At 41.0% G+C, this 126680-nt stretch overlaps 5 protein-coding genes and 1 long non-coding RNA gene across 11 annotated transcripts; 3 read left to right on the top strand and 3 right to left on the bottom strand.

Moving 5' to 3' along the window:
* The first annotated feature begins 5918 nt into the window (after nucleotides 1–5918).
* On the top strand, nucleotides 5919–51084 carry FAM184B (family with sequence similarity 184 member B). Of its 4 annotated transcripts, none has more exons than XM_068404137.1 (12): nucleotides 5919–6196; nucleotides 24897–25661; nucleotides 33126–33236; nucleotides 38703–38915; nucleotides 40166–40319; nucleotides 41489–41601; nucleotides 42028–42212; nucleotides 45170–45316; nucleotides 46780–46897; nucleotides 47082–47186; nucleotides 47893–48095; nucleotides 49592–51084. In XM_068404137.1, exons 1-12 carry the CDS (start codon nucleotides 6062–6064, stop codon nucleotides 49680–49682), a joined length of 2340 nt encoding a protein of 779 aa, XP_068260238.1. In that variant the 5' UTR covers nucleotides 5919–6061; the 3' UTR covers nucleotides 49683–51084. The 4 variants fall into 4 exon arrangements, with proteins under 4 accessions (XP_068260238.1, XP_068260237.1, XP_068260239.1 ...); XM_068404136.1 differs by having other exon boundaries at nucleotides 47890–48095; XM_068404138.1 differs by lacking the exon at nucleotides 45170–45316 and having other exon boundaries at nucleotides 47890–48095; nucleotides 49592–51063.
* A 4180-nt stretch (nucleotides 51085–55264) lies between these two features.
* MED28 (mediator complex subunit 28) lies at nucleotides 55265–57692 on the bottom strand. Its single transcript, XM_068403614.1, has 4 exons — nucleotides 57531–57692; nucleotides 57368–57434; nucleotides 56029–56141; nucleotides 55265–55606 (listed from the first exon to the last, which is right to left on the bottom strand). Exons 1-4 carry the CDS (start codon nucleotides 57690–57692, stop codon nucleotides 55409–55411), a joined length of 540 nt encoding a protein of 179 aa, XP_068259715.1. The 3' UTR covers nucleotides 55265–55408.
* A 1056-nt stretch (nucleotides 57693–58748) lies between these two features.
* Nucleotides 58749–75098, bottom strand: LAP3 (leucine aminopeptidase 3). Of its 2 annotated transcripts, none has more exons than XM_068403126.1 (13): nucleotides 74899–75097; nucleotides 74123–74238; nucleotides 73722–73776; nucleotides 71837–71942; nucleotides 70601–70760; nucleotides 67010–67171; nucleotides 65864–66022; nucleotides 64995–65119; nucleotides 63540–63628; nucleotides 62025–62127; nucleotides 60226–60305; nucleotides 59253–59365; nucleotides 58749–59150 (listed from the first exon to the last, which is right to left on the bottom strand). In XM_068403126.1, exons 1-13 carry the CDS (start codon nucleotides 75022–75024, stop codon nucleotides 58952–58954), a joined length of 1593 nt encoding a protein of 530 aa, XP_068259227.1. In that variant the 5' UTR covers nucleotides 75025–75097; the 3' UTR covers nucleotides 58749–58951. The 2 variants fall into 2 exon arrangements, with proteins under 2 accessions (XP_068259227.1, XP_068259228.1); XM_068403127.1 differs by lacking the exon at nucleotides 58749–59150 and adding an exon at nucleotides 60841–60889 and having other exon boundaries at nucleotides 59275–59365; nucleotides 74899–75098.
* LOC137664731 (uncharacterized) lies at nucleotides 70568–73846 on the top strand. 2 transcript variants are annotated; one of them, XR_011048376.1, is made up of 4 exons: nucleotides 70568–70808; nucleotides 71372–71459; nucleotides 72809–72950; nucleotides 73509–73846. It is a non-coding gene; the product is annotated as an uncharacterized lncRNA (long non-coding RNA). The 2 variants fall into 2 exon arrangements; XR_011048375.1 differs by having other exon boundaries at nucleotides 72809–73846.
* A 9309-nt stretch (nucleotides 75099–84407) lies between the features above and the next one.
* On the bottom strand, nucleotides 84408–89358 carry CLRN2 (clarin 2). Its single transcript, XM_068404242.1, has 3 exons — nucleotides 89106–89358; nucleotides 85106–85285; nucleotides 84408–84673 (listed from the first exon to the last, which is right to left on the bottom strand). The coding sequence occupies exons 1-3, from the start codon at nucleotides 89356–89358 to the stop codon at nucleotides 84408–84410; spliced, it is 699 nt and encodes a 232-aa protein (XP_068260343.1).
* Nucleotides 89359–90545: 1187 nt separating this feature from the next.
* On the top strand, nucleotides 90546–102115 carry QDPR (quinoid dihydropteridine reductase). The gene is made up of 7 exons (XM_068403849.1): nucleotides 90546–90678; nucleotides 90858–90950; nucleotides 92404–92500; nucleotides 94180–94320; nucleotides 96704–96812; nucleotides 98233–98316; nucleotides 101273–102115. The coding sequence occupies exons 1-7, from the start codon at nucleotides 90592–90594 to the stop codon at nucleotides 101376–101378; spliced, it is 717 nt and encodes a 238-aa protein (XP_068259950.1). The 5' UTR covers nucleotides 90546–90591; the 3' UTR covers nucleotides 101379–102115.
* The last annotated feature ends 24565 nt before the right edge of the window (nucleotides 102116–126680 follow it).

Genomic DNA, 126680 nt, shown 5'->3' with positions numbered 1-126680 from the left:
AACTGTAGACACTAGGAACTTAAGGTATTTGACGTCTATATATGTTTGGGCTTTTAAAAAAAGTGTCTGATTACCTCAAGTGGTGACAGTTATTTAGTAAGGATAGATGACATAGCATCAAAGAGGCAGAACATGTCCTGAAGAAGGGTCATTTTTGGCTAAGATTAAAAACCACCTAACATAAAATAGAGAAGCACTAGGGGTCAGTCTTGTTCCAGATATGAATCTTCCCAGTGTTTTCTTTAAGAAGCAGATTTTTATCAATAAAATAATGGAATTATTTTGTCTTTACAATTGTGTCAAGGATTATGGGGTATATGAGCTATATGTGAACAATGGAGGGCAGCAGCAGGAAAAAAAAGCGTTCTATTTTATAAAAATAAATTTTAAAATCATTTAAACATGTGGCAGAGTTTTTTTCCTGATGTATTGTACTATCATACATGTGTGTATGTTTAAAACAGATACCTGCTTATTAAAGATGAGTCGTTTGTATTTTGTATTAATTTTTAAAATGTATGGATCCTAGAGAGCAGGAAATGGATTCTATATGCACAATAGTAACAAAGAATCTTATATGTTAACTTGTTTCTAGATTTTATTTTATGTTGGAGAAATAGTCGCTCTGCAAAAACACTATAATCAACAGCAAATCCTCAATGAGTTGGGTTTTTTGTAAGGTTATATTTTCTAGGGAAATACAATGTGTAACCATTTTTCCGTTTTAAATATTTTTACTGGACAATTAACTTCATCTAGCTTTTTTCTGCTATAGGAGTCTGTGGAGAAGAGGATGGAAACAGGAAGAGATGAGCAGGTAAAACTTTGTGATTCTTGTGGCTTTAAAAATCAGGGACTTTTTAAAGTGAAACTAATAATGCGAATTGAATTATTTTTGATTTGCGTATGTTTGGCAGCCCGTTTGTGCCTACCTGCATCTCAGATCTACAGATGAGGATTTTCCCTGGTGAATACCTTGCAGCCCCTTATGATGGATTTCATCCAGGATGTTAGATTTATTTCTTCCAGTCTGCTTTAAATATTTCTGCTAGGCTTTGATTTCTAGGTAGAAATAGAAGTCAGGCTTCTGTTATGACAAATTGAAGTCTAACCCAGTTAGACATACTGGCTCCAGGGTAAATATGCCACAGGGATCCAGATTCCCAGTATCATAATTGGTATTTCATGTGTAGGTGTATAACATGCTGAAGTAGGATCACAAATGTTGGCCCTGTTGACTTTGCATAGTCTCCCTGTGATAAAGTCTCCCTGTGATACTTTGTTCAACTGATAGAGGTGTTTGCTGTCATAGTTTTTACAGGTTATGTTTCAGGGCCTTGACTGCACTAATAAGCCTTAATGGCCCCTGACCAGCCTCACCTGGGCCCTCCAGCCACACCCCTTGCCCATGGGCCCAGTAACCCCATTTCAGCTCAGCCCTGGGCCTTTGGTTTTTTTCTGAGCTAACTCTCAGGGCTCAGTAAGGGCCAGCTACTTCCTGGGGGATGGATACAATGACTGACTGGGAGGTCAAGGACCTTACCAGCAGCACAGGCCCAGAGGTTGTGGCCAGTGGGTTTCACAGCTCTATCTGAAAAGGAAAGGAATGATGAAACTCACAACCTTGGATGGTGCTCCAGGCTCTGGAAGGAAGTGTGCTCTAATAATTCAAAATTTTTTTCTTGTCCTTTGAAATATTAACCTTGCCTGCTATGGTCTACTTCTGGTTGTCTCCCTCTACTTCTGAACCACTGGTGTAGATCCTTTCTCTTTCCTTTGGCAGCCCTGTTGTGTGAGCAAATACACAGTGCCACAGGGTAAGCCAAACTTGCTGCTTGACAGTTACCTTGTGGTAATTTTACATGTAGGTCACTGGGTAAAAACCAGGTAAATAAAGGGAAGTTTAGTAGGTGTTCAAGGGTTTTTATAACTGATACATCTGGTTCGTTCCAGTTTTCATATTAAAAATATAAGCATGGCAATATTTCATCCATAATCGGGCCATCATTATGCAGTAGTAATCAATAATGTTTACCACATTCCTCCAAAACTTATGTATATGTAAGTCAGCTATAAAATCGTATATACATTTTTTAATAGTTACTGTTTTCAGTCAATGAGGAAATCAGTAGCACTTCTGGTGGTTTTTGAATGGGGCTCTCAAATCCTGTTTGCTTTATGAGGTGGAAAGAAATTAAAATTATAAAATAGTTATATATAATATTTTATGTATATATAGTTATTTCTAATATGTGTAATTGTCCAAGATGTACCAGTGGCAGAACCACTTTGCACTTGTCCTTTTTCTTGCATTCAATCCCAAAACAAGCTTTATTGGAAGTAGGATAGTGAATTAGGTAAGCAGGATAGCTGGTCTTAGGAGTTTTCTGACTACTTTTTTTAACCCTTATTTCCCCCTTTTTTTTTCTTCTTCCCTGTAAGAAGGAAAAAACAGTCCCTCAATTCTGTGTTCCGGGGTTGAAAAGCTACTCTGAGACCAAAATGAATTTAAATGGAGATCACTAGTGAGAATAGTGATTTACGTATTAGGTTAGAATCTCACTTAGGGATGCATCTTCCTTTGTCGAGACACTAACTTGAGAAGTTTTAAATCCGTTTTATTGATACGGCTTTGTCATTTGAAACATAACACAACAGTCAATGACTAACTGTATTGTTCTACCATTTTCAAATGCAAATTTGATTGGACTGCCAACCAGCAGTAGAGTATAATCTGGGGAATCAGTTTAATTTTGCCCTCATGTATTAAAAAAAAGAATCCCACTGACTTCAGTAGTACTGCTATTCAGAAAAAGAGTGGAAGAAATGGGCTCTGTATTAATTGTGTTTTGGGAAAGCTGTTTGTAATATGTTAAACAAAGGCACAAACCTATGTATTAACATTTGCAACAGAAATACCTTCTTTATGTCTTAGAATTCGAGGTGTGTGGATCTTCTAATAGTAGGTAGTCTGAAGATTTCAGAAGCGTATTCATATTCAACAAGCAGGAGGTACCAAAAATAGAAGGCTTATAGTCTTAGTAATATATGACTTGTTTTTTATAACAAAAAGGAAATTAGTTAATGCATCTGAGCAGTAAAGCTATAAACTTGTGTGCAGTTGCTCATAGACTTATAAAGACTGTAGTGCCATGACCACCTTCTCTCTTAATTTACTTAAAACTAATGCAGCAATAATAATTCAAGCAGAAATGTATGTATGTGTTTTCTGTTTAGACTTTTGATTTTTATTTTAAACTATCTTTGCCATATAGTGCCCCAAGTTCACAAACATTCTGTAATCCACTTATGTGTTCCATGTGGTTCTTGCAAAACCAGATTTGTACAGTACACACTTAAATTATGCTTTGTGATGTCCTTGCTTTGTTGTCTTACCTATAGGTGATCCGTAGATGAATTTGAAGAAAAAAAAATGTCAAATTCTCATTGAAAAGCTCTGGCATTGTCTGCTGAAATTCTGTTATTGAAACGAAGTGGGTTTTTTGAGTAGTGGAATTAATGAACTTGTCACCTATGAATTTATGTTCTGTGGTTGCATTTTCTGGTGCATGAGATCTGATTGAAGCTTTTCCAGTGTTTGAAGTATTGACTGACAAGTCTTGCCTGGACTCAGAATACTTTACCAGTGACAAATTATGTTCTGCTAAAACACCATCTTGTATCAAAGCCTCAAGTTTTTCCCTCTAACCCTCCAAAATACATAAACAGCCTGCTTGAAAATATCTCGGTGGTTTATTCCTTTCCCAGTGTACCTGAAGATCTGTGCTCCTCTGCTCTGTCTATGCCTGTGTAAGTGTCTCAAGTCTCTATTCAGCCGTGCATTTGGGTCCAGTATGTCCTCTGCTGTTCAGTAGAAAAAACATGAATGTTACTATCTGTCTAGTAGAGCAATAACACAGGTAACTTATTATAAGTACTTTTAAAACTCTTGCATTTTTCTTAATTTGCTTTCTCTTTTCACTCAGTTTTGTTCTTTTTCTGAGGAAACAAGGTGCTAGGAAATTGCTCTATCTCTTTGTGTTCTCTTGATTGTCCTAGTAAGCCTGTCAATTTTATCAAAATTTTACATGTAATTAAGTTCCTACGCCTTTTTCTCAAATTGGTGACCATGTAGAGAAGATATTATAACCATATTAACTGAGTTAAACTTAAGTGTGAGTACATGTCTTATCAGATACCAGGCGATTGACAATGGCATATCCTTGTGTCCTAGTCATAGAAAAAGTTACAGTCACGGGCAGCAGCGTCTTGGACACTAATGCCAGTGAATGAAGAAACTATACTTAAGCATTCCTGTGTGCAAGGCTCTGTTTCTTACCTTTTCTTATTAATGTTCTGTCTGGGCTAAACTTCTCTTCCTTGCTTAGCATCTGCCAGAAACTGTGACCATCTTCGTTTTCCTTTCAGGCCTTTCCCTGCTCATACACTGCGTTTCTCAGTCAGTCTTCATTTTCTCTCACTCGTGGAGTGAAGATTCTTTGCCTCCGGAGACTGAGAGTCCCTCCTTTTCTCCCGGCAATTAAAGGGTTTGGTTTCTCTGTCCTACAGTCTTCTCTTCTTACATCTTCTCACTCCTCCTTCTCCCCACTGCCTGCAGGCATTCTTCTTCTGCCCTGATCTTTTTCCTGTTGAAGTGTTGATTCTTAACAGTGCTCCATCTGTTTTTGCCCTCAGCGAGGATTTCCCTTTTTCGCTGAGGATTTTCCCTTTTTCCTTTTGCCCTGCCCTTAGCTGACACCGGATAATCCTCCTTCCCAATTCTAATAGTCCTGAGGAAGCTCTTTTTCAAACCCACCACTAGCAAAGTGGAAGCTTCTTGCCGCAAGAAGAACAGAAAGTACTGCCAGGAGCTGAGACGGGAAAGATGCCCTACCTGCAGGGTAAGGCGGGGGGAAGAGGCAGCCCCGTGTCCCCTCTGGCTGGCTGCAAGCTAGCGTGGGCTGAGATGGGGCCCTCGCCTGCTCTGTGGGGTCTGTCGTACTGGCTGCAGTGACACATCAAAGGGGTGTTGAGCAGCTCTCAGCTTCTCTTGCCTGTGCTTTCTCCCTTTTCCTCTTCTCCACCTGTCTGACTTCACCCTATTTTGCCTTCTCCTCCTTCCCCTTTCTCTTCTAGACTTGTTTAAACGTGTCCACTAACCATTTTCTTCTTGCATAACACTTACTGAAGCATTCTTCTTTAAAAATCCCATTATCTTAATAACTTGCTTTTTTTTTATGCTTTTTTTCTGCCTTTTCTGTCCTTTTATTTATTTTTACAGGTACAAGTCTGGTCTCTTTGAAGAGAGGGAACGGCTTAGCAGATGACAAAAAAAATTACCTATAACATGGTCAGTTTTCTTCTGGCACCTTTCCAATGCTGTTAGTGTAACTGGGGTGGAAGTGACCAGTCTCTTTTGGTAAGGCAGGTGGATGGGACCCTGGACATCGCTCCCCGTCTCTGCTGTGCTCAAGGGTGCCTGCTCCATCCTGCTTTCAGCAGAGCAGCAGAAATTGAACAAGGTTTTCTTAATCACTTTATTGGTCCATCCGGACTTAGAGGGGATTGTTAAAATACCAGAGTTTATGAAAGGTGCCAACTCCGTCCTCTCTGATGACCTCCACAATCCTTTGGCAGCCCGAGAAGGCAACATGATTTAATCTGCAGACGATCTCTATAACAGATCCTCAGCAACGTCTGTGCTGCTGCCTGTATGGCTGGCTCAGCGTCTCCCGGGGGGAATTTGTAGCATCCAGCCGCTGGCATCTTCTCCTGGCGGAAGCTCAACCATTTAAAGAGAAGGGGAGGGGAAAAAAAACCCCTATCAGGATGTTTGCACATGCTGTTCTCTGCCTCCTCGCCTGGGTGTTCTGCTGAAGGACTGGGACATCTGCACAGAAAGGAGAGCGGCGGCGGCTGGAGCTTGCCCTGTTTGGGGCTGAAGTTCCTCCAGCGCTGCGGGCGTTTGAGTGCGTGCAGCGCGCCGGGGGGGGGCAGCAGCAGGGACAGGATCGCACTACCCGGAGCGTACACGGAGAGACTCGATTAAAATTCAAGCCTAATGGCTTCTGGCATAAACAAGATTCATCAGCCCGGGACTTGCAATGGATCTAGAGCCGCGCGCAGCAGCTCGGCAGAGGAATGCAAGCAGGAAATGCACTTGAAAATGTGCAAGAAGATCGCCCAGCTCACTAAGGTAAGTCTCGCTGTTGCAGCCTTCCCGGGGAGGTGAGGCTGCCCTGGCCGGGCCGGCGGGGCTGGCGCGGAGCTGCCTCCTCTGATGGCTCCTGTCTGAGAGGAGGGAAGGGAAACCGGTCCTCTCTTGTAAGGTGCTTCCTGCAAACATCGGCCTGCACAAACTTCCTTTGAAACAGTTCCCCCGCGGGTGCTTGAGACCAGCCTTAGCGGGTTGCCTTCGTGTCTGACAATCAACGTCTTGCACTTAACCGCTCTAATTAGCGTGCAACAATAGCGAGAAGAGCTACGGCGTTTGCCTGTATGCTGCTCGGAGGGATTGACGATATCCGCTTTTTTTCCTGAATTACGAGGATGGCTATTCATTTGCGTTTTATAGGTTCTCGAGTAATATTGTTGCAAAGCTGCAGCCGAACTGTGGCACTAAAGTACAGTATTACTTGTTGTCTTGTACTTAATTGTTCCTGATATGCATAAGTAGAGATACTTCAAATGACATTGGTGAAAGACAGGAGTCGGAAAAGAGGCAGGACTAAATTGCGTAGTATATTGTAGTAAAACTTTTAGTCAATACCGAGCTACACTACAAAATATTTTGAACGTTTTCCACACCATGTTAAGAAATAAGAGAAAATATGCAGGAAGTGGTAGTTATCTTTTAAGCTATTTTTATGCTGCACCTTTGTCAGTGAGAAAAACCTATTTTCTACGCTTGTTTACTAATCCAGCTTTTACACGTTCTGTAACCTCACTGCAATTGGTAAAGTCATTTTAGCAATGAAAAAACACTGACTAAAAATACAGGTCAAACAATAGGAAGTCATTAAGATGTTCAAGTTAGAATGGCTTACTAGTTACAGTGACATTCTCATCTAATGATGACTATGTAATAATGTATATGGTGTATGAATACATAACCAAGTGCTACCTATATTTACACATATACTTGCTATATTATACTTAATGTACTATACCAATACTTAAATGGTGCTTTGATTGTATGTTTGTATAATAGTATGTGTACACAGTCTGATCCTCAGGTTTTGCCTATGAATGCACCTGTTACTACTCAAGGTACATTTTCATTCTGTAGTAATTGAAGGAAAACTATCCAAATAAACATCAATTTTTTTTGTTATTCTGAACACAGATATGTTTGAGCAATGAAGTCTGTAAAAAATTCTTAGAGAGAAGCACTTTCTGTTTATTGATAACATTCCTGATTCCTCGACCACAGTGAAATGTACATGAAAGATGACTGTAAATCAGATTAAGATGTCCTGAGCTGTTCCCTTGTTTTCTGTCTGGTACTCACTTGCTATCTTTGATAATTTTGCACGCTAAGTAAAGTTTGTCCATAAGTATCACTCAAAAAAATCACGGTATTACCTTTTCTAATAGAAAAGCAATAGCTGGGTCTCTATTAATTGATAGCTTATACTTCACAAGAACAAGAATTGAGGAATCACCACCTCCCTCTTTCTGGGTGATCTGTTTCTGAACAGCAGACTTAGGCATATTGATGACATCTTTGCAAAGGAACATTTGTTCAAAACTTTCAACTTTCAAGCTAAACTCGTTTTCTGTAGAGATTTCTGTGCCTTCCTCTTTATATAAAGTGATTCTTTTCAAAGTGTCTCTAATCTCAACTAAATTTTGAGGAAAAAATATCTCATTCCTTTCTGAAAACTCTTATATTGCTTTATAAAGCTTGTCTTTGGGTTGAGGAAGAACGTTCTGCTATTTTAGCAGCAAAAGGGGTAAAAAAAAATCACCTCAGTGCAAAGGATCATGGCAAAATTTTATTGCAGTGTTTTTTTCAGATGCTTTTGCTAAGTTTCTACTGTTAAAATATGGGTGGGGTGATTTCTTTACTTTTAATAAAATTTCCCTTTCAGATACTTTTCAGTCATCTGAAATAAAGATGATTTATACCTGAAGCACAGAAAAGTACTTCTGAAGAGCAAATCATTCCGTTTTGGAATTTGGCCTTTAAGAACCAATTTTCTATGGAATAACACTACACTTACAGAGAACTCATTGTAGAACTGGAATTTTAATCATAAGCTTTCCCTCTAAATTCTGGGTAGACTAATGCTGTACCAACAGCAAACATCTGAGAAGCAAAACCTGAGACCAGATTATCTGAAAAATGACTATATGGGAAATCTGTTATAAAAATTTTTGGCTTAGGAACTTTGAGAGCTCCCTTTTGAATCACTGTTTTCTTGGCTATATTACAGTCGGAATAATTATAATAAAATCCCTCCTAACTTTAAATTGCATGTAGCACTTTCCTTTCCCGTTTTTAACCTAGTATGCAGTAGTGCAGTCTGTTGTTGTACAGCTGCAACTTCCTGTCCCAGTGATGTTAGATTTTCATTGATGGAGAGATAATGATTTAATTTCTCATCTATTCCACATTGTGCCAGGAGTAATGAATACAAAATGTTTAAATTAGGTGTAGGATATAGAGTTTGACTTACATTCTGTTTCTTTGTTACATAGTCAGTAGTGGCCTCCTTCTACTCTCAAAGGCAAAGGAGGGGTGTGCAAAGGCATCAACAGCAGAACCAAACTGGGTGAGGTGGTGGAGTTTCCATCGTTGCATGAAGTGCTAATTAATTACATTGTAAGACATGGGTTGGTGCAGGGAATCCCCTTAGGTAATCAGGATACAAAGGTCCTGAAAGCTGCTCCCATTCTACTGCTGTGATATTTCTGCTTTTGGAGAGGTAGAATATAGTAACTTCTCCTACCTTCAGTCATGCATTTTTCTGTTCTGCAACTTTTTGGCTGTAGCAGCAAAAATACAAACCTTTAGAAACATTTTGTTTGCTTTGGGCAGCAAGCTACTGCTTTTTGTAGCCCATTTATCAGTATTTTTAGATGCCTGGCCCTTCTCACAAAGATTGACTTTTGCCACTGTTGACATGTAGGGCATATATTTTTTTTCCCCATCGAGCTATCACAATGAGCAAAACCAATGGGCATATTTGTGAGTTCAGTCAGGCTCCCTGTTCTTCTCTGCCTCCCTCTTTCCCCAAAAGTAAGGTGGCCTTTGCATTTCAAGCACAAGTTGCCACAGATCCTTCTTTACCATTAGACATCTGTCTGCCCACATTTGAAGTACACTAATGAAAACATGGCAGGGTTGTTTTATTAATTGTATAGTTTAGGTTTTCCTTTTAAAGCCTCAGCTCACAGTGCTAAATGAATATGTGGGACAACCAGGTTTTGTTTGAAAAAAAAAAAAATATATATATGTAAAAGGGTATATTAAAAAGTACAAACTGAAATTTCTTGTTCCCATGGATGTAGGTTAAAAGTTTAAAAGCTGTGGTAAGATTAGCGAGTTTGGATGAGAACTGTCTAGGCCTTCTGAATTTTGACCTTAAAATCAGATGACGTTGCAGCTACTTCCAGATAAGCTATGCTTTGATTTATGAACTTAGACAAATTAAAACAGAAACATTCTGATTGCAAATGCGAATGTCCATCTGTAGTTTTCATTCACATATACAAATCACATGGTAGGTACAGTAGTGCACTCAAATTAATAGGGACTTGAAGTTAGTGTATTCTTCTGATTGTAGCAGAATGCATGACTTTGTACCAGTGATTTAAGTTTAGACTTCTCCATCAGACACTGGACCCTTGGCAGGCTGTTTTGTGCTTGCTAGTTCTTTGTGTTTCTGATCTGCTTAGCAATGACATGGAGTTTAAAATGCATGGTGACTTTTAATAGACACTCTGGGTGTCACTCCCTGCTGCCTCAAGCTACGGATTTCTAACATCCATTGGCTATTACAGGATTTTCATGTGCTAATGGTTCTCCATTCAGTTCCTTTTACTTGAGATAAGAAATGCAAACGAACTCTTGAAGAGGAGTGCTGAGGAGGGCAGATCAGCTTTCAATGAAAAGGCAGTTCGGGCAGGGCTGGCAAGAACTAGATACACTGCAGATATCCATGTTATTCAGGCTGCTTTTCAAACCTCTGCCGGTGGGGCTCAAACCAAACCTGCTGTTCTGAACTCAGTTCTGGAACTAAGCCTAATATGAAGAACTAGGATGGTGGCATTAGCTGGTGATAAGAGAGCTACTTAAGCCACAAAACGGTTCTGTTTTCTTCTTAAAGACAAATTCCTGCATACCAATGGAGGATGTTTTTAGTGAGAGTAAGTAGTTACCCTCAGAATCATTTTCCCTGGGCGTTCATTTGCCTCTATATTGGGAATTTGGGAGCCTTGTTGTAAGAAGCACATTTTAAATTGCAGTATTTCTGGTCAAGTAGATTGTTAGTCAAAAAAATCAAGCAGTCTGGCAAGAATTTTGTGTATGTATGTTGGATACTGTGAGTCTTAACAGAGGAAGAGAGTGCCGATGCAGGGAAAAGTTAATTGCTGGTAAAACACAATTAAAAACCTTTTTTTTCCTTCAGGGGAAAGAAATGTCAAAGGGGAGCAAGTGTGTTCCTCTTCTAGAAGCATCAGCATAGGCAGATGTTACTTAATGACTCTATGTGGAGCAGTTGAAAATGAAACACGCTCCGGCTGCTTATCACCACCGGTCACCACGAGGTTTATTGCCACCCAGCTCAGTCAGCAGAATATTATTTAATAAGCTTCAGTGGAAAATCAGCCAGATCAGCAAAACCCACTTTCATTAGTTATTGCACAGAAATGTATGAGATATACGCTCATATTTAGTTCTATTAGCTTCACTCTATGGGTGGAAAACTACAGAAGAATTAGCAAGTGGCCTGGTATTGTTACCGGAAAATAGTAACCAAGAAAACTCTCCAAACCAAATGATAGTTTAGAAAGCCGACACTGGTTTATTGCAGCGCTGGGTGCATGGGGGATCTCTCCTGCTAGCATGCGCACCTAAGAACAAAAGCTTGCTCCTTATATACATAATTCCAAGAAAAAGCCCACCCATTTAAAAAAAAACAGCTTATACATAACACGTTATATAATGCATTACATAATGTCTTTACGCACGCGTACTAAATTGGGAAAGGGGTCTTGGGTGGTCTCTGGGGGTCGCTGGTGGTCCCAATCCCCCTTTAATCGTGCTTGTGCGCAAGTGTGGTTGAGGCCTTCTTGTTTACAAGTACATGTGTTCTCAAGAAGAAGATATCGTTTTGAACTTATCTCTCCTCTGATACAAGAGTTAATCAAGTTAATTTAGACATCACAAAGTTGTTCTCTACAGTTTTGTTTTGTCTTTTGGCCTTATATAATTAGCAGAGACCTTTGTTTTTCTAAGACTAAGCGTAAACAGCATGAATCATTGTTTACTAGAACCTTGTTATCAATCCCATAAACAAACTCTATCTACAAAACATGTAGTTTGCTTCAGAACCTATTGTTATTCTCTATTATTCTAGCTAAAAGGAAAATTATTGACAGGAAAGCTTGTTCTGTGTAAAGGTAACACAGAGCAGGCCTTTTAGAGCCTACTCTGAGGCCTACTCTTGCTAAACCGTTGCTCGCTCTGAGGCCTGCTCTTGCTAAACTGTTGCTGAACTGAACCGTCTGGTATCACAGAATCACAGAATCAACCAGGTTGGAAGAGACCTCAGGGATCATCGAGTCCAACCGTTGCCCTGATACCACCCTGTCAACTAGACCATGGCACTAAGTGCCATGTCCAGTCTTTTCTTAAACACATCCAGAGATGGTGACTCCACCACCTCCCTGGGCAGCCCATTCCAATGTCTAATAACCCCATTCTAATGTCTTAATTCTTCCTGATGTCCAACCTGAACCTCCCCTGGCGAAGCTAGGGAGGTGTGTGAGGGCATAGACTGTTTACACCACTCCAGTGTTTTGTAGCATGGCCATATATTAGATGTTTTAACCTTTCCTGTTTTATCTGCCATTTCAAAAAATGGCTGATAAGTTTAGGAATGAAATATGCTCGAATTCTCATGGCTTACTCTGGAAGCACCTATCAGCTTAGCAACTGTAACAGAGCACTCCTGTTGTCTACTAGTGTTTCTAGTTGAAATATGTTGCCTTTTTCACATAATTTAAGCTAAGTTTATTGACCTTATTTACTGTGATGTGTTAACAGTACTCAGTAACCAATGCTTACAGTGGCTCAGCTGAAGTGCAGTTAGTTGTTATGCTACCAGAGCTCTCCTGTGTGCTTGAGGCTTTTTGATCTCAGTTCTCTAGAGAGGTATTCAGTATTCTACAGAAAAGAAGCAAAATGGAACAGCATAAAAACTAGGATCACGCTTTTGGAGCAACAATATTTTTCCTTTGGGCAAGGAATATAAAAACTAGTTTCCATGTAGCCAAAGAGAGAGAATCTTTTTATAAAGGTACTTAAATTATGTACTAACAAGACTTTAAATAAAGGCAGCTCAATATCCCCATGTACTTTACTTGACGATGTATTTGTTTTGCTTATTTTTATGTACAATTTTCTATCAGGATTTCAAAGCTAGCATTGTTTTTGCCTACCAGCTGACAAAATGTGCTGACTAAGATTTCTTAACTTGTCATCTCTACATTTTCCTTACAGAACTAAAAGGGAACTCCTGGATCATAAAATCCATGTGCAATGTCATAAAATTGTGTTGATCAACTGGTCAAAAGCAGTACTAAAGCCACTACTTCTATTAGGAAGGAACCCAGAATCTTATTATTTGAATGGCTAGAAATTGTCATTTAAATTAATTCAAGGTATAAGAATGACATTTGTGTATTGGAACTACCTTCTTACCACACAAATTTGTCACTGACTATACCAAGTTTGCAGAAAATCTGACAGCCTTAGTAATCAACAACTCAAAGCTACTTTATAATGGAAAATACATACTAAATTCAAGTCACTTTTTCAAGGAACCCTAGTTAATGTTTATATACAAAATGTTGTCCATGTTATTAATATGCTCATTACATGCAATGGGTAATAAAATGTCTAGTGATCCATTAATTGCACAAAAGAAAATTGCAAGGTTATATTTTTTTCCATGTTCTATCTTTTCTTCATAGGTCACGTGTAAAAGTACGCTTTTCAAGGGACACTGTAACTGTACCTTTCTCCTAACATTTTCTTTAACCAGTGTGTAGAGGCCAATATTTTACAATTGACAAAATTATACCCAAGTTAGAAGTCAATGCCAACTTACCTTAAGACATACTCACTTAAATATTCTAAAGATATGTATTTAGGCTTTTGAGCACTTAGCATTGTGTATGCTATATAAAATACTTTAGAAAAAAGTACCCTGTTCTTTTTTCCCCCGAAGTCACGTCTTCATTAGGTAAAAGAGTGTTTATGTTTTATTAAAACAGCTGTTACACTGAGGTAGAACTGCCTCTGTTGCCACCTCTACAGTCAGATCTTAAATATATCAGCTATCTCACTGTAACATTTCACTTGTTTTTCCTGCATGTACACAAACGACTGTCTCTATGTGGTGCTGAAGACCACTTTCCCAGTGCTTTTAGTAGGAACAGATAAGCCATGTGAGTTTTTCTTGCTTCTGCTTAAAGCCATCAGGAAGTGTGTGAATGTAGTTAGTCCAGTACCAAGACTTAATTTATCCTGCCTGGGATAAAGTGGGACATGGTACCTCAGGCTCGGCTGTGCTGGTTCAGACTTGGCAATTTTACTTAATGTGTATTCACTTGTCTTCCTCAGTGGCGTTCATCTGAAGTAAGATTGTACCTTTTTAATGTAGTTGTCATTCAGAACTTTATATTACTTGGCCCTTAGGCACTTAAACACAATTTTAACTTAAAACAGGTTACTACCAGAGAAGTCTTCTGTTTTAATTATCTTTGGAAGCTACAGCATTTGGTTGTGACATTTAGAGGGTTATATAAGAGCTACCTTTAGATGTAAATATGAGATTACAGTTGAATATTTTGCTGCTTTCATTCAGGAGGAGACAACTACTAGAATTTGATAACAGGGCTGTTTAGAACTATAGCTGGTACTTTTAAATGGTTTTACTAAGATGCTGATATACCTTAGTATTTCATGAAAATAATGAGTTGTCTCAAAACTACAGGACAGGCACTCTTGGCAATGCAGCTTACAGTCCTTGTCTCCCCTGATTTTTGAGACGAGGAATGTGCGTTGGAGAACAGTACAGCTCCCTGCCCACTTGTGCACTCGGATGTGCGAATGCAGTCAGGGTGTGGCCAGGGAGCATAATCAAATTGAAGTAGTGACAAGTGCTTCTTGGTCGTCCATTGCAGTCATTGTTCACAATATAAACGTGATGCTGCCAGAGGCTTGTGGAACTTAAAGCTTTACATTTTAATGCTTAAAAAATAAAAATTAAAGCATAATTTAAAATCAGCATAAGCATTAATATTTGGACTAGGCCCTTATCACAGAATCATAGAATGGTTTGGGTTGGAAGGGACCTTTAAAGGTCATCTAGTCCAACCCCCTGCAATGAGCCAGGGACATCTTCAACTAGATCAGGTTGCTCAGAGACCTGGAAATAAGGCCTTTTTATTCCTTCTACTGACACAGAATTGTTGACTTAACTTCTGTACTAAAAATTCCCCTGGACTACAATGACCTTAAAATGGACAGACAGAGGGCATAGATTTAAATGTGGCTTGTGTCAAACAAATCTTCTATTTCTTGCATGTTATCTATCTGAAGCAGCTTCATAAGGTGGAGTTGAACTCATGCAAGACTATAAAAGCCTAAGACTTGTGGGGACATTTGAGACCTTAAGAAGTTTTGCAAGAATTTCACCAAGACAGAGATTGCAAAAGGTGAACAGAAAGGACTCTGAATTAAACAATTTGGCCTTTCTACTTGCCTGCATATGTGTGTGTGTTGATTTTCATTGATTTATCAATGAATAAGAATCATCTTTTAAAGTGTTTTCATCTAGTTCTGTGGTTTTTAATAGAAGATTTACCTAATTTAACTTTTACTGAAAAATAATGTGATCCTCTCTGACAACATTTGAATACAGCTTAACCTGATAAATAAGCTCAGGATGAATTTGGTTCACTTCAGAAAGAACAAAGAAATAGAAACGTATATCGTGTAAATGTCATGCTGACTGATTTTATTTATTCTAGTTTTTAATTGCATACAAAATTACAAAAAAAATAGTGCTTTTGCTATTTCAGTTTTGCAAAATTATTTCAAAGTTATGTAGAAAAGGGTTTTGACAGATAAGATACAACATGAATCAGGAACTGTAAAAAAAGGTTTGTAACATCATATTGTAGGGATGCTACAAAGGTCTGGGTTACAGCTTGCATTATTTCACATATTAATTAATGATCTGGAAGTAAAAATAAACAACATATTAAAATTAATAGATGATACCAATTCAAAGGAAATCATAAACACCAAAACAAGATGGAAAGAAAAAAGGAATATAGATGGAAGACAAAATTAACTGCATTCAGTTTGGAAAAAAAATTGTTTTTCCAAAATCCTGCATCAAAGCAAATGTGCATGGTATCTGTACGCCAGATATCTCTTTTGTTTTGTAAAGTGTTGGTAAAACAACATGAAGTGAGTATACAGAAATGAAGTCAATATGAAATGAGATATTAGTGCAGGATGGAGAGAAACCCCAGCGAACAGAGAAAGAGAGGAAAATGAATCAGTTTTGGCCTTGAAAAGTGAAACTTGTCTCTTCCCTCTGTATGGGACTCTGTCACAGCTCTATAGAAGAAGGAAGAGCTGGGAAGTTGGGTATGCAGAAGAAACAATAACAAACCAACCAAACACCTGAAGCAATTCACTTCATTACTATTACCTGATGTAGACACCTGTATTGGAAAGGAAAGCATTGTCCTTTGGAGGCACTTGTCTTTCTCCATTGACTAACCTAGATTAGATGTGTAATGATGAAGTTGATGATGTTAGGTGAGATGAATCTCGTCTCTTGTGTGCAGGAAACATCCTTCTCAGGTTTTTCTCATCGTTTTCTTGCAGTAATAATTACTAGTGGCCTCCTCTGACCTCTTTCTGTGATAGCTCTGTTTCAGAACAACCAGTTTCTCTTAGAATTTCCATGTCAGAACTGTAAGAATCTTTAATATTTCCATGACTGTCTAGGAAGACCTATTTCTTGAGATGCTGAGGAATCACTGCTTACAACCAGAGTCATAGCAGGTAGATTTGTGACCCGTGTAAAGAGAAGCAGTTAAAGTTGAGTAGATTTTATAGAACAGTTCCAGAAGAAATTTCAGTAGTAAAGTATGTGAGTTTCCCAGCAGAGGAGTCTCTTGTCTAGAATTAACTTTTGTGATTCTATAGTATATTTTTGCTTTGCTGAAATTGTTGGGATGTGGTATTGGTGCCTTTTTTAGCACTTGCTCTGCTTATGGAAACATTCTTGCAGGACAGTTTTACTCTCCTTATTCTTAAGTTGCCTGATAATTCTTCTGCTAAGCTTATTAAAAACAATAAAATACAAATGAGGAACAGTTGGATGTCTCTGTAGTAAAATTTAGGCCAGGGCTAATTTTATGTTTGATCTCACTTGAGGGATCAAGTGCAATACATAAGCCTCTAAACTAAGGTTTTCTATGTTCAGTATTGCACTGCACTAGGCAGAAAAATAAAAAAAGTGAAAAATGGGAAAGAATAAATGTGTCTGTGGGATTTTCTTATATAAAATTTAAACTAAAAGGGGAAAAAATAAGGGAGAGGCAGAAAGAGGCAAAAAACATGCCAAAAGTGATTAGAAACCTGTAGACATTTTATGCTTATAGTTTCTTGGTGCATTTCAATATCTCAGTGTATTTTTGGACTGACTGTAATATGTGGTACATGTAGGAAAAAGGGAAATACGTTCAAATTTTAAGAATGTAAAATCAGCTTTCCTTCTTCTAGTGTGAATCTTTAGATAAGGAAAACTACAAATACTGTGGATACTGTGGGATATTCGGGAGGGTGAGACACTGCACAGTGAGCTTCTGCCCAAGAGACATCAGATCATATAAAACACAAGGAAATTTCATGCAGAGCCATTGACTACCTCCGTGCTGTGCCCCGCTCCCACCCATCCAGGATCTGAAAAGCTTTATTAACATGGTTGGAGCAATGGATGAAAGGATTTATATTGACCCTGCACTAAAAGAGAATGTCCTGAAGCAAAATCCTTTCTTAGTACAGTAATTAGGATTCATTCAGGTGCAGGACACACGCAATGCAGCTCTTCTGAACCCCAGGGAGCTGTGGAAACCAGCTTGGGTTGTTGTGGCTGACACAGGTGAGAGCTGATGGAGCTTCCTGAACTTGAGCTAAGGCTATGTCAAGCCGGTTGCATGTGTTTGCAACATGATGCTGGGACATCTGATCTGGCTTTTCATAGAACTTGCATCCTCAGAGCTTATTAGTTTCTGGTTATAGTTTCCAGAGCTAAAAGCAGACACACTGTTTTCAGCAAGAGGCCAGCACTGTGGGCTGTAGCTGGGTTTTCAGCTCTGACTTTGAGCTCATGAATGACATTGAACATACATTGGTGCTGAGCTCTTTGCATCTCTGACTTTGTTAATTTGTTATCCGTGTCCACTGTGCATGGATAGATAGAAGTTTAAAGGTTGGGAAATTCTGGAAAACTATTTTTAATAACTTGCTAACAGTGAGAGGCTTGAAATTTTTATTGCTTTATAAGTGAAAGTCAACACTGTTATGGTCTGTGTTGATTCAAGGTAATTTTAATGTACTGTCACAGTGAGTGGATAAATAAACGATGAACTGTATATATTTCTTATAAAAAGAAATGTACTTTATAGCATTTTTCTAAGGAATGGGATGGTAGTAGGCTATGTAATCTGAATGCTCACAAAAGAAACTTTTGGTATTTCTCCACACAACTCCAGCTTTTGAAAACAAACTTATTTCAGCTGGAGCTGAGCTTTCATTTCAGAGGACAATAAATTACTTCACCTCTGTTTTTGCAAGGTGCTGAAGTCACACAGAATCACAGAATGAACCAGGTTGGAAGAGACCTCAGGGATCATCGAGTCCAACCGTTGCCCTGACACCACCCTGTCAACTAGACCATGGCACTAAGTGCCATGTCCAGTCTTTTCTTAAACACATCCAGAGATGGTGACTCCACCACCTCCCTGGGCAGCCCATTCCAATGTCTAATAACCCTTTCTGAAAAGAAATTCTTCCTAATGTCCAACCTGAACCTCCCCTGGCGAAGCTTGAGGCTGTGTCCTCTTGTCCTATCGCTAGTTGCCCGGGAGAAGAGGCCAACTCCCACTTCACTACAACCTGCCTTCAGGTAGTTGTAGACTGCAATAAGGTCACCTCTGAGCCTCCTCTTCTCCAGGCTAAACAACCCCAGCTCCCTCAGCCGTTCCTCGTAGGTCAGACCCTCCAGACCCTTCACCAGCTTGGTCGCCCTCCTCTGGACTCGCTCCAACACCTCAACATCTTTCTTGAAGTGCGGGGCCCAGAACTGGACACAGTACTCAAGGTGTGGCCTCACCAGTGCCGAGTACAGAGGGACGATCACTTCCCTAGACCGGCTGGCTACACTATTCCTAATAGAGGCCAGGATGCCATTGGCCTTCTTGGCCACCTGGGCACACTGCTGGCTCATGTTTAGCTGGCTGTCGATCAGCACCCCCAGGTCTCTTTCCGCCGGGCCGCTTTCTAACCACTCTTCCCCCAGCCTGTAGAGCTGCATGGGGTTGTTGTGGCCGAAGTGTGAGACCCGGCACTTGTTCTTGTTGAACCTCGTGCAGTTGGTCTCGGCCTATCTATCTAACCTGTCCACATCCCTCTGTAGGGCCTTCCTACCCTCCAGCAGATCGACACGCCCACGCAGCTTGGTGTCATCTGCAAATTTGCTGAGGGTGCACTCAATCCCTACGTCTAGATCATCTATAAAGATAGTGAACAGCTCCGGCCCCAGAACTGAGTCCTGGGGAACACCGCTAGTGACCGGCTGCCAGTTGGACTTTGCCCCATTCACCACCACTCTCTGGGCTCGGCCATCCAGCCAGTTTTTAACCCATTGAAGAGTCCACCCATCCAAGCCCCGGGCAGCCAGTTTGTCTAGGAGGATGCTGTGGGAGACAGTGTCGAATGCCTTACTGAAGTCTAGATAGACTACATCCACAGCCCTGCCCTCATCTACTAAGCGGGTCACTTTGTCATAGAAGGAGACCAGGTTGGTCAAGCAGGACCTGCCTTTCATGAATCCATGTTGGCTGGCCCCGATGCCCCGATTGTCCTGCATCTGGAAGACTAAAAAATCATAAGGCAAATTAATAAAAACCTTAAAAACAGAAACCAAATTCCTTGTGATTTTAAAGGTATTTTTGTAATTTTAGGTTCTGAAACTCTTCTGGATGTTTGGAGTGCCATTTTTTTTAAGGCTTCTCTCATATAAACACATAAATGGGTAACACTATCAACAGTTGCTACAACTATTTTGATGCGTAGAATTATTCTTGTGCTTTCAGGAAGCCACAGAGGACACAAGGGGAGATTTGAGACTTAGTTCATGAGGTCCCTGATCATACGTTACAGAGGTATCATTCAGTTGAAATCAGCATAGTTGTAAAATTGGATCAGCACTGTAGCTAATCACAGCCTAGGCCTGCACCTTAATTAAAAGACATTCTTCCTTATTCAATGTTAGAAAGAACAAAAGGTACTTATTAGTGTATTAATAAATTGTGGGAGTTGGTTTTATTTTCTAATCTGTATAGTTCCAGTGACAGAGTGAGCTAAGGGATACAGAGCCATTTCCTTCAATAACTGAACTTACTGTTAATAATTTCTCTGTCCTTTGCTTTAAAAGAGACCCTTTTTAAGGCTGACATGTTTAGATACCTCACTCTGCTCTGGTCTGCTTGGGAAGCAGACAAGACAGAATTCATAGAAACAAATTCACCTACTAGTGAAGATAAGATACTACAGCTACTAGTGAAAAGGAGATGATGAGGTCACCTGGTCTCAGTGAGCCTCTAGCAAACTAAGTAGCAATCGAAACTTGTCTCCTTCCCTGCTTTGTTTAGGGTGCTGCCAGGAGTACAGAGTACCCTATTTGGCACCCCCTCCAGGGCCTTTTCTGATTCTTGTGCTGTTTTTTTTTTTTTCTTTTAGCCCTTTCTCCATCCGGAAGGATTTGTTTCCACTAGCTTGGGCCTGAAGGAAGAACGCTTATGATCTTTTGCCTTTCTTTGATTCTTTTTATTACCCTCACTCCTCACCTTCCATACCAAACTGTCTCATTTCTTATTGAGCTAGTAAAGGAACCTGCTAGAACCATTTTTTCATGATGATAATCAGGTTCCTACAAGAGTAGTGTTTAACACTACTGTAGGAAGATAGAACAGTCTTTTTTGGTTTGAATGCTTTAGCTTTGTCTTTACTGATGAGGTGCAGTTGAATGTTTTCTTTTTTGTTATTTTACATCACCATAAAGAAAAGAAGGAAAATGCCATTTAGATTTACAGCATTTGAAGGATAAAATTAGACTAATAAGATGTATTCATATTCACTGCAGTGTTAATGTTCAAGTGTATGTGTGTAATAGTGTTTTTACCAATCTGTCATATAACTCTCAGTTGCTGTAAAATCAGTAAAATGTTACCCAATACATTCAGTTTTGGAGAACTGTAAGGAGGCAGTAGCCATTGGTATTATGCTAGTAACTCAGAGTGTGATGTAGCACTCTTTTCATTTGAAAGCAGTTCTGTCTGTATTGTCAAACTGATCAATTTTAGAGCTGCTTTTAAAAAGCTGTTTGTCAACACAACTAAGAGGTTTATACCACATTAGCCAGCAATATGTACACTCGCAAAGTACAGATGCTGGAATAATTTTTCAGTATTTTTCCTTCCAGCACATAAAGTCCCAGATTCATCTCACAAAACTCCTGTCTCTTAAATGAGGTATCTGGATTAGGAATATAGTAGCTATATTCGGTAGGGAGTGAAAGGCATGTGTGAGGGGCTTAAATTTCATAAAGTACAGAGCAGAAGCCCTCTAAAAATTAAATCTCTTACGAAGGTTAAGATACTGAGGAATCAGTTTCAGCACTCAAGCTTGAAGATTAAATTTAAGGGCATACATTTTCAAGTCAAAATTCTTCATTGTCATTCTAGCCACTATTGAACAGAAGTGTAGGAATAATAGGTAGAGCAGTGAGGCCAGCCTCTTCCATTCTTTCAGATAGCTCACTTAAGATGATGGTGATGGTCTAATGCTCAGTGGAATTTGGCAAATCCCTGTGATGAAGTCAGACTTTAGAGGGACGCACATTCCACTGTCAGCCTGAACACAACATAATATGAGACAGGTAGTGCTGATTTACTAGATAAATTAATCATTAAGAATGGAAGTCTTTGAGTCACAAAGGCTGGATGTTCATCTCTGTTTTGCTGGTGGAACGAAACACAGAAATGTGATCATCAACATCTGACCTAGTTAATTGAAGAGTTGCCCAAACTAAGTCATTCGAAACCCGTGGGCAAAATTAATCTTCTCATTGTAATGTTTATGTCTGTCTCCTGAATAGTTAAGAAAGGTTCTGTATTGGGTTTGCATGTCAAGGTTTTGGTAGTGGGGGGGCTGCGGGGGTGGCTTCTGTGAGGAGCTGCTAGAAGCTTCCCCCATGTCTGACTGATAGAGCCAACACCAGCCGGCTCCAAGACGGACCTGCTGCTGGCCAAGGCTGAGCCCATCACCAATGGTGGTAGCACCTCTGGGATAACATATTTAAGAAGCAGAAAAAGTTGTTGCACAACAGCAGCAGCAGCCAGAAGAGAGGAGTGAGAATATGTGAAAGAAACAACTCTGCAGACACCAAGGTCAGTGAAGAAGGAGGGGGAGGAGGTGCTCCAGGTGCCGGAGTAGAGATTCCCCTGCAGACTATGGTGAAGACCATGGTGAGGCAGGCTGTCCCACTGCAGCCCGTGGAGGTTAACGGTGGAGCAGATATCCACCTGCATCCCCTGGAGGACCCCACACCAGAGCAGGTGGATGCCCAAGGAGGCTGTGGCTCTGTGGGAAGCCCACGCTGGAGCAGGCTCTTGGCACGATCTGTGGTCCGGTGGAGAGAGGAGCCCACACTGGAGCAAGTTTGCAGGCAGGACTTGTGACCCCATGGGGGACCAATGCTGGAGCTGTCTGTTCCTGAAGGACTGCACCCAATGGAAGGTACCCATGCTGGAGCAGTTCGTGAAGAACTGCAGTCCGTGGGAAGGACTCACATTGAAGAAGTTAATGGAGGACTGTCTCCTGTGGGAGGGACCCCACGCTGGAGCAGGGGAAGAGTGTGAGGAGTCCTCCCCCTGAGGAAGAAGGAGAGTCAGAGGCAACATGTGACGAACTGACCACAACCCCCATTCCCCGTCCCCTGTGCTGCTGAGGGGAAGAAGATAGAGAATTTGGGAGTAAAGTTGAGCCCGGGAAGAAGGGATGGGAGGGGGGAAGGTATTTTAAGATTTAGTTTTTATTTTTCATTATCCTACTCTTATTTGATTGGTAATAAATTCTGCAAGTCGAGTCTGTTTTTGCTCATGACCCTAGTCTGATTTGATTGGTAATAGGTTAAGTTAATTTTCCCAAGTAGAGTCTGTTTTGCCCGTGACGGTAATTGGTAAATGATCTGTCCCTGTACTTATCTCGACCCACGAGCCTTTTGCTATATTTTCTCTCCCCTGTCCAGCTGAGGAGGGGAGTGACAGAATGGCTTTGGTGGGCACCTGTTGTCCAGCCAGGGTCAACCTACCACAGGTTCATAGAATGATTTTAGTTAGTGGGGAGAAGGAATCTACTCAGTATCTGGCAACTATTTCTGTTTCAAGGGAAAAATGGTTAAAAATAACAAAGAAGAATTAACAGAGTATAATCTAAGGCCCAAAAATATACATATCTAAATATAGACAATGACTTCTTGTCTGCTTTTCTTCTGGAATATGATGCTATTATTCTCTTTTGTCACATATTTATCCAGAAATGTATCCGGCCCATGTTTTGCATTTGTGACTTTTTAAGGCTTCTGTACTTAATTCATTACTGCCGGGGAGGAATTTGACTACACACAAGATGTATTTGTGTGTTTGCTTTCATTTATGGATGACTGAAATTCAATACGTTATTCATATACAGACAGCACAAAAGATGGCTAGACATAGCTAAGCAAATTCATTAATTCTGGAGATATCCTCAGGGCTTATACAACACAGACTACAGACTTGTGACACTTGCGGTCAAGACGCCTATTGGTCTCTCAGTTGAGGCTTTCCCTGAGGAAGGATTGAAGATTATAGGGCTGAAATTCTAGTGTAATTAAAAAATTAGTTGTGACCTTACTTCTGTATTTATTTATGTACTTTAGACTATTATTTTCTCAAACATTGTCTAAGAATCTTTTGATTAACCTCCATGGGCTCATGCCAGACTGAAAGTATCTGTCATAACTTGTATACAAATTCCAAACCTAGTTTTGTAGAGGAATAAGTTCTCTCTAAAAAGAACCCCGACCAACCAGACAAGTGGAAAACCTCCACACATATGTCAATACATGATGTGGTGGTCTTGAGTTAAATAACTATGTCCAGTAGAAACTGGGTCAGGCCCCATGTGTCCTAATGGGGGCCTGAAAAGACAAGCATGTGTCTTTTCAAGGCAGTTAACTATGTTTTGCAATTATATATAACTGTCTTGTAAGCGTAACATGCAAGTTTACCAGTTTTGACTCTGACCTCTTCATTTCAGTCTACTGTGGGCTCCTAATAGCATTTTCTTTTCAAAACAACAGTAGCGTGCTTATACAACAGCTTTTGTGAGAGGTCTTTGGTGTATGTCATGGGTAACGGATGAAGCCTGCTTGGGATAATAATTTGTCTTATAGTCATGAGAATTATTATTCTGCATTTTGTAGAAGAAAATAAAGCATCAGAAGGTTTAAATTAATTGTTTGAAAAAATTGCTTATTGGCATCAGAGGCTCGCTCGAATCTGCTAAAACCTGATTTCTGAGATTTATAACTGTTACTGAAGTGAGGGGAAAAAAAATCATTGCCTGAACACTTCTCAGAATCAAGCCAAAAGGTGCTTGCAGTTGAGTAATACCTATCTTGAAATGCTGACCAAGCTAACTTGCCAGGCACATGGCTTCCAGGAGTGCATCTTCAGTGGTGTTTTAGTTTGAGTCAGGAGTGCAAAATTTAATCCTCCTTACAAACTTTGCTTTCATTTACATCACAGAGTGATTTTGGTCCACGTGAACTGGATGTCAGGGCTTCAGGTTGCACTCTACAGATCTGCCACTATTGGTTCCCATCACCTGCTAATGCTAAAGGCAACATGGCAGGTAGTGCTCCTGCACTGAAAGCTATGTGAACTGGACTACAAATATGGAGGCAGTTAGCTAGAGAAGGGGCACTATGTCATTAGAGTATTAGAGGTCAAACTAAGGGAATGAAGCGACAACTTGCCGAGAATAAAAAAGGAAATTTCTGACAAAAAGTGAAAAAATATATTGTTTATCACAGTATTGTCTTCCTTCCCTATAAGGTCTTGCAGTTTAGAATTGTCCCTTCTGTTATAATGAAACAAACACAACACAAAGAAATAACAACAAAAAAAGATTAAACTGTAGCAGTAATTCTCTTTTAGCATTCAACACCTTGATAAATGTAGCAACTGAATTCGTTACTACCATTTACCAGATATTTTAATTTCCTATTATTTTTCTTGTTCTATAGGTGATATATGCCCTGAACACTAAGAATGATGAACATGAGGCTAGTATACAGGCTCTGAGAGAGGCTCATGAAGAAGAAATTCAGCACATTCTTGCTGAGACAAGGGAAACAATTCTACAGTTTAAAAGCAAAGCTGAAGAAGAACAATTGCTGAGAAAACGTATTCAGGCCCTTGAAATTGCAGTAGAACAACACAAGAGACTAAAGGAAGATGCTTTGGCTGAGTTAATGTTGTGCAAGAAGCAGGTGGAAGAGAGGGAGCCAAGAACAGAAGCAATACAAGCACAGACGGTCCTTTCTACAGATACAGCAGATACCAATGCAGACTTTGAAAACAAGGTTCTACATTTAAATCAGGAGTCTGATGGACTGCTAAATGAATGCAAAGCATCTAGGAGAGAAAATTTAGATAAAAAAATAATTTTAGATGAAAAATACAGTGTGGAAGGACAAGCTCTAATAAATGAGATTGAAAACCTGAAGAGAGAGAACCAGAGAGCAACTGAAGAATATACTCAGAAAACAAACAAACTGCAAGGCTCTTATGAGAGAGAAAAAGAGCCTTTGAAAAAGGCTATGCAGCAATCTATGATAGAAACAAAGAAGAATTGTCAGCAAAGAGAAATGGAGCAAAGGAAGAGCTCAGAGGCTGAGGAATGTTTTTTGCTACAGCAGGTAAAGAAGCTGGAGGCAGACCTAGAGGAGAAAAGCCAGAAGATAAATGAGAGGAAGAACCATTCCCAGAAGCTGAAGGAGAGAATACAGGTAGAGTATGAGACTGTGATCCCTGTCTCTGCCTATAAAAGTGCAAATTATCAATTCTTCAAAATTCAGAGGAGAAGGGGTCTTTTAAATATCATATTGAGTCAAATGCTTTGTAAGCACTAAAACAGTTTTAGATGCTTAGAAGAGATAGAAGGATATAGTGCTAAGAGTTTTAAAGAAATAATTAAGTTGATTAGTAACTCATTAGGAGAACTCTTTGAACACTAGACTTTGTATTCCCTGAGGGAGGACTGAGGTAAAATTTGTCTGTTGACTGAACAGAGCTTTACCTTTCCTGCCCAGAAATGTGAAGAGAACAGCAAGCAGCAAGCACGTTAATGCCAGCAGTGGGTATTTACAGAGTACATTCTGCTTTTCCCTTGTGGTTGCCAGCAGCTCAGTGCATGGGTATGAACAGGGGTAGATAAGAGACCTGAGCTGGCAGGTTAGGAATCAAGTATACTTTGTGTTGTGAGATTCTTGCAACAGTGGCTTGTACCAAGTGACATTTAATGAAGTGTCCTTTACACCTGTGAAGTTCTATGTGCTGAGCCACGAGACTTTCACCATCAGTTCTCACCTCACACTTTGCCTGTGTACCCTAGCTAGTGTATATCTCATATATTTGCAGCACAGCTCTGCAGCCCCTTTCTGCTTAATCGCATCATGTGTGAGGTGCAGTTTCAGAGGTTGGCACATCATGGGCAATCTGCCAACCAGCTGCATTTGGTACATAAGGTCAGGATGTGGGAGAGACACTGATGTACTACGCTGAAGCCAAAGCACCCAGCTATGGTCTGTGCTCAACAGTTCCACTTCCTTCTAATACTATTGGTCCTTCCCATCACATAAACTCACCTACCAGACCGGTCCCCAGCCCTGTGACAGCAACTTTGCGTATTAGATAAGAAAACACCTTGAAGGTCTAGACTTGGAGTATTTCAGAATAGCAATAATTTTTTCCTGGTGGGAAAAAGATTTATCTCCTTTAGAGTCAGAGAACCCCAGGATGCTATAGAGATCAGGGTCACCCCAGTCAGCTGTGTTCCTCCAATACAACTCTGACCCTTTTTACCATCTGCCCTCACATCTTGCCTGTTGGTATCATTTTGCTGGTGGTGCAGAGTTCTGGGCCTCTTCTTTGAGGATGTTCTTTGAGGGAGTTCAGCCTTCAATACAGGCACTGCCTTTTTGTTTCACAAGATCAGAGGGTGAATTGAATGCGCCTTCCCCAACATTATTCAGACTCCATTCTCTCAGTATGTAGGTCTGTAGCAGAACAACCTCTATCTTCTGCAGGAAAATGGAGAGGATATAATGAATGGCAGAGATGCAGCTAAGCCATTTTTTTAAACTGAGTCAGGGAAATCCATAATATCTGTTTCAATAAGGAAAAATATTCTGGCTCTAGAAATGAGAAGCGATAGAGGGGAAGAGGCAAAATTAAGATCCTGATTTCTTATGGGTACTTGAAGTGACATTCAGGAGAAAGGAAGAATGGAGACATGAAAATTTATGCATGTGTTTTACTGTTCTGATTTATCATCTAAGAAATGTAGTCTTTTTAGGAATAAATAATGTAAAACATGATAGGAACTGGAAATAAGAAGGTGGTATCATTAGCAATTTAATTTCTAAATTCAGTGTCAGCTGAATAAAACTGAAATATTTTCTGAGGGACGTATGCTCAACTTGTAGATTGCAGATCCTCTAAGTCTATGGAATGAGGCTGATTTACATACCACTGGAGCATATTGCCTTGAATCTTTAAAGAGATAGTGTCAGACTAGGATAAATCTGTAAGAAGAAAACCAGCTAGACACAATGTTATTTTCTGTTTCTCTCCAGTTTAAATAAAAAAGTAGAGGTTTCTCCTTTCTAAATTGGCTATTTCTGATGCCACCATTAAATATTACATTTTTTTCGGAATCTTGTGGATAATGGCAAAATGGGAAACAGAAACATTTCTTTAATCAGTAAGACTAGCAAGAAAAGCTTTCATAAGGCTTGAAAGGTAAAAGGACTGATGTTTAAGCAAGATGAATTTTCTGTTTTCTCCTTGGTGTGTGCCAAGAAGTTTGAGACCTTTAGATGAAAGGCATCACATTAGTGCACATTTATTATTATTACTGTGGAAGAGAGAATACAAAGAATGACAAGTGATTAAGTCTGATCTGTTCAGTCGAGTTTTGGAAGAATTTTGGCATATGCCAGAGGTAAAAGGAACAAGCTTACCTTTAAGTTTTCAACTACAGAGTGTTAAACACAAGTTAGGTTTAACCCATGAGGTAAACTATATGGAAACTATATTGAATTCCCAAAGCAAATCTGTTAATAAAGTAGATGAACTGAAACATCAAATACCACAGCTGCAGCAAATGACTTGTACCAAACAGAGCCAGAACAAGAGCAGCTCTGAAGATGTGCAAGAGCTTAAACAGGTGGTTTGCTCTCAAATATTCAAAGGCATGGCATGCCAAAAGTACTGAAATCAACGTCATTTTTCTAAGATTAATGGCTTTTGGGTTATTCTACACAGTCAGTCCTGTAAGATTCCAGATTTCTGACCTCATCCAGTGGAACACTGACTCGTGTTCATAACCTGAAGTATATGAGTTACTGCAATGACAGCAAAGAAACTACTCACATCCTTGAGCTAGACCAGGGCAGAGTGTTCAACTTCTTCTGTAACCAAAAACTTAAAGAGAAAAAGCTCCAAGGCAGAATTTCTCTATCAAGGTCAAGTTGGAATACTGATTTATTTTAAATATAGAAAACACTTTTTCTGAAAAGCTATGCATAAATAATACCAGGAATAAACTCAGTACCGCGAGGAATGCATGTATCCTGAGAGTTCCCTCTACACAATGTCTCCCCTTAAACAGTTGTCCAGCCTCGAATCTTTTCTGTATTTTTTCATTCTCCTAGAATATTGTTATGCTAGCATTCTGGAAAATTAGACCTGGCATCAGAGATGTAACAAAAACCAAATTGTCCATTGTACTTTTTCACAGAACTAAGGTTGACCTTGAGGAAGCTTGCATGGTTGGAAGTGAGTCACACACCCAAACTCAAACCAGAACAGCAAAAAAACCCATCCCTAGACTGCAGAAGATGCATGTATCCCTGAGACATAGCATCATAGGAATGGGTTGGGTTGGAAGGGACCTTAAAGATCATCTAGTTCCAACCCCCCTGCCAGGGGCAGCGACAGCTTTCCAGTAGACCAGATTGCTCAAAGCCCCATCCAATCTGGGCTTAAACACTGCCAGGGAGGGGGCATCCACAACTTCTCTGGGCAACCTTTTCCAGTGTCTCACCACCCTCACAGTAAAGAATTTCTTCCTAATATCTAATCTAAATCTACCCTCTTTCAGTTTAAAACCATTTTCCCTTGTCTTATCACTACATGCCCTTGTAAAAAGCCCCTCTCCTGCTTTCCTGTAGGCCCCCTTCAGGTACTGGAAGGCTGCTATGAGGTCTCCCCAGAGCCTTCTTTTCTCCAGGCTGAACAGCCCCAGCTCCCTCAGCCTGTCTTCATAGGAGAGGTGCTCCAGCCCTCTGATCATCTTTGTGGCCCTCCTCTGGACTTGTTCCAACAGCTCCATGTCCTTCTTCTTATGTTGGGGTCCCCAGAGCTGGATGCAGTACTCCAGGTGGGGCCTCACGAGAGCGGAGTAGAGGGGCAGAATCACCTCCCTTGACCTGCTGGCCATGCTTCTTTTGATGCAGCCCAGGATGTGGTTGGCCATCTGGGCTGCAGGCGCACATTGCTGGCTCATGTTGAGCTTCTCATCAACCATCACCCCCAAGTCCTTCTCCTCAGGGCTACAGTTCTACATTGTTAACTGAAATAAAGCCAGCATTTTTCAATGGATAGCCTATTCACTACAAACCAGACTAGTATGACCCCAGAATTATGCCCAGGTTTTGTCATATTATATAGCTAGTGTGTTTATATAGACTATGGAAGCTGTAGCTATTTAAAAAGAGGGTATGAATAGAAGACACAGAGGACTTGCTTTGTAAAGGCAATCATCACTCCCATAAGGAAAAGATACATCTGAAGGAAAAGCTGTTAAAAAGGGCTGGAAGATCTTGTAATGAAGCATACGAAGGAAATCAAGCCAGTCTAAAACATTATGGAAGCTGAAAGAAAAAATGCAGAAGGTAGGAATGTTCTTCTATTTATAGATGCTCTAATTCATCTGGTTTTAATCGTATTGGTCACAGTGACATCATTTGAATTATCCTCACTGGAGGCACTTTGATTTAACATAAAATGCAAGGATTTTCTCGCTATGATCTTACTGAGAAAAAAAAAAAAGGAAAAAAAATGTCAGACTGATGTATTTCTGTCAAAAGCTCCACAGGCAGGAAGGTGAATTTATCCTTGATGTGATAAACTGCCTTCTTAGCAACACTTATCCTTGCATGCTTTGCATGTGACAGTTGGAGTGATTAATATAAGGTCCTTCCTGAAGAAAAATGTATTGTAGGTGTATTCCAATTTCTGACTTAAATTTCCATAGATTGCTGCTGTGAAATACTCAAATACATTGATTTGATTGAGCTTTTGCATTGTTTAGGCAGAAGATCTAATTCTGCAAAGTGTTGGTAAATGGATTCAGAGTGCAGATGTTACCAATGAAATGACGACTAGTTACAAGCAAATACATGCATATATATGTCCTTATTTAACTTTAGTCATAAAGAATGCTTATCTTCTTGTGGATTCAGACAGGTTGCCTGAGCAATACCTTCTCTCAATGTGTTTTAAATGGCTGAGCTGTAATTTTTGTTCTCGGTATGCATTAGCAGCGATTGGCTTAAGAGATTCTTCACGGAATTTCCTTTCATGAGAACTACTGTCTGTGGCTGAATCCTTTGGCTTCAGGAAATTTGCAATCTGTAATGTTTCTATGCAGGAGGAACCTAAATGTGAGCTGAAATCTATTCAAATGGAGGAAAACCTTGAAACAGGTGTTTAGTTTTAAGCATATGCTTTAATGCTTAGTGAAGTTTACAACTCAGTGCATGCCCAAGTGGTTTTCTAAATTTGGGCATGAACTAAGAAGGAATTTAGTTTCTGTCTCCTAATGTACTTCTGTGTTTGTCAGACTTCTTCTAGCCAAAAAAAATTTGATTAGAGCACTTTGTAGAATTGAACAATCAGACTACTGGTCAAGTGTTCTTTAGACCCTTCTTGGTGCTAAGAATGTACTTCTACCCATTTTTCCCCATGTTAATGCTGCTATAACTTTCCAAGTTCAACATCTACTTAAGAATAATCAAATCTCTTGCTGGCAAGTTGTGAAGTCATAAAAAGCATGCAGCTCCTATCACTAAACGTTGAGCTTCATAGTACCTTCTAGATTTTGGAGACTAGGAATCGTGTTAAGTGCTCATCAGAAGAATTCATATCTATTTTCGAGATAGAAAAATTGAGATATAGAGAAGGAAGTCAGTTGGCAGTTACAGTGGGAATGCTGCAAACACCTGATCTTCAGGTTTTAATCAAAAAGACCATTATATCCTCTCCTTTTCTTACAGGCCAAACTAAAGCTAATTTCTCCCTTGCAATATTCATGTCTCTGTGTTTGATTCCATCCTTTAATTGCTACCTAACAGTCATTCTGTTTTTCAATTCTGAAATACTAATGTATTCTCCTATATTTAATTATGAGTTGCAAGGAATATGTGACTAGTGCCTGTGGTTCTGTTCCCTAATATCATGCCATCATCCCAATGATTATCACTCTCTTAGTTTTAGGTACTTATTCTGTTATCTTGAATTCTGAAGTCATTGTGCTATAAAAATGGGGGCGGGGCTTTGAGAAGAGGCTGTACAGGATGGGGGAGGTGTTAAATTGCTATTTTTTCTGTTTCCTCCATTTGTGGTGTCTGAAAATATGGGAGAATACTTTTTGAGTCAGAAAATTGGCACAAATAAGAAGAGCAAGTACACTAATAAGCTTGTAAGATATATCACTGTCCTGGTTTGGCCTAAACCAGACCAGTTTTCCTTTCAATGATTTTTTCTTTCAGCTAAGTTTCTTCTAAGTAACTGCACTTTCTGAAACTGACTGCATGTTTTGCAGACAGTTTCTGCTTCTAGGACTGATACGCTCAAAGTTTGTAGTTATCCCTGAGGCACCGGTAGGGATGTTGTGCAGACAGGCTCTTGCTGTACTTATTCTTAGAGAAACCAAGGTCACTGCTAAATTCCTCACTGCTTACGAGTGAAGAGCCGAAGGGGGGGTCGCACCTCCAGGGAGGAGTGGACAGGGCAGGTGACCCAAAATTGACCAACGAGGTATTCCATCCCATACACGTCATTCTCGGTATACAGCGGGGGGATCACAAGGGTCTCGCTCCTCTTCTGCTATGGCCGGTGTCCGAAGAGGACTCTGTCCATTTTCCTGCTGCCCGCGATCCCGATCCGTGCATCCCTGAATCCAGTTCCTGTCCATCACTGGGCCCAGTCTGGACCTTCCTGGAGCCTGCCCTGCAGTGCTGGTGGTGACGTGACCGACATCGGGGGAGCTTGGGTTCTGTATATATTTGTATATATTTAATTATTTCCATTATTATTATTATAATACTCTTTTTCATTATTATAGTTCATTAAAACTGTTTTAACTTTCCAACCCGTAAGTCTCCCTCCCTTTTCTCTGTCCTTTCCCCTTCTGAGGGAGAGAGGAGGGTTAATAGAGAGTGTCTGCCACCGGTTTTATAGCCGGCCCAGCCTTAAACCATGACAATCACTTCAGGACATTTCTAGAAGTTGCACATTCAGTCTTTCTAAAATAAATGATTGCTCGCATTTGCTACAAATGATTGCTGCAAGCTCTTGGTCACTGTCTTGCAAGTGGTAATATAATTGATTTTTCAAAATCTATTTCCAGCAATAAGGTGATTATTTAGTCTTCAATTTTTTATTTTATTTTTATTTCCTCACTGGGATTTTCTTTATGGATGCTATAAGATAGTGCTTCCTTTAATTCCCTTGTTCACTAATTGCCCATTAGTTAGTCCTCTGGTTATTTATATGGTCAATGTATATTTATGTTTTTTCAGATCTTGTAGGTGACTCTTGCATATTAAATTATTTTTGAACATTAGCATCACTCAAGGCAAAACAGTCTGACTCTTCATGCTGTACAGTTTTCCACCTCAGGGAAGCTTTCAGGAGAAGATTAGGATTATGTGAGTTGTATTGTCTAACACTAGTATTAGAAAGAACCAAACCAAACTGTTAACAATTCTGTGATTGAATAATACATGAGTGACATTAAATACAGTAGCATGTATTATTGTGTAAACAGTAGTATGTATTACTGTGTTAACTGCCCTGTTATCTAGGTTAATGTAGAAGAAATGTTCTTTCTTTTTCATGCTGCACGTTTTATCCTAGCTATTGCATGCTCTTTTCCTTTTTTCTTTTTTTTTTTCCTACTTTAGGAGCTCCAGACACAGCTAGAGGAATTTAAAAGAAAATCTGAGTGTGAACTAAAGCAACTAGAGAAAGAGAAAGAAGTCCTAGCTGGCCAGCTTCAAAACTCTTCACTTGAGGTAAACTGGGCATAAATGTAACCCAGTAATAAAAGGGCTCTTCATTTTTTCCTCTCATCTGAGAGATTCTTGATTACATTTAAATTGTATTTGCTGTGACTGTCATTCAAGAAAATTTGAAAAGCCATAACATGTTGGATAAATAATTTTCTGCCAAGGCAATTATTTACACAAGTAAACAGTTCACCTTTGAAATTTCTGACAACTGTAAATACACGTTTTCTCCCCCTCAGGAGTTCCCCTTTTGTGTTGTTCGGTTCTTTTTGGCCAATGCTATCTGCTTTAAAATGTTATGTACAGGATATTTCCTTTTATTCAGTGTGATCATGTGAGGTTTTTGCCTATTAACATTTTGATACTTTTATCTGATGGATAAGCTATAAACCAACAGCTTTAACAGAACTGAAATTTGTGCCCTGGTGAAAAGTTCTGATGATGCTCAGTGCTGCATTTATTTTTCTACCCCAAGTATACAATTGCATTTGGTACCTTTTTCAGGAGAACAATGTAATGATTTGTGATTGTCCATTCTGGGAGATTATGAGTGAATGGACATGTTTTCACCATGAGAATGTGTCATCCACTTCTTTGTATTTTCCTGCCAATCCAGGTTTTGAAGCTCCAAGATTTTACTAAGCAAACTGAGGATATTCCCAAATATACAAAATTTCTTCAGTCTAGCTCAAGAAAAAGTAATGAACAACAGGAATTAAGTAGCTCACACTGTGGAACTACGGAATTACAGATAGCCACTGTTGTTTTAAGTGGCTGTCTATAATTTCCATGGCTTTATATCTTCACTGATTCTAACCAGTTTCACTGCCAGCAAGTTCAGTGGGAGCTTGCATGACAACAGCTCTGCAAAAGTTGGAAGACCTAGATCTTTCTCAGCTGGCATTTGTAGACTCTGAGTGGCCACAATAAGCTCTTTTTGAGTGTTCAAAACCAGAAAAAGTACAGATAGGCTCATCAGGGGGCTAAGCAAGATGTTGGTCCCCCTCTCCTACCTGCTTCCACTTTCCCACATGCCATTACTACTGCTTGGTGCAGTATGTTCCAGCAATCGAGGCATGTGTTGCAGTTATTTACTATTAACATCTGCTTTTTCTCCCATTCATGCTGTACTAGCTGTACTAGTTCCGAGTGCAGCATGGTCTTTTCCCTTTCATTTCTCCTGTAAAGCAGATTTATACATTCTGGTATCAAACAGTTGCATTCTGACATTCTATGCACTTCCCAGTCTTAGAAATAGAGAATTTAAGTGTAGTTCTTAATGTTCTTAAAGTTCTGGCTAAATCCCTTTTTTAGGTTTCATTACACATTTCTGCATGACAGTGTTTTCTACAGGTTCTTCTCTGAGAGAATTTCAGATCAATCCAACCTGTGTTGACCTATCCAGAGTGACTTCTTTGTACCTAATGCAAAACATGGGTTCTCAGAAATCAGTCATCTTTACTCTTTTCCAGATTCCCCTAAATGTACATATTTCTATAAAAGTATCTTAGTCCATTCAAAGATGAAAATTTGTCATGATTACCCAGGAATTACCTGGGTAATGCCTGAAAGTTATACTGCTTTGAGTTGTGAGGGGAAGAGATGGAAGGGGGGAGTAGTGGCACACTGTCCTATCTCATAGTATTGTGTATATGCATGCAGGTGGTGTATTCCACTGAAAGGTCTCAAAGAAATCAAAAGGCTTATGACATGAGGCAATTATTGTTCAGGTTTTGCAGATGGAAAAAGTAAGGCAGTGAGCCACATATTCAGGACAGAGAAACAGGAAAGAAACCTGCGTTTCCTAACTGTTAGTCTCCTCATATCATGAAATCATGGTAAATGCAAGGGGTGGTGGGAAATTATTGCCACTATAAACATGAACATGAATGATAATATAAAATAGTATATATCATGCCATATTTTATGTTCACAACACCATGGTAAGTATGAACAGATACACTGAGAAAAATTTTAGTGTATCTTACAATCTAATAGTGCTCCCAAAAGGGAGGAAATGCTTCTCTGAAGAGAAATTTTTCATTTTTCTTGGGATTGTATATGTTACTTTCTGAACCAATTACTTGGCAGTATTGCTAGGGAAGTTAAGTAATTTTGATTTATAATACTTTCCTTCTAGAAATATGTGAATATTCACAGCCAAGAAACCACCATTTACCATACAACATCAAGTTTCACTGAGGGAATGATTTCCAGCTGGGAACCTTTGCAATGGCTCAGCCCAGAGCTTCCGCCTCAAAGATTAGGCAATGGGCTGTTACTAATCCAGTTCTAACCTGGATACAATTTCAGATCTAAAAATAGCTTCCTTGACTGCATAAGGCACATTTTTGGTTGGGCTGACATAGCTAGAGCACTATGCAGAGTATACAGAATCATGATAATTTTGTCTCTCTGGGGATGCACTTCAAAGTGGTGATATTTCTGTATTGCTGAGATTCTTCTGGACAAAGAAAGCAGATTCACACCTATTTAGTCCTTTGGAAGGAAGGATGTGAGATCTTGTGTGGGTCGAATGCTAATTCATTGGAGTCCTCCAGTTCCTTGCTTTCGCACTACAGGACCCCTTCAACATGTGTTAAAGGGGCTATTCTGGAACTAGGAGGTACATAAAATGGAAGGGCAGGCATCACTTTGTCATGATATATCTTTGAACAATGCTAGCACAGCAATGCCCAGAGCATTGATGAGCTTGTAGGTACCACCAAATAGCAGCAGCAGAAGTGAGCCAGCCTAGTGTGTTCACACCTGTCCCTCTGGTCAGGAATTGCCATAAGTTTAGGAAGGTAGTTAACTGTGAACTTAACTGAAGTAACTGTGAAATAAGCCTAAAGACAATAGTAAAATATAATTTTGTTATTTTTTTGTTACTGCTTATACCATGTTACTGTTTTGATGTAATAGCATCACAGTATGGGTGAAACCCGGTAGCATTTGGGTGCCTTATTTTGACTCGGAACACATTCTCAATTGTAGTGACTCTTCTATAATACATCAAAAGGCAGTTTTAAGTCTTTTATATAAATTCGTCCCCTAGCAATGCATTGAGAAACTTGGATCTTTCTACTTAAAGGGTACAGGAAGACAAAATATTCTCTCTGATTCCAACTTTAGATCTTGCCTTTGAGATTTCACACTTCTTACTTACAATAAATAAAAGAAGGGGAGAGCAGACATAAGATGGACTTCAAGTATTCATAGTGCTTGCAAGCACAGTGAATTAAAATAATCAAAGCAGAAGTCAAACAGGGAAGCCAGCTGTGATGGCATGCACAGCCTTATACTTCCCCAGTATTTTTGCCCATGGGCTGTCAAAGTCTGAGAGGTAGATCTTCAAAAGAATCAAGCCATCCTTCCCAGGAGAAGGACAGCAATTATGGTTAGAAAAGAATGAAACTTGAAAGACTTTTGAAATATTTCAAAACTTATCTGTCCTCTTTTGGTAACAGTTGTTCATTTTTTCGTTACTTGGAAGACACTGGGAGGCAAAATCAGCTGTCATAGGAAAGGGCAAGTGCAAACATAACCCTGAAATTTGAAAAGAATTCAGCAGAGCCTAGAAAAACACTGTTGCCTAGAGTTTATACTGTGGATAGGTGTTAGTTGCATCTTTAAGACCACTTTATGCAATTCTGGTGGATAAAAGTGAATGATTAGCGGCATTAGAGGTACAGTTTTTTCAAGAGCTTTTGTTTTGCAGCAAGACGACATTATAAAACACAAAATCACACAATGTGGCTGCTTCGTAAAAGGAGCCAAATAGATTCTGGACTGAAGTGAGTAGGCATAGTTTCATTGGCTTAAATGTTGCTTTACCAATTTAAACAAACTGAGGGTCTGGCTATCTGTTCTGAAGTGATGAAACACAATAAAATGCCTGGGCACTGCAAAATATTCCAGAGGAGGATTTGCACTGGTGGATTTGAAAGCCCTTTTAATTGAAAGACAGAAGGAGGAAACCTTATGGGATGGAAATGTTTGTTTCTTAACTTCTAATATGTTAGAATTAGCAGGATTCATGAGAAAGAGTGTGTTTATATGCCTGATATATTTGTGTAGGTCTTTTCCCCTAACTCACTGAAAAATAATGTTTTTAGAAATACTTTTCCACCTGATTTCTTACTACATTATGTTCTCTGTTGCTACCAATTTACTGCTTAGCCTACTTCTAGTAAGTATGATCTTATGTTTCATGTTAGTAGTGCTTTGAACCAATAATTGTCTATGAAGAGAGCCTGGAAGGTTAATAATGTTGTGACTACAGCTGAAGTTTATATACGCCTCTTTTCATCTTCCCCGCCTAGATGAATATTTAATTTGCAAAAGAAATATTCCAAGCTACATTTTTCCTGTTTCAAATTTTCTATTAGAAAATATACAGCCTACTCTTCTGGCACATCCTTTTTACTCACTGGCTTACTTTCAGGAAGCTAAGAAAAAAAATGCATGCTTGAGTGTAGTAATGCTAATGCATATTACGTCAGCTGATGGAGGGGACTGTACAGCAGTAACTGTTTCGCATCAAGGGTTAGTTTTATAAGGAACTGCTGTACCTAAAAACTTCATTGTTGCCTTTCTTTACATAGGAAAACATTGGCTTGAGTTCAATAGGTATTAAGACAAAGTGAATGTTTTACCTGTAACCAGAAGCCAAAGTGCCCCTTTGGTTAAATCTTATGATTTACCACTTATTTTTCAAAAAAATAATAAACAAAAATTGCAGCAGCTCTGGAAGCAAAGGTGTGGCTGGCAAGTGGCTCTGGCATCTGCCAGTTCTTGGAGTGTATCCAGGCCACAGATAGATCCCATCACACAGACACATTACAAACAGCTAATGTTTTTCATTAAGAATAATATCTAGCAATTATTCTTCACTAGTTTGTTCAGACAGATAGTTTTCTTTGTGTTTAATTGGATGACACAAAGGAAAAAGCCAAGAAAAGACTGGATGATTAGTTAACTTAAACTCACAGTTTGGGGCAGCTGAAACTAGGTGCTCTGTCAGATTTGCTAACTCAAATCAATTAAAATTACTAAAAAGCAGTAGACATGTAGCATGATGTGCAGAGTTCTTGTTTCCATTGGTTCTAACCTGGTGCTTTATATAAATGGACTCTGCAGTGTTACATCTCCAGGATGACAACAAGCACAGCCTTAGGCCTGCCTCCTGATTTGTGTCATAATCATTGTGCAAATTGAATTATGGATTATACGTATGAGATGGAGATGATTTGGAAAGAAATGATTTAAGAAAAGTATTTGATGGCAACAGATAGTATATGCAAAAGGAGTGTAATTCTTCACTGAAGAAAGGGCTCCTTGCACAAAACAAGTGTCTTGCTGTCTTTCATAGAGCAACACAAGTTCATAAAATGTACTTAAATTTACATAATTCCTCTCCATTGTGAATGCAGCCATTAATCCTGTCCTGCTGACTTACTTTTCTGGAAGGTGGCTCAGCTGAAGCAAATATTAGACCAACAAGCAAATAATTTCAAGGAGTCACTGAAGAAACATAATCTACAGTCCAACAAAGAAAAAGAAAAGCTTTTGCAGGATCTTCAAAACACCATTAAAGAAAATCAGAATGTTAAACTGCAGCTGGAGGCATCACATCAAAAAGTCTTAAAAATGTTGGAGAAAAGCAAAAATCAGGAACTCAAGGTTAGTTTATGACATACTAGTGTGAAAAAAAAATCATATTTGTGGGATAAACCATATTAGCTAGAGCCATTATCAAAACTCAGTTATCTCCAGTTATCTTAGTGATGGGTTGCCATTGTTGCACATAATGAATTATTCTGTGATTTTGAAACCTCATCATCTTCAGGTTGATTTGTTTTCTTTTTTAAATTTTAACATTTGAACTTAGACCACAGTGTGAACGAAATAGTTTCATAAAATAATATAGCCTACCCTCTACAGTTAGGCTGCCATGAATACAAGCTCCTCTAGGTGTGCTCTTGCTTCAGAAATACAAGGGAATTCCTAAGTGTATTATTAACACGACTCAGTTTTATTCTTTTTCATCCATTATTAATTTATGCATAAATACTTTAAAAGAAGTATAATAGACATGTATAATGATGTGTATTGCCTTACATACCTTCGAGAAATCAATTCTGTAAGTGGATAAACAAAGCTTTTAAAGGTTCAAGTGGATTTATTTCAGTGACAAAATGTTAATACAATATATTGAGGTTCTAAAAAATGTTGCTGTTTGAGAAAAAAAATCAACTTAAAAAATCTACATGTGCTTGTGACATGGAGTTGAGAGATCCCTGTTGATATCGCACACCTTAGGGAAAACCTCCTTATAAAAAGTAGTAAAACCACACTAAGTAGAACTAAATATCTTATTTATATATTCAGAATAAAATCCCAGCTTTAACAAAACCAAGCTGAAGGCAGTAAGCTGGTAAAAATGAAACTGAGGATAGGAGTTTGCTTTCAGAGCCACTACAGAGTAACTGCTCTGTCGTTTACAGTGTATTAGCAGCATTTCTAACGACAGTGGAAGTTTTAGCCAAGAACGATACAAGGAAAGATAGAAGCCTTTGTCTGACACACTGTGATAAGTAATAACATACAGGTCAAAACTGGGGGGCTTTGTATGTTGAATAATAAAACATCTTTCTAATGCCAAATAGTGCAAAGGTGTCAGTGTTATTATTTCACGGTGTACAACAAATCTAATAGATGATATTTTGATAATTTCTCTTGTCCCTATTAATTTTTATTTTTTAACTTCAGCTCATTTTTATTCTTGTGTTGATGAAGTGTCATGTAAAGTGGTCATGAAAATAAAAGTTCTACCATGAAAGACCAGATCCATCCTGGCATTACAAGTAAGACAACAAGGTGATAAATAGGCTCCAACCACTTTGTTTTTGGGGGGGGACTTTTGCTTACAGGAGGCAGAAGAACGTTTGAAAAAGGAATTTAACGAGACTTTCAAGATCCAACATCAGTCTCATAGGCTGGAAATACAAGCCTTGGAAGAGAAAGCAAAGAAAGAATTACATGATGAACTCGAGCAGATACAGAAGCAGCAAACCCTGTTGCTAGGTATAATGTCTTATGTCATGCACAGCTCTTACTGCTTGATTATATGCTGAGAAGCACTAACTTTCCTCCCATTCATTTTCTTTCCCATCTTCTGAGAACTCAGGTCTTTGTGAATCTCCTTTTCCATACCCTACGATTTCAGCAATACAGACTTAATATTCTTTGTTAACCTAGCTCTCAGCTGTCAGTGGCAGAACGTTGATGGGAGAGTAGTATGGTGTACAACATTCAAGGATGCATTATCAGGTATATTAAACTGGAATATTGCAGTTAGTGTATATGACTTTCCTGTTTTTTCGTATGATGTGAATAATTATTATGTGTGACTCAAGTCTGTTCTATTGAGTTCAGCAGTGGAGATCAGTTGCTCCATACGTATTGTTTAGGCAGTTTAGAAAGGTCCCTAAACTGTTCAGAACTAAACAGAACACTGCATTAGGAGGACCTGTAATATCTCTGGGTTTGAACTCAGGTTATTGAAGCTCATCTATAAAAGGTTTTTTAATTAAAGAAAGAATAATTTGAAAGTACTTCAAGTACAAACTGGATTCTCTTCTTGGTTTTTTTTTCAGTAATTCAAATTTGCTAGAAAGATTTGTTGTTCTCTGAAGTTTATATGTTCAATAGATAAACTCTGTTCTTCTTCTTCAAGAAAAATTGTAGGGAGACAACAGAGAGACAAAAAAACTTTCTCCTTGTATTTGATACATCCTGAAACTTGTACCCAATATACACAAACATTGCAGTATATGACCGATCTGCTTATGTAAGTGCGGTACTTCTCTAATACAACCAGAGCTCTCCTCAGTCTGCCTTATGGCCCTCTATAGAACACCAGTGGACTTAACGGGGGGAAGCTCAGGGATGGTCCAGTAAAGTTCAAGGTTAGAAGAAAGAATTATAGTGATTTGGTCTGCAAAACAACTACCACAGAATTAATTCTCTGATTCCAATGTTGAATCATTGCTATTATAGCTCCATATCTTCTTACTATTGCTCAACTGAGTTACTTCTCTAGTAATAGGAGGCCATTATACATGATGTCAAAGGAGCTGAGAAACAAAGCAAAATGTAATGTATTAATGTTTTCATCTACATTGTCTGTATCTACCTTCCCCTTCCAGCTGGCCTCTGACTGCCTCAATGATTGTCTGTCTGATTGTTATTAGGATCCCTAAGGACAGAACTCTCTGAGCAACAGACATCATGCACTAATCTCAAGAAACAAATAGAAGAACTCCAAATGGAGCTGAGGAGTGTGAGGACACTGAAGAAGCAACAGGCAAGAATCCCGTTCCTACTTCGTTGCCATGTCGTGTTTTGCGAAAGCAGTAGTATCACATTTCTCCCTCCAGAGATAATAGAAGTGTACAGAATCTCTTACAGAAATGGAATGGGTTTCTGTCCCTTTTGTCACACTTTAAAATGTTAGCATTGTTTATAATCTTTTCCCTATGGGGAGGCTTTTTTCCCATTTAAAGATCAGAATCTACAACACAAGTAAATGAATGAATGTTAGAATAAAATAAATTTTATGGGGACTATAAAATATGTTCAGGAAGTTTTGATCACAGATTTTGTCTTGCACATAGAATTGCACATATAATTGAAAAATCAGTTCACAAAAATTCAATGCACACAATTCCAGTGAGCTCTTCACATTAAATAATTAGAGGCTGTGAGTAACTAAATTTGGCCTTTTTCTTAGGAAGGAAGTAGCCAGAGCCAGATCAGATCTCTTCATGATGAGCTGGAAAAATGTCAGAGTGAAATTTCTGAACTCAAGAAAGAGAATTTACTTTTGAAGGACACAATGGAGCTACTCAGTGCTGAGTTGGAGTCGCAGAAGCAAGAAGCTGCACAGCTTCAGGATAGGGAGAAACAGCACAGAAGGTTTGCCTTAAATTCACACTTCACAGTGGTATCTAGAGAGTCAATAATAATGCCAGTATCAGGGGTGTTCTAAATGTGATGAGTGTCAGAATCTCTCCTTTCTAAAGTACTAATTTTAGAGGTTAGGAGTTTTGCAAAAGCAGTAGTTCATTTCACATATCTCTCCAGCCATAATAAAAGCATTTGAACTTACTGTTCATTATATGTCACAGAGAAATATGTCCAGTGTAGCCCCATGGGAGGGACCTGAGAAAATCTGTGTAAAGTCAGCCTTTGAAAGGCACTGGAAGACATAAATAAACCCCAAACTCACCCAAGAGCTATTAAAAAAACGTGGAATTCTCTGAGAATAAATATCAGGTTTTTATACGTACTCTCTCTAGCTGAAACAAGTGTGTTGTGAACTCTAAAGGGGACACTTGAGAATGCCATATGTACTCTGTGAGACTCTGCTTTGGCTGTAACAGCCAGCTTTGTACTGGGGGAGTAAGGGCAGTGATAGCAGATACTGACAGTGCCTCTGGGCTGATGGAAGCCTAGAGCTGTAGTATGCTGCCAGGGCACAGGAAGGGCAAACTGACTTGTAGTCTTGGCTGTCTTTGTAGAGGGTAGACCGCATCCCCTTGGTATAGCCAAAGGCTTAGAGCACATGTTGCATTGCAGTAATAGCAGCCTTCCCATCTGCGTACAGAAAAAGTGCAGGACTGACTTACCTTTTACATGGGAGACAAGACTGGGGTTCACTGTCCAGTGCATTTGTATGGCTGTTGAATCCTTTGAAATTTCTGAATGATGATACTTAACACATTCTCTTTGCAGAGAGATTGAGGGATCTGGTGCATGGGTCCCTTTCAATTCATTTCTGCAATGGTGTAGAATGTATGCCCCTAACTACTCAAGCTGTATATAGAACAGGATTTCTGAAGAGTATACCTTTAAAGGAATCTTTAAAATTATGTTCTATACAGTCCAGAGAAAAGCACTCAAGGGATACAGTGTCTTTCAGCAGACTCTCAGAGTGGCCAGAGTAATTCCGTTGCTGTGTACTAGTCAGTAGATATTTAAGGAATGAGAAAGAAACTTTTACTTTTTTTCCCTTTGCACTCTTTGGAGAGTTACTTGAAAGTTACTTTCATTTCAAGCTTTTGAAGCAAGATCAATAGAAAGAATTGCAAACCAGAGAGTTTCATCAGTGCCCTCAAGCTACATTGAAGGAATTTAGAGTCTCTGTTCATGAAGAGAAGAATTATTCACATGTCAGTGATGAGGTCTAAAAGGCTTCAAATGCTAAAGCTGCTGGGCTGGAGGATAATCTTTACAGGGGATAGATGGTATAGCTCTACTACAGTAAGCATTTGAGAAAGAAGCATTAATGGAAATTATGTAAGGAGAAATCCTTCAAATAACAGGAGATAGAACCAAAGTGCTCAAATGGTCCTAGGCACCTGATACAGGCTGCTCTGAAATTAACCCATGGAAGATCTGGAACATTAACTTGCAGCTCCTGTTTTGCTTTTGCAGGACCAATAACTTGGGTAGGGGAATAGTTAAATTGGTGAGTGCATATAAATAACAGCTTTTTTACTGTTGCTTTAACAACAGTGACCTTGTCTTATGCTATATTGTTGTTTCTGATTTGTTTCTGATAGTGGCTTGTTATTTGCATGTGCCAACTTTTCATAAACAATTATTTAAAATTACTATTCCTACTGTTGCCAAGTAAGTGAAACCAGTAATCTGCTTGAAGTAATCATTCCCATTTCCATTCTCTTGAATTGTGTGAATTCCAGCTTCAGTACAGAAACCTTTTGCAAGGCCTAGGATGAGAGCAGACAAAGGGTTTTTTTTATGGGAAGAGAGGACAAGTCCCAAAATCATTATTCTGAAGGAGAGCTTTTATTCTACCCCTGAAGATACATTTCAGGGATTCTGCTTCCATTTTTACTCTTATTCTTCTGCTTCTTATTTTGTGCCAAGTGCCAAACCAATCACTCCCATGGCTGTGCTCTAATTTCAAGGGCAGAAACCTTTTGTGGACCTTTTGGCCGTTCCTGAAGCACTTCAGAAACAAGTGAAAGGGGCTTAGAAATACATGAAAAACAAAAACAAAAAACAAGTAAACTGAATATCTTTTGTGAAAATTACGATTGTTATTCTTCTAAATTTAACATCTCAGTTTTAATCAGTGACCAACAGAACATGGGCTCTGCATTGAGTGAATGAAAAAGTTTCTCCAAGGTTTAACAAAATGTTAGCAAACAAAAGCCAACAAGCTAACAATGATCCTTCAATAGATGCCTATTGGTTTTGGCGTTGGTATCAGCAAGCAATGTTATGGCTAGGCTTGAAAAAATGTTAGGCATTTTTTAGTTTTCAATTGACAGTGTTAATCAAATAGCAGTATCTTTCAAAATATATTGTCTGTTAAAGACAAATGTTGTAGTTAAAGGCAGTGTTACAACATTTCTGACCTTCACTTTAAAAAAAAACTATATTTAGGATGGTGGTAGGCAGTATTAAATGTTTCTGGTGCCATAACGTGATGCAATATAGCATCAAAGCATCATGTTAAAATCCCAGAGATTTCAAAATAATTTTTCTTAATACAAATGAGTTCCTATGGTACTTATATTGTCATGTTTGACCATTAAGATTGATGTACAAACTAATCATAGACAGAATATCAATAGCATCATTATATAGAATAGACTTTCCATTTCCTCAAGACTGAAAGTCTCCCAATAATTTTCCTCTTCCTCAGTTCAGTGTTAGTGTGGTTCTGCTTCAGATGGCAACTGAAGTGTCGAAGCCAAATAAGTAAGCAGAAGCCCAGAGCTAAGCCCAGTTAACTACCTTTGTAGCCAGCAAAAGACCTCAAAACCGCATGCTTTATTATCAATGATAATAAACTAGTATTGAAATGTGAGAATTCAGACATATTTTAATACCAATGAAAGGCTACTGGTAGAAGACCTCAATATCAAGCATATAAAAGAATTGGACACACTGAAACAAGATCACCGGAAGGAAATCGAAAACATATTATCTGATTTCAGCAGCACTCGGGCACATCTCCAAGCAAAGATTTTCTCCTTAGAAACTGAGTAAGTCATTTAAATAAACTCTGGCTCATACTGGCAATGAGTTCTGTTTGAAATTATTATTCTTAGTATGTATAATTTTTTTATTATTCATATGTAGAATATTATAAGCACTGAAATAGAAGTGTATAGGTATTTCCTTCGCAAACACAAAAAGACCCAGATATATTGTAATAAACTCTGAATATTGTTAATGTAAAGCACTATACATACAGTTTTACAATGCTAAATTAAAACCTGCACTTAACACATTGCAACTTTATGAAGTTTGCATCTTTTTCAGAAATCATCTTTTTCACAGATGATACCAGAGGCCTTGATCCATGATCTTGTACGTAATTTTGTTCAGAAGAGCAGCATCTTTGAGGTTAAGCTCTTACTCATTCTCACTCCTTGCAAATTTCCCAGGACAGCCGCCACTAACTCATGTAAATAAATGCACTTTGCAGCCCCCTGTGGAGTTAAGTAGTTCTGTGGTGCTTCAGACTGTATGGGAGAGGCCACTCAGAAATAATCCCTGTGATTATATGTATCCCGTGTCCTTTTCTCTTATCCCAGTGGTGCGGCATAGGTCCAGAAGAGAGACCTACTTGCATGTAAGCAGGTCTCAAACCATTCAGATGTTGAGATTTATCTTTTTATCTAAACTCTGAGATACACTAAATTAAGAGTATAAGACTGGGGGGGGGTGTCCTCTCAAAAGTGTTTACCCTCACCAAAAAAACCCACAAAATGGTGGTTTGTATTCTCTAATACATTTCTCAGTATGGCAGTATGAACTTCATAGCACTCAGTTTCTCAAGCAGCAAAATTCATTAACTTGGCTGATGAAATAATGACTTGTTTTCTCATGAGTCAGTCACATGTATGTTTCCACACCATCTCTAAGAAGGTGTAAATTCTCATTCGAATCTTTTCCCCTGATCAAGGCATTTAAAGAGCTGAACTCACACTACAGGTTTTGACTTAGACGGTTCACTAAAGCAGCATGTATATCCAAGCCCCTCTTTTCATGAAAGTTATAGGAATTGAGTATTTCTGAGGCCTCTGTCGAATATGGTTGGAATTAGCCTGTGGATTCGAAAGTTATTGGGTCAGAAAAGAGAACGAATAGATCAATACAGACATACGTAGATACTGTGATACAGATTTTTTTCTTTAGGAAACGAGACTAGCAATGTGATGTGCAAGCTTGTTAGCATTTTACACCAGGGGCTGGATTTTACACTGGACAGGTGTGGTGGGTTAACCCTGGTGGCAATTTATTTTGGAACTCCACAACAGTAAGTCTATACTTACATATAATCCATGTACAGACGCCCATTTTTTAAAAATGCTGTTTTATCAGAAAGGCCTGACTATGTCCCTGTGTTTTAGGCTTGGGATTTAGGGCAGAGTACAGCTCAGGTATCTCTTGAACTTGGTCTGAGGATGTTTTTTTCCAGTCTGCATTTTCTTTGGTACAGACTTAAAGAATTAGAAGAAAAGTCAAGAAAGTGGGAGTCCAGGTCAGAAGACACACACCTTATAAGCTGTCTGCAAGACAAATTAAGTGAGAGAGAAGAGATTATCAAGCAACTGACAGTAAGATTTCTTTTTATATGTACATACATATTTTGGAATCTGTTGGAAGGCTCTATTCAGTGTTTCACACATTGTTTCAGACTGATACTTACTTTCTGTTCTGGAATACTTTGACAAATACATGTTTCTATACCAACTTCCAGCAAATAGATGTCTCCATACACATAACTTTCTTTCCCCTCAGGAAGGAAGAAAATTTCAGCATTCCTTTTTAACCAGCACTGAGTCTTACAGGAATCGATCATTTTCTTTCAACCCTAATACAGGATGCTTGACTCCTTCCATGAAGGTAAGAAAGATGGGCAGTGCAATTAAAATCACAAATCATGATGTTTTATTGCTATTTGAATCATACAGATGATCAGGACATTAAAGGTCCTATTAATTTTTTACGGTAATGTTATTCAGCAGAATTCTTTCCAGTAATCCCACCTACAGTCAGGTGTGGGGTATAACATAAATTCAGTAGAAGTATATATATATATGCACGTAGATATAGGTGTTTAAACAAATGTAAAACACTAGAACTCCAAAGATGTCAGTCTTCCACTGGGATAAGCACAGACATTGCTTGCAGATTGGGGAGTTGCTATTTGGGATATTGCATGCATCAAGGAAAATTATGAATTGTCTTTGGGCTGCTCAGGGTTTGCCCTTTGTCATTCCAGCCCCTATGTATGATGCTGTCTGTAAATAGTCTGGAAAGAAGGGAGGTCAAGTTGGTGGAAAGCACCTGAGCTCTGCAAAGCTATTGGCTTTAATGTATCTAAAAGCTCTAATACGCAAGTTGTTTTAATTGGACTACCTAATCCATGGATCCTCACAGCATACCCTGAGAATTTATTTTAAATGCCTATAGAAAAAGATGGGAATCTTCTTTTTTTTTTGTGTGCTCCTTACAAGGTATCTAGGAATGAGATATTGTTGAGGTTTTGTAGTATAAAGTGTAAAAAAAAATGTATGTGTAATGAAGTTTTCTGTTAAATAAAAAGCAGCAGAAGAAAATGGTTGAGATGCCCAGTCGTGTTGTCAGTGTTCCGAATTTAGCTTCCTACGCAAAGAGCTTTTTGAGCTGTGACTTGAGGTCAAAAAGAAGTGCTCCTCAAATAACAAAATCTACAAGCTTAGACCGGAGTCCTGGCTGCCTCAGGGTGGGCTCTCCATCAGTGCAGTCCTCAGACAGCAGTGCTGCCACAAGGTATTTGTCCATTTTGCAGTGACTTGTAAGATGATAAATGAATTGGTATTCAGAATCTTGTAGGCATTCAAACACATTAGACATTTGGAAATAAACAGTGACGTAAGGTTCCTGTCGTGCAGTGAACTCCACGTGCTCAATTCTCTGCAGATAGACCCAGAACTTTACTGCAGAAGTAGGCTATAATCACTGCCCAGCAGAGCTTATGGTTGGTACAAAAAAAAGAGAGAAGTTGCAAGTATTTAACTAAGGATGTAGTTAATACTGAACATGGCTGTTTAAAACTTTGGGCATGTATCCGTGGTTCCGTTAAGGATTGTGTTTTCCTTCTTACTTTTGTTTCCTCACTTTGCTCTTGGTAGATGTAGATGGCATATTTTTATTTTAGGAGATATTTGAATGAATCTAGGCTAATCATTTGCCAAAGGGTTTAGAGACTTAAAAATTTATTAGCAGATACTTAACTAAAAACGTCTTAGTTTGATTATTTTTCTCTGAAAAGCTTGAATTTTTCTTCAAATTTATGAGTTATGATTTAAACAATGTTTAGTGTTTTGTAAACATGACTGAACTATCTCTTCAAGAAATAGGTAAAAATTTATGTAGTTAACATTATACAGTTATAATGATAAATAATAAAAAAAAAAACCCTACGACTATACTTCAGGACAAAAGCCAGCCTTCTCACCTATCTCCTAGGGGAGATGAGTTATCCTGTAAACTGTGTGCTGGAGAGTTCTTTCCTTGAAGGCAGATGGTGCTGACTGCTGCCAAAGACAATAACCTGGGACATGGGCTTGGATCCAGTTTGGTGATTCCTACATCTTAAAGATAAAAGCATTCTCTGTCATGCCAGATGACTGCCAAGGCAAATCAGATTTGTACGTTAAAGGGAAAAGTACAGGGAGACTGAGGGTAGCTTGGCTGCTACTCTTTTACATCAGTCAATCATAAGTGAAGTCATATTTGCTACTATAAGCTAACCAAAATTAATATAAATGTTAAAAAAGCATCCTGAATGCTGAAAAATCAGGGACTATATAATAGGATTGATTATAAAAGCCAGTCAATATTCAGATAAATCTTTCCATTCCAAATAAAACTTTTACCCAACATTTTTAATGCATAAATTGTATTTCCTATTTTTAAGAATGAATTGCAGCTGCCATTTTCTGCTTTTCAAGACTTCATATTCTTGAAGCATCCTTTTTTTATTTTTTGAGATGTCAAGTCAAGAATTAATGTTCAAACATTTCTCCATAGCTATTTAGCTCTCCTTCATGCTTTCCTTTGTGTTACTACCAGTGCTGTTAGCCCAGTTACCTGGCTAGCACAGATCCTGCTAGAAATTGTAGCTGGCACCTTTTGGCCTCATCCAGTTCATGCAAGCACAGATCCATTCATAGGATGATGAGTTTTTCCAGGAAAAAAGTATTAAATATTGATAAGATTGTAAATAAGTAAGTGATGCTAATGCTTTGCATTTGTTTGCACAGGACACATGGCAATGAACCACCACCAACCAAAGATGACCAAAACCAAGACCCTCAGCATCAAGAATGGTTTACTAAATATTTTTCATTTTAAAGCAAACTATTTCCATACTTCTCAGAATTACTAGGAAAGCTGTTCCTGTCTTCTTTTAGGGAATGATAATCCAATATATGATACAGGAAAAAAAACCAGATGTAATTTCCAAGTAAATAATTAGGAACAACTGCACTCTCTTACATCTAATTACTATGGAGTTACAAGCATGGATTTCAGAAAAATGCATTTTTTTAACCACCTCTGTAAAAAATTAAGAAAACACAAAATTTGGATACTGTTATGTGAAGAGACTTTTTAATCAAGAGACTGTACCACTCCACAATTACATTAAATATGCAAATTGGTCTCTCATACGTCCTGTCAATCTGGCTCCAGCTGAAAAAAGATCTTACTTCTGTACGTTTATCCATTTGATTCATCAGCTGTTTAAAATTATTTCTGCATATAGTAATGTGATTTTAAAAGTTTTTAATAGGTTTATTTTTATTTATTATTTTATTTTAAGCTGTACAGCATGCAGTATACCTCCAAGAATAGCATATTTATAGCAGGCTGGTTTAGAAATGTGATGTGAGTGTCAGTGGCCGTCTTGGAATAGTGACCATGAAATGTTAAGAGTTCTCGATAGTGGGGGAAGTAAGGAGGAGCAAGAGCAGAACTTCTGCCTTAGATTTCTGCTGGGCAGACTTTAGTCTAAGAGGTTGGTAGACAGAGTCCCTTGGGAGTCGGTCCTGAAGGGCAAAGGAGTCCAGGAAGGCTGGACGTGTTTTAAAAAGAACTGCTAAATATTCAGGAGCAGGCTGTCCCAGTGTGTAGGAAGACAAGCTGTCGGGGAAAAAGTCCGGCCTGGTTAAGCAGAAAACTTAGGCTAGAACTTAAGGAAAAAAAGAGAGCCTACTTGCTGTGGAAGAAGGGTCAGGTAACTTGGGAGGTCTATAGGGATGTTGCCAGGTCATGTAGGGAGAAGATTAGAAGGGCCAAAGCTCAATTAGAGCTTGATTTGGCTGCTACAGTCAAAGATAAAAAAAGTTTCTACAAATACATCAATAGCAAAAGGAGGGTCAAGGAGAGCCTCCACCACTTGCTGAATGAGGAGGGTAGTGTAGTGTCAGGGGATGAGGAAAAGGCAGAGGTGCTCAATGCCTTCTTTGCCTCGGTCTTTAATGTCAAGACCGATTGTCCTCAGAAGACTCGGCCCCCAGAGCCTGAAGTTAGGGGCGGGGGGCTGTGTGAGCCCCCCGTAATCCAGGAGGAGACGGTTAGTGACCTGCTGTGCCAGTTGGACACCCACAAGGCTATGGGCCCGGATGGGATTCACCCCAGAGTAATGAAGGAACTGGCAAATGAACTTGCCAAACCAGTCTCTATTATCTACCAGCAGTCCTGGTTAACTGGAGAAGTTCCAGCTGACTGGAAATTAGCAAATGTAATGCCCATCTACAAGAAGGGTCGGAAGGATGATCCAGGGAACTATAGGCCTGTCAGCCTGACCTCGGTGCCAGGCAAAGTGGTGGAACAGATCATCCTGAGTGCCATTACACGGCACATGCAGGACAATCGGGGCATTGGGGCCAGCCAACACGGATTCATGAAAGGCAGGTCCTGCTTGACCAACCTGGTCTCCTTCTATGACAAAGTGACCCGCTTAGTAGCTGAGGGCAGGGCTGTGGATGTAGTCTATCTAGACTTCAGTAAGGCATTCGACATTGTCTCCCACAGCATCCTCCTAGACAAACTGGCTGACCGGGGCTTGGATGGGTGGACTCTTCAATGGGTTAAAAACGGGCTGTGAGTGGTGGTGAATGGGGCAAAGTCCAACTGGCGGCCGGTCACTAGCGGTGTTCCCCAGGGCTCAGTTCTGGGGCCGGTGCTGTTCAATGTCTTTATAGATGATCTAGACGTAGGGATTGAGTGCACCCTCAGCAAATTTGCAGATGACACCAAGCTGGGTGGGAGTGTCGATCTGCTGGAGGCTGGGAAGGCCCTACAGAGGGATCTGGACAGGTTAGATAGATGGGCCGAGACCAACGGCATGAGGTTCAACAAGTGCCGGGTCTTACACTTCGGCCACAACAACCCCCTGCAGCGCTACAGGCTGGGGGAAGAGTGGTTAGAAAGCAGCCCGGCGGAAAGAGACCTGGGGGTGCTGATCGACAGCTGGCTAAACACAAGCCAGCAGTGTGGCCAGGTGGCCAAGAAGGCCAATGGCATCCTGGCCTCTATTAGGAATAGTGTAGCCAGCCGGTCTAGGGAAGTGATTGTCCCTCTGTACTCGGCACTGGTGAGGCCGCACCTTGAATACTGTGTCCAGTTCTGGGCCCCGCACTTCAAGAAAGATGTTGAGGTGTTGGAGCGAGTCCAGAGGAGGGCGACCAAGCTGGTGAAGGGTCTGGAGGGTCTGACCTACGAGGAACGGCTGAGGGAGCTGGGGTTGTTTAGCTTGGAGAAGAGGAGGCTCAGAGGTGACCTTATTGCAGTCTACAACTACCTGAAGGCAGGTTGTAGAGAAGTGGGAGTTGGCCTCTTCTCCCGGGCAACTAGCGATAGGACAAGAGGACACAGCCTTAAGCTTCGCCAGGGGAGGTTCAGGTTGGACATTAGGAAGAATTTATTTTCAGAAAGGGTTATTAGACATTGGAACGGGCTGCCCAGGGAGGTGGTGGAGTCACCATCTCTGGATGTGTTTAAGAAAAGACTGGACATGGCACTTGGTGCCATGGTCTAGTTGACATGGTGGTGTCAGGGCAATGGTTGGACTTGGATGATCCCAGAGGTCTCTTCCAACCTGATTGATTCTGTGATTCTGTGAAATACTTTCTGGTTTGCTTAATAAACTGTTTTGTATAGTCAGCATTGCAATATAATATTCCTGTTGCACTTCAATACTTGTAACAATCAGCCGGATAAATTAGGATAATATGTAAGTATGAACATTAAAACTTGCTTGCAAATCACCTATTTCCAGGTTTTGCAAAATTAGTGCTATGTTATGCTGAAGTGTGAGTCAGACTGATACACCGAGTTCCAGATTTATGGGAACTGCATACTTCTACATTTTATCTCAATATTGTTATGCCCACCGAAACGCAAAGTGGACGAATGACTACACGTATCAGATCATGCTAGCTGACTCATTACTGGGAGGAAAGACACCCATGAAGAAATGAACCCTCAGGTAATTCAACAACAAATGTGAAAGCAGCCTAGTGTTTTAAGATAGTTCATCTTCAACTGCTGTAAGATCTGAATCCTCATTTGATTTCAACCAGCCGAGCCTAGCTACGTACAAATTTTTCATGCGCGAAGAGGCACACCTCCAGCCTAACCTCCTCTTATATCAAACAGCCAGCAAGAACTGTACGAACAGATGCAAGCAGTTACTACAGAACAGCCACTGCACCTCACCCCTGCTGAAAAGGTGGCAGGAGCAGAATGCAGAGTTCCACAGGCCAATACTTTCATCCTAGCTGTTTCACATTTTTTCCAAGGTGAACTGCTTGGTTTGGAAGGAGACTTTGGCGTCAGATTGGCAAAAAGACACTTTTTATACATGCAATCAAGAAGGGGATGAAATAGTGTACAGTAACACTGAGGAGTGCCTTGCTATCTGTGAGAAGATCAGAAATGTATAGGGCTAAGTTTTTCATTAGAGTTTTCATACACTCTGCCCCAAAAACTTTTAAAAGCACACCAGGCAGTTTAATAGATGATTACTAATTCTCATTTCCAGGTTTACAATATTGTAATTAATTAACTCTGTCCCCAAAATGGTGTCCCTAGAAAGTGGCTTTCCTGGCTGTATGGATGAATTAAGCTTATTGCCTTGTAGTAGAGACAGGAGTCCTTTGCTATTTGTACCTCCAAAATCCTTTTTTTGGCTACATTTAGGTTACTGAATAGTGCACCCCAGCAGAAGCTAATTCTGTAGACTGGACAGTGCTGATGACCCAACATCCACAATGAGTGGTCATTATTTTGCACCATCTCTACAGTAGCCTGACAGACAGAACACCAGTAACATTGGGCCTGCATGACATACCCCCCCAAAGGGACGCATTTTGCTGTTTCATTTCATCCTATAAGAATCAAATTTATATATCCCGAGAGCCCTTCATGAGGTGAGCAAAAGTCCAGTGGAGATGGACAATTCACTTCAAAAGTACACTCTTGATCTGACCTAGATAGAGACAGTTCTAAGGGTGCTTCTACAGTGGTACTTATGGATAATTACTGGATCACAAAATATTTAAATATTCCAGTAAAACCAAACAGTAATCTTTGCAAGCATTTTCATCATACTGGTAAAGATCGATTTTATCTCGATTTCAGTAAAGCGTTTGACACGGTCTCCCACAGCATCCTCACAGCTACACTGAGGAAGTGTGGTCTGGATGATCGGGTAGTGAGGTGGATTGTGAACTGGCTGAAGGAAAGAAGCCAGAGAGTGGTGGTCAATGGGACAGAGTCCAGTTGGAGGCCTGTGTCTAGCGGAGTCCCTCAAGGGTCGGTACTGGGACCAGTACTATTCAATATATTCATTAATGACTTGGATGAGGGAATAGAGTGCACTGTCAGCAAGTTCGCTGATGATGCAAAACTGGGAGGAGTGGCTGACACACCGGAAGGCTGCGCAGCCATTCAGAGAGACCTGGACAGGCTGGAGAGTTGGGCGGGGAGAAATTTAATGAAATATAACAAGGGCAAGTGTAGAGTCCTGCATCTGGGCAAGAACAACCCCATGTACCAGTACAAGTTGGGGGCAGACCTGTTGGAGAGCAGCATAGGGGAAAGGGACCTGGGGGTCCTAGTGGACAACAGGATGACCATGAGCCAGCAGTGTGCCCTTGTGGCCAAGAAGGCCAATGGCATCCTGGGGTGTATTAGAAGGGGTGTGGTTAGCAGGTCGAGAGAGGTTCTCCTCCCCCTCTACTCTGCCCTGGTGAGGCCGCATCTGGAATATTGTGTCCAGTTCTGGGCCCCTCAGTTCAAGAAGGACAGGGAACTGCTAGAGAGAGTCCAGCGCAGAGCCACGAAGATGATTAAGGGAGTGGAGCATCTCCCTTATGAGGAGAGGCTGAGGGAGCTGGGTCTCTTTAGCTTAGAGAAGAGGAGACTGAGGGGTGACCTCATTAATGTTTATAAATATGTAAAGGGCAAGTGTCATGAGGATGGAGCCAGGCTCTTCTCAGTGACATCCCTTGACAGGACAAGGGGCAATGGGTGCAAGCTGGAACACAGGAGGTTCCACTTAAATATGAGGAAAAACTTCTTTACGGTGAGGGTGACCGAACACTGGAACAGGCTGCCCAGAGAGGTTGTGGAGTCTCCTTCTCTGGAGACATTCAAAACCCGCCTGGACACGTTCCTGTGTGATATAGTCTAGGCAATCCTGCCCCGGCAGGGGGATTGGACTAGATGATCCTTCGAGGTCCCTTCCAATCCCTAACATTCTGTGATTCTGTGATTCTGTGAAAGAAGGGGGAAGCTGGGGCCACCCTACCTAGAAAGAACAAGATGCATTAAAGAACAAGATGCATTCCAGAAAACACACTTCTACCCCAAAGCACCCTGAATAGCAACTCTGCATATTTTCCATTGAAATATAAAACAAATCCCTATTTTTGGAAAAAAAAAAAAGAAAATTTATTTCACGTAACTATTTATATTTGTAGTACAAATTACATTATACAAAAAGCATACAAAGTAAAAAGAACACTGCTGCTTTGCATTGTTGGAAATACTCAGATATGTAAAATCAAAGATCATGTTTGCTTCATTGGAGCAGGAATATTAGCAGATGCTTGTTCGAGGTAAGCTAACGGACCTTGAGGCATTTCTGCAGGCTTTTTGTGCTGTACACTGATATCTTCCAGGACCTGTTGCCAGTGTCGCAGTTTACCCAAATGCTTCTGAATTAATGCTTCTTTTCTCTGCAATTCATTTCTTAATTCTGAAACATCCTATGGATGAAAAAATGTGTATTAGTAAATAGACAGTATTCATAAGAATAACCACCTCACATAAAAAGCATGTAATGTTTTAGCTTGAGTTTTCAAGCTGACCTTATAGGGATTCTAGTAATGGAAAACCATCTAATGAAACGGAGGGAAAGCACTAGTTCTGTTCCCCTAGGTCACCTATTTCAGAGATCATTACTTCCACAAAAATTTACCTAACTTGTTTGTTTCTTCCAATGAAACTATCGCCTGTGTTCCAATACTCCACAGAGCAGCAGGCATCCAGGTTCATGGTGAGAGCTATGTCAACTTAAGATACAGCATCATGTTGAGAAACCCAAAATCAACATCAACACGGTGATTAACTGTACCGGTACACAGCTTATCTGATCTAGCACAACACAGGTAAATTAATTTAAACATACCTCTTTAATGACTTGCTCTGGTTTCTGGACTGATAGCTGCAGTCTTTTTTGTAGAAAAAAGCATTCAGTTTGTCTTGCAACATCCAGAAACTTCTGAATGCACTGATCAACACCTAAACATAAAATAACAGAACAGAAAAAACAGATTCCAAAAAAGAAGTTACCAGGCTGATGCTGGTAGTTGTCTACATGCTATTGAAAACACTTCTCACAGTACTTTCTAGAAAGACAATATTCAGATTTACTAAAATGACATTTATAAAACCGGGATGTGCATTAAGTCTCTGTATAAAACTCTGCTTTGCAAACTTCTTAAAGGTGCAAGACAATAACTCTTTTTCCCAAGTTTTATTACATTTTTGACAACGATACAGTGATAATTTGTGGAACTTAGTTGAATAAAGGAAGCACTTCACTGCACGCCCAAGCAACAAGCTCAATGTAAGGTCCTAAAATATGGGCGTATTTAGGAGAATGTTCTGCCTTCATATATCATGCACTACTGTTCTGATAATAAAAGCTGTCCCATTCCAGCATATGAATACGACCCAATATCCAGAAAGGAGTTTTAAAAAGCATTTATGCTGTTTTCAAAACGGTGCTCGAGGGTGAAACTTCGAAAACTTTTCAGGGAAAAGTACACTTCCAAACAGTGGCCAAGGGCCATTTTTTAACTTCCTGGCTATACCGGTTGGGTATTAACCAGATCTCCCACAGAGGTGCCTGTCACACAAGTCTGAAAGCATTGCTCCTAAGCGATCTGGGCGTTCCTTTCCCACCTTTTATTACTGCTTCATAATGCACCACATCAGCTTCCTACGTTTTGAACCACTATTTCATTGCACGTTAATATAATCCCACACAACCCCAGAAGCCAGCTGGCACTCGAAGACTCTTCCACAAGACCCCGATCATTCCCGGGTGGGTTTCCGTGTGAGCCTCCCACTGCTGTGAACAGGGTTTCACCTGGTAAGGGGCGAGCAACCCCGAGTTACACCAGCGTCACCGTTCAAAGACCCTGAAACAGTTTTTAAACCTCTTTTGGTCCCAAATGCCAAAGGCACCCACACCCCCGGCGAAGCCCGAAGGCACCTGCAAAACTTCACATAAACCTTTAGGGGAAGTTCGCCGTAGACTTGCAACCCCAGCCGTGCCCCTGGGCATTTCAGGCCTGCAGAATAAAACCGTGGCGTATCGAGGGCTTTTGTGCAGCCGAGCCGAGCTGCAGCACCTCGGCCGCGCCCCGCAGCCGCCGAGGGGTCACCCCGGCCCGGCGAGTGTGAGGCGGGGGGCGCTGGGCACCGCGGCGATGGCCCTGCCCGGCTCCCCGGGGCCTCACCGGTGCGGATCTCCTCCTGGTCCGTGCCGTTCACGTAGTCCTGGCTCACCAGCGAGGCGAAGCAGGCCTGCGAGAGAGGGAAGCGCGCAGGTAAGAGGGCCGCGGGGGGCCGGCGAGGGCAGCGCCCGCCCGCCCGCGGCCTCCTCCACCCCGGCCCACACACCTCAAAGGACGCTTCCAGCTCGTCCACGAGCGTGTTGTTAGGATTGCGCGGCCCCGTCGGGGGCGGGATGAGGCCGGCCGGGCCGGGCCCCCCGGGAGGCCCCGGCGGCGGCGGCGGCCCCGCCGGCTGGCTGCCGAACATGGCGCTCAGCGCGCCCGCCATGGCGCGCCACGGCGGGGTGAGCGGCAGCCGCGCATGCGCGGAGAGGCGGGAACCCAAGGCGAGCCCCGCCCCCCGACAGCGCCCCGCCCCCTGCGCCTCAGCGCTGCCGCCGCGGGGCGCCCGTCCGCCTCACGCTGGGGCCGCCCGTCCGCCTCACGCTGGGGCCGCCCGTCCGCCTCACGCTGGGGCCGCCCGTCCGCCTCACGCTGGGGCCGCCCGTCCGCCTCCCGCGGGCCGATACCGCCGCCTCACGCTGGGGCAGCCCGGGTTGCTGGGTATCGCCCCCCGCGTCAAACAGTGAAGAGAAGCAGAGAAAGCAAAGCGGGACCCGCCTTCTTCAGCCCCTGCCCTCCCGCGCCTCCCCGACTCCCGCCTGGGTAAGCACCAGTTCAGCACTGCTTGTTACACAGCAGCATTTAACAAAAAACCCACCCTAAACCAAAAAACCCTCCCCTCGGGGCCTGGATCCCCCAAATTCTCACAAAAACCCTCACCCCACGTTGTAAGCATTAAGTCCGTTTGACCTGATTCTGGGAATACTGTGCCTGCTTGCAGCCTGACAGCCTCCCCCCAGGGAAGGGGGGAAACAGCAGGATGACAGAAATCACGGGAGATGGTGTCAGGCTCCCCCCCAACACGCACCAGACACTAACTTGCGTTCATTAGTTTTTGTAAAACAGTTCCAAGATACACTGCTATTGGCACTTGTCTAAGACTCACTACATAATTTAGTGCTGAAGCCATGCTAATCACACTAATTGCAACAGCCTAAGAAGTCTGAGGGTGCATCATTTCCACCTCAATACACACCAACAGCAGTTCTAGTTCTAAGGGAAATGTTAGAATGTCATTTTATAAGCAGGGTTACCTTACCTTTCACACTGCCTATGATTCACCCAAAACTGAGGCAGAGCTATGATCTCCCTGATCTCTCTCAATCAAAACACACACCCAAATAAGAGATGTATTGTTTGCAATAATTCTGCTTACTTTACATATAAAATAGGAGTTCAGATGTTTTCCATCACCGTGTTTTGGTACTAAATATATCAATAGTTCAAACAATATTTTTTTATTTTAAATTGCATAATATAGGATGACAAATCTCACAGGTGAGATATTCTTACCCAAGTAATGATTTATAAAACGCATTTGTAGTTCATTGCCATAGTGAAAAAATGCTTGAGGCATTCATTTATGAATAATACTTTTTAAGAATTTTTTCTTAAGGCGGAGTGGATGATTATAGAATAATTATTTTATTTGGTATTGCGAGTGTCTTGACTTAATCGAGCCGCAAACTCTACTAGTGTTCTTGTAGGCCGCCCTGCCATGCCTTTTCGAAGATAGGGCACCTCATCCTTATTTGACATCACACCAGCTATATCTAAGTGAGCCCAGTGAGAGGCAGTCACAAATTCCTTCAGGAATGCAGCAGCTGTGCATGCTCCTCCAGCTCTGTGGGAAGCAGAAAAATTGTATTGTTTCTAAAGCAACACCAACAGCACAAACCTTAAAACACACTGAAAGGGGCACATGAAAGATATTGGTACATCTTACCTGCTGTACTTTCCAATGTTACTCAGATCTGCAAGAGGACAGTCTGTTACTTGTTTTGTGTAATGTTCAAAAAGAGGCATTCTCCAAACTCTGTCCCCTGTCAAAATGCTGGCCTGAAAAAGAAACAGTGATAGTTTCTTCTCAGAAAGGGTCATTAGACATTGGAACGGGCTGCCCAGGGACGTGAAGTCACCATCTCTGGATGTGTTTAAGAAAAGACTGGACATGGCACTTAGTGCCATGGTCTAGTTGACATGGTGGTGTCAGGGCAATGGTTGGACTCAATGATCCCAGAGGTCTCTTCCAACCTGATTGATTTTGTGATTCTGTGAAATATTTTATTTTTTTTTAATGTTAAAAACTGCATTTATAAGCCCTGGTATCATGCATGCTTATTTTTGTTTAGCTTTGATCAGTCTAAAAATCTTCAGCCCAATATAATATTAGGTATATGGAAATGCACTGCAAAACAAAACACTGAATCCTACTTTTTAGGTACTTCAGTGTTAGTCAAAAGGCAAAATCTCAAGACTGCTTTTTTTTTTTCCGACAACGCAAATCCTTCCCTTCAGAGCCTTCCTTTAGCTATCGCACTTCAGTCCCTCATGAGGCCTCTCTGAATTTGTGTCTCAGTGTTGTTAAGCAAGATCAATTATCTTTTTAACACCAACTAATTACTGTCAGTAGTCCAGAGCTTAAGCATATGCAGTAAGTTATCAGAAGATGCAGATCCTTGAGATGATGTGCCTGCTGTTTGCTGTGATACTAAACCTCACTAAAGAGCTAGTAATTAATAGTCAATATTAATTATTTTCAATTAAATATGGTACTAACACCACTTCTACGAGATTTCAAGATGTCATAACATACCTTTTAGATTTGCATAAAGACTTTCAGTAATGCACTAAATTTTCGATAACAATAGCTATTACTGAATTTTTATTATGATTTAATAGTAATGCAGATGGCCTACCTCATAAAGGTGAGTCCAAAGCCAAGATGAGTTTGTGAACACTCCAGTCGCAGCAGACCCCAATGCAACATCCATGGCACCTACAAAAACACACCTTCAAGCTTATACAACAAAGGCAAAGGTGGACCTGAGCTATTCCTCTGCATCCTGACTCCTCACAGAACTTTCCATTTTTAATTCCCATTATCAGGAATTTCTAAAGTCTGCAAAAACTAAAGATTTTAGTACACTTGCATTTTTAAAAGTTTAAACATTGTTAAAACATTTATATAATCTAATAGGACAAGAATTCATAAAAACTGAATTCCGTATCTCATGAAACTAGATTTTCTGTTTTCAGCTTGGTGTTTCTTAACAATATTTCTAATATAATGCATTCAGCAATAAATGTCTTCTCAAAAAAGAAAAACTAAATTTTATAGTTTCCATATAGAAAATATAAGTAAGTGAGTGGACTTTTTCCAATGTATAGACCTCTACAATTTTCAAGCCGATACTTTCTATTTTGTGAATTTCACTTGCATAGATTTTTGCACAGCCTATGTGAATTTACTTTCAATGAAAATAATCCTTATCAAAATACTAAACCATGACTAAACCAGAGGGATTACATACATATTTATTTGACGCCACAGAACTGCTTCTCTAATGCCAACGCTCAATCCTCAGTGAGATTAAAAAAAAAGAAGAAAAAAGTAGTTTAACAAAATGATATGTCAAAGAAATTTCGACAGGAGCTCTCCTCCTTCCTGCTTGTTGCCCAAGGATCCCAAACACAGAATAATTTATAGTGGGATTAAACTTCTTCTATCATGCTCTTTATATGGGAATACTTTTATACAAGCCAACGATCTTAAAATCGGCTTCCCTTCTGTCTATTGAAATTTTCCACAGCATTTGAACTGGCAAAACTGATGGAACATAATTTAAAGCACTAGTGGAGAATATATAGAAATATAATTATTTTGCTTAGCATATTCATTAAGCAACACAGTGGACTCCTGTCTGAACTACTCTTCCATGTTTGCTCTCATTTCAGCTACAGTCACTTCACCCATGACAGCCTGTTACTGCAGTTCATGAGATGCATACACAATGCTGGTTTTGAATTAAAAATTATAACCTCATTCATATAGAACTGTAGAAACGAAACAATTAAAGCACTTTTTATCACACCTGAAAGTATGCAAACTGCATATAAGAGATACTTTAGTCAAACAATTTCTTGGGAAGATGATAATGACTCTCCAGTGCTATTATCTAGAATCATGGAGACCTGAGCTAGCTCACATAATGGAAGAACAACTGGTGCTGGCTAGGTCAGAGCTCAGGCACTCAGGAAGCCGTTCACCAAGAAAACATTTTGGCTCCAGCATGGCCAGCGCCATATGGACCTGGGAGGATTCTTCCACAACCATATCAGTATCTCCATCACACAACCCCAGGAGCTGGGAGGGCTGCACTCAGAAATGGAAGCACTAGGAAACATTGTGCAGAAACATCAAAGTCTGCGTAGGTTTTCCCACTCTTCTGAGTTCCAGCTCAGCTGGGCCAGCCTAACTTCATCTATGTGGCTGAGTGTGTGCTGTGCATGCCAATACCCTCCCCCGTCCTAGAGATACGGTGCAGCTGTACAAGTTGTTAGAGCATAAACTGTGCTAGCTGTTGTCCTACAACATGTAAAATCATCTCAGTTGTTTTCAGACTCAGGTTGGCTGAGTGCAACTAATCCACAGCCCAATTTATGAGAGTAACAAAGGACTGACTTGCAAAATGAGCAGGGAAGGGAGACTGCTTACCTGTTAATGTTGCAGCATTCACAATAGCCCTTGCATTAAAATTGTGGGCGTAACAGAGAGCATCAGCTAACAGCAGTCTTCCTTCTGCATCTGTGTTATCTACCTTCAGATGCAAAAATCAGTAAAAACAGGTGAACAACTGAAAACATCCCTTTCACTGACATATTTCTTACATATTATCTTAAATAGCTGTCAGATTGTGAATGCACTGTCACAGGCCCTAGGAACTTCAGGTAATCAAAATTTACTCAAAATAAACTAAAAAAAAAAAAAGAAAAAAGATAGTATTGATACACAGTTCTGTTTATAAAATAAAAGCATATCTGTAGCTGAGGTCAAGTCATCTTTCAGCACTGCAAGCTCCTCTGCATGCTGGGCCTCTGTGCTGCTGGGTCCTCAGAAGAGCCAGGAGGCTGGAGAGGTGCCCCAGTGGAGTGCAGGGGCCTGGTTACCATTCCCAGCAAAGCCCCAGGGATCCCAGGGCCGTTTCTGAGCAAGCGCAGAGATCTGGCCAATGGAAACTGCAAAGGAGGAGAAGGTGCCACAAAGCAGGACAGATGTATGCCTGGAAACAGTTCCTTGTTTTACTGCTTTCTCTTTGGATCTTGAAACTTTTTCCCCCCGCTAAAGAAAACATCAATAGCCCCTTTGCTCCTTTCCCCTTTCAGGGAAAATTCACGATGAATTCTGCAAGGTGAATTCTGCAAGGTGAATTGCATGACATGCTCTGAGCTACTAGCACTTTCTTGCAAATTTCTTCTTGGTAGGCAAATGTGTGCCCAGTCTTCTCCCTCAAAGCAGAGGGTGACTGAACTCAGTTTTGGGAGGAGAACCTTCAATGAGTCAAAAGTGGCAGAATCACAGAAATCCAGACAGAAAGAAATATTGATTAAGCCTCTTCTGCACAAAATCAGTGGTCTACAGCACAATGACTTTCAGTACCATTTAATCTATGAGATGAGTATGGAACAGTTTGGATTCAACATGAAATATGTATTTTGTGCACAGATTTGGCAAGCTCCTTTGAAGCGACAGCCCCTATGACTCAGAGTGCTGATTGTACAGAGCAGCTTGCCAGGGTAAAGACCTTGGTTATGTCAGCAGGAAACTAATACTCTTATGTCTTACTCCAGATAGCAGGGAAGTGTCCTGAAGGGTCTTGCTGGAAGCAACTCATATGTTATTCATTCTGACTGAGAACCTACATTTATGAGCATTGTCCTCTTTTGCTAAAACAAGATTTTCTAGCATGTTCAGTAAGTGACCATACTTTTCAGCTTTCCCTAACAATTTATAAAACGTGTCTAATCTCTTCAATCTATATTTCTCTTTGAAAGAATCCTATGATAGCAATTTCTAATTAATAACATGCTGCTTACATTTTTTAAAAAAGTACATTTGCACTGCTTATCTTTTTAAAGGGTCTTTTAAAACACATACTCTGACTGCAGTCATAACTTGACTGATTAAACCAATTCACTAAAAGTATTCAAAATCCAAGTTTCACATGCATACCTGTATTGTTTTTCCGTTCTTGGCTCTAACGACATCCCCCGGCTTGTTTGCCTTACCACTGGGCATATTTTCACAGAGGGGTGCCAAACCTCAGAGAGGAAAAGCAAAGTGCATTACTAGTTTCTTTCTCAGAAAAGATGTAGAAAAAACACTTAGAAAAAACCCAAACACCTTCTTAAGAAAACAGTACTATTCTCATCTTGAGTTTATGCTCAAAATCCAAATTCTCCTGGTTACCGGAAGACACACGGTCCAGTTTTCAATCAGGGAAATTTCCCTGCATGATGCACCACCACATTCTCCCACCTACACCATTTTACCACCAGGATTTACTTCTACTTTACACCCAGACAAGTGAGATCAGAGGAGCAACAAATATCATCTTATGTCTTCCATATATAAATAATTAGTTGCACATAAAGGGATTTCTTTCTTTCTGAAATTAAAAACTTCTCAAAGTAACATTCTGAGCCATTCAAGCTCTGCTCATTGTAAATAAGCGTTGTGTAATGTCAAGAGGGGTCCAAGGACTCGCCATAGAACTCCAACCATAAAAAGAGCAAATAGAGATGAGCAAAAAAGAGGGTCAGCGTCAAAACTCCAGCTATAAATGGGATAATGGGATGAAAGGCGCTCCACCATTCCTAGGGGAAACCTGCTCCTGGCACAAGGAATAAGTGAATTGTGGACCCCCAACTTGTCAGGGGGATTATGTACACAGACTTTTGATCCACTGCTGCAGCCCTTCCTATCACATACTTTTCAGGAAGGCACGTCGTGAGGATGCGTGTTTCGCTGCCCTCTCCTGGCTGAAGCATAAAAGTGACTAAAAATACTCGTTTCCTGAAAGTGAAGGTTGTCATTCTCAAACTTATTCTAGAATGGATTACATGTCATTAGCAGCTCGTTTTGCCACGGTTCCTGAATCAGCTCATTTAATTTTAGCTGTGCAACATTTGTGCAGAAAAATACTTTAAAATCGTATCAGCAGACTGGGGTTTTTTTGTTTGTTTTAGATTTCTGCTGAGATATTCACCTAAGGAAACAAAAGCTGATCCCTCTTCCTGTTCAGCTGTGGCAAACACTCATGGAGGTAGTTCAGCTAAGTGCTTTTCATTTTTAATCGCTTTTACAGATATCCACATTCCTTCTTGTAATGAAGGATCAGAACTTCAAACAAATTGTTGAAAATAAGTTTATTGACAATCATTTCTTACCTAAGATCTAAAAATCATGCCTTCAAAATTTTAATTCAGTGTTGAAATATTTTATTCAAGCAAAGCTGGTAATTTTTGATAAGCAAGTAAAAATGGAAGAGAAGGTGAGACAAATAAGTATGCAGAAGTCCATGGCATTTCTGTAAGACCATTACCAGTGCTGATACTAGAAAATTACTTTGTCAAAAAGAAATACTGTAAAATCAAGATTTTTGGATTCTGACACAAACGTACTTACCAATTATGTTAAGAGGTAGATTTAAAGCTGCTGCTGTCACAATGGCTGAACAGACCGTTGCTGCCCCTCCCATATCTGCTCTCATCGCATCCATACCCGATGATAGTTTCAGTGAAATGCCACCGCTGGAATAAACACAACAAATATCATCCAACATGTAGGAGTTTGAAGTTGCATATATTGATAATATTCTGTCCATCAGTATGTTTTAGCACCAAGTATCAGTAAATGTGTTTTCAAATATTCCTGCAACACCCTAACAAGCATACTGAAAGCAAGGTATCTGGGTTTTCATTTCAGATAAAATATGTCCCTGAATTATTTCCCCATAGTTAGGACGCCATAAAAATCCAGGTAATCTGCAGCAGACTACTCAATGGTCTTCATAATAGCAAAAAAGCACAAAACAAGAACAAAATAGTACACTTGGTAAAATCAGCATCTGGAAGGGGAATAGACTGGTAAACTTTTCAGCAGTGACATGAAAAAGTTACAAGGAACTGCTGCAAAGAATGAACTAGTTTCTCTTTCCCTGATCTATATGTCCAGTGACAGACTGCAGTTCTAAACATGTAAATCCTTCAACCGGAGGGTTGCTTGGGCCAAAGAAAAAGAGCAAGTTCTTTGGGTTTTTCCCCCAGAATTTCCACTTTCCCCTTACAAGAGGAGGGCATATCAATTCCTACTTTGTCCAACCACTCAAGCTTGTCTTCTCCCCATAAAAGGCAGCACAGTCTACTATATAGCGCAAGTTCACTGGAATGTCATTGAAAGGTAATGTTGAGCAAAGAAAAAGCCTCTCCCCATTGAACATGAAGAGCAGGAAGGCATTTTCCCCCCCATAGTCATTAAAATATTAGCATACATACCTGTCAAATGTAACTCCTTTTCCTACAAATACCAATGGGGAGTCATTTGTATTAGCTCCACCTAAATAGTTAATCTCCAGAAAGATGGGAGGTTCAGCCGAACCCTTAGCAACACTCAGGAATGCTCCCATCTGTTGTGCTGCTATCCAAGACTCTGGTCTGGAACAGAAATATGTATTTTTTTTTTTTGGTCAGTGGACGCTTTGGCTAAGGTGAGTTTGTTTTTTTTTTAAGAGATCACAATTCTTGAAGGTTTGTACACAAACTATTAATTCCATTTTAGTTAGTTATTTTGGAAACAGTCACTTAAATCCAACCATTATTACTTTTTTTTCTGTGAAACAGAAAAACAGTGCCTCAAATTTGCTGCTTGGTTTTTGTTTTCTGTTTAAAAAATACCAAACAAAACAACAAAACAAACAACAACTTGTCAACACTTCCTGCATCAGAAACATTAAACTTTCACTTGCCCATCAGGCTGTAGTTTCTGAAGGCATATGGAGTAACAACATTGCAGCAGGTCACTGTTTAGCTTTTTGCTATCAAGATGGTTAACTAGAGGCAAAGTTGATTTCCCTCAATCTTTTGTTTTTCAACAAAACAGCCTCCAACACTTGCACAACCAGTTAGCCTGTTTCCACTGAAGTGCAGTCACTAGAAATGCCAAGGCAAGAAGCATTAGCTGTGCAAATTCAACTGCAAGGGCTTTTACAACTCCATCTCAACGTTTTTAAAAGTTAAAAAAAGCCCCAACAAGAACAGCAATAGCAAAGGTATGTATCAAACCCACTTGGGAAGAAAAGGTATTAGAAAAAAGGTACCTAGTATTTGCCCTCTATTCACTGAGTCTTCATCAGGCTTCCTCTTTCACAGCACATCTGTCAATTAAGCAGTAATTGACTGCATGACTAATTGACAGTTCATTATTTTACTGTGTCACAGTATCTTGCTTACTCTACTAACTAGCAGCTCACCTTCTAATACCGAGAGTAGCTTGCAGCCTGGGCACCTCTCACACCTTCTTGCCAAACACTTCCCCAGCTTTTGTCATTTGAAGTAGCAGAGTGCAAAATGAGAGCACACTGCCTATTTGAATACCGTGGAAGGTATCTTACCCTACAGAGGAGTCATTTCAGTGGAATTTACCTTATATGGACCTTCACGTTGCTGAAACTTCTGAGCTTCTGTTCAATATGTTCAGCAAATTTGATTGGAGTTACATAATTAGCTGGAGCCTCCATAAGGTACCGAGCGAGGTTCTGACCCTCAGCGTAGAGAACACCTTTTTGCCAGGCTTCACTTTCAGCACTAAACAACACCATACAATAATCAGGATCATAAACATTTGCTAAACTAAGATGTTTTCAGCACCCATCTGTTCTTGCCTGTTTGAAAATGCAGTATCATTGATTTGGGGCAATTAAGAATGTCACAGTAATCTTACGAAGAGGAATTTAGGATGATAATCCAAGGTGCATCTAGTCTAGTAGCTCATCTCTGGTTCTAGTCAGTGCCAAATGCTTCAAAGAAAGCTAGAAGAATCCTCAAGCAGACAGATGTAAAATTGTCTGTCTAATACATTAGGTCTTGTCCTAATCCTTACTAGTCAGGGATTGGCTAAATCCATAAGCACAAGGTTTAATACCCTTTCCAATATTTGTAATCACATTAATTATAACAGCCCTGAAAGTTTTTATTTAACATATAAAGCCTCCAATTCTGTTTTTTACTTTACAAAATATGATTATGTGTTACGAGAGGAATCTGGATCTTGTTTCACAGTGCACTCAACGCATTTCGCTAATGAATGACAGAGCAAACGTTTGAAGAGCTGCCTGCGTAGGAAATGGGGATGTCTCTCTGGTTACTTTACAACACTGCTGGTACAAAACCTTTCATTTTACCAAGAGAGAACCGAAAGGCTTACTTGCTTTAAAAGATATCACAAAGCAGGGCATTAAGCTGGATTCTGCCTCTCAGAAGAGCAACACAGTGAAGAAGGAATCCAGGAGGAATATAGAAATATTGCCTGGATATGGAGGGATGGAATTAAGAAGCCAAATCTCAGCTGACACTGAAAACTGGCAAGAAGTGGGAAAGGCCACAAGAGGACTTCAACATGTACATCATCAGCAAAAGGAAAGTCAGGGATACTGCTGTCCCATTGCTAAACGGGGCAGGCAATCTAGTGAACACTGAGAAGACTCAAGTTCTCAGTGCCTGCTTTGCATCAGTCTTAATGATTAAGGTCGGCTTCCAGATTCCCCAGTTCTTTGTGCTTAGTAACAGAGTTTGGGCAAGAAAGGTACTACCCATGGCAGAGGAAGATAGACCTAGTACACTGTCTAAGCAAGCCAGACATACACAAGTCCTTGGTAGCAGGCAGGGTATATCTGAGGGTGCCGAGGGAGTTGGCTGGCATCATTGCATGGTCTCTTTCAGTTTGAAAGGTCATGGTAACTGGATGTGGTCTCTGATTATTGGAAAAGGGCAAGTCCTCATCTTTAAGAATGGCAAGGAGGATATAGGGAACTACAAACCATTTATTCTAGACTAATGCCCTAAAGGTTCATGGAGAAACTCATCTTGGAAGCCATTTCCAGGTATATGAAGGACAAGATGGTCACTGGGAACAGTCATTATAGATATTAGGGACAAATCATGCCTGACCAACTTGACTTTTATGATGAGAGGGCTGGCACAGAGGACCACAGTGGATGTCATTTATCTTGGCTTTAGCAAGGTTCTCATGTAGAATCCTCTTAGGCAAATTGAGAAAACATGAACTGGAGGGGTAGACTACAAAATGGGTGAAAAACTGGAAGAACTGTTGGGCTCAGAAGATAGGAGACAACAGTTGAACGATCTAGCTGGCAGTTAGTTATGTGTGGTGTTCCTCCAGGGTTGATACTGGGGCTGATACTTTCATCAACAACTTGGACAATGAAATGTACCCTCAGAAGTTCATGGACAGCATCGCATTGCAGGGAGCCGCTGAAATGGGGAGGGTAGGGCCACCATTCATAGAGGCCTTGACAAGCTGGAGGAGTGCACCAAAGGGAACACTGAGAAGTTTAACAAAGACTGGCATAAAGTCCTGTACCCAGGACAGAACAGCTCTATGCAATAGTCAGGCTGGACACTGACTAGGCAGAAAGGAAAGGTGCAGAGAAGAACCAGGGGATTCTGGTGGACAAGCTGAACAGGAGTAAGCAGCGCATTACTGCAGTGACAAAGGCCAGCCGTGTACCAGGTTGGACTGCAGCACAGCCAGCGTGTTAAGGGAAATAATTATTTACCTCCTTGGCATTTGTGATGCTGCATCTGGCTACATCCACTTTAGAATTCCTGAATACAAAACAAATACTGATAAACTGGGGAAAGTCCAAAGGAGGGCCCCTAAGAGGGGCAGGGAGCTGGAGCACATGGCATATGAGGAGAAGCTAAGAGAACTGGGTTTGTTTCATCTAGAGAAGAAAAATTAAGAAAAGATCTAATTGCAGTCTTTCCTCTACCTTTAAATAGGGTTTATAGAGAAGATGAAGACAGACACATCTCAGAGCTGCACAGTAAGAGGGTAAGAGACAATGGGCTCAAGATTCAACAAGGGAAACTGCAATAGGACATAAAGGAAAAAAAATTCACCATGAGTATAGTCAAGCACTAGAACAGATGGCCCAGTGAGGCTGTGGGATTTCTGTCTCAGGAGGTATTCAAAACTGGACTACACAAAGGCCTGGTCAACCTGATCGAGCTTTAAAGTTGTCTTTAACTTCCAAGTTATCCCTAATCCAAATTGGAGCTGGACTAGATGACCTCCAGAGGTCCTTTCCAACCTTATTTATTATATACAAAAATTGCTTCACGTCATAAGTGCTCATAGGACCATCTATGTTTTCAAGAAATGTTTATTTACTAAAATATAATTGGCTCCCAAACTATCTGCTGCGTTACAAAATGGGAAGAGTGTTGCATGTAGCTTATCAAGACGTGGTTAAATTGAGAGGGTTTTATTTTACTTCACTAACTTCCTCATAAGGAAAGACTTGTTCCTGTATAAAGTACATAGAGGAAATACCTCTCCTCTGAGTGACAGAATATCTTATATGGAAGGTCCAAAGTCCCCTCTGATAGAGTAACAGGGGATTAATAAAACTTCGTCCTGGAACCAAAAGCTCTGATACTACTTTTTGCTCTCAAGTAACAGCGATGTCTATTTAGAGGCCAGAAGCACCCAAGCGTCTCTCTTGTTGCATTATATTCTGTGAATGAAAACACAAGTGAACTATGTGAAACATATCCATCATGGCACGGTCTGGTGTCAGTTAGCATTTCCTGATTCTCAAAAGGATTTTTGCATTTATGGAGTTTGAAGTACCTCCACTCCACAATTCTGGCATGCAATACCAACAAAAGTCCTTTCACGTCACAACTATGCTTCAAGTAATTTTTTACTTTTGTTTTTATTCTGGGACTTCTTTTCTATGAAGGAGCATTTATTTACTCTTAACCTCAGAACGTGGCATACTAACAAAACACACGGAGCAAACTCTATAAATATACATGAGATGTAAAATACTTCAGGAAATTCAAAGGAGTAGGTGGAGTTACGAGGGATATTGCTGCTAGCCCTACTCTTTCAGGTTTATGTTTTTCTCATGCACAAGCATGCACACAGTTTTACAAATAAACAAACAAACAGATAAATAAACAGGCTAGCTTTCCTTTTGCCATCACCTTTCGTGAAGCTGAGGAGTAACTACAGGTTTCTTTTTTTGCTTCAGCTCGTTATATTCGTGCAATCCAAGGACAGCGCCTTCTGCAGCCGCTTGAGCATCTCCACAGGGGTCTACTTCAACATAAGGGATCTCCAGATCTTGGATCTGTCTACAACCAACTGAAAAATACAGTACAGAACTAGTAGGCCGAGTATTGCACAAAACAGGTATCTGAGGTGATCAATATGACATTTTAAGGGAAAAATAATTTTAACTCAAGATATCTGAGTTTATAAGTAAATCAGTTAAAAAGAGCATGCAGTAGAATAAATAAAATGCTAATGACCATATACTGACAAATTTTGACTAAAAATATCACTTGATAAATTGTAATGATTAAGACATTTCACAAGAATAAAAAGGAAAGTCCACAGTTCTGATTCCTTTAAGTTCACTCTATATCAAAGAAAAGCTCTGTCATTCTGGAGTGCTATGGATTATGACTATCTACAGGTATCAGAAATTTGCTGTAATTGAATTTTTTGCTAAGAATATATGACTGCTTTTTTCGTCCAAATGAGTTTATATACACTTTTGTAAATAAAATAATTATATATACCATAAACTCTATTTTGTACCCAAATAATTTAACAATGTTTTGGCAGCTGGTGAGACAACACGGGCTCATACTTTGGACATACAGCTGTCATACATGTGTGACTGACCTCCAGTCTCAGATTATTAACTCTGTGGTGAGAACTCTCTTTGTCCTTGTTTTATACACATTTAGATGCAGCGGTCGTCCTTGATTAAGACAGAGAGGCCTCCTCTGCCTACGACAGATAACGTACTGAATCATACTACTGATGTTGTGAAAGGTATCAGTTTATAACACAAGTATCTCTGTTACAAGCTGAGTGGCAAAAGTATGTGCATACTTAAGTACAGTGTGAGCATAAAGTGAATTAGTAATTACTACTATTTTGAAACCTGAGAGAATCAAACAAGTGCCTTTTCAATACCACACTGTTTAGGGAAGTTATTTGGTATAAATAACTGGAGTTACCTGTCTGCACATTGATGCACATGCTCTATAACTTCTTCCTCGCTAAGGAAAAACTTCACGAATATCAGTGACAGGTAAATGCATTTACCAAACCATGCAGTAGGTTTTGCACTTTAAAAAGTGGAACATGCTGCACCACTGCAATAGTTTTATAGACAAAATGCTTAAGAAAATTTAAAAATAGTTAACCTGCAACAGCTGCACGAATATTTTCTTTGCCTTCATTCCAGTTTTCCTGGTCATTTACTCCAGCATTCTTCTTACCCAAGCCAACTACAACCACACTCGGAAAGTCCTAGATGAAGCCGACACACAAATGGATTCACATTCCTCATTACAGCCAGAGCAGAGTTGTTAAAAAGACCCTTACTTTCCAAATCAAACCAAGCACAGCATTTCAATACATTCAGTACTTTCTCTATGCTATGCACATTTCTGCATTAAGAGTGCCAGTATGGTGTCACTGTCTTGCGTTCCCAATCGTTTGCCACAGGCATGCAACCAGTTGTTCTGTTGTCCAGTTAATCATTAATTATGTTTATTGGAGCAGACTGGGCTTTATGCTCAACACATAGCAAACTTGATACTTCTAAGGGCAAGTCTAAGAGTCCTTTGAAAGCAGATCCAGCTTTCCAGCTGCCACAAAGGCCAGAATTCTGCTGGAGAAGTGTAACCTTTTTTGGCACAGTACTATGTTCAAGGAAATAAAATCACTTCAAAGGCTGAGCCGGCATGATTTGCTATGTAATAAACCAAAGCTGCACAGAGGTACACAGCTCCAGAACTCAGGAAAGCAATGTAGGACAGCAGACTAAATGCTTGCCTTATAAGCTGTAAGTGGAAGGCAAAAAGGAAGAAACAAAGATTAAAGAAGCATTTTCAAGAATTAAGTCAAATTTGTATAAAACTCAAGGTTTTCTATGTGAACATATTTCCCATTGCTCTGATTAGGCTTTCCCTTCCATCACAAAAAGGTGCTCTGTCAGACTCCAACAACCAGCTTTCAAACTGCTACAGCATAGTAAAGTGTTTTAGTCCAGAAGATGCTTAAACTAGTGTTAGCTTTCCAGTTCAGTGATTCACGTTAACATTTGTTTAGTTATTGTTATTTTACACACTTAGAAGAGGTATAAGGCCAAATTCTACTCTCTTCTCTTGCAGAGATTTGCTACTTTTCCCAGTTCTGCATACAGGATGAAGTAATGGGACCCTCAGAGGACTCAGCTTCCATGAAGTTTCTGAGAGCTTTTCCACTGAGTTCAATGTCACCTGTCTGGGGTCTCCACACAGGAATTTATACATGGTAGGCAATGCTCACTACAAATTGATTTATTTAAAATCATCTAAATAGCCCTAATGTAAGCTTCAGTTACTTATACAGGGATACCTAGCGGTGTATTACATGTCTGCCTAGCCTCTAGCTACTACTCCAGAAGGGCACAGACTGTACCATATTTGCCAGCTCCATGTAGGTGCATTAGATGTATTAGGGCTTCTCAAATGGCACCAAAACCTAACTTTAAACAGATGAATCTCCATCTTGTACCCTTGTGATATATCACATCTGTGCAGACAAAAGTCCTGCCTGAAGAACAGTCCCACGTCTTGTTTTGAGAGGTTTCAAGCACATGACTTTAAAACCTCTCATTAAAGCCTGCAACGGGACTACCTTGTATTAGAACTGTCATGTCTGGAAGGTCTTCGCACATACCAATACACACTCATGCACTTGCTCCTCCTGAACACAGGAGGCACAGCAGAAGTCTGATCCAAAACTGTTGTGCTTCAGCTCATTCAGTAAGCAGTGACTCAGAGCACACCACCTTTGGAGCAGACTTGTTTACATCTTCTCAATTTACAGCAGAGTGGAGGGAGCAGAGGACTGTGCAAAAGGCCATGCAAACACGGGGACTGCAGAACAGGACGTTTAAATAAGCACCACACTTTTTATTGAGAGGGGCGAAGAAGAGCAGAGCATTTTATACAAGCACAGCAGTGAACTCAGCTTAAAGTAAGATGTAAGGGCAAACCTCACACATTAATCAATATGCACACTAAAATCCAAAGTTCATACCTGATGCAAACCATGGAATATGCGTGTTTTGCCTTTCTTCAAAGGTGGCCCACATCTAGGACACAAAGAGATTCTTTCAATAAAGAAGTCCTTATTGGTGATAAATCTTATGGTACTATGTTCACTCCACAACCACAGAGTGCTCCTCAGCACTGTACTGGGACACTCGGCTCAGTGCTGATTCACAGAGAAGGTCAGTCCCCATGAACATTTTGCATCTGTTTCCTCAGTGCTTGTTTTTTTTCCACAGGAGTTCCCCTCCAAGCTGCTTGGCCTGGTAGAAGCAAATACCAGCCTGAGAAGTGGTATGGGTACAAACACCAATAATGATAAAAAAAGAATCATTCTTGTCAGTGCTTGTAGGTACTTTAACCCATTTCAGAAGCTTATCACACACTTACACAGACAGAAGTTCTCTCAGCTTTCCAGACACAAGTCTATCGAAAGCATCTCCTGCACTAGTGAACTGAGCAGCACCTTCCTCCTTTTCACTTGAGTAGATTCCCAGAACAAGACCCTAAAAAAAAGACGCACATTAACATAAACAACATGAAATTTAGAGACCAAGCAGCACACTGTTCAAACCGTAGCTACTGCTGTATATGTTCACCTCAGTTCACGTATTTATCTAATGTGATGCACAGAGCGACACTTTGGTAAACCAGGATAAACTACAACAACTACTTTTAAGTGTGAAAAAGAAATTACATACTGTATAACTAAAGTTATAAACATTTTGCCTAACACGTCGAGAGAAAAACTCTTTCAATCTGCAATTTTAAGTACAAAAGAGCTTCCCCCCGCAAATGCACATCTCCTTGGAGCCGCGTCCAGGGGGAACGCGGGGAGCTGCACCACTCCAGACTGGAGCTCATCGGCGAGGTGCCGGGGCAGGGAGGCGGCTTGGCCCCGGCACGGCTTGGCCCCGGCAGGGCCCCGCCGCAGACGCGCCGCACGTTTGCGAGCTGAAGCCCCAGGCTGGCCCTGGGGGGCAGACGGCGACCCCAGAGCCCCGCGCCGGGCACGCTCAGCCGTGAGCTGCGGAACCGAGCAGGAGGAAGGGACACCCTGCTCCCACCGCGGCCCCCGCGGGACGCCCCACGCTGCCTCCTCCTGCCCCGGTTCACCCCGAGCGAGAGGGGCCGGGGGGCGGAAGCGTCCCCCGCCGCCCGCTCACCTTCCCGCCCGCCCCGCGGCTGTAGCCCCGCGGCGAGGGCCCCTGCGCCGAGCAGCTGCAGGCCAGGAGGGGGAGATCCCGGCTGAGGCGGCGCGCAGCCACCCTCCGCACCCAGGGCAGCAGCATGGCAGGCAGGCAGCGCGGCAGGGGCCGAGGCCGGCCGGCGTGACGGCGCCTGCCCCCGGCGCGCTCATGGCCTCATCAGCCGGCGCCGCGCGGGGCGGTGCCCGCGGGAGCGGAGGGGAGGGAGCGGAGGGGAGGGGGCGAGGGGGGGGGGCGGAGCGTGGGGACAGTTACCAGCCGGTGCTCCAGGGCCCGTGGGATGGCGATTGCTTGTTGACTTGTGCGTGAGGCTTCGCGTCGCGAGGAGTGGGGGGCGACTCGGTGCGCCGTGGGTTTTTGCTGTAGACACGTATTCGCACGTGCTGCTGAAGATTAAACAGCAACTCTTGCGGGCTTATCACAGACTTAAAAACCAGTCCTGGTGCGCATACAGTATATTTAATTTGCATATTGAAGATTAAAATGTAAGTGGTTTATGAAAAATAATCAAAGCTTTATTGCAAATGCAAAGACAACAAGTTCACATTATTTTCCATATAGGATGGTGGTTTACTTGTATGGTATCGCCATGTCTGCCGAGCAAGAGTTGATGAGGTTCTAGGAGAAAGCAGTAACGATCCCAGAGTGAAATTTTAAAAAGCAGTAAGTGAAAATAAAAGACCAATGAGAATGACTGTCGTTATATTTTATCAGGAAAATTCACCCCAGAATACTGGGTCATCGGTGTGTGTGCAGGTGCACCCGCCCTGGCCTGAGCTGGGGACTTTTTCCCGCGCTGTCCCTGTTTTTTCCCGCGCTGTCCCTGTTTTTTTCCCGCGCTGTCCCTGTTTTTCCCCGCGCTTTCCTTGCTTTCCGCGCGCCGAAGGTGACCGTTGCCAGGCGCGCAGCCACCGGGAGGTGGCGCCCCCGGCCAGGCGGAACTGGCCGCAGCTCAGCCCCGACGGGTCGGTGCCCCTCGGAGCAGCCGCTTGGGGCGGGAAGCCCCCAGGGGAACTGCCCTGGGATCGAGCCCTCGCTCTGTGGGTCAGCGATGGCGCATTTCGAGTCGTCACGCTAAAGGATCGTGTGCGAACACTTAGGAATTCGTAACTCGGCTGTGTGGTATTCCAACAGCCCAACTTGAGGTTTCCTACTGTTTGTTAGAGTGCTATGCAATTTTGGTTATAATAAATCTCATTCTGAGTGCCTGCCCTGACTATTTTGTGGGTGCCTCTGCGACACAGTGGGATGTCAAAAGTAGATTTATGCTTCTCTAGCCAAAGCCCTGTATGGAAAAGAACTATTTGGAGTTTGCTGAGATTTATTGTATTGTTAGTAAGAAGAGACAGAGTTTCAGTGGCACTGAACATGCACTGGATTTTAATGTCAAGTGATCTAGAATTCGGGGCGCAGGGAGGTGTGTTTGTCTGGGTTTTTTAAGAAATGTGGAACATAGATTATAAGTAGTTCACTTTTATATGTGAGAATGTGTCACCTTACGACACTCTGTATTTAGTTTGCTTTTCCATACATCTGTAACTGAACTTACACTGTTACATCAGCAGAAGGTGATGAAGAAGGGTAGCTGGGCCTATTCTTCTCTAACAGTATATTGCAGTTCCCACCTAACCGCTTTTTCCATTAACTGGTACAGAGAGAAATAATATGTCTTATTAAGGACAGCAGCACTCAGAGCCAACGACTGAGGGAAATTGCATCCATTTTGATTTACCTTGTAAAATGACATTTTTTTAACATTAAGTCATAACATTATCTAAAGAATCAAAGTGGTAATTAGTTTTTAGTTTCATTTATTTTGGAGAGGCTCTTAGACACAATGAATAGTTTCGCAGTTCTTTGAAGAATGGCTCCATAGCTTCTCTACATCCTGCGTGGAGTTTCTATATATTCTGCGGGTACAGATTAAGTGGGTATTTTCAGGGTACATGAAGTTGTCTTTGATTTTATGGAAAGCGAGGATTTGACTCCTAATCACTTCAAAGTTCTGGGCAGATATAGCTCATAAATGTTTCCATTTGGGATTTCAAATCTTCCAAAGTAAAAAGTACTCCCAAAGAAGTCTTCTCTTCCACATATTGAGCATACATATGATGAGATATGCTATGTGAAGAGTAACTAAAGTGGAAATACATAAATAAAGTAGATCACATGTATATCAAGTTCCATATTTTTTGAAAATATTTTATTATGTACAAGGGAAAGGTGAAAATGTCTAAGTGATAGACTTACCTATTGCTAACCTCAAGGTATGCTTTGTAATTGTACATCTTAACTCTGTGCAATTGCATTTAACCTTTTTTTTCCCAGACAGAATTTCCCAGGGCAAATACTCTCTGCATTGTCCCTTCTGTGTGCCTTAGCAGTGCTTAAACAGAGACAACCTGTGCAGCTGAAAGGTTAGTTGAGCCTCCTATCTGATTCATTCAGTTTAATTCACGCATGGTAATACTTTGGTTCACTCTCAAATGAACTGAAAAGACTATTTTCTCACAAGTCACGAAACAGTCATTGGGTGATAATGTTATTTGGTCATTCAACTCATGCAGCTACAATATCCCACAATAATACTCAGAAATGTTTCAAACATCTGCTGTGAGAAATCTTCTTGTGGACCGTTACTGTAGAGTATGCTTCATTGTTGAGCAGATTCCAAACAAGAAATTAAAAAGCTGATCAGCCCGGCCATCCCTCTTTAACTTTATTTATACGGCGTACCCTAGTGGCTCTTTCAGAGCTAGTGTGACCTGCCTAGGAATCCAGTCCAACAAATCTTTAATCTTGTCCTTACCTAAATAGTCCCACGGCACTTACTCAATTACTAGTTTTTGGGGGAAGTTTGGGGGGCATTAAGCAGTTCATTAGCAGTGTTAACAATCTGTTGCAATACATACATACTAGTACTACTCAAAAGCTTTTCTGAAGCAATTGTTCTATATGGAGGATTTTAAAATCTGCTTCCTTTTCACTTCCTAAAGAGAATTATATTTAGTAAAGGCTAAGTTACATGTTACAATATAATTCTTTCTGTACAACAACAACTTCTAAAGTATATGTTCATAGAACAATTACAAATCTCATTTTCTGTTTGTTAATTATACTGCAGCTTAAGATCTTCTATTTAAGAGCCACTCAGAATTTTATGAGAGGTGAAGGTGGTGGTACCACAGAGGCCTCTGTGGACAGTTTTCTGGACAGTACTGTGCTGTTACCATATCATGCACCTTCACAGACTGGGTTGGTTTGCTGCCTGTCCATGTACTGGGTATTGCACCATCTTCCTGGAGTCATGGCCCAGGGTAGAGACCGAGTGAAAGCACCAGTAAAATTAGAAGAACGGTGAAGGAAGTAGGTGGTGTAAATTAGGAATCACTTTTTCTGCCTTACTGAGTCTCCTTTATGCTAAAATCGTAACAGGGCTCCAGACTCATCAAAACTTTCCAGCTGTCTCTTAAAATTTTTATGGGACTTAAAAAAAATAATTAGTGCTCCTAAAAAAAAAAGTGGCTAACAATGTCTCGAAGAAGACAGATTATTAGGGCCTATTGCAGAAGCGCCCTCACAAACTTGTGTTTCACTCATAGTCCTGCTAAACTTGTAGGGCCAAAACCAGAGACGGTACAGGCTACTCGTTGCATCTGTAGGTTGACTGGCTAATAACATTTCCTCTGAAACTAGGACACTGACTGCCAAATGTCCGCTGGTCTTGTGGCATATGTGCTGAAAAGGACATAAATGATTTCCATTCCTTACCTCACACAGAGCTTGCACGTACACAGAATCACAGAATCACAGAATCACAGAATGTCAGGGATTGGAAGGGACCTCGAAAGATCATCTAGTCCAATCCCCCTGCCGGGGCAGGATTGCCTAGACCATACCACACAGGAACGCGTCCAGGCGGGTTTTGAACGTCTCCAGAGAAGGAGACTCCACAACCTCTCTGGGCAGCCTGTTCCAGTGTTCGGTCACCCTCACCGTAAAGAAGTTTTTCCTCAAATTTAAGTGGAACCTCCTGTGTTCCAGCTTGCCACCCATTGCCCCTTGTCCTGTCAAGGGATGTCACTGAGAAGAGCCTGGCTCCATCCTCATGACACTTGCCCTTTACATATTTATAAACATTAATAGGGTCACCCCTCAGTCTCCTCTTCTCCAAGCTAAAGAGACCCAGCTCCCTCAGCCTCTCCTCATAAGGGAGATGTTCCACTCCCTTAATCATCTTCGTGGCTCTGCGCTGGACTCTCTCTAGCAGTTCCCTGTACTTCTTGAACTGAGGGGCCCAGAACTGGACACAATACTCCAGATGCGGCCTCACCAGGGCAGAGTAGAGGGGGAGGAGAACCTCTCTCAACCTGCTAACCACACCCCTTCTAATACACCCCAGGATGCCATTGGCCTTCTTGGCCACAAGGGCACACTGCTGGCTCATGGTCATCCTGCTGTCCACTAGGACCCCCACGTCCCTTTCCCCTACGCTGCTCTCCAACAGGTCTGCCCCCAACTTGTACTGGTACATGGGGTTGTTCTTGCCCAGATGCAGGACTCTACACTTGCCCTTGTTATATTTCATTAAATTTCTCCCCGCCCAACTCTCCAGCCTGTCCAGGTCCCTCTGAATGGCTGCGCAGCCTTCCGGCGCGTCAGCCACTCCTCCCAGTTTTGTGTCATCAGCGAACTTGCTGACAGCGCACTCTAATCCCTCATCCAAGTCATTAATGAATATATTGAATAGAACTGGTCCCAGAACCGACCCTTGCGGGACTCCGCTAGAGACAGACCTCCAACTGGACTCTGTCCCACTGACCACTACTCTCTGGCTTCTTTCCTTCAGCCAGATCACAATCCACCTCACTACCCGATCATCCAGACCACACTTCCCCAGTTTAGCTGCAAGGATGCTGTGGGAGACTGTGTCAAACGCTTTACTGAAATCGAGATAGACCACATCCACAGCTTTACCATCATCTATCCACTGGGTAACATCCTCATAAAAGGCTATCAAGTTGGTTGAGCATGACTTCCCGTTGGTGAAGCCATGCTGAGTGCCCCTAATGATCCCCCTATCCTTGATGTGCCTAGAGACAGCACCAAGAACAAGTTGCTCCATCACCTTTCCGGGGATGGAGGTGAGGCTGACCGGTCTATAGTTACCCGGGTCCTCCTTCATGCCCTTTTTGAAGACTGGAGTGACATTCGCTTTCCTCCAGTCCTCAGGCACCTCTCCCGTTGCCCACGACTTAGCAAAGATGATGGAGAGTGGCCTAGCAATGACTTCCGCCAGCTCCCTCAGCACCCGCGGGTGCATCCCATCAGGGCCCATGGATTTATGGACGTCCAGGTTGCTTAATTGGTCCCTGAACCAGCCCTCATCTACCAAGACAGATTCCTCCTCTATCCTGACTTCTTCTGAGGCCTCAGGGGTCCAGGGCTCCTCAGGACAGCCTCCAACAGTATAGACAGAGGCAAAGAAGGCATTCAGTAACTCCGCCTTCTTTTTATCCTCTGTCTCCAGGACCCCCACCTCATTCATCAGTGGGCCTACATTGCCTCTAGTGTTGGCTTTACCTGCAATGTATTTGAAGAAGCCCTTTCTGTTGTCCTTGACCTCTCTTGCAAGGTTTAATTCCAAGGAGGCCTTAGCTTTCCTAGTTGCCTCCCTACATCCTCTGACAACAGACTTATATGCCTCCCAAGTGGCCAGCCCCTCCTTCCATGATCTGTACACCCTCTTCTTCCACTTGAGTTTGCCCAGCAGTTCCCTGTTCAACCATGCAGGTCTCCTGGTACCCTTCCTTGACTTCCTACCTGCTGGGATGCTCTGATCTTGAGCTCGGAAGAAGCAGTCCTTGAATGCTAACCAACTATCTTGGGCCCCCTTACCTTCTAGTACCCTGTCCCATGGGATTTCCCCTAGCAATTGCTTGAAAAGGCCAAAGTTGGCCCTCCTGAAGTCCAGGGTTGTGATTCTGCTAGCTATTCTGTTCCTGCCACATGAGATCCTGAACTCTACCATCTCATGGTCACTACAACCAAGGCTGCCCTCAACCTTCACCTCTTCAACCAGACCCTCCTTGTTAGTGAGGATCAGATCCAGCAGCGCTCCTCTCCTAGTTGGCTCATCCACCATTTGCATCAGAAAGTTAGCATCAACGCACTGGAGGAACCTCCTGGACTGGGGATGGCTGGCTGAGTAGGCCTCCCAGCAAATATCAGGGTAGTTGAAATCCCCCACGACAACCAGGCCCTGTAATTGCGAGACTGCTCTCAGCTGCCTGTAGAAGGCCTCATCACCCTCCTCATCCTGATCCGGTGGCCTGTAATAGACACCCACAACAGTATCACCCCTGCCAGCCTGCCCTTTAATTCACACCCACAAACTCTCAACTCACTCCTGATCCGCCCCTGGACAGAACTCAATACATTCTAGCTGCTCACTCACATAAAGAGCAACTCCACCACCTCTCCTTAGCGGCCTGTCTTTCCTGAACAAGACATAGCCATCCATGACCACATTCCAGTCATGCGAGGCGTCCCACCAAGTCTCTGTGATTGCCACTAGATCATAGCCCCCCGACCGAACACGGATTTCTAACTCCTCCTGTTTATTCCCCATGCTGCGTGCATTGGTGTACAGGCATTTCAGGGAGCGAGCTGGGCACACCGATTTCACCCCAGGGGGATGGGAGGCCTCCTGTCTACCTCAACACTAGAGCGTTGCCCCAGTGGTGCAAGCCCAGCTACTACCCCATCCCCCTTTGAATCTAGTTTAAAGCTCTCCAAATGAGCCCTGCTAATTCCTGTCCCAGAACCCTTTTGCCCCTACGACATAAACCTTTCCCATGTATTACCGTCACGCCTGGTGTCTTATAAACCAGCCATTATCAAAGAACCCAAAGCCCTGCCTGTAGCACCAGTCTCGTAGCCAGGCATTAATAGAGAGAATCCTACTATTCCATCCCACGTCATCACCTGAAAATGGAAGGAGGGAGGAGAAAACAACTTGTGCCCCAGACTCTTTCACCAACCGTCCTAGGGCCTTGTAGTCTTTCTTCATCCCCCTCAGACTACGGGATGCAGCTTCTTCCCCACCTGTCTGGAAGATCAGCAGGGGGTAGTAGTCTGTGGCCTTCACCAGGTTGGGGAGTTTCCTGGTGATATCCCTGATTCGGGCTCCAGGCAGGCTGCAGACCTCCCTGTGATGGGGGTCAGCTCTGCATATTGGGCCCTCAGATCCCTTTAGGAAGGAAACACTTCTGAAGCATTTAGTGAACACAGTGACTTGAGTCTGCTGTGTAAATTAAGAGTACTCTGAATAGAGTTAAAAACGGATTCTATAAGAATACCAATTTGAAGTAGAATTTACCGCATAAAACATCTGTTTTCATTGGTCTTTAGATGAAAGCAAAGTAAAAAGAGCATGGAAAATAAGTATTAGGGCCAAAGATACTAAACTCATACGCTTAAGCCGAGTTATAAGTCCTTATTTAGATATCTAAATAAGTGGCCTAATCAGCAAAGATGTTAAAATATCGGCTTATTCTAGCAACTCTCTTTAGTGAGTGTTCTGCACACCTCAGTGATAAAACTAGTAATTTGGGTACATAAAATATGGGTTTAGACACTTCTGAAAATACTTGACCCTTACAATAGTATTTTTGTGAAGAAGTCTTTTCAAATAAAAAATAAGGAATTTTTGTATATCCTGCTATGTTCTTAAAACACTTTGAATTCCTTTTCTAAAAAAGTTACTATATTTTTCAAAGAGCTTTTCACAAGAATAGAGTTACACAACCTAGTGCTCTGATGAAGAGTAACTGACTGCAAAATAATTTCTTTAATTTAGATAACTTCTTTCATTCATTCAAAGACACTCTTGAGTTATGTGTAGGTTCTAGTACTAATAGGTTAGTATGTGTTCACTATAGTAGTCAAATTCTAAAAATGACATGCTTAATGGCATATTATTTTGTCTGAAATATTCATTACTCGTGACCCAAGAACTGGTTGAATGCCTGTCAAAATTCTGGTACTTCCTAACAAAGTGAGTTTTATGTACGTTTAACCATTTCTATTCATTTTAATACTCTTTCATCATACATCACTTTTACTTGATTTCAGATAGAAACAAGAATTGACAGGGTTCTGAAGACCATTAATCTGTCAGATTATTATTTTCCAGGTTATCTAAAAGTACTATTACTTAGATTCTGTTTACTTTACTTCCAGAAGCTCCAATGAAACCTTCCTCTTGCAGCTAATAAATTTTTTTCGTAGCCTACTGGCATCCCTGTGGCAGGTGCACCTGCCCTGATACAGACCGGGGCCTTAGGACCATTGTGCTCATGCTTTTCATCTCTTATGGTGACTGTTGTCACGTACACAGTCACGGGGAGATGGGCCCCTTGGCCAGTCAGAGCTGACATGGCCACGTACGACCACAGCTCAGACCTGACTCGGGTACAAACGGAGCCCTGCTGGAGGGCCGTTTTGAGTCGGTCCTCCTCGGAGCAGTGGCTCTGCAGTCGGGGACTCCTCCCTTGGGTCGGGACACTGCCCAAGGCAACTCCTCAAGGTTGAGAGCCCTCCCTTTATTAGGTGAGTGATTGTGCACATTCTGGATCCTCGTTTCCAAAGCCTAACAATTCTTGAGTCGGTTGTGCAGTAGTAATCCCTCGTACATCCTGAACCCGTAGTTTACTGATGTCAGAGCCTTGAACGATTTCGATAAACCTCATTTCTAGTTGGTTCTCTGCTAAGCAATTTTGGTTAGAATAAAGTTTATTTTGAGTTTATCACCTGCCTAATTTGATTTTGTAAGCCGCTGCGACAGTCCCATAAACTACTTTTCCTACTTTTTTACTTTGTGGGGTTTGATAATTTCTGTTTTAAAAACATTTCACACATACTTAGCCTGTGCTTCCCCTTAACTTCAGCCACACAGATGATGAAGTCTTCTTTTTCAATGCAGTATAACATCATCAAACATGCCTTATGTAGCTCTTTCAACGTTTTCCAGATAATTCTGTGAAGGTAATTGGCAGATGTCCATTCTTTCTGTTTTGAAATAACTATATTATCAAAGATTTGTGATGCTTATATTTTCTTTCTAAACAAAAAAGACACTTGGTTTAGGTGAAATCATAATTCACTTTAGTTTTCTAAAATATCTCAAAATGCAAGTTTTCTAAAAACTGCGAACAGCACATATTCACTGCAGGTATTGGTCAGTTTTGAGAATAATGATATTGGTAGCATTTGTTTGTCCCACTTCCCACACATGTTAATTGCTGGTATTGTAGACTGACCTGAAAAAATACTGCAGATTTTCACAAGTGACCTCTTTACTCATGTTTATACCAAAATCGTCCATCCAAATCCAAAGCTGAAGAGCCAGGAAGTGATTTCTATCATGACAGTTCACTTGACCAAAGTAGTTTTGTGTAGATTTATTAGTACATGATATCTTCTGCTGTAACATTTGCTTCTTCTGTTTTAGTCTTAATTTTAGGGAAATTAATCCCACTAATGGCTATTAGCAGCAAATTCACTGCGTGTGCTGTGGCACTTGCCACACAAAGCCAAAAGCAGTTTTCAAACTGTTCTTCTAAGATAACAAATTGAAAGACATTTTCCTGAAAATTGGCAATTCTTTCTGTGAGGTGATGAAGTTTCACAGCAGCCATAAAGCTGGTGATCGCAAGTACAAGAAATCCACCTGCAACAAAACGAAGGAAGTATTCACTGTTGTCAAAACAAGACAGACATTTTGGTTGTGCTTCAGAAAGGCTTACCAAATGAAACAGTGAGCATTATACAGAATGGGGATACACTTAGGCATGGCTTAAATACCTTCAAAATGCTTAGTCTTTACTGTATGGCCAAACAACATACAAGGTTTGTAATAAAGTCCTTTTATCAGTGATATGGAGCCTTAAAGACTGGCATTCATAGCTCCTGTAAAAAGTTGACTAGACACAATAAGCCGAGATGCCACCTGACAGTTCTGTTTTGATAGATGAGAATTCACTGCTAACTTCATTTTATTCACAAGCATTTAAGTTGAGGAGATATTTAGTAAGGCAAGAGAAGGAACTTTTAACATTTTGTATGAATGTCACTAATGAAAAATACTGGTAAATGATTTTACCTGCAAGGAAGTTCCAAAGGCATACTCCTGCTGGACCTTTAATAGCCTGGTAAGGAACTTTTATTGCATTAAGAATGCAGAATCCAAAACTGATCAGAGAAAGGAAAATGGCCACACAGAGGAACATTACAATCATGACGTGCAGTCCTGTATTCAGCTTTTTCACCATGTGTGGGAAAACTGGCAAGAAAAAAAATCATCTATTCAGTGTGTATTTTCTCTTGACAACAGTAAACATCTTGCTGTGCTGGTGCTACAAACTTAAATTATACTTAAACAACACTATTTTTTACAGAGGCAATCAATTCAGGTAGTTACACACATCATAGTTCATGATGCTTTATTTGTCACTTCATCAGACAAACCAGGGACATTCTACTACAGGAATAATCCTTTACACAGGGTCTGTGAACAAGGATTCAGACTTAAGTCCTGTTTCATTTATCTAGTTGTGTTAATGTCTTTATCTCTGCTGCTGCATCGTTTGCTGCATTCTTTTCTGTGTCCTTTTCACCTCTGCTCTCCATCCCAAACTTCTTTTTTTGAGCTTCCCATTCCTGTCCCATGCTCTTAATCTCATCCCTTTGCAGTCTGATAGTCCCAGTTTCCTTGTCCAGCCCCTTCCTGACTAAAATAGTATCACTTCTTTCTATGCTTATTTTCTCATCTTATTCTTCTTTCTCTTCCTGTCTTTAATACTGGCTCCAGTGAGATCTGCTCTGATTTCATACTTCCTAATCCCACAGGTTTCCACTTTCAGATTCCCTGCTTGGTTTCTCATCTAGTGTTTATGTCCCCTTTATGTTCTTCTGGGTATCTGGCAGCATTTAGTTACATCTATAGTAAGCTTGTATTGCAGTGGGGGGGCTTTAGGTGAAGTGCTCACATGTTTTGCTATAGGCATGAGCTCTTCCGCAGCAGCCTGTCGCTCACCTGCCTCTAAAGAATGGTAACTTCCATGTTTGTGTCGTCACAGCCAGAGTTACTGGGTTGGAGGGCCAAATTGGCCAGCAGCATAGAAGTGTGGAGCACCTGAATATTCAGTTTATCCTGCAGTCCTTTAGTAACAGAAGAAATGTGAGTAGGGAATTGTAGGTGATATGCTGACTGACAGGAAAGAGAGAAGCTGATCGAGAAGAACCCTAAAATACAAGCTGATCAAGGAGAGCCCTTCAGGTAGCGTAGTACTTCACGTGCATACATGTTTTGAAGAACTAATTCAAATTTTGAAGAACAAATTCAAATAAGCAAAGCCTAATTACTAAAAAATTACTAAAAAGAAAGTACATTATATTATAAACAAATAAATAGATTGCTTCCTATGCTGCATAATTGAAAAAAAAAACCAAACAAGCCACATAAGAAGTAGGCAGCAATAACTGGTAGATGTCACAGTGAATATCGGGTGTACAATTTGGTCATCATGACATGACATGCTCTTAATAACATGTTTAACTTTTGGTCAGCCCCGAATTGGTTGGGCAGTTGGACTAGATGATCTTTGTAGATCCCTTCCAACTGAAATACTCTATTCTATTCTAAAATAACTGGCTGTGTAACACCAAGGCACACAGAGTTTAGCTTAGAGTGGTTGTAAGGATTCTCTTGCCTCTTTTCTGAGGCTCTTAGCCAAGTCCCAAGGACATGACCAGTGAGCCTGGCTTAGTATGCAGAAATAAGAATCCTCAGGAAGGATATTGCCATGGTGGCTCCTGACACATTCCAGCTGTGTTTGTTACACACAGGCAAAATGCCTGGCTTCCCCTGCTTGTTCTCAGGGCTTGGTGCAGTTGTCAAAACATAAGCATCTTATACCAATTTAGATGCCTTAGGACTACCATAACAACCATGTGGGTCTAGCACACATGCCATTCTGTGTATTGGACACCTCCAGAAGCAGCAGCTGGAAGCCAGATGATACACCTTGAAGAGTCTAAAATGGCATGGGACACCTATTAAGGCAACTGGATCATGCTGTCACTATCCCAGTTAAAAGAGGGTGTGCCAGCTGCGAGCCCGCTCTAGTGAATGTTAACACAGTGAAAGGTGATGTACTAATAACCGTATGTTATTGGGATTTGGAATTCCAAGGTGTCGGAGCTACTGCAGTACTGCAGCGTGTACGGTGCTAGATTTCTGTCTTGCTCTGTGCTGCCTGTGCAGTCCACTCATGCTAACACATTCCCCAAGAAAAGTCTCCCATGTCTTGCTTCCCAGTAAGTTCAGAATGCTTGGAGATTAGGGGAGACATTCAAAGCAAAAAACGTCAAGTCAGACACAGAATCCCCAGCAGTCCTGCTGGCCATTGTGCGAAAGTATTTAAAGGCTTTGTATACTTTCATGATACAATTTGAAATCAGTATTGTGAAAGTTTCAAACATGATAGAGCTATTTAAGTATTTAAAAGGAAAAATCTCTGGCACACTTACTTACCTAAAGGCATGGTTGTGCCCACTGCACTTTAATGACGCAATTTTACAGTTCTAACAGGGAAAATTCTTACTAGCATCAGTGAGAGCTTTGTTTCTTTAAGGAGTGTAGGATCATGTCCTCCAAATATGTGTCGATGCAGCCCAGAGCGATGGTGGAACATTAGGCCTTCCTCTAAGCTTATACAGTAATTAATCAGAAAGTTTATTAAAGAGTCCAGAAAGTTGTACAGAGATGTAAAGGGGATTTGCTACTTTTTTCCTCATTCTCTCTGACAGGACAAGGTGAAAGAACTGGGACTGTATTTCTGAATGCCCTGAAGAGAAGCAGAGAACAGCTGGAAGAGCTTTGACCTGATGGACAGGCTGCCAGACGTTCAAACTCTCTAGACAAAGCAGTTGAGCATGACTGCTATGGCCATGTCATGAAGTTCCGGCTACAATCAGAGCTTCAGCAAGACTTTGTTATTGTAAAAGCGACTAGTCCAAATTCATTACAGGTTAACAACTGGTCATGCTGATCTAAGTTGAGGTTACTTTGGTTCTCTTCTCCATTCCCTCTGAAGTCCCCCAGTCCTGCCTTTGAGTTTTTATAGTGGTGCTCGTGCAGTTGTGTAGTCAGCCATGATCCTATGGGAAACTAAGGTTTTTTTTTTTTTTTGTAGGTTAATTTTTTGGCCAGCTTAACTTCCTGAACTACCTCATCACAACAACTACCAGAGCCATTGCAAGGAATGGGGCAGGACAGCATTGCTGTGGGCCAGGGAGAGGGTGAGACTGCAGCAGCTTCAGCTCATGTTGGTTGAGGTTGCAGTGGATCTGTGCACTGAACTAAAAATCTTCAATGCAAAATAGCATTTTCACTACAGCACAGGATATTTGAAAACTGGAAATCATCCAAAGTATAGATCAAATCTGAGTGCTTTTGAGACCTCAAGAAAATCTTCTAAGTTAAAAGCATTACAGTTATAAGAGTTTCTACATCTTTTAAGAGTTCAGCAATTTTTTCCGTCCAAAGTTACCAGAAAAGAAGGTAAAAATTTTCTCAATATGTTATAAAGTTAGGAGTATCCACTGTGGCAGACATCTTCATTAGGACAGCTAGAGAAACACAGAAATGTGGCCAGCCAAATAAATCTCTACTTCATAAAGGGAAAGAAAAAGGGAGGAGTTCAACAGAGAAGGCAAGGACAGAGGCACAAAGAGATTGCAGAGCAACACTTGGCATAGGAAAGAATCAGTCAAGGGGAAAGTATGATTTACAGGATCATCTCCAAATGACTTTCACTCCCTTCACAAGACTAAAAGGCAACCCTCAATCTAGTCCTAGGGAATTTTTTCCCATCTTGATTCCAGGATTACAGAACATAACTGGAAGAAAAAAGCTAGCCTGAAATGACAGAGATTTTACATTCACACTGAGATCCCAAACCATAAAGACCACAAGTCAGCTGCAAATATAAATTTAAAAATAATGATTGCATTCTGTAAGTTCCATAAACAAAAAGAATGGAGTGCTTTTAAAGTTGAACTTGACATTAGATTAAAGATTCAACCAAAATTGTACTTACTTGTGAATTTGGAACGCCGCCCGCCCAACCCACACTGGCGTATTTTGCCACCCCGGAAGAGTCCGTAGTAAATTTCTCCAATGAACTTGACCAGCTCTGGATCTGTGGCATTGACCAAATCAGCTCCTGTTTTGCAAAGGATCTTTCCCGTCACCCACTTTGGGGTCCCCATTGCAACAACAATCAAGATAGAAGACCCGAAACTTATTAGAGAAGCCAAAGCAAATAAAGTCTTTTTAAAACAGCCAGGCATCCTCGTGGTTTCAAGGAATCATCTCCAAGGCCTCTCTGCAGTACTCGGGCACGTTTCCCATTTTTTCTCACTCTCCGAAATCCACAAATGAATAGCAGGCATTTCAAATACATCTCATTGTATTTTGAAGCTCCAGAAATTAATCTGTACAGTTAAAAATCAAGTCAAAAAATGTATGTTGCCGCGACAACATCCTGAAATAGTTGCAAGTAACAGTTTCATTACATTGTAGCGCGGTGGTGCTTGTTTGCAGAAAGTAATCCTATATCTATTGCCTGGCTAATGTTTCATCAGAGGTTTTGTCCTGCTCAAATTGTCCCGCTCAAATGACATGAAGTTCTCTACTGTAACCTCATGGGAAGAAAATTAGGAGCAGAATCCAGTTTTTTAGATTGTTGAAAACATGGGTAAATGGCTGTGTGCAAGGGACAAAGCGTTAAAAACACGTAATTTGGCATCAGGAAGGATTCTGCTGGCGTCTCGGCCGTGCTGAGCTGCCTTCTCTCGGCGCCTGCTCCCTCCCTGCCGCTAAATGTCCCTGCTGCCGGCGCTACCGGGCCGCCCGGGCTCGCTAACGGGGGCACAGCAGTGGTGTTTCACGATGCCGAGGTTTCACGTGTGAATCGCCTGAATGGTAACGGGACGCAGAGGGCTCCTCGCATCCCGGGGCGGCCCGGCCTCCGGCTGCCGAGCCCAGCGGGAGCCCAGGTGCTCGGGACTAAAGCCAGCGGCGTAATTCAAGCTACAGGTGCGATCCGGGAGTGCTAAAGAAAACCGGCCGTATCCGCCTGCGCGTCTACGGTTACTGCTACCCAAGACCTGCAGGGACCTTCATAACCACTAATTAATTAATTAATGCCGGCAGTAGCGCTGGGGGCAGGTAACAGCCCGCCGCTGCAGCTCAGGCCGGCTGGGGAGGGGCTCCGGCTTTCGGCCCGCGCCAGGCCCCGGCGCTGAGCGCCCGGAGGAGGAGATTTCCTGAGGGAGAAGTCTCGCGGCAGCACCCCTCAGCCCTCGGGGGCAGGCGGGCAGGCTGGGGCTCGGCCCGGGGACCGCCAGCTCCCCTCCCGCCTCCGGCACGGCCTCCGGGAAGGCAGCAGCCCGGGCGTCCGCCCGCCTCCGCCCGGGCGCTGCCGCCCCGAGCCCGCCCCGCGCGGGGGGCAGCCCGCATGCGCAGGCGGCGCCGGCCGGGCGGCAGCGCCAGAGCTAGAGCGGGAGGGACAGGCAGCGAGCATGGCCGCGGCGGGCAGGGTGCTGGTGTACGGGGGCAGAGGCGCCCTGGGGTCCCAGTGCGTGCGGTACTTCAAGTCCAGGAACTGGGTAAGTGCCGGGCCGGGGGGTGGCGAGGCGGGGAGCCCCGCCGAGGGGAGCGCTGCTGCCCCACCGGGACGGGGCTCCCCCGGGGGCAGCCGGGCGCCGGGAGAGCGCCCGAGCCGCGGGGCAGCGTGAGGCGTTCGGGAGAGCGGGCCGCTAACGCGCCGTTCCTCTCGCCGCCGCAGTGGGTGGCCAGCATCGACCTGGCGGAGAACGAGGACGCCAGTGCCAACGTGGTGGTGGGGACGACCGAGTCCTTCCCCGAGCAGGCCGAGCAGGTGGGTCGGCGCCGGGCGCGGGGCGGGCGCTGCCCGGGCGGCCTGGGGGCCTGGGGCGGCCGGCTCCGGGCGGGGCTGTGGGAGCGATGCGGGCCGCCGCTCGCCCGCCGTGTTTTACCCCGTTCGCCACTTGGCCGCCGCTTTGGTGGCAGCTGTGGGGATGGGTCCGGCTTCGGGCAAGAAGCCGCCGCTGTGGGGCTGAGGAGCCTGGCCGGGGGCGTCCTGCTGCAGGACCGTGCGCCCGGAGAACCTGGCTTCTGCTCCTCGCTCCTTTATTTTTGTTGCCATTTCGTTTTAACTGCGTGCATGCATGAATATGCAGAAAGAGCTTGATCTGGGATTATGGAGGTTCAGCACATAAGGGAGTTCTGCATTATTTTTCTGTGACTTGAAAAGTCGCGGAGTGAATCAGATGAGTATAGTGAAGACGCATTTGGACGTCTTAAAATGCAACGCTTCTTTTTAATGTCCTAACTCTTTAACATCTTGTGTGTAGGTAGATGGTATACTCAAAGCATGCAAACCCTAAGCCCCCATGGGATCTATAGAGAATGCACTGGTTTTCACAAAGGTAAACATGGGAAAATCAAAGCTAAGCTAAAAACTCTTTTGCTTTATTCTCAAGAGTTAGGATTTATTTTTTTTTAATTCAAACTTTTCTTTTACTAATAAACTGAATCTTACTAATAAACTGAATCGCTAGCCAATAGGTTCTCTGTGTATCTACACAACTCCTAAGGCTTTTAAAGAGTAATATGGAATGTTTGCAATGTATTTTTCAATACTGAGCCTTTGTGAAAACCAGTGGATTTTTTTGTTTTGTTGAGAGATGGATCGTTTGCTTTTCACTTTGACAGAGAAAATTCATAGCCAACAAATTCATTACCAACTGTGAAGTCTTATGTTTGAAAGAGAAGAAGATACTGAGTATCTGAAAGCATACAAACTCAAATTTAGGGGTCAGGCTCACTGATGGTTGTGGTCTAGATAGAAGCAATAAGAAGGCTAATATGTAGTTGTTCATGTCTTGCACTGCCATTAAAAGTGACACCAGTAGTCCTGGTCAGACCTGGAGTTTCATTTTCCATTTTAAACAGCACTGTACCCAGAGAAGAACCTTTCAGAAAGTAAGTCACAAATACAAATTTTTGTTAATGATATAGATAAGGGTCACATCTTTCAGTGCTGCTCAAATCAGTTATTTCCAGTGACATCATGCACTGTACAGTCTGACTTTCATCGGTCTGACTTTCATCTGCGGTTATCTTTCAACACAGTTATTTTGTTTAGAGTTCATAGGTCATAAATGTTAATTTTCTGCAGCTGTTTAAATTGCTATGTGTTGTGTTACTCAGCTACATAACTGGAAAAAAGTAACTTTAAGGCAGTCTTGAGATTTACTCTACCTTATCAGTCCAGTGTTTTCAGCATGTCTTTGTTCCATGTATTGAAGGTGACAACAGAGGTTGGAAAACTTCTTGGTGAAGAAAAGGTGGACGCAATCCTGTGCGTAGCAGGAGGATGGGCTGGAGGCAGCGCCAAAGCTAAATGTAAGCCTTTGGTACATACATGCTAATCAACACATGAATGAAATCTGAGAGGAATCCTTAAAAATCATGGTAATAAAGATAATTGAGATCATCTTTTTCCCTGAGTCCAGAAGAGGACATGAGCATGAAAGTACAAAATAGCTCAGTCACAACACTGCTTAGTGCTTCTCTGAATTTTTGCTGTATGTTAAATTTGCACAGCGCTTGGTATTCTCAGTAATACTTTTTGATGCACCAATTTTCGTCAGAAAAAATCTTGATGCGCTTTATGAAGGAGTTCATCATTATTTTCTATGAACTAACTTCTGCCGAGGTTACTTCTGTCAGGCAAGTTACATAAGGCAGTGGCTGGGTAGAAACATCGGTGTTTCCTAATTCATTGCTTTATGCATAAAACCTCAGTTGCCTCCTGCAGTTCTCTGAGCTATTAGTGTGCAATACAGTGTTGGAAGGAGCAGTCTAATGACTGGAGATCATGCTATGGAAAAAAGCCTTCAATTTAAAAAAAGCTTTTAAACATGTAATATTCAGAGTGAAATTGTATACCCACTAGTGTAGAGATACAAGAAAGAAAACAGCCTTGTTTTCTGTCTGGAGTAAATCTGGTAAAATGCGTCCTTTTCTTCACCCCTTCCAGTTCCGACCTTACAGGTAAAGATTTCTTTTTTAAGAGAGACAATATGGGAAGGCATACATATTTACATCACAGTTGCATTATGTTAGATTGTTATTAGTGTGCACCGCATTTTAAATGAGGTAATTTATCAGAAACATAATTTGTAGTAATGTTATTGGTAGGGTGGCAGGATGTCTTGGGATCGGTGGTCGGCTTATGTCACTGAGTGCTTTATGCTTATTCCATACTGTGTTATGGAAACGGTTCTTTCTGAATACTAAAATCTTTGACATGGCTAGTTATTGTTTTTCCTCTTGTGAAGATTTTGATAATAAAAAATGATGATGAGCGTTCAAATTTTGCTTTCATTTGAAGTTACTGGTGCACCTCCTCTGGTAGGCTGCCTTACCAGGGGCTGCACTCCAGTACTCAGGGGCACTGGAATGCACACTTAGCATGATGCAGGTGCACGCATCTTCAATATTCCATACCAGCGTACTGCTGTCAGACAGACAGATTGTTTCTTGGTTTATGAAGCAATCTGGTGATAAATATTTTTTGTTCAACTCCTTTATCTTGGAGTCTTCTGTCTGCATGCTAATGAAGCGTAGCTCTGTTGAAGCTGGTGAGAATGTTATGGAAAGAGACAGATCATGCTACTGCAAGGTGAGGTGAGGCTAATGTGAGAGTTTTGAGATCGTTGACGTAGATTGAAGCAACTCCTGCAGGAGTTTCAAGAATTTGGGAGTCTTTAAACCATTAATGGAGAGCTAATGGAACTATCTTGTGTTTATTTGTTTTATTTTTTTTTTTATTTCTGGCAGTGAGAAAGCAGATAATGGCATAGAGTATATGCTGTAGAGCTGGGGCTCGGAACCCAAAGAGAAGGGAAGTACAAAAGACATAAATTGATGTTTTACCCAATGTGAAAGTAGAAAATGGTAGAAAGCATGTTTTCATTGTCCTGTTGCATAGTGCTGTTGCACTCTGTGTGACAGTAAGAAAATTAGAGTTAGAAGTCTTCTATCTTTTAGTTAATTTCACTAATTCTCTTCCTAATCAGCTTTATACAAAAACTGTGATCTGATGTGGAAGCAGAGCGTTTGGACGTCCACTATTTCCAGCCACCTAGCCACAAAATATCTGAAAGAAGGTGGCCTCTTGACTTTGACAGGAGCTCAGGCTGCTTTGTCTGGAACTCCAGGTAAAATGCAATGCATGGTAACTGCTGGGACATCAGCTGTTAGAGCTGTCTGTTAGTCTGAGCGGTCTTGTTTGCGAAGCTCAGTTTCACTCCCAAATTTTTTGACATCTACTACAAACGAAAAATTGCTGCTGAAACACTTAAGGAAAGTGTAATTTTACAGGTAGCAATACTGCATCTCCTGAAGCTGGAGTGCAAACAGAATCAGTATTTAAGTAATATTGGATGTTCATTGGTGAAATGTACTTGGCCAATATATGATACAGTAAGAAAAAGTTTGGAAAATAATGAAGAATAGAAGCACACAGCAAGCTGTAAGTACAGTGCTTAAATAAAGTTAAATCTCCTATCTGTGTTCTGAAAGGCAGAGTCCTTAATTGCCCAATTTTTCCATTGGTGATGACTCGGCTGATTCTGTTAAATGTGTTTGTCTTGTTCATGTTCTGGTTCCAGTCTACCTTTGCTTCAGACAGAGATAAGCTTGTTGACCTTCGGCTTTGCCCTCCACTAGCTATTTAATACTAACTTTATTCACCTTGCTCCCCGCCACGTTGGGCAGCATGGAGGAAGAAAAAAAGGCACTGACTACAGGCAGGGAGAGGAAAGTTTTTGAGACAAATAGTCTTATTTCCCAATCTTTTATTAGTGTGAATTCAACAATATTTTGATGAGACATAGATACTAAAATTTTAAAACATATTATAAAATTTATGAATGTTCCTGAAAGCTGTGTCTAAAACTGTTCAGGAAAAATATGCTGTATTTTCTAGTTAATGATTTATCTTCGATGTTTACAGCTGCATCTGGCATAGCCCAAAGATAAGTCCAAAGAAGAAAGGCTTATTTTATGAGAATAAGCAGACGAATAATTCTACTGACTGACCATATACAAATGAAAAAATGTGAACTCTTGCAAACTTTCATGTTGTTTTTTCTTTGTCTGTTTTTGGGAGGTAGGGCCCACAACACAGGGATCAAAAGTGATTTGCTTTCATGTTTTGAACTAGCTGGTTTCAGCAAGTCTGGATTTTTCTGAAAAACACAGCAGTGCTTTGGGCAAACACATGCAACTTATTAACATCAGGAAGAATTGGGAAAGAGTTGTTACTCAACTTTTGCAAATATGATTTGTTAGGCTTGTTACTACCAGCTGTTATGGAAGGAACCATCTTTTTCTCATCTGCTGTTAGTGTGATTTTTCTTTTCCTATGTGAAAACGTTGATTCATGTAATGCAAACTGAAGAATACTCAATTATATAAACAGTTACAGAAGCAGTCTGACAGTGATGGCTAAGAAATGTAGAAGCATGAAAAGGTTTAAAAAGACGTGGAATGTTTGGTTTAGACGAGACAAGAGGGGAATACGATAGAGATGCAAATATTTCTATCATAACAATAAAATAAGTTAGCTACTGCTGCCCATGGTTCCTCCTCATAAAATGGATGTTATACAATATGTCTAATTGAATATAATGGAAACGCAAAATGGAAATGCAAAATTGCCTTTGTAACTTTGATATAAAATACTTCCTCAGGAACATTGGAAAGGGGTTGTGTAGTTATATAGATGGGTGGAAAGGCATCTAGCTGTAGTAGACAAAATACATTTATTTTTTCTTATGTGCTTAATCTGTGTCCAGACTGCTTGGCAGATACATACCAAGAGACATCTCGGACCTATGGCAGCCTGATTGACCAGATCTTGTACCTAACCAGTGTGCCTCATGCTCTTTCTTGTTGCTCTTACACTGCTAAATACTGTCTGCCTAGAAGGCAACAGTGTTTGGGAAGAAGTTTGCTTTACCTGCAGGTTATCTAGTAATTTTCCACCATGAGGTTTGGTTTTTTTGGGGGTTTTTTTTTTTTTTGGTAGGTTTTTCTAAAGGGCCTCTTAGACTTGGGATGCTGAACAAGTGAGTTACAGTTTTGGAGAGAAGTGAGCTGTATCTTTTTGGGTCCAAACCTGCAAATACCTTAGTCATGTGATTAAAATTAATGGATGACTGCCTTATTAAAGTCTATGAGCATCTTCACACTTACTCTATTACATTTGTAAGGTTAGCCCTGTAGGTCCCATCCTTCAGGGTACATTTGGGTACATTAACTAAACATACTTAACTCAGTAAGCTGCTTATTTCTCTCAGTACTGAGTAAACTGCACTCTGTAATAGTTCCTGGATGTCTAGTAAGAGCTTTCTGTTTTTTCTTTTTTTAATTTTTTCTTTTAATATGTATGTTTGGATATGTTTTAAAAGCCTGATTCTGTTCTGGCTGTGGTAAGTGGTTTTAATATTCATGAAACAATCTGAGTTTCTGTCATACTACTGATGATACTGAGAGCTGTTTTGACTGCGCTCTGATTTGCCTGTTTTTAATTGTTAGGGATGATTGGCTATGGCATGGCCAAAGGAGCAGTGCATCAGCTTTGTCAGAGTTTAGCTGGTGCCAATAGTGGCTTGCCATCTGGTTCTGCTGCTGTTGCCGTTTTACCGTAAGTGGTTGCATAGTTGCCTCTGCCTGTGTTGTTTTATTTAATTACCGCTGTAACCTAGAGTCACACGGATATGCTTGTGATGTCCTGTTCACGGTACACAAACAGCTTCTCAGACTTCCTTAGTTTCACAGAGAAAGGAGGCATCTTGAACATATGGACACAGTGATATGCACGTTACCCTAAAAATGATTAAATTCTTTTCCTTTCCTTTGCAAAATGGTAGTGGATGTTAGGATTAAAATTGGATTAACTTTTAACCACTTTAACTGTAGCCATGCATTAATGTGTGATTTTTTTTTTTTTTTTTTTTTTTAGTGTAGACAGAACTCTGAAAACGAGATGAGCTATTCAGCACAGTTTTAGGCTTAGCTGTGTGATAATAATAAAGCAAAGGATTACTTGACAAGTTTTCACTTGGTTAAAGATGCTTCTTCATAAGGTGCTGCATATCTATGCTTGATCAGTAAAATTAGGTCACTTTGAGGATCTGTGAAAAGAAAAAGTTTAGCTTGTATTTGCCTGGCACAGGTTTCTTTTTGATGAGGAAATCTAGTAAAAAGTGGATGGCCTAGTAGGTCTTCACTATGTCTAAATTTACCCGTTCTGCTGCAAAAGTTAAAAGTATTTTTCTTGCCATATCCATATCTAGTTCAGGACCCAAAACTTAAGACTAATTCTGTATAGGGATTTGGAACACCACCTGAATTCTCCCTGTTTGTTTTCCTCATATACACACTTTTATGTGTGCCTCTTCAGGTCAGAGAGTGACAGCATTAAAAGTGTTTGGATAATTGACACCACCCTCTGCATAGCTTTACAGGCAGGCAGACACCAGGATCACTGGACTCTTGGGCATTCTGCACTTGCATAGTTCTCATGCAAAACTCTGTTCTTGAGTGAATTGTTGAGAGAGTAATTAAACCTTGGATTGTCAACAGCATCTCAGAGAGAGGGTTGTGAAACGTTCACCCATTAATATCATTGTATGTAGCATAAATATGTATCATCAAAGTCAAAACTTCCTATGCTTGTGCACTTAATCTCTGCATTTGCAGATGGCATGAGGCTGTTTGAAAGCACGTATGTAGTACATATGTGCTGTGTAGTACATGTGAACAAGCATATTGCTGCCATTCCCTGTCTGTGTGGGAGACACTGGAAGGGAGCTGTGGGCTGAGTGATTGTCCTAATGGGCTGGACGTCATCAGCAAGCCAGGAAGGTGAGGGGTTATAGGTTGGAGCCTTTGATATACATTGAAACTGATGGCTCTATGCTGTTAACACATGTAGAGGATGCAAGGGAAATTCATACCACATGGTACAAAAGTCAAGCATACATTACAGTGATGAATAGAAGCAGGTGGCGCTCATCAGAAACATGGTGTATAAATAAAAGGCTTATCTTTTTTAATCACAGCGTTACCTTAGATACACCAGCAAACAGGAAATCAATGCCTGACGCAGATTTCAGCTCCTGGACACCCTTAGAATTCATTGCTGAGTGAGTATCCATGTGATAACTAAGCATTTCCTCACTGTCCCTCTTGCTGCTGCATCTTACTGCATGTTCTTTCTAAATAGCTCTCTTAGACCTGGGTGGGTTTTTTTCCTCTGTCACCCCCTAATTGTGTATGTTTCTAAGCCACATTGGGTTTATTGCACAGGCTTCTTAATTGGAGAAAATTAGCCCAACTCCATCAATGTCGGCATCTCTACACCAGTTATTCTGAGAAGGGAGATAACCTTAAGCAGTTGGAAGCCAGAGAATCTCATAAAGCCTGTAGACAAATTAAATTGCAGACAGCAGATGCAGGAAACAGTAGTCTGGCTTAAAGGTGGACTGCAAATAGACATGTAAACTTTGGTGGGATTTTTTTTTTCTTAGCTGATGCTGTGTTAGTTCACTTCTCTCAGCTGGCAAAATTCCGGCTCTTGTTTAGAAAAATTTAGTCAAGATTTTTTTTTTCCATCATCCACAAAAGCTTGTCCTGAATGATGTTGCAAAATGCTGGTGCCCGGTCACTAGCGGTGTTCCCCAGGGCTCAGTTCTGGGGCCGGAGCTGTTCACTATCTTTATAGATGATCTAGATGTAGGGATTGAGTGCATCCTCAGCAAATTTGCAGATGACACCAAGCTGGGTGGGAGTGTCGATCTGCTGGAGGGTAGGAAGGCCCTACAGAGGGATGTGGACAGGTTAGATAGATGGGCCGAGACCAACGGCATGAGGTTCAACAAGAACAAGTGCTGGGTCTTACACTTCGGCCACAACAACCCCCTGCAGCGCTACAGGCGGGGGGAAGAGTGGTTAGAAAGCGGCCTGGCGGAAAGAGACCTGGGGGTGCTAATCGACAGCTGGCTAAACATGAGCCAGCAGTGTGGCCAGGTGGCCAAGAAGGCCAATGGCATCCTGGCCTCTATTAGGAATAGTGTAGCCAGCCGGTCTAGGGAAGTGATTGTCCCTCTGTACTCGGCACTGGTGAGGCCATACCTTGAGTACTGTGTCCAGTTCTGGGCCCCGCACTTCAAGAAAGATGTTGAGGTGTTGGAGTGAGTCCAGAGGAGGGCGACCAAGCTGGTGAAGGGTCTGGAGGGTCTGACCTACGAGGAACGGCTGAGGGAGCTGGGGTTGTTTAGCTTGGAGAAGAGGAGGCTCAGAGGTGACCTTATTGCAGTCTACAACTACCTGAAGGCAGGTTGTAGTGAAGTGGGAGTTGGCCTCTTCTCCTGGGCAACTAGCGATAGGACAAGAGGACATAGCCTCAAGCTTCACCAGGGGAGGTTCAGGTTGGACATTAGGAAGAATTTCTTTTCAGAAAGGGTTATTAGACATTGGAACGGGCTGCTCAGGGAGGTGGTAGAGTCACCATCTCTGGATGTGTTTAAGAAAAGACTGGACATGGCACTTAGTGCCATGGTCTAGTTGACATGGTGGTGTCAGGGCAACGGTTGGACTCGATGATCCCAGAGGTCTCTTCCAACCTGGTTGATTCTGTGATTCTGTGAAAATGCTGAAGCTTCAACTGTATCTTATTTAACAGCAGGCTGAGATTATAAGGCTTACTCTTTCTAATTCCTCTCAGACAAGGTGCAGCGTAAGTACTGCTTTCTGTGATGTGACAGGGAGTAGCAAAGATTCTGCTGAGGGTGAGCTGTCAAAAGGAAGAAAATAAGGACAGAACTGTCTTTTCTCTGGGGAAAAACAAAGATAAATCTACATTCATACATTGTAAAGGGCTTTACTCTTATACATTTTTAAAATCTTTTAGCACTGACGCTGAAATTGCATTTACCTATTGTTAATTGTTCAGAGAGTAGTTTAGTTCTCACATTAGATTTCCTTTTTTTTGTGATTTTTTTTTTTAAGTTGGGTGTCAGAGTGGGAAATGGTTTTTGTTGCGAGAAGCCTATGCAGCTGTTTGATCTGGCTCTTCAAAAGGGCCCCATCAATTGAATTTAGTTGGCCTAAAAATGTTCAAAAAAAGGATCTTGAATTATTGTGCTCCAGAGACTGCTTAGCCAGATGTGGTTTTACAAATTCATTTTTTAATTTTAACTTTTAAGTATTTTTTCCTTATGGGAGAATTAGGTTGGTTACTTTGTTTTGTTTCTTGAGTTCTAATTCCCTAAACGTTAAATCCAGCTTTGAAAACTGAAAATCTCACTGGCTGTGGAAGAAAAACGTCCAGTGTTGTTAGGTGTTGGGAACATCCGCATCTTGGGAAGGATGCGGGAAATCTTTTCCCAAATGGCACTTGAATTTTGTGCCCTGGAAGCCACTGTGTCAGATAGTAACTGCCATGTTGGAACGTCCTGCTATGTCTGCAATATTGTAAGGGTTGATGGACCTGAAAAATGTACTGTGCTTTCTGTGTTACATTTTGAGTAAGGAGTTTGTATTACCTTTTGATAAGGAGTGTTCTGGTGCGCTATCTAGAATGACTCCATCTCACTCAGCATTATTTTGGATGTCTTAAGGCTTTCTGTGCTTCTACTGAGATTACTTTCATGGTTACATACCAAAGTGTTACAATGGCCTGTTTGCAGACTAATGGGTTTAGAAACTAAAATAATTTATTTTAGTCAAATCTCTGTTTCTGATATATACTATAAAGGCAACTTAAGTAGCCTCTCCTTCCCCTTTTCAAAATTCTTTTTAACTTGGAAAAAACTTGCCACTTTGGCATTTTAAGCTTCTACCCTTTTCCTTTGAGATGTTCTGAAAATCCTGTGTGTGCTCTAAAGCCTTATGGATTTCTCTGGGCGTCTGTCCAGCTCTGAGGGTCTGAATCCAGTGATCGATCGCATTGCTGGTTTACAACATACATAGAAATCACTAGAGGGCAATAGGAAACAAAGGAAAAGTGGTAGGCTTTATTTTATGCTTCCCGTCAATATAGCTGATAGTAGTATTTTTGTCCTCCTTTTCATGCTGTTTTATCCATTTTTTTTAAAACAGAACCTTTTTTGACTGGATAACAGGAAAGAACCGACCTAACTCAGGGAGTCTAATCCAGGTGATAACTACAGGAGGGAAGACTGAACTAGTTGCATCACATCTTTGATGTCAGTCACTTAAGATGGTGGAACTTCAGCAACGGAGAAGCTGCAGAAAATCTGTTTGCCGGTATAATTTGGGTGGTCTTCTGTATCCAGGGATTGTAGTTACATCGTTAGTGGAACCAGATTTAAAGTAATATTTCTGTGCTGTCAGTTGTGAGCTATCAGCATTTGTTTACCAACAAGTATCAAGTATTTGTTTCTCAATGAAAGTTGCAGGCTTTAAAGTCTGTAGCTGTCCTAATTCCGAGCATTATGTGTCAACTTACCTGTTTTCTCTGAAATGGGAATTGTGCTTAATTATGTCATGTAATCACATATATAATGGTTGGATTTTTTTCTCAGTCAGTGTTTCTGGCAACTTATTGTGAATCTTTCAGTAGTCTGTCTGTCTTTTTCTGTCTGAGAATGTAACCCCACCCTGCATATTATGTTGACTGTAATTATAGGAAACGTTACAGTTGTGTATAATGTCCTAGTCTTGTTAACACTTTTCTTGTGAATGTTCCACTTGAGTTAATGGAACTGTATAGAGATTACTTTCTTGAGAAGGAGTTCCTGATTTGCCTTACATTTTATAAGCTGCTATCAGGCCTACGGTTGTAGGACAAAACAGTCGTTCTGCCAAATGATTAGCGTCTTTGTGTTAGTCATGATGGTTCTTTACTTTTTGAAAAAGCAAAGTGCTGTAAAGAAGAACTAGAAAAAGCATACACACACTTCTATTTGAATATGGAACTTTTTGTGCTAAATAAATGTATATTGTTTATGTACTGGGCTGTCTCCATCACTGTAATCCAAATATTTTCATCCAAACACCTTAATCAATGTAACTGAACTGCCAGTTCAGTTATGGCGAAGGACTTAATTTGTCACTTATTTCCTTCTGACCATGCTGTGTAAGATACATTTCTGTGGCAGAGGTACAGAAGAGCTACTAGCTGTGCCTAGAGACAGGCTTTCAGCTGGAGCAAATGTTTTATTTAATCCAGCTATATTATGTGGAAACGCAGTGTGATTGCGGAGTGGAAGTATGGCCTATTCTGAGCATAGGATTACGTGGAACTGGTACTATCACGTTTCTTAGAACATCTTGAAAACAATTGAACATGTAAAGTTGTATGTACATTCTCTCTATGCACTTTTTTTTTTAATGTCAGCGTTGTATGGGGGAAGGATTACTGCCATGAGTCAGGAAACTTTTCCATTCTTCCCGCTAGGAAAAGCTTGCATGTGCCCATGTCACTTCTAACATGGTGAAATGGCTGCATGATTGCCTTTTTTGGTGTGACTGTCCCTGTACTCATTTTGCTCTGCTGGATGCAAAGGTGTAGAGGGGAATTTTATGTCCTGTCAAACCAGTCAAGAACTGTCAATTGATGAAGCTGCTTTTGATGTTAAATGGAAGACTCAGAGCCGTACTGTTTGACCAGCTGTTTCCCCAGGCAGACAAAAACTGCAAGGCACTGATAAGGAGTGAGACACTAACGTGTTCGTCGATTATTCTGGAAAAGGGAAGAGCTATCGTGCTACAAGCTTACTGGATTTGAAGGCTTCCCTTCACCAAGCTAGCTGAATTTCCAAGTTGCTTTCAAGTTGCTGTGTCGTGTCTTTTTGTAAACGTCTATTGAATTGTGCCTCGGAAGCTCCCTGAAGAGCAGATCAAGCTCTTGAATGGCGAGGGGAGCAAAGCTGGGATTCCAGATGTGCATATCTACAGCTGTATTAAGAGCACAGGGTCAAGGACCTAGCAGGCTGTATGGCTCATGGATGTTTTTACAGGACTTGCTGTGGCAGAAGATGATAACACAGCAAATGGGACTAAGACGAGCAGAGAATCTTTTATTTGCCAAGGGCTACAGGGGCTTTTCAGGCATCTTTTCTAGATTATGTGCACATACCTGGACCTTAATGTTATTATTAATAACCTGGTGAAAAAGGCAAATGGCTGGTCATTGATCACATGGAGTTCAGGTGAAGGTTGTGACTGACCCTGAGATTATACAGGAGGAAAGAGGGAAACCAGGTTTAAATTTTGATAGAGAACAGAAGGTCAAAACAAAGACAATGAGGTGTGATCCATGAATTTTGGAAGCTAGAAAGACCTGATGGTCCTGGTAGGAAAACCTGAGGCAAATCTGTGTTTCTGACCTAGATGCTTCAGGTATGCTCTGCCAATGTCAGCTAGAGATAGGGCCTTGAAAACAGGGGAGGTGTCTACACGATGCCAAAGAGAGGGTCGCTAAGCTTGTGGAGACCTAACCTGGGTAGTTCTGTCCCTGCATGTCATACTGCAGGAACGCACCAGCGCAAGTCTGGAAGCAGAACAGCTGTGTTAGGGCAGTGTAGAACATGAAGCAGTGGCACCAGTCACTGTTGCTGTACGTGTGCAGCTCTAGCTCATGTTCAATGCCTCACAGGGGTCTGCTGTGCATCTCCTGACTGCTGCTCCTGACCCAGCTAATTAAATGAAAGGCTATGGTTATTACAAGACAAGAATAACTATAAATGCATGAGACTGAAGAAATTCACATTGAATGGAGTGCAAACATAGTAACAGGAACATTGTCTTCAACTGAACGTTCCTTCTTCCACTCTTGTTTGAAGGGGGAAGAATGGTAGAAAACATGAGCAATTTCTCGTTCCGTAAAAGGTGTGTACCCCAGCATCCTCATTCAGCTTGTACTGGTGTCTACTGGGTAAGAAGTGGAAATATAGCTACTGGAAGAAATAGTATGTTGACTGTAGCAATGTAGGAGTGGTGAAGTATGCGGACTGTGAAACAGTGAATACTGTTAAAACATTATTGTGAATGGAGGACTGTTGACTGGATTATTAAATTTTATCAGTTCCACTCATACCAGGTATGAGTGGAAAGATATAAAAATGGCATTATTGAAGCTGGAGCGTGAGAATGAAGGTGTATGTCAAGCTTGCTGCTAGAGGTGAGAGAGTTAACCTGGGGAGTTTCATGGAAAAGAAGCTTTATGTGACCAGCTTCATCCTGTGTCTCTACAAACTTTATTCCAGTGAAGTAATGATCTAGGGGAAAAAAGCCACCCTGACACTGCAAACATCGGGGTTGCCTGGCTCCTTCAGCAGGCTGAGAGATCTGTTGGTGCTGCAGTGCAAAGGAGAGATGTCTGTGAGAACTGCAGGCAGTTAATCCATACTGAACACACGTGCGCACACACCTGGAGACTGGAGGTCTGTTGTGAAGACTTTCACAGAATCACAGAATGGTTTGAGTTGGAAGGGACCTTTGAAGATCATCCAGTCCAGCCCCCCTGCCATGGGCAGGGACAACTTAGTGCTTCTTACAGAAATGCAATAGCTGATGAATTTCCACTCCAGTATTGTTGAGAACCCCTAAACTGTTCAGCATATTTTACTATTTATATGGCACCATCAACAACAAAGTAATACTGCAGAAGCAAGAAGTTTATCCTCCTTTAATTTAAGGAATGCAATATTTATTAATTTCTTATATATATTAAGCAGCTGAATTTACTATTTTTTTATTTAGGATGGTACAACTGGTGTCATGTTAAAAAATTCACATGCATAGATCCAATTTAGTAAGGTACTTTTCTATACAACCTTCTTTTGAAGATGCATGCTACTGTGTACTAAAGAAAGAGCTTGGTGAGGTCTGGGGAGAAATAAAACACAAGTTGTGCCACGCAGATAGTCCTGACCCAGACTGCTAACTCCTGTAGAAACCAGAATGCAGGAGTAGCAGTCTGCCCCTTGTTCTTAGAAAAGGGATGTTTCCAGACCTGAGCCAATGCGTCTTTGAAAAGACGATGCAATTACATGGTACAACCACACACACGTAGGTGCAGTTACCCCAGACTGGGGCGGCCGTTACACATAGTGTCAGATACAAAGGCGTGGAGACAAAATACATCTTTACCAGAATGCCACGGCAGTCCAGACAAGTCCGTTTCGTATGATATTTTTTTCTCTTACAGATGTAGAAAAAGTAGATTTTAATAAAGCACAAGTAGGTACAAAAGAGGCTTGTACATAAGAATATCAGTAGTGTCATTACAAATCCAAAGACCTCCGAATACTGGGCAAGAAGCTGTTATCGACATTTCAGGCTGTGGTGGGTTGATCCTGGCTGAATGCCCACCAAAGCCGCTCCTGTCACTCCCCTCCTCAGCTGAACAGGGGAGAGAAAATACAGCAAAAGTCTCGTGTGTCAAGATAAGGACAGGGACAGATCATTCACCAGCTACCGTCATGGGCAAAACAGACTCTACTTGGGAAAATTATCAATCTATTACAAATCAAATTAGAGTAGGGTCATGAGAAATAAAACCAAATCTTAAAACACCTTCTTCCCACCCCTCACTTCTTCCCGGGCTCAACTTCACTCACGAATTCTCTACCTCCTCCCCTCCAGCGGCACAGGGGGACAGGGAATGGGGGGATGTGGCCAGGTCATCACACGTTGTCTCTGTCTCTCCTTCCTCCCCAGGAGGAGGACCCCTCACCCTCTTCTCCTGCTCCAGCGTGGGAGTCCCTCCCACAGGAGACAGTCCTCCATGAACTTCTCCAACGTGAGTCCTTCCCACGGGCTTGCAGTTCTTCACGAACTGCTCCAGCTTTGGTCCCTTCCATGGGGTGCAGTCCTTCAGGAACAGACTGCTCCAGCATTGGTCCCCCATGGGGTCACAAGTCCTGCCAGCAAACCTGCTCCAGCATGGGCTCCTCTCTCCACGGGGCCACAGGTCCTGCCAGGAGCCTGCTCCAGTGTGAGCTTCCCACGGGGTCACAGCCTTCATTGGGCATCTACCTGCTCTGGCGTGGGGTCCTCCATGGGCTGCAGGTGGATATCTGCTTCACCATTAACCTCCATGGGCTGCAGGGGAATTTCTGCTCTGGTGCCTGGAGGACCTCCTCCCCATCCTTCTTCACTGACCTTGGTGTCTGCAGAGTTGTTTCTCTCACATATTCTCACTCCTCTCTCCAGCTGCAGTTGAACAGTTTTTTGTTTGGGTTTCCCCCCCCCGACACTTCTTAGATATGCTATCCCAGAGGCGCTACCACCATTGCTGATGGGCTTGCCCTTGACCAGTGGCAGGTCCATCTTGGAGCCAGTTGGCCTTGGCTCTATTGGACATGGGGAAGCTTCTAGCAGCTTCTCACAGAAGCCACCCTTGTAGCCCCTCCACTACCAAAACCTTGCCATGCAAACCCACATAAGTGGGTGAGAACCTGAGCTGCTGTTCAGGCTGAGGCCACCATCCTGCGAAGCCTGAGCCGTGCACAGTCCTGTTGCTTTGCAGAACCTTTGGTTCTTTGCATGACTGAGTCTGAAATGTTTTCAGATTTCACTCTGAAGTTAAATTCACGTATTTTACCAATAGGTTTAATTAGTTTTTCAAAGTTATATTCTTATGGGAAAATTAGTATTCTATCAGTTAGTTAATAATAATTGCCACAAAACGAAGGTTTAAAATGATGCTCAGCACCCAAGGAAAGCCGGTGCACTGTAAATACAGTGCAATGGTTTCCAAGTACGATGGTAGCTGAGTCATTCAACAGTTGCAGTTCTACATCAACCCAAAATTGCACTTTGAAACCTTTTGTTGAAATAGTTCATTATGCTAAACAAGTATGTTTTTTTTTTTTAATAGTGGAATGAAAACCACCACTACAACAAAAAGTAACATTTATTATCTTGTTTCTTCTTCTTTGTATTGGCTCACTGGAAGAAAACAGATGGGGACTGTAATAGCACGCGGGAACGCTTCAGACTAGCACTGAACTACCCTTGTAGTGTTGAACAAGGTGAGAAGCAGCAGACATCTGAAAAGCATCTCAGGAGTCAATAACAAATGTCACTTGAGATTTAGATTCCTGTCAGACACTGTCACCCTTGCACTTCCTGAAACACCATGTTCTAAAAGGTTTGCTTTATAAATACAGCCAGTCTCAACACTGTCTGCGGGGACTCTTCAGGGGTACGATCATAGACTGCTGCAGCCGAGCTGAGGCCGATCTTCAGGAACGCCAGAAGAGGGCAGAGACTTCCAACACATCGGGGAGAGATTACCACTGGGAATATGTAACCATCTTCTTTTCGGCAGCGAGGATTTTAATCGTGCCACAGCCTCTACTGAGAGGCTCATTCTCCTTTCTTGCTTTATTGCCCACAAATCAAGCTTTCTGGCCTTTCCTACCCCAAGCACATGCAGCCTATTACATATGTCACTTCCAGAAACCATTCTGTTTCAAACAAAGCAAAACAAAAAACAAGAAACAGCACCACCACCAAAAGAAGCCAAGGCTGTGAAGGGAGTCCCACAGCAGGGTGTAGCATTACTATTAACATGTTATCAGCAAGCGGATTGTTAATCAATATTCTGTAACACAGCTTCAAGGGCTTGGACACAATAGAAAGGGAACCGGATTATTTAGCTTCTGTACTGCACATAAGGATTATAAGAATTTCCTAACCCAATGAACATAACCAGCATCTATTCAAACCAGACTAGTATTAACAAAGAGCTGGAATTTGGAGACATAAAAATTAATTACTATGAGGTTTTGAATGTGAATGTTTTAACTCCTTTGCCTGTGAAATGAAGGAATAGATAATATTTTAAAAAGTGTTATTTAGGAGGGAACAAGAAGTAGCAAGCCACATGACTATCATTTCTATAGTTTAATATTCATTATCCAGTGCCTCCTGTAGATATGAACTACACCACTAATCACAGTATTTTCCTTGTATGAACTTCCTCTTAAATACTGTTATTAAGTACGTATTAGGGCATTCTTACAAATGAAAAGTATACAAAAACCTTAAGATTGGAGCCCCTGTTTTCTGTTCCTGCTTTGGCTACTGGTATGCTGAAAGACTTTCAATACATCTCTGCATCCAGGCCTCATATCCCAAATATATATGAGACCATTTTAAAGTGCTTTGAGATCTAGTGATGAAAATCAGAAGATATGAATGAAATACAATTATCTTTCTGTGAGTGCAATAATAGAAGCTCAAAATACCTCTTTTGTCATCGATCTCATTGAAATTAATGTAAAATTGTGACCACAAGCCAAAGTCATATCACTTTGCTACCAGTCATATTCAGTGATTTGCAAAAGAAGTACTATGCCAAAGATTACCTCAGCCAGGTAATTTGGATGTCACTTACCTGTGTATCTTGTAGTAGGTAGCAGTAGTTTGTATCCAGCACAACAGGCATTAACTTTTCATGACTATCACGGCTGGAATTTAAAAATACAATGTTGTTTTTAATTTTGAACAAACCAATTACTCTTTCTACCAATGTATCCTTACACCTTAGTGAGACAGGGCTGAGGAAATAATACAAATAGGCCCCGTATGTGGATTCTGGATCCACACAGGTTAGCGTGACAGTTTGCTTTTTTATTTAAGCCCATACACAAACATCACCTGGAAGAAAAGGGTCTCTTTGACCCCCAAGAAGGTATTTTTTCCAAATTATTGAGATCCTTCTCATACGCTCAGACTCCCAGATTTTTCTCCATCCTCCATGTGAAGAATGACCAGACTCTTCAAATGTCAGCTCCTAGTTATAAAGATCTCAGACAGCAGGGCATAGCTATGTATGTCTAAAATAAGTGCCTTCTGCATACAGTATTGCACTAATCAAACGAAACAGTACATAATCCAGCAGGGGTTAATGACCTACTTTATCCACATTACCTGATAAATAGCTTTAACTCGACTAATTTTAGTGAATAACACATTTTCTTTCTCCATACAATGCCCCCCCCCCAAACTTCCTGTTTGCGAATTTAGGCCTATCTTCAACCGAAGTGTTACCCTGCAAACCCTTATACCATCTGTATAGCTAGCATGTAGGGAAACCACGCTATTAGCAATATGAGGCTACACAGATGCGTAAAAACCTGTATCCTCGCCCCTCCCCAGTCTCATCTTCCCTTATTTTCCCTGTGGATTACAGCCTCTCAGCCCAAATTCCCTCAGAGAGGTGTCAGGCAGTGTGGGAGGCTGAGGTGCTCTGTGCCTAATGGTTTTCTGCTCCACCTTGCCTACTGGTTTTCCTGTTGTGCTGTTCCTCGGTGCTGCTGCCTGGTGTGGGACATCCCTGAGGGGCTGTGGCTGCTGCGTGGGGTGTCCACGGTCCCCTCAGGGGTGCCCCTGCGGCCGCAGCCCCTCAGGGGTGTCCCACAGGCAGCAGCCCCCTCCATAAATGCACGTGCCCCTTTTTGGCATGCCACAGACTGCCCCAAGGGTGTCCCCAGGCTGCTACCAGCATCTCCCTCAAATGAGCTTCAGCCAGGGCACCCCGCCTTGCCGTGTTTTGGCGCACCAGGGGTTCGGCCCCGCAGGTGTCTGAGCTGGGCGGAACCGGTTCTGACCGGCGCAGGGCAGTTCCCGGCCTCCTCCCTCACAGGGCGCAGAGCAGCCCCTGCGACTCACGGCTCCCTGTCACCCCTTGTGAGGGTGAGCAGGGAAAAATGTTGTGGGCAAGGGTCAGAAAAGAACCAGCTTGAGAGGAAAAGGGAATGAAAAAGGGAAGTTTGTGTTGAGCTTTTGCCACCATGCCATGGGGTGGGTTGAAAGACCCGCCTGATGTGACTGCAGGTACGCACCACGTTCCTGCTGTGGAGGGGCTTTGTCTGCGTTGTGCTGGTAGAGAAAAAGAGCGTAAGTCATGCTTAGCATACAAATATCTTGAATGCTGCAGAAAAAAGCATGAAGATCATGTGGAAGATATATGGGGGAGGCGGGGGAAGGACGTGTTATTAATGATGTAAGAACTGTTTAGCTGGCATGCAGTCATGTATTCACCTAAAATGTTTTTTCCTTTGTGTTTATTAGGAAGGGCAAAGCAGTGTTTGCCCTTATAGTCATCAGGTGGTATGAAATGCTGTTTGAAGGGATGGGGACAGCTTATGGGCTCTGCCTGTGGGCTGCAGGTGGGCGCAGGGTACAGCTGGCACAGGGCTGCCCACGTACGTGGCGTCTGTAGCAGCTGGTCACCAGGGTTATATAAATGTGTAAATTGAAAGCCACAGAGGTGGATAAAAGTATCATTAAGAGAGCAAGAGTTGAATTTTCAGACAAGGTAGTAGTTAATTCTTTCATGAGGGTCTGATACCTTTTGAAATACTGTTTAAAATTGGAACAAAACAGGAATTGTCACTCTTGAAGTGCCTACTATTCATTTCCATTGGGGGCTGAATTTTCAAGTTAACATCTTCTCCTTAACCCTTGCACTTTTAGTTAGTAACTTGCCAAAACATTGGACTTAAGGTAAAGGGATACACCTCCTGTTTTTCTAACTTCTGGTTTCACAGTTGTTAAGTGGTTTAAGGCAATACTTTCTATTCAGAAAGAGATACTAGGTGCATCTGCTGCTAGGTACATCTGCTACAACAAAATTACTTGGGTAAGCACCTTCAGGATTAAGGCTTTCTAAAAGCTGTAGCAAATTTGAGTTACATTCCATCATTTAATGCGTTAATTTCACCTGAACTATAGTCAACAGGGAACAGACGAAAACAGAGCAATTGCTTTGTGCACGGCTGCATTCTGTGGATTTCATGCAGAGACTCTGAATGCAGCTAAACATGTCACGATTAGGAAAATTCTTAATGTTTAGGGGTTTTTTTTCTTATAATGATTTTTCACTGAGGGTGGCATTTACAGGGTAATTTTGAATTTCAGCATGAAAAAAAGAGGGATTGATCTTAAATAGTTTTGTTCCACTTACTCATTGTTAAACTTACTATTCTTTGTCCTATTAATTTTTTTTGAGATCTCAATCAAAACCACTTTATGTGAGGTATGATTCCAGGCACTGTGATTATAGGTTGCTTTGGATTGCTGAGCAAAGTGGAACTGTTAACTGTTAACAAAAGAGGGTCTCTGGTGTGGGTGAGCTCATGCTAGAGCTTTAGAGCACGTTTATTCTAATGGAGAACAAGTGAGAGCAGTACTGGAGGATGATGGTGATACTGAAGACTGGGATAAAATGAATGAGTGAAATAAGAAGAGCAAACATGGACATGAGGAAGAGGGGGGTTACTTTTCAAATTGAAGGTAAAAATATGAGCCCAGAACATCAGTATATGGCAAGAAGCAGAGCTGTGCAACACCCCTGTTTTCTTGTTGAGTAACAGAGAAAACCGAGGGTTGTACGAGCACTAACTGGCAGGGTTTGGTGTGAGGGTACCAACATCATACAGAAAGATCAATGTTCTAGGTAAAGATGCAAGTTGTGGATTTATGACCAAGAGGGGGAAAAAAGCTTGAGAGGTGAATTTCAAGTTAAGAATTAGCCAAAGCAGGTATAGAATCATAGCATCATAGAATGGTTTGGGTTGGAAGGGACCTTAGAGATCATCTAGTTCCAACCCCCCTGCCACAGGCAGGGACACCTTTCCACTAGACCAGGTTGCTCAAAGCCTCATCCAACCTGGCCTTAAACACTGCCAGGGAGGGGGCAGCCACAGCTTTTCTGGGCAACCTGTTCCGGTGTCTCACTACCCTCACAGTATGAATATTAACAAGGTATTTTCCTTTCTTGCTTGATTCTTTCTGAGTTAAGGGAACCAAGACTCCACACGCTCTTTATGCAGTCATGAAAAAAATCAACTAACTGGGTCAATCTCCAATACAGTGGAAATTATCAGCCAGGTAATAGAATCGATGTGCCTAAGTTGCTTTTTCGATTAAAACACATAATGTTGTCAAAACAAATGGGTTTGAATTCTACATCCTGCTCGTACCAGGAAGTAGAACACCTGTAACATCACTGCAGAAATTATAGCGGTTCTTTTCACTGTCAGCATCTTCTGTTACCGCAAGCAGTTACAATTTCTGTGGGGAAACTAGGGGTATAAGGAGGACTTAGTGGGAGGAGTGAGTGAGAAAGAGAAGATAATGACCAAGATTGGGACACTGTGACCTATAAAGTTAATTGGCTAGTGGGGAGAGATGTGGAAAAAAAGTCTAGGATCATTCTGTAGCTCTACACTTTTCCACCACAGCCTTCTACCAACCTCTATGTTCTCAGTTACATCCAGGCTTATTTTAATAATAGCAGCCTCCCCATTATGTCTCTTACTGTTGCCCAGTTACCTCTGCTTCTTTGCATCCCTCTTTTATTTTAAGGAGTGTAAGAGATTAAGTTTAGCCTCCCTTCAGTTCTTCCCACTTTTCAGGAGACACTCAGGTAACTTGTCATAACCAGTATGAAATATTACGTGGGGAAAGACTCTGAATGTAGCTATTGATGCTTCAGTGCTTGCATTGGTGATGAAACTGGCATTTTGCATTGTTAGTGCCCTGAGAAGAAAGTTCTTCACTGCTACTAGCTTAATAACCTGAAGTTGTGAAGTGTTTCATGGCGAGTGCAGTGAAAATGAAACTACAAAATGTCCAATTTGTTGCTACTCACCACAATCTATCTTATAATATTAAGAGCCCTGTCTGTGTAGCTGTTTGGAATCGTTATGTGAAAGCCAAGTTGTCTTCCGTTCATTGAAAAATTAGTGTTGGAAAGCTAAACATTTAACTTGTAAATTTTTGGCTAATCATTGTTTCTTGTCAAATGAACTAGTGTAAGATAGAGAAAGTTGATCTTACAAGTTCCAAAACAGATTCCAGCACTGTGTCACGTCTGTGGTTCTTTTTAGCCAGTGGCACTAACTTTAGGTGTGTCAAGCTGAAACATCTTAAAAAAGGTGTACTTCTACCTATACAAAGTCCCAAAGTCACTATAGGTCCTAACCCTGAATATGGTTTAGTGACCTCCACTGTCATCCAATCTAGCCAGGTATTCCAGACTGGAATACAGACTAGTTTTAAATTAACCCATATATGGCGAGAGTACAGGCATCATAGGTCAAGGTTCAGCCTGAGATATTTAATCTACTTAGAAACAGTTAAAAAAATTAATGATAATGCATGTGTAATCTTCTTCCCTAAAATGTCTCTCAGAGGCTTAGGCTGGTCAGAAAGGAATAGGACAAAAGAAAATATGCTGATTCAATTAATTTTCATTTCAGTTACATTTGGCAATGAGAGTTTCAAGTTAGTGTGCCTGTTTCTGTCACAGTTAGTATAGCTCTTCCTTGCTCTTCTAGTACTTGGTTCTCAAATTCTTTCCCAACATGTCCTATACTGCACACTGTTGGAAACAGGATGCCAAGACAGATGGACTTTGGTTTTGGTGTAATATGCTAGTTCTTATGTTTTTTGCATTTTTACATCTTGCTACTAAACTGACATAGGTTCAACCTAGAAATTAGAATAGGGGTCTGGTTGTTAGATCTACGAGCTTTTGGAACAGCCTTCTCAGTAGGATAAGAGAAAAGCAAAAGACTGTCCTATCTTCAAGATGGAGCTCATTAAATTTGTAAGTATTGCATGATGTGACCATGAGTGATATGACGGGCAAGGCTTGCTAATCCTAGGAGCTTTCTTCATTCCAGTGTTTCTTATGCAAAAAACCTACAATGGTCTGCTCTTCAGGAGTCTCTTTTGCACCTCTGGAAACAAGGAATAAGGCTGTTTAAAGATGATGAGATGAGTGCTGGCAGTGGAGATAGCGACAATCTGCCTTTCTCTTGAGGATAAAACAAGAAGATATATTAATTTGATGGCAGATGTCAAGAGTCATGGAAATTACAGATTAAAAATCATTTATGTGGGAAACAGATTTTACATCTCTCAACTTCTATTTTGAAAGATTGTCACATTAATGCACCATCATCTAAATGCATCATGGGAGCAAAGGATATGAGAAAGGCTGTGCACTAACAGTGACCTACATCCCGGGGCATACCAAAGCCACAGCAACGTCAGACAGGATCTTCAGATTGGCCATTTAACTGTCAGCCACATGATTTGTAGCTGGCTGGAGTAAGGACTAAAAAGCCAGTGTTTCCATTAATATGTAGTACGTTAGACACACATATACAGGGGAAAAAAAGCAAAATAAATTGGCAGCACTGACGTTTTTATTCAGGTTATAACTTGAAAATGGGGAATTCCCACTCCACCACCCATTTTTCTAATTGTGAACTGTTTGTTAGGAATGGCTCTCTTTTTCCCCTCTTCCTCTGGAGGTAAAAAAAAGTGCAGATATGGAACATGGGTTCAAAATACATGTGACATAAAGGGGAGCACAATATCTGCATTGCCTGTAGACTGTCAGGTCAAACAGGCAGAGACTGACTCTGAGCTAAGGCATGAGTTATGGCCTATGAACCAGCCCTGGCCCTTGAAAGACAGGATTTTTTTTTTAATCTGAGTCTTTTCAGTCTTTGAACTATTTGAGGTGCTTCTTGCTGACTCTCCTCGAGCACACCAGCATGAACCTTATGAATAGTGGCTTTCAGGTGTGCCTCTTCAATGCTGTCCCCTTCAATTGCTTCCTTCTCATGGTTCTGTTCACACTTCATGGCGTGCCAGGCAGAGCTGCTCAGGGAGGGGAACTCAGCAGCATGGAAATGTGTTTCTGGCTTTGTCTGCTGAGGAGAGGGAAACTGAAATGCTGATGTGATGTAACACATCACATCTGATGTGAAATCAGTACTGTGCTTCTCTTTTCTCTTTTTCTCTTTTCAAAGAAAACCTGCTCTATGTCCAAGAATGGTGGGGAGTAGCCTTATGTCATTGGTGTGTGGGCAGACACTTAGAAGCTGGGAGCACAGACAGCTATTGTATTGAAGATCTCCGGTGGGAGAACTTGTAGACTGTTGAGACTTGTAGCCTAATCAGTCAAACAGATCAGTTTGACTGAGTGAGATATTTCTATGTTATTTCTGTTGCTGCAGTATGTTATTGCTGGGTCATGCAGTACCTCATTGTAGCAGCATGTCTGCTCTGTGTGCCCATGGAGTAAGCAGCTGTATTGTATTTGGGTAGGATGCCTTGTCCTCTGTATTACAGGTTGAACTGGATGGTTTTCTGCAGGCAGGGGATGGGATTCAGAAAAAAAAGAAGAAAACTGTAGTAGTTAGTAAATTCATTATTTAGCATATCATCTTGCATTTCTCCATGAAATAGAACTACTGTTGCTGGTGTTACAGATGACAGCTTACAGTCATGAGGAGAACCATTTCACTTCAGGTGATTAGCTCACAGGTGAAGTGTTTATAAGTTCTCTGCATCTAGTCCATAAGGCTGGGAGCTGCTCTGTTACTTCGTTAGTAATTCTTTAACCATCACTCCTATTGTCAATAGCCTGAGAGACAGTCAGCAACATTTCCTTGCCCCTGTCATACACAGCCTTGTCAGACACAGATAAATGTAAATTATAGCCTGTTCTACAAGGCTAAAATCGCCCTCTAGCACAGCCCTCTAAGCCTTTATTCCCCCTCAAACTGAGATCCCTAAAGCATATGAATGGAAATAAAATTGCTGAAGTGACAAAACCACAGTTCCAAACGGCCCTTATATTTACTTATCGATCTGAGAATCTTGCTCATCGTCTCTGCAGGTGAATAGAACGAGTGCTAGTGTGAAGACAGGATGAGTGAGTCTGAGGATGTAATGAATTAGAGGAGTGCAGGAGGCACCACCAATAGCTCTTCAGTTTAATGATCAACTAGCCCTGATTTCTTTTCATAGTGTACAACAGTAACTCCCTGCCTTGTTCCAGACTAATCTTTTCTAAAACTGCTTGGTGGGAAAGGATGGGACTGGTGATGATAGATTTTCATCTTGGACTTTGTTTCTTAAGAGACCTACAAGGCTTCACTATTCCATCCACCATGTATTTTTTCTTCTAGATGTACTTTGTAATTTTTGCATGGATATACAGTTTTGATTCTAGACTGTCTTGAAATGATTCAGAGAAGTTAAATCCTACTTGGATACTACCACATTGTGGGAAACTCAGATTTTGCATTGCCTTGTTACTTGTTCAATTACTGATCACTCAAATGAGCTTTCATTCTGTGTGTGTTCTAGTCTGCTACCATGCAGCATAAGGAAACTACAGATCTAATCTGCTAATGATCAGATCCACCTAAATGTCATCCTCTAGGCAAGTATTTATCAGTTAAAAATCCCCAAGACATTAATTTATATATCATGTGGTAGTAAAAGTATGTGGAAAGGCAAACAAAGCAGGATCAGAGATGCTGAGTTAAGTGGGAACTTAATTTAAATAACCTGGGAGGAATATACTGTGTTTCAAAGCAATAATTCATGACTGAAGGTTCACTGATTATCTAGAAGTTAGACAGAACTAAAGCAAGAAGCTTTCTTCAAAGTTGTCTTAGAAGTCCAAGCCTGAGATAGAAGTCTTTGACAAGGACTTTATCGGATCCTTTAGCCCGGGTGGTTCTGTTATCGTTACAAAAATAAAATAACCAATATTCATATAAACAGCCATTCTCTAAATAGTTTAAACATAATGGCAGAGTGCCAGGAGTACTGAAAGATTTCAAAAGGGAGATGAATGTGCACGTAAATTGACACAAGAAGTTTCAAGTTTTCTTTTGGAGATTTGACTGTTTATCTCAAATGCATGACGGAGCAGCAGTGGGTGTTCTGGTTTGGACATCTCCTTTATTCAACTATGTTCAGTAGCTGACCTACCTTGACCTACCAAAACAAATTGTCTTTTTGGAGGAAATACAACACTGCCTATTTTAAGAAAGAAAGGAAGAAAAGCCATGAGTAGAATGAGATGGTTTTTAAAAGGCCATTTTAAAAAAAAAAGGTAACTTGATACTTTGCAATGTCTGAAAGGCTTGATATAAGGCAAAATTACTATCCAGTCTAGATTATTTCTGCACTAATGTAATGAAATCTCCATTTTTTTCCTTACAGCTCAGTCTGTAATGAGAAGATTCAAGCAAACTTAAAGAAGTAAATAGCGTAGAAGGGCATTTTGTGAAATTAGAGAAAATAGAAATTATTTATATATATATATGACATTAAACTGTATCAAACAGCTTTCAAAATGTGTTCTTTCAGATAGGGAAAAACCTTTCCTCTTCTTTTACTTCTACCTAATCCTTTTGGTGTGTAAGTGTATATAAAAAAAAAGAAAAAAAAAAAGAAAGTAAGTCTGAGGAAAGTTGCTGCATGCCTTTTTCTTCCTATTTTTTAAAAAAAGAGGAAATAGGGAAAATGCAGTAAAAACCTCAAACAGTTAATGAGGAATTTGTGACTAAAATGAATTTGTTTTTCTATAAGAAACATAGACGGAAAAATTCCCATCTACTTTGCCAAGTGTTGAAACTTGTCTTTTGAGCTAATTACTGGTTCTGAAATAGTTCAGAAATAAAAATATGAAATGCTTTGCTTCTTTATTTCAAAAGATTAATCATCTTTCGGGTGCAGTTTCCCCCCTTCATGGCATAGGAGGAAGACAGTGATATTGATTAATATATTGACATAGGATCCAAATGCTTTTCCAGTCTACATTTTTTTTTAAAAATTACACTTTATCTGAATGTTGACAATCCAAAGATCACATGAAATGTTAAGACAATGTGCATTTACAATCTGCTAAGTATAAAACACAAAACCAAAAGTACTGAATAAACATTTTTGTTTGCATAATAAAAATGTCATGACAAATTACAGACAACTTAAGTAAGTCATTTAGTCACAGTAGATAAAAATATTAGTTTTCTTATATTCACCCAGCAGCAAAATGCTATATAATCTCTGTCTCTGTCTTGGAGATCTATCGTCTTGTGTTCCAACTCTATGCATTCCTTTTTATTACTTTATACTCCTGACAGTGTTTATATGAACCTTTTCCACTCTTACCAACGTTAACTGACGTTGTTCAAGTGGTAGCATGATCGTTAAGGTTACTAGTGGGTTCCTTATATTCACTGAATTTATGTGCTTCTCTTTGCTGTTCAGTGTTGTTAGCCATAATCTGGCAAAGGTTACAGATCATTGCTGTAGAGCTTCATGAGATAGGGCTTTTATTTCACTGATTCCAAAATCGCTTGTCTTGTCATTGACTTGTGTTTTCTTTTTGACTATGCAAAGAGTTAGGACTAAGGAAGTCTGTGAAAGGAGAAGGGAGGAAATAACGTGTAAGAGTGGATATTGGGGGGTTGCTTTTTCTAGTAAGAGGGATTAATGGAGTAAAACTTTTGTAGAATCTCCCCAGACAAAAAGGATTTATCCACATTACGCCACAAGAATTTTTTCCCCCTAGGCTTATGAATGTTCCTTCAATTTGCTTGAGAAAGGAATGTTTTTTGCCTTTCTTGTGGTAGATACATGGAAGCTTGTGTACAGACAGCATTGTTTTATACTAAATTTCAAAAAACATCAGAATAGGAAGGCAGGGATTTTAGCCAGGCTTAATAGGCACCATTAAGCCAACAACAGAAGGAGGCTGTTCAGAAGCTGAACAAGGCTGTGCCTGTCTATCACTCGGTCACAGAATAAGTGAGGGGCACCAGGGGGTCCTGCTTCTTCACCTAGTCATGATTCTTCATTACTTTTCATTTAGACGTGAACAGTATTTCTGTACTTACAGAGCAAGAGGTGTAAGTTGCTAAGGACTGTGTGGAGACACTGTATTTTGTGGGATCAGAAAGCAGGAGTTTTAACTGGCTTTGCTGGTAGGCTGGACATACACAACCCGAAATAATCTTGTCCCCTAAAAACTTAATTTAAAGAGTCTTCCATGTATGATAAGGAGACAATAATTTCCTGAAAATATTTAATCAGGATAATGTATTTTAATAAAAGTAAAAATATTTATGATATTTTCTTATTTATCACAACCTGAGGGCATTGTGCAAGTAATACACAACCGGATATTTAATTGCTAGCATATCAGAAAACACTGAGGCCATAGAGCTTAACAGTGAATGCGCTATAAAAGTTAATTTAATTGATGCTGGAGAAAGGATTTTTTTAAACTGTTTATTAGGGTAGATTGGAGTTTAATAGAGAGACTATGCTATTGTGACTCCCTCTTCCTTGTTATTAAATGGTGTCATCCCTTTTCCTTCCCAGTAGGTTCTTGGATCATAATTTGAGATTTACCATATTTGGATATTTAGGTGTGTTGGTCGTACTAGCTCCTCTGAGAATTTAAAATAATAATAATAATAAATTAAAATAGAGTAGGGAATACCAAAGCTGGTTTGCTCTATTGTTTCTCAGGTTCTTCATTTGTTTGTTGTCTGTTTGATTCTTTTTCTTCCTCCTGGAAAAAGGAAAAAAATGTCTCTGTAAAAGTATATATTTGTTCTTGCATAGTACAAACTGTAGGTAAAGGGAGGAGAAAAATGAGTGCAGTACTCCTGTCATGGAGTCAAAGACAGAAAGTCTTTGATGCTGCGATTCTCTTTTTCAGAGCTTTCCCTAAAAAATATAAAAAAGTATGCTGTAGATATGTATATTTCTCAAGGAACTATTACACATTTCTTTTCTGTAGCTAGGCTGCTGTGTAGGCAATGCAGATGCTAATTTTAGGTGAAGACCATCCTGAATGCAAAGTTTTGCTTGCTCTTTATTTATTCAAAGTCCCAATTTGTGTCAAATTTCTTAAATCAGAGATATCCAGTACTTGAAATGGGAACTTGTGAAGGACTTCATGACCGTGTCCTTGCTATAGACTCTTTTGTAACTGGCACAAATAATCCTTTGTCCCTTTAAGTGGAGTTACCCAAAGTCATCCAGAAAGGTTTGAGCAGCAGAACAATTAGACCCTTAATACATACAGACCAAAGCTCTTTGCGTAGGTGTAGCTATCCTGGCAAAAAAACTCTGCATGTTTTATTCCACCAAAGCCAGGAAGGAGTAACAGTGCCTGTGCTGCAGTACTTGGGCTGGCTAGGCAGTAGGTTGTAAGAGGCATTGCTTTCAGACTGCTTTGTCTCCGGTACAAGCTGTTCGGACAGTGTATACCTAGCACATGCTGTGCCTCCTGGCCATCTTACTCAGGGGACAGCTTGGGATCAGGCTGCAGGAGGGATGGATTGACCTGGAGATGGCATCAGCAATATCCCCCTGCTTGGCAGCTGTCTTTATGATTCCCTCAAGTGTCTTTTCTTTCACCTCTGCTTCAGGACTCTAGATTTGCTGAACGAATGTGTGATTTATGTCTGTTCCGTCCCTTAAAAAAGCAAAAAGCCTGCTTTAAAGGGCTAGTACATTTACCATGTACATACTTTGTTAACTTCCTGGAAAGCAAAAGGAAACAGTTGACTCCTGAGCAGGATGAGTAGATACATGAGATCTGGAACCTGAAGTTCAAGAACCATGGAGAATACAGATTCTGAAAGATTCTGGACACAGTTCTCTGTGATTCCCAAGGTCTGATTTGTGCATTCTCCATACCGCCCCCCCCACCAGTATATGTTGTTCTATGTCACACTGTAGAAATTATGAAAACACCTGATACTAAAACTACTCTTTTTTTCCTTCAGCTTGATTATGAGGCCAAATAACAATAAAATCCTGTGCAATGAGCAGTATGCAAACCTGTTAACATCAATTCAAGGAGACTATATACCTGAAATTTATAGGAGCAAAAAATTATTTTTAGACATTCATCTTTTCACTCCAAAAATGACACATTTTACTTGTTAATATACAATATCTGGTAGGTGTAGCTATAGAAGTGTTACAATTCTCAATACTCTTTCTGACTTTGAAATGTCATTAAATGATACAGTACTATATTAATAATTAGATAACCAAAATAAAGTAAAAGCATGCCAACATGCACAAAAATCTGACAAATAACGGATCGTCATAGGTATTAAGTTAATTTGATAGAACATCTTTCCAGACTTTTATTTGCGTTTGTAATCTGTTTATACCAGGGTTATAATGTTTTACTCAAGTGACTAAGACTGCCAGGCACCTCTAAGCAATAAATGACAGCAGAATAGCAATGCTGATTTAATAAACACGGGAAGTTTTAAACTTGTTTTTTCCTTTGCCTGCCACTTGGGCTAGTCTGCTCCTCACCTCAGTCTGGGGACCCAACACCAAATGCTACAATAAGTCTCTGAAGGAACAGTAATAGTGCAAAGCTGGACCTGGTACCTAAATAAAGGGAAGTTAATTTTTAAATTTGCTGGCCTTTGAGATAATTACAGGAACACATATGTGCCAGTCTACCAGTACTGTGCTAGCACTTTTTCTATAGCACTGCCAATCTTTATTTTTCTCTCTTAGATATACCTCTGATTCATGCTTTTTCAGTGTTATGCCAAAATTAGTTCAGTAAAAGATTCCTGCTGGGTCTAGATTGCTTGCACTATGCTCTTGTGATTTGACATAAACAGACATTCAGGACTGAATAGCTGTCTTGCCATCACTGCAGTCTTATGCTGTACATATAACAATTCCAACAAAGGCTGAATTACTCTTCCTTTAAGCACGCCTGCTTTCTGTTTCATGTATTACTGACAATCTATCTACTAAGGAAGAAAATTGCAGTAAAAAGTGGCAATTCAGGTTGCCACAGGATAGAGAGAGCAACCATACAAAACCTTAATTATCACAGTATGTGGAAGAAAAATCTACCCAAATTTTCCTTAAATTGAAGAGCAGTGTCTTGCACAGTGTTACTTCTGGGCTAATGCTGAAATGAGCTTTGGAAAGTAAATCAATGAATAAAGGCTTAATACAGTAGATTTATGTATGCTGTCATTTTCTAGGCAATATAATCATTGTCAGTTTTCTGCCTCTTGCTACTTCTTTAGCTTCTGGGAATAATGAGAGAATGTGTCCAGCCATGTGACGTTTTTTCCTTTGCAGAGCTAACCACTGTTTTCCCCTTGGTGAATCTTGCATTTTAGAGAGCTCTCACATGTTCTTCCGTGAGAATTTTGTAAAATACCATGTGACCAAAAAATCATTTTACAATATTGTAGCTGAAGTGGCTTTCCATATCACATAGGCTGCTGAGAAATCAATGTCAAGCTTGGATCCATGGAGGCGCGCTGCCTTAAATAAACTGGAAGTCAAAAGATGCAATCCCTCAGCTTCATAAAAAGCTGCAGAGTGACCATATGATAGATGAGTTTGATTCATGATGGCAATGCACTGCTTAGTCAATCACTTCAGAAAAGTATTTATTAGAGATGTTCTTGCTTTCTTTTCTTTCTTGCTTATTGTCCTCTCTTTAGACAGTTAGCCCAGAATGATCCCAGATCCTATAGTTTGAATGATTGTCCTTACACCAGACTTACATCTGACTTTGAGAGCTGGTGGCATTAGTGTGCAGCAAAGTCTATAGATTAGCAATTGTTTAGTGTTTAACCATTTCAGGGAAGCAAGACTGCTTTTTCTGATTTGTGTCTTGATCTTGATCAGGAGAACAGACGCTTCCTAAACATGTATTTCGTGCTTCTTTTAAGTTAAACTACAGTGAGGATTGGTCTTATTTTGTAATTCTGTGATGCTGTGAGAAATGACTGATTAAATCCATGGTACTGTAATTTGAATGTGTGAAGTCATATAGGTTGAAGTAGTATGTAGCTTTCATTACTGCTTCTATGTTCTGTCTTCTCTTCCTTATAGGGCCATGAACTTTGGATTAAAATACTCACAGAAGTGTATTTGTAAGTAATAATGCATGTCTGTATTAGGAATAATGTTCTGAGCTGACTGCTTTGTTAATTTCTAGTAAGAAAGGCAAAGCAATATATCTTTTGTAGTTTGGGGTTTCCTGAGCAGGAAGGGATGTGATCAGTAATGGCTGAGGTCAGACTAACTGGTTTCAGCTGCTGACTGTAGAATTGATGATCTCCCTGTTTCATGGGAGGGAGGCAGGGGAAAAATACCTTGTGAAAAACAACAACAAAATTACTTGTCTATAAGAACTGTAGCTGAGAGAGTTTTATTTTTATACGGATTTTTTTTGTTGTTTGTATGTAAAAGAGATTGACTTGTTTGTATGTAAAAGAGATTGACTTGACCTCTTCTATTCCTGCCAAGAAGTAACTCTTTTAATTTCTAGGTAACTTACGTTACAAACTAAAGTGCTAAAATATGGGAATTTGCCAATATTTTTCCAGTTGTTTTAATAAGACCTGTCTGAAAAGTAAAAAGTTAGGTCAAAATCAGGCAAAGTATCCCAAAGATTTTTTTAAACTTTAAGGTTATCATTCTGTAAAATAAATGTGCATAGAATTATGCAGTTGGTAGCCATAAAGCTTTTATGCTTTACAGGTTAAATAGCCAAAGAAATTGTTTTAAGTATGGTATACTTGTAATGCACTGAAACTTGGGGTGCAAACATGGCATCAATGCTCAAAAAGGCTATGATAGCTTAACACAGCAAATGGAAAATTCATGTTGTGGGGTAATATGTTTCACAGAAGTGCTTGGTGTGCCAGTGGATTACTGCATCGGAGATTTGCCCAGGTTCTTAATTCTGGTTTAGGTCTTAAGTGGAAAAGGAGAAGGATTTGACTGAAGACAACACCTATTTCTGTATATCACAAAGTTATCAGAATCATTAATAGGATTTATTTTCCTTGGTAAAAGGCTGTGTTAAACCAGGATTAAAATGTGCTGTATGAGTTATTTTAAGATATTTGCGCAGTAGCTTCTAAAGCTGTTATTAGAGATAATAAGATTAATAATAAAAGGATAAGCTTTATTTTGTCAGCCACACAAGGTGAAGCTTAGTCTTATGTGTTTTCATGAGAACTAGACAAATGTTTCAAGGGACTATAAGACAACATTTAGATGGCTACTGTAACGATCAGTGAACATACAACAGCAAAGCTCAAGCGGCATCTAACCTGGGCAGAAGTTAGCTCAGAAACTGTGTGAATTTACTAATTTCTGTGGGTTGTCTGTATTGAAAGAATGTTTTTAGAAAAAAAAGGAAAAAATATTTAAAGAACAACAAACTTTCGAATTACCTTTCTTACATATGAAATACATAGACTATATACATATTTAAAGAAACACGGGAAAACTGAGAAAAGGATGCTTTTTTGAAGAGTTTTGAAAGTTAACTCTGGTATTGTGAAACTTTTCTTACAGGCATTTTCACATACTGTTGTTACTTACAGCTGTTTTGTCAGGCTTTCAAATAAAATACATATGCAATCAGATGCTTAAACTACTAAATTTGAACAAGTACAAGCTTATATTTAGGCTGTGTTCTGCATAGTGATGCTTTAACAAGGTCTGAAATTACCTGGTTTGTGCACATCATAGAGACCATGATTTCACGTTACAAAAATCTGGCACCAGTTCCAACAGAAGGTATTTCCCTTCCTTATGACTTACTTCTATGCAACATGTACCTTTGCTGTAGATATGGCAAAGGCAGAAGGAGAACTTGTGGGCCTGAATGAATCTAGCTTTAACATCTCGTTTATTTGTTTCTTACTTTTCATTCAGACCATATCAGTTTCCTGATCTAGTTCCAAACATGGCCCACAGAAGGTGGTGCTGGCCAAATTGAAATGATCCATATGCCAGAGTGCAGGACAAGAATATTTTAACTCATTGCTGCTCTATTTTGTGAATAACACAACCATTATAACAAGAACTGCTTTCCATGATATACTAGAGGAGGGCTACCCAGTGAATGCTTACTCAGCTCCACAGAGTAATTTTATGTACTGGCTCCAGCTCTACATGCTTCTTTTGTAGCAATGGTGGAGGTATGATTCAGCTGCTTCTCGGGAAACAAGGAACAAGATAATCAATACAGGATCTCTCACTGAAACTGAAAATTTCTTTACAGTTCGAATTCAGACTGGAATAGCCTTGTGCTACATTGCTTCAAATGCTTTCAATAGGTAGAGTTTGGCTGCTTGAACCAGGAGATGACAGAAATGTTAGTGACAAATGCAAAGGTTGGTCAAGGCACAGAATAAACTGGGCTTTGTTTACACACAAGCAATCACCTCCACTCTCCTCCTACATTCCCACAGCAGCTGAATAATCTTATGATATACCACTGACTTTCCTAATTCTTCCTTTCATCTTGCAACATTTAAAATGGTTAGTTGCTGTAACTGTGGATGAAAAACCTCCAAACTTGAACATTAATTGAGCTGAAGTAAAATAGATGTGTCAGAGGAAAGCCTGGAATAGTAGGTCTGAGAAGTATGAATTGCTCCATGTCCCCGTGGGCTCTGCCTGGAATAGCCTCACCAACCTACTGGGATTCCTTCAGTTGTGCACTGGACTAACATAGCACAGGTAATGTGGCACCGAGGAACTGACTTTTGCCTGCCTTGAGTGTGTTATCAGAAACAGTGGAGAATTAAGTAGCTGACAATGTCCTTTGTTCAGATTACATAACCCGCCACAGCAATTCATTGGTTGCAAAAACCAGCCTACAGTTTGGGCTCTTGTCTGATGTCAGTGAAACCTAGGCAACTTACAGGGAAGTGGGAAATAGTGAGGTATATACTATGGAATTAGCTGAGAAGCTGCTGCAACATGTCAAGCTTATAAAAACTTTACAAAGTTCTTTAAATATCTGATAACACTTTTTTGTATGTCATATTTAGACAGTAAAAATTATTTGAAAGTTGTAAAATTCATCAGTTTACATTTTTAGACTAAAATTTTCCAGTTCCTTAAACTTCTTTTGTTAACATAAGAAGGCAATGAATAGAAATGCAACTATTTTAGACTCCAAAATTAAATTACATCACCTGATGTAGTTTATTATAGAATGTTATTCTAGCATTATTGCTTAAAAGTTTTACTCTAGTAAATTTCCACTAATGTTAATGGGAATCTTCTACATAAATCTCGTGTATCAGTCCAAGATGCTGTTATGTTTTTTTGATTATTACTGATACAAAGGATTTGTAGATTATTACTCTCTCCTTTTTATTCCTGTGTTGTCCAGCCATGTGATGTACTGTTTTGTATTTGAAAATCAATTATGGAAAGTGTTAAGAGTTACACACATAGCTTTAACTTCACTAAAATGTTAGCTTTTTTCATACATTATAGTTTTTTCTTTATATATTCTTGCCATGATTGTAGCTGCTGCTAGCACCTACCATGTGTGGCGAAGTCCATCTGTAACAAACGTTACCCTCTGTGAGCTTTGTTTAGGATGTGCTAAAGGTGTTCCTTACAATGTCAAATCTAATTGTTTCACTAAATTTTTGTTACTAACTTGTGTTTTATAAATGTTAAATCATAACCTTTTTAATGCAGGGGTCTTAGGCTTCCTGGTTGTACAGTGACATAATTTGTTTCAGACATCAGCTTGAGTTCTCCCAGAAGAATCCATGATCCCCTGAGCTCCGCCTTCGAAAACTTGTCTTCAGTCTTATCCAAACGTGATTTTTATATAAGCGTCTCTGGAGACAGTTATATAAAG

Source organism: Nyctibius grandis, chromosome 6 (genome assembly GCF_013368605.1).
Source record: "Nyctibius grandis isolate bNycGra1 chromosome 6, bNycGra1.pri, whole genome shotgun sequence".
NCBI lineage: Eukaryota > Metazoa > Chordata > Aves > Nyctibiiformes > Nyctibiidae > Nyctibius > Nyctibius grandis.
Note: the sequence above shows the minus strand (reverse complement) of the source record. Positions and strands in the feature narration are given on the sequence as shown.

Coding starts and splice junctions, on each gene's coding strand:
- MED28 (XM_068403614.1), bottom strand. CDS start 57,692: ATGGCGGGCGCGCTGAGCGCCATGTTCGGCAGCCAGCCGGCGGGGCCG. Junction 57,435..57,530: donor AGCTGGAAGCGTCCTTTGAG/GTGTGTGGGCCG, acceptor CCTCTCTCGCAG/GCCTGCTTCGCCTCGCTGGT. Junction 55,607..56,028: donor CAGAGCAAGTCATTAAAGAG/GTATGTTTAAAT, acceptor TTTCATCCATAG/GATGTTTCAGAATTAAGAAA.
- FAM184B (XM_068404136.1), top strand. CDS start 6,062: ATGGCTTCTGGCATAAACAAGATTCATCAGCCCGGGACTTGCAATGGA. Junction 38,916..40,165: donor GCAAAAATCAGGAACTCAAG/GTTAGTTTATGA, acceptor TTTTGCTTACAG/GAGGCAGAAGAACGTTTGAA. Junction 46,898..47,081: donor AGATTATCAAGCAACTGACA/GTAAGATTTCTT, acceptor CTTTCCCCTCAG/GAAGGAAGAAAATTTCAGCA.
- LAP3 (XM_068403126.1), bottom strand. CDS start 75,024: ATGCTGCTGCCCTGGGTGCGGAGGGTGGCTGCGCGCCGCCTCAGCCGG. Junction 67,172..70,600: donor ACTCCTCAGCTTCACGAAAG/GTGATGGCAAAA, acceptor GGTGTTGTTTAG/TGCTGAAAGTGAAGCCTGGC. Junction 66,023..67,009: donor AACGTGAAGGTCCATATAAG/GTAAATTCCACT, acceptor TTTCTGTTCCAG/ACCAGAGTCTTGGATAGCAG.
- QDPR (XM_068403849.1), top strand. CDS start 90,592: ATGGCCGCGGCGGGCAGGGTGCTGGTGTACGGGGGCAGAGGCGCCCTG. Junction 90,951..92,403: donor TCCCCGAGCAGGCCGAGCAG/GTGGGTCGGCGC, acceptor CATGTATTGAAG/GTGACAACAGAGGTTGGAAA. Junction 94,321..96,703: donor TGCTTTGTCTGGAACTCCAG/GTAAAATGCAAT, acceptor TTTAATTGTTAG/GGATGATTGGCTATGGCATG.
- CLRN2 (XM_068404242.1), bottom strand. CDS start 89,358: ATGCCTGGCTGTTTTAAAAAGACTTTATTTGCTTTGGCTTCTCTAATA. Junction 85,286..89,105: donor GCGGCGTTCCAAATTCACAA/GTAAGTACAATT, acceptor TTTTCTTGCCAG/TTTTCCCACACATGGTGAAA. Junction 84,674..85,105: donor CCTTTGGAACTTCCTTGCAG/GTAAAATCATTT, acceptor GTTTTGTTGCAG/GTGGATTTCTTGTACTTGCG.